General features: G+C 43.7%; 1 long non-coding RNA gene and 1 pseudogene across 1 annotated transcript; one reads left to right on the top strand and one right to left on the bottom strand.

Annotated features, from left to right (window-relative positions):
• Window positions 1-28993: 28993 nt before the first annotated feature.
• Window positions 28994-140351, top strand: LOC117506981 (annotated as a pseudogene).
• Window positions 122926-129253, bottom strand: LOC117506982. The gene is made up of 3 exons (XR_004559595.1): window positions 129241-129253; window positions 123574-123578; window positions 122926-123065 (listed from the first exon to the last, which is right to left on the bottom strand). It is a non-coding gene; the product is annotated as an uncharacterized LOC117506982 (long non-coding RNA).
• Window positions 140352-144179: the final 3828 nt, after the last annotated feature.

Here is a 144179-nt window from a genome sequence, read left to right as displayed (position 1 = left end):
TCATGAACGCAGCCTGTTAAAAACTGCTAGAGGCTCAACTTTGTGCACGCTTATAAGTGTTGTCATCAATATAACTGTGAAAAATCTAAGAAATACATCTGTGTGATCAGGCAGCCTGAAAAACAGTGGAGAGTTCTGCATGCACGTTCACAGCTGGAGCTATAATGAAGTTAAAACAGCGTGCTGCTCCAGTACAGAGAACAGACTCTGCACACATTGAGACTCGCTCAAAGTAAAACAAAATGAACAAATCCTACTAGCTCCACTGAGGAGAACAAAATACAAAAGGAAAAAACCCGAACAGGGCACTCACTTGTAGAATGAGTTCCAAGATTAAATATGTAAAGTCCACACCATCAAAGAAGTTGTCACGCATGGATCACCAGCTGGAGAATAATGTCCAGGTCCACACCATCAAAGAGGTCCCGACTGGCACTGTCACGTACAGATGGTGTGCAATCGCGAGCCATAGAACAATGTCCAGGTCCATGCTATCCTCCTGTGGACAGATGTCCTCCACAGTTCTGCTGTGTTTAAGCTCATCTCTGTGTATGGGGGCTGACCACCACCGTCAGCATGTAACGTTATCCCATTGTGGTCCTAATGTAGAAGAAGAAAAAGGATAATCCCAGCTAGTGCGGACAGGTGTGCCCAGCCCACTGACCATGAGCCACAGCTGCTGAACTCTCTCAGCCACTTCTAAAAGGGGCTCTCTCTGATAATCTCCGCTATTTTGGCATGCTCCCATGGCAGCTCCGCCATCAGCTCATCACAAAGTTCTCTCACAATTCTGCCAGGTTAGCTAGAAAGTCTATTATCGCCTGAAAATAATGTATTTTGACTTTTTCAATGTAAGAAATACATCTGCATGTTTAGGCAGCTTGTAAAAATAGCATCCTGGAGATGTTCCACATGCGCGTTCACATCAGCAGTAAAATAGCATCCTGCCACACAGACAGCAGACTCAGCACATGTTAGGATCCAAAATCTGACAGACTCTAAAAAATTAAGAATTTCGGGGTGAAGAGTGTCACCTCCTCTCTGTACATCCTCTGTAAATCTGAGCCATCACTTTCAAATGAAAGCTCAGAAGCTTTGTAATTGGACATAGCAGTGTTTGTTTCATTCTGTCTGTCAGCCATCAGAATGTTTCTGCGTTTGCTGAAACATACATCATACGCTGAGAAATGGTAAGAAATGCAGAGTAAGATGTTTTCTGGAAATGCACCTGCTGACTCGCAGAGCAAGAGGGGTAATTAGCAATAAAGGAAGTTAAAGTATTAGCCAGAGAGAAGAAATGGTTTGAGAGAGGGATCAAGGAGGCATTCTTTGTGAAACGTTTGAAACCTAGCCTTAACCGGGGAGGGGGTCTGAGACACGCTTTATCCCCTGTTTACAATGGGGTACTCAGGTCAAAGCAGTTTCAGTCTTTTGTTCATGGTAATGAGTCATTCACGTCATCAGCAGAGTCGTCAAGGGAGCCATCAGGAGAGGGACAGCTGCCCTGTCATTAGGAGGGTGTTAACTAGAGCACAGTAGGTGCTAATTAGATCTATTGTTTAGTCACCAGCCTATAGCAGTCTGCCTCTCGGTAGGAGGGGTCTGGTTAGGTTTAAAACTCCAGCTTTTGTGACTTCTTGATTATTCTTCTCTACAAGAGTCAAGACAGAAGTCAGACCACCAGAGCAAGAATTTTAGCTGAGGAAGCTTCTGCGATTTGAAGCGAAACGTCCTCGCGTCAAGCAACCCAGTCCAGTCGAAGATTCAAGCTTCTCTACAATTAGCAATAAAATACATCAGCGACCACTGATTATTACCGCATGTGTTCAGATAGACTTAAAATCATGAATACTTTGATGTTGTGTTGCAAACCGAGACATTAAATAATGTGCAATATGTCCTTTCAAAAAACTTTAATCATATTAAAAAGTATACCTCAAATAATTTTTTGATCATAAAGATTCAAAAAAAAAATACGATTTGGAAGATGGTTTCCAACTATGACTGAATGTTTTGGAGTCATGGGGTTAAAAAAAACAAAGTCAGTCAGGAATCAAAAGTTAAAGTTGCTCCAATTTTGATAAAAAGTGATGGAGATTATTAGTTGATGTAACAGAATTATGAAATTGAATAGTTTTGACCATGATGAATGCTTGATCTCCCCAGTAAAGGTCAAACAAGGTTGACATCCTGTTGTGAAAGTGTAGGAACACGGACCCACAACAGGGGGCGACAATGAACGGACAATGGAGGAATCAAATATACTGTTTTTACTGTTGTGAAAAAAAGGGCACAACAAATACAACTGATAACAATAGAGAGCTTAAGTCTAATTCAAAGGTGTCGTGTGGGCAGGCTCGACGATAGGAGACGTCTGTCCAAGTCGAACCGGAACCAACCCGATCTCCGCCACCACCGGACCCCGGGGATACTGGAGCCGCCAAGTCCCGAATTCCCAGGTGGCCACTGCCTCCGCTCGCCGGATCCGGTACTGCTGTCAGGAAACAGAAACAGTCAGGTGTGGGCGCGGCTGCACCCAGCAACACGGAGGGTGGAGAGTCCACCTCCACCTCTCGTCAGGAAAATACTGGTGAGTGCAGGAGTGTGAGTACTTATCCAAGAAGTCCACTACAATCTCCCGTTGTACCACTCACTATCTGCTTATCCAACACACAAGCAACAAGGTATTACCGTCAAGAATACAATCGGCTGAGTACGTTACCGCTTAGGTATGGCGATATCTCGGCAAATGAGGTGGAGATGCCGTCCTGCTGATATACCTCCGTCTTGATTGGGATCAGCTGTCTCTAGTGATGGATGACAGCTGTCGTCCTGGCTGCTCCTGTGAGGCGGCAGCGCCCTCTGGTGCCTGGAGCCCGCACTCCAGGCAGGGCGCCCTCTAGTGGTGGTGGGCCAGCAGTACCTCCTCTTCAGCGGCCCACACAACACATCCACTGGAATCCACTGTATGACCTATGGCACATGTTATAATGTGACGGTGCATCCAGAAAGTATTCACAGCGCTTCACTTTTTTCCACATTTTGTTATGTTACACCCTTATTCCAAAATGGATGAAATTCATTTTTTCCTCAAAATCCTACACACAATACCCCATAATGACAATGTGAATTTTTTTTTGAGATTTTTGCAAATTTATATATAAAACAAAAACAAAAACTGTGAAGCTCAAAACTGAGCTGTTTCCACTGATCATCCTTGAGATATTTCTACAGATTAATTGGAGTCCACCTGGGGTATATTCAGTTGATTGGATGATTTTTTAAAAATCAAAACCATAAGTCAAAATTGCTTTATTTTCCAAGACCTCTGCCTCACAGTGACACTGCTATATTCTGTTAAGGAATAATGGCGTATGTTTTGTGTCTGTGTGTAGAGTTGAGCTTAGATGCTCCTCTTAGCTGCTTCACTGCTGCAAGCTATGTAGTAAACAGGAGCTTCCAGTAGTGGGCAGGGTGCACAAAGACAGAAGTGCTGACTCATTGTTTGGGTCTGTGGTCGCCTTTAATGCTACCAGAAGTGATAGTAGTGTTAAAACTGAAAATCAGCTTGTTAGTTGTTGCAAGTGTACCGGAGACAATACTGGATGTTATCGGTTATCTGATTAGCTGTTATCGAAGCCAACTTTTTGGTTAGCTGTGCCCACCACTGCCTAAAAGTAAAAAATATAGTCTAAATTCAACAGAGACAGAGACAGAGAAAGAGAGAGAGAGAGAGAGAGAGAGAGAGAGAGAGAGAGAGAGACGATGTTAAGCTTCCATGTATCAATAACTCATTTGTAATAAAATGGTATAAGTGACATTGTCACACATGTCACAGTGATTTCAATTCAGTTTTATTAATTTCTATTGCGCCATCTCACAACAGAGTCACCTCAAGACGCTTCATATAACACACAATTCATAGCAGCACAAAATGAATTAAAATTGAAAAGGACACAGTAAAAAGGTTAAAACAGTAGAATAAAAAGAAATTACAACCTCAATTCCAATGAAGTTAGGACGTTGTGTAAAATGTAAATAAAATAGAATACAATGATTTGCAAATCCTCTTCAACCTATATTCAATTGAATACACCACAAAGACAAGATATTTAATATTCAAACTGATAACTGAGGACACTACGAGGTCTGTTAGAAAAGTATCCAACCTTATTATTTTTTTCAAAAACCAGATGGATTTGAATCACGTGTGATTGCGTCAGCCAAGCTTGAACCTTCGTGCGCATGCGTGAGTTTTTTCACGCCTGTTGGTTGCGTCATTCGCCTGTGAGCAGGCTTTGAGTGAGGAGTGGTCCAGCCCTCTCGTGTTTTTTTTCATTGTTTAGGAATGGCTCAGAGACGGCCGCTTTGCTTGATCAAAATTTTTTCAGAAACTGTGAGGGACATCCAAGTGGACGCCATTCGAGAAATTCAGATGGTTTTGGTGAAAATGTTATGGGCTTCAAAGAGATTACGGAGTGTTACTGTCGCTTTAAGGACAGCCCCCAGTGGCTGATGGCGCGCCGCACTCCGAAGCTGCCATCGACAGGCTGAACGACCATTTCATTTCTAAACAGATGGCTGTATGGATCCGTGACCATCGTGTGCAATTTCTCTGGTTATCACATGAGCTGGACATCAACGATTTTCCGTCAGATTTCACTTTTAACAAGAGATTTTGTCATGGAAAGCCGAGCGGAGGCTTCGCGCGTCACGATGGATTCGCTACTGGAGCGAGACAAAACCACCTCCATTTTGGTCTCACAGGACGGCTTTGAGATGGCGTTCAGACAGCTGAAAACCAATTAAAACCAGCCGGGTTAGAGTGGTGAGCCAAAGCTTACAATCTGGTCCACAAGTATTTGGACAGTAAAACAATTTTTGTAATTTTGTGTATGTGCGCCACTGCAAGGGAGCAGATCCGAAACAATCAAAGTCCCTCCATTTTCAGAGCCCATAAGTAATCGGACAAGCTAATTATAAGCATTTTTACATCCAGTTTTTTTTATACAAGTCAAGGGATGGATGCATGAACATTTAGGGAATAACCCTGTTGTGTCTGATGACTTGTGGACGTTCATGCTGGTTATACTGACGCGTCGTCGGTAAAACAGATATTTGCGACCGTAATCCAGCATGAATGTCCACAAATCATCAGACACAACAACAGGATTATTCCCACTCTAATCCAATTTCATTGTTTGCACGGTTTATTTTTCTGTAGGTAATTCGGATGGCGAGGCTTATCATCGAGGCAGAGTTGCTCCAACAGCGGTCACGGTGCGGAGCAATCCATCAAATGTGAAATGGTAATTCTGTATCAGAATCCACATCAATATCACCCATTTTGGTATTGTCGTGGCTGCACGACTTTCTCTCACTCTATGCTGACACCGCCATTATTGACATCTGCGTATCAGCGCGCACTGTCAGGGTGCGGAGTAATACATCCAAATGTAAAAGGGGTGAATATTTTGCCACCTTACTCTACGGTCTGAAATCTCACACGACTAACCAGTCAGATTTGTGGAAAAAAATGTAATTGGATTAGAATTCCAAATCACTGAATATGTCTTGGACTAACATCAGTCATTAAGAAACACAGACAGTATGGTGCTGTGTGGTAAATCTGTCAGAAGTTGACTGGAAGAGTTTAAAATGTGTTCAGTGTTGCCAGTGACTTTGCTGAGCTGAATTTGTTAGTGATACGTGACAGTGAGTGACTTTGGTGGAATTAAAGGCAAGAGGAAATGTTTCTTGGCAGCTCCGGCTCGCTTCGGTGTCACATGATCGGTATTGATTGTTAGATCCAGGGGCTGTTAAGGGATCTCTTGCATCTTAATGCCTCTTTCACTTGGAGATTAATGTGGCTTCGAACAAACAGACCTCTCTGTCCCTCTGCTTTTCTCTTCATTATTAATGATACTGAAGTGGCAGTTTGCCAAACTGAAGCAAATCATGTGCACTAAAATAGATCACACACTGGCAGCAGCAATAGGTTTTTTTAAGTGTAATTGTCATAGTTAAAGTGTTATTGATAGATGATTTAATCCATTCTTTTTCATATGAATTTTACCTAATTGTTTGTGCCAGATTTGCAGGAAAAATACGAAACAGTCCTGAGCGTATGTGATTTTACATTCTTGTGTAAAATTGTCTTCCATCGTTTGAGCACTTTAATCAGATGTGTCTATGTACTATATCGAAATAAACATGACAGAAGGTCATTTCAGGTAATCCATTGTGTTTTGATGGAAATATGCAACTCGGCATAAGATCCCATGAATGTGGTCATTACAATTATTGCAACACCCAACTCAAAGTAAAGCTCAGTTTAAATGAGCAACTGTCACTTAAATCAGCAGAGACTAATCTAAAATCCAAAGGACAAATTACAATAGAGGCTTTACTGTGCAAAATATTGTTTCTTTAGCATGAATTATTTAAAACAATCAACTAATACTAGATATACAAAAAATAGTTTATGTTACCAGTATATTTATTGTAAATCAGCTTTATGTACAAAGAGAACAAGAAGCAACTGAAATCAGAACGAACCAAAAACTCAGATATTATAGCTGCATGAGGTAAAATATTCCTTTGCAGCACAAGGGAATCCCATATTTGTGGTTTCTGTGAAGATTCGAGAATAACATGCACCGGTGTTTAAATATAAAACACATGACTTGATATGGACGTAAATTCTTGAACCATCCATCCAGTGTCCACCAGCTGGCAGCGCAGCACCAACCATTGCAGATAGAGCAAACACTTTGGGCAGCATCCCCAGCCACACATTCTATCTATTCTTTACCTTCCTGTTCTTTTGGCTCATGCTGTGATGTCTTTATTCTTGAGGACTTTGGAAGAATATTCAAATCACGTGTGTTTTAAAGGTTTTCAAACATTCTGAAGCAGTGTTTTGACTTAAATGTAATATTGACAAAAAGTTTTTAGGACCATCCACAGCCACGTTCTCTATTTATTCTTTAATTTCATTTTAACTTTCTCATTCTGTTTTGTATATTGGTTTGAATTTTCCCACATACTGGGCATGATGTTTCTGCCAGAGGCTACAGCTTAGCGTTGCTTGCCAAGTGACGTTAATGTGAGGGGTGGAGCAGACACACCTATAGGGTACAACATGAGAAACAAAGTTATCTTTAGGGTTTATCTGGTGCACGAAAGTTCACCACAAACTAACCAGTATTTCCTCATTATGTGTTCCTTTTAATTTAGTGAATTACATGATTGCATTTATTACCTCCGCCAAGGAGGTTATGTTTCCGGTCGAGTTTGTTTGTTTGTCTGTCTGTCTGCAGGATAACTCAAAAAGCTTTGAACGGATTTTGATGAAATTTTGTGGAGTGGTTGGAAATGACAAGAGGAACAAGTGATTTAATTTTAGTGGTGATCTGGATCATGATCCGGATCCAGGAATTTTTTAAATGATTCATCACTATTGCGGGATAGGGGGAATTTTGACATTCTAGTTTCTAACTCCACAAAAACAAGGCAGAAAAGGCTTGAAAAAAATTAGGGTGTAACATAGTCAAATGTTCTATCAAACAACAAAGTTTGGTGATGATCGGATCCAGATTCCGGATCTGGTGATCCAGAATATGCAAAAATAGAAAATGTGTCAGTGTGAGGTGACAAATGAAGCTAGAGATGCACAACTAACACCAAATTGTAGCTGAATCTGTACTGATTCAGTAAGGTGTCATCAGATTTGATGTAGCTTCAAATGTTATGGAGCTAGATCCAGAAGAAAACCGCCATTACCGAAAAATCGTTTTTATACAATAACTTTTGAACTAATAAAGACATAAAAGTGATTTCAAGTTCTAGTGGTATGTTTTCATGGTCAAGGATGTCAAATATAAAGGAAAGAAAAGTGTATGTATGATAGTTTTGGTTGTAACACTGAATTGTTGAATAGATCACTGTGCCAAGGAGGGAATCTCTTTAGGGTCAGTGACCCTATGGCCTTGTGTAGCACATGCAACACTTAAAAATAGTTCTATTTCAGAATTGACTGTTATTTATTTAGAGAAGTGTTTAATAAATGTTAAAAAAAATTCATATATTTGCAGTTTAGTTGAATAGTAAATTGAATTTTGTCTCTTATTTGTTTTTGTCTATAAGCACATGCAATATCAATGCTCAGATGACAGTAGCTTCTGGGAAAGGTGCAAGTTGCAATAAACTGTGATGCCAAGTGCTAAGGATACATGCTATCCAGTCACAGCAGATGAAACTTTTTTACTAGCAATCATCATTGTTAGACTTTTTTAGGTTCAATGATTCCACGGCGTGTAGATGTTATGGCGTCAGTGACCCCATGGCCTTGGCGGAGGTTTGCACTCTCCGAGTGCTTCTAGTTGTTTTTGAGTTAATGTCTACACAAGTGGGTTAGGATGGACTGCGTCACCCATTCATCTACAGTTTTCCTGTCCAAACCCTACACTGTTAGGAGCACAGGGAATATTTTGCTGTAGAAACCAATCACATGCACTTTAGAAAATAGTCCCGCTTTAAAGAAGAATTTAAAAAAAATAAAGAATTACTTTTTGAACACATGGAAGTATGATAGGTAGGCAGAAATAAGCCAAAGGTTTCTTTTTAATTGTTATTAATCAACCTTATTTTCCCCTTTTTTACCCCCCCCCCCCAAAAAAAAGGGGGGGGGATTGGTTCCCATTGTGCACTTGTGTGAAAGTTCTCACAGAAGAACAACAACAACCTTCCAGCTGTGTTTTCTTCCTCATCATGATATAAAGGGAAACTAAAATTAGGCTGCTGTGACACAAGGGCTGTTTTCCTGCATCCTATTGGTTCAGAAAGTTTGCACTTTACAGGTTTGTCTCACAAAAGAAAATTTTCAATTTGTGTAACAAATTCTGTTTCATTTTTGTATAGGAAGAGGAATGAGCATTTTCTTATTTTTTGTCATATAATTACTATATCTATTGGACATATTGTGAAAACAAAACTCACACAATTGATATATAATCAAGTATTTTGTAAAAGCCTTCTGTTAATTTATAGCTCAGTGAAATAGTTGCCATCTGTTGTGAAAGTGTTGTGACACGGACCCACAACAGGGGGCGCAAATGAACGGCCAATAGATGAGCCAAAAAGTAACAATTTAATGTTGTGAAATGTGCACAACGAATATACAGACAATTTCAGAATATAATTACAGTCAATCCACAAAGGTGACGTGTGGGCAGGCTCGAGGATAGAAGACGTCCGTCCTGAGAAGAGCTGGAACCACACGATTTCCGCCACCACAGAACCTGGTGAATACTGGAGCCGCCAAGTCCCGAATTCCCAGGTGATCACCGTCCCCGACTGTCGGATCTGGTACTGCTGGCGAGAACAAAGACAGTCAAGTGTGGGTGTGTGTACACCCAGTAACAACAGCAGTGGGAATGCCACCTCCACCTCTCACTCAATAACTTGCAGAGTACTGAAGATTCCTCAGGGAAAAAGAGTGCCTTCTAGCGCTCTCTCAGCTTCCACTGACAGCGGTACCGGTACTCCTGCAAACACTCACAATATACAAACAATATTGTAAAACGGCTGAGGATATTACCTCCAATGAAGTATGATATCTCGGCAACGAGGTGGAGATGACGTCTGGTCTTTATGGAGTGAGATGATGTTGAGTAGATGGGTGACAGCTGTAAGAGGTAATGAGTGACAGCTGTCACCCCCGGCTGTGTCCATGGCGGCAGCGCCCTCTCGTGCCTGAAGCCCGCACTTCAGGCAGGGCGCCCACTGGTGGTGGACCAGCAGTACCTCCTCTTCTGGCGGCCCACACACAACACCATCATTAATTAAGACAAAATATTAAAGACAGAGATTGCTATATATATTTGAAAGTTATGAATGGTTTAGTAATAAAGTAGAAGTACAAAAAAGGGAGATGAAGAATTACTTAAAAAGAAGAAATAACACACTTTAAATGTTATAAAGTGTGATGATTTCACAAACTCAGCAACTGAAGCCCAGCTTGAAAATGCTTTGGAATGACTGTATACTTTATTTTTTATAACGGTTTGCTCCCTGTGCTCTCATTTTACTGAAAAACTTGATAACAGTAAGAGGAAGGAATCAAACTGGACTTCCTTCTTTAACACGTTTTATTGTTTACCTCAGAGCAGGAGTGAAGACAGGACACACTCATTCCTCATAAATGGTTCAGAAACGATACGTATGCAAAATACTGAAATCCTGCATTGAGGACTAAGTGGATAACACTATGTTAGTGATGTTTAGGTAACAATTATGTTGTCAAGAATGATTTGGAAGCTTAATATGCCATATATTGTGTCTGATGTCATACGAGACACTAGGGGTGGTGGCCAAGTGGTTAGTGTGCTTCGTTTCAGTGCAGAAGGTTCCTGGTTCAAACCCCACCCCTGCCATGTTTTATCCATGTAATGTGGAGTTGCATCAGGAAGGGCAACCGGCATAAACCCTGTGCTAATTCAACGTGCAGGTCCACTGTTGGGTCTACTGTGGTGACCCAGAGTGAAAACAACAGAGCAGCTGAAGGGACTTACTCTAAGAATCTAACCTTAAAAAAACATTACTGTTAGTGATGAAGTCAGCAGTATGACCTCACACTCAACAAGTCAACCATCAACTGCATCAACTGATTATTTACTGAACACAGCCTGAATTTCTAACTGAAGCTTTAGCCTCTAAACATCCTGATCAAAAATCAGCATGTTATTTACCATCAGCATGTTAAGGTCCTTTCTCACGTTCAACAAGGTACAGCCTTGAAGCTCACAGTTCAAAACTTTGGAATCCTTAGAAGGTCAAGGAGGGTGTCTGTGTTTCATCATTGAACAGTGGTCTTGTTATAACCCTGGTAAGATTTTTTTTTTTCCTGTTGAAACCTTTGATAAACACTACCAGTCTAAAGTTTGGACACACTTTACCACATTCAATTGAATAGGAAAGTGCTCCTCACTTTGGACTGGTCTTTTGCAGTTTACTGTTTATTCCCAGTACTGTGAATAATGACTTTGAATTTTACCCACTGGTGCTGTTCTCTGCATTGGGGTCTCTAGTCGTGGTATTTCCTTCACAGGGAAACCTATGGTGTCTACAGTTAGGCTATGGTTGTTTTTGCAAGTGATACAAGTCCATCACATTATGTCAGTATATCACATTCCAGAGCACACTTGTGGGCAACCACAATCTTCAAACACCACTTTTTCACAGTTAAAGATCATGATCTTACAGGGTGCATGTCCGTAAAAGTGACAACAATGATTTATTTGCCTTTGATGGGTTTGGAGCCCACATATGTGGTGAAGAATTGACGTGTTCTTTTTTGTTATAATCTCTTTCCTACAAATCTTTATGCTCTTCTGGTTCATTGGGTATGAATAAACTTGTATTTTTATGGACAGACATCTCTTTTCCTAAACAATACACTTCCACCAGCTGACCACAGTTCAAGCATAAGAATAGATTTGCTTGCTGCACTGTCCTTGAGTTACAATCATCGCTTGAAGGGGTTAAATGTGACCATGATGTCCATAAGCTGCTGAGGATGTGAAGCTGGGTTGTGCAGGAAACAAGGAGAGCAGTTTCCTGTTATGTAGAGCCTCTTGCTCGCCAATCAAACAGCTGAAGCACAGCTGGTTTATCAATGTGGAAGAGCTGGTTTTTGGATTGTAAATATCCTGAATGAGACAAGGTCAGTCATACTGAGCAATACAGAGTCCTACAAATAGTATCACTTAGTCCAAACTGTGATCTAATAATGTTCTTAAAAAAAAAAATCTCTGTGTGTTGCATCCAAGTTTGTGTTTATAATACAGAGTGTGAACATTGACAGGGTGGCCCATATGTGGATTCAGTGCTGGTGCAGTTGTTTACATCAACATATAATTAGTAATATATCTCACTGTTCGGAAGTGGATGGAATCATTTTTATGCATACATGAGCCAGTATCGTTATCTAATTAGATGGTTGTCCATGCAGTTTTTTTTATGATTATAAAGTTGTCATGTTACCACTGATACCCCACAGATGAGATGATCATGCAACTGGTTCTGTCTATCCATTCAACCATCAGAATGCAGAATCTCTCAAAAAATGACATCTGGACAATAAACTGTACAGTGTTGGTGTTTGGGAAATTGTTGATATAATGGCTCATCTTATATTGTGTTCAAGTGTGTTTGCAAATCTGTAGCTAGAAATAAAATTTGAGTAATTTAAGACCTTCATTTATTCCAGCTAATGAACTTGGAAAACAGATGTTTGCAGCTGTTAGATAATATCTGTGCTAATTCTTTATTTTATGTTAGCTATCAACTATTTGTGTTATTTGTTTGGAAGTTCTGAGAAGTATAAGTTAAGTTTTACTTTATCATGTGTCCAAGTCTCAGACATAGGGAGATCTCCCCCTGTTGGTGAGAGTCAGTAACATTAGAAATGTGAGAATAAACCACACCCATGTTAACACCCACAAGGTATAAAAGGTGTTGTATGACTCATTTAAGGAGCCTTTCACAAGATGGACACTGTCTGTGAGGGTCCCAGGCCTGGTTTCTAACGTGACCTTGAATAAACTCAAAGTGAGGAATACAGTGGTTTGGTTTTTGGTAAGGGGCAGAATTTTACATAAAAGAACCAGGTAGAAATAACACAGCCAAGCCAATTTTTGTTGCTACATAGCTAGAGAGCTAAAGGTGATGAAGTCACTAAAACCTCTCATTTTTACCTGAGGCCATCAAATATGGCCATGAGGTATTGTGAAGGCTATTGTGAACTCAAAGCTAACTTCCGCTCTTGTCAAAAGCTCATGTACACATACATACACGCAAGCCCTCCTGCAGACGCTGTTGAAACAAAAATATAGTTTATGCTTGATTGATTGATAGAAGGGCATTATTGAACATGTACAAATTGTATGTGAGACAACAGGATCTTAATTAATTAAACAACTGCAAATTATAAAGAAGACAATGCTCATATGGCTGAGTGTACATTAGCATTGTGTTATTTTTTTGTTTATACAAACCATTTCATGGAGAAACTCTGCTAAATAAGTTGTAAAAATGTAAGAGTTGTTAGCATTCACTGTGTATTCAGCCATGTTGATTGGGACATCATCATGTATTCTGGCTTGAATGAAAAAAGCTACCACAGTACGCTGTTGTGATGACCTTGACCTCTACCTAACTATGTTTGTATGTACACTATGTTAGCAAGTTGTGTTAAGAATGTAGAAGAATTTTTAGGTCCTTATTTGAACTATGATGAACTATCAAGTGTCCTGATCCGAACTGTATGTCCTCTGGTTGAACTAGCAGGTGTTCAACCCCAAAAAAAGGGCTTTATTAGTCATTCAGTCTGTCAGGGGCTTTCCAAGGCCTTTTAGGTGCTTTCCCGCAGGCCACGTGCAGGGGCCTCAGGCCAGCTGCACCTGTGGCTGAGGCCACGTGCGGGGGGGGCCTCAGGCCAGCTGCACCTGTGGCTGAAGGTCTTTTAAAAAAATCAGTTGTAAATCCTTCATGTTTTAATGGGAGCGTTTGTCACATTGAAATAATGGCCTAACACCTGCTTAGGGTTCACTAGAGGACGCTTCCAATAGAAAACCATGTCTTGGGAATGAAATAAATAAAAAAGTCGAAGGAGGAGCGATGCCCGCGGGTCTCCAATAAATAGATGAGCGCGGTTGTCACTTATTCAGTCTCTCTAGAGGACTCAGTTTGTCTAAGCTCTGTGTCGAAGGCTTAAATAAACTTAAAAACTCTGTGCATTTTATCTTGCTTAAGGCTGAATTATTCTAAAGTGTTGTGTCCTTTTCTAGCATATCACTTGCAATTAGTTTGTGTTATCTAAAAGAAGACATCCCGAGAAGACTAAAGACGAGCCACGTCAGAACTTGGCGAGCCAGCTTCAGGAGGGTCCAGGGGCATTCCGGCAGCCTGGGACGGTCCGGCTCATCCCTCCAGACCGTAAATAACAGTGATCACGACTAAAAGGTAAGCAGAAACCTTTTATAACTTCTGCACGATCTGGAGGAGTGAGTCGGGATTTCCGCCCAAGTTGACAGGTGATATTTTTTAATTGCCTCTTACCCAAAAGAACCTGGACTAAGAAAATTGATAAGAGACTAAAAAAAGATAAGATTGAAAATTATCAGGCCTTGTAGATAAAATGCTCAGAAGGTGTGTGTGTTCCCGGGAAAAAGAATGTCTGTGTGAGTGAAAGGTCAGGAATGTTCATGAACTCTGGTGCGGAAAAGAGTGCGTGGAGAACTAACCTGGATGCTTGGGGAATAATTGGTGTTGAAATTCTTTACTAACGTGCCGGCTGATAGCATGCGCTGTAGGGGTTAATTTAGGGGAGTATACTGACAAATAGATACAAGGTAATACAAGGTTATTTAAAGAGTTTAACAGAGACTGAAGTGAAATAAGTGAGAAAAAGAGTTTAACAGAGAATACGTGCAGAGGAAGCACAAGATAAGCGCCTGAGGGGGCGCAGTAGAAATACCGTACGTGATAAAAAGAGAAAAGTGCAAAGTAGCACAGCTGACAGTAAGTAAAAGAGCTCAATAAAGGACGTCATTTTTTAAGAAAAGAGAAAAACTATAAAAAAATAATAAAATAAATAGAGAGTTAGTGCAGAATACATGAGAATTAATGAAGCAGAAAATAGTGCAGTAAGGCACCAAATACACGCTTGTGGGGCGTGGGAGAAGAATAAGTAATTAAGTACACAGTAATATGAGTTTTTTATAAGAAAAGAAAAAGAGAGTATTTTCAGTGCAAAGGCACATTAAGCTCACGAGGAGCTCAGTAAGTGAAAAAAAAAAAAAGTAGAAGAAAGTGCAGAAAGGCACAGGATACGCACGCGAGGCGCGGTAAGGCGTAGAAATAAATGAAATATTGTATGCTCAGAAAGGAGCTGGTGAAAAATAATATATTAAGCACAGGATACGCACGCGAGGCGCGGTAAGGCGTAGAAGTAAATGAAATATTGTACGCTCAAAGAGGGCTTGTAAAAAAATAATATATGAAGTTGCTGGCAGCGCCGGAGAAGCTGTCTAACGTGAAGAAGCGATACATGCTTAAACAGAACACATTGGTGTTAAGTGAATAAAAAGGTTGTTTAAAGCCGCGGAGTGAAAAGTGGCAGAAGTCTAGATAGAGATATATAGAAAGTTGTTTTTAATAATTTTTGTGTATAAAGCTTTTGAAGATTGGTGTGTGGGAGAGCGGGGAGTTGCAGGCAAAGCTGTGAGGGCTTGCAGGCTGGCTGACATACAAGATTAATGTGAAAGAGTACGAGGAGGAGGCGTTTAGACCCAACAGAAGGACTTGGGAGGTGCATGACAGGCAGAGAGGAAAGTGTGAAACAGAGACAGTGAAGAAAAAGACAGGAGAAAAGACTGCTATGTAAATACAGAGAAGGTAGATATTATTTCAAAGAAAGAAAACTAATAAACAAACATAGCAGAAAAAGACAAGAAGCAGAAAGTTAAAAAATTAGAAGGAAAATAGAAAGTCGGGAGCAAAGACATTAGGAAGTGTTAGGGTTGTAAGAGGATTAAATAAATAAAATTGGTTATAAATCAAAAGAGATAAAGCTGACAGACTGATCAATGCTTGGGACAGTCATTGATGGGAGACTTAAGTGATGATGAAATACTACTCCCAGAACATTACTTGACTGACGGAGACATCGAAACCCAGGGAATCAGGACACATTTTTGGCTGGAAAGGACCTATTTTGACAGGGTAGGAGCAGAACATTGGCAGGACGAACAAGAGATCAATCAGAAATTATGGCAGATTACTAAGGTAATCAATCTGAAGCAAAAGAAAGAACAATTCCCTCTAATTAATTGGGAGCTGCCGATAAGACGTCTGTGGCATCAGGGTTTAACCCCGTGGCTGGAGCTGCTTTGTGCTGATCCTAATAAAGAAATTAGCATACCATTAAATCATTTAGTAACACTACCAACCGATCCAGGTGAAGAACTGTTTCCTAGGTTGACTCTGACTGTGGTCCCAAGGAAGGTTTGGTGGAAAACAGGTAAATTTTCGTATTTAGTTAAAGAAAAAGAAGACGGGCATAACAGTTGGAAATTTAATCCTTTTAAGGGTTTAAAATACAAAACAGGTGTTACAGCCAGCAAGTTATTGGTCTGGATCAGGACAGCCCCTGAGGGACTACCAGAACACCATAGAAACACCTCACATAGCGTTTGTCAGGGTTACATGGGTAACTCTCAAGGTCAAGGTCGGGAAAGTACCCCGCTAGACTTAGTACTAAGAAAATATCCAGGAAAATGCACTAAGGCCAACCAATGTATGAGAAAGTGGCACAAAAGGTCACATGGGGGCAGGCAATGGCCTTTGGAGGGATCATTTGATCCGGTGATGTGTGAAGCAGTTGCGGTAGAAATACAGAAAAAAGAAATTAAAGATCAGCAGAAGAACGTAAATAACAACAAAAAATGCACTGAAGAAAAAGAAGTTTTGGCCTTGTTCAAGCAGGAAGCACAGAGGCTACAGCAGAAAAGAGAAAAAATGACAGAGGAAAGATCCAAAGACACTAAAGCCAGTGCACCGAGCTGGGAAGCAGAGCCACCCCCATATAAACGTCATGATATGGGAAAGACAGCTGGACAATTTGTATTAGGAACTCGTGAAGAGGACCAAGGCATGGATGTGGAGGGCAAATTCACACTGACACTAAAAGCTCGAGAGCCACAAGGAGACAGGTCCTCAGTCTGTCAAATGGATCATACAAGGTCTCCAAGTCCGAAAGTAAGTGGTCGCTCACCACGACCAGCAGGGGGGGCCACAAATAACAGTGACACGGAGGCAGACGAGGATAAAGAGAGAGACCTGAAGGCTCCGCCTGTACATCGAGGTCCACTGAAAACCGTCCCCTCCCACCATAAGTCAGCCGACTGGACCTTCACAGGCTATAGAGGCTCCGAAGAGTGGCACAAGAGCTTCTGTGACACACTGGATCTGGCCAGAAGAGATAATGAAGAACTAGCTGAGCAGCTTCGGCTAGCAAAGGAAAGAATACAAAGACATAGGGACGCCGAGGAAAGAAGAATATTACAACAATCGACGCCCAATCAAGGGAATCACATTATAGAGCCACCCACCCGAAAAATTTCTGGTGAGATCGTCATTGAGAGTGCAAAAGAGGCCCGACTCAGGCAAAGACAACAATGTGTAGCCAAAGACATAGCGGCTTTAGAACAGAATATAACCAACTGGATGGACTGCCTGGAACCAGTCAGTCGCACTCGATCTGGAAGACAGTATGGAGCCCCCACAGAAGAAGAGGAGGACGAAGACCTCATATGCCCATTGGTGGTCAGAAATGGTCATCATGTGTATACCCCATGGAGCTGGACAGACATGGTGGGGCTGGCCAACAGGCTGCCAGACATCACCCAAGGAGCTGGGAGATGGATAACTGCCTTAGAAGAAGGCACTGCAGGGGTAACCTTGTCTTTAGGTGACATAAAAGCCTTGCTAATGCATGTCATGGGAAAACATGACACTGAAGAATTAGCAGGAAAGGTTGGACTAACACAAATGATGGGCACTAATCAACATGATGAAGTCCCCTTTAATCGCTATAGAAACTCCATGTGGGAAGGACTGAGAAGAAAGTACCCTGAGGTCTTGGATCCCTCTAAATTGGATGATGAGGAGTGGACACCTGAAGAGTGCCCAAAGAAGTTCCTGCACCGATTCCAGAAGAGATGGGCGGAGGAAACAGGAAATGCATGGAACCATTCTCCAGCAACTGAAATCCTGTTTAAAATAACTGTAAAAAAGGCTCTACCAGATGAGGTTCAGAAAGCCCTAGATGGAGTCGTGGGACTATCAAAAATGAATTGGGCTTTATACTCTGAGCATATTTGTCACCATCTTGAAATCTACAAGAAAGAAAAACAAAAAGAAGAAGATGCAGCAAAATCCCTGACGAAAAAATTGGTGCAGATGCAGTTGGGAGAGCTAACCAAAGTCAAGAAAGAAAAAACAAAGACCCAGGCACCAACGATGACCCCTGTTCCTTCTGAGCCGGCAAGCATGGGCCTTACAGCAAACACTGCTGCCACCATACAGGCATCTGTGGTAACAGCCACACAGAGCCCCCAAGGAGCAGCAGGAAGCACTCCTACAGGAGAAGTCTCAGCACCAGTGGAGCATCACTATCACTACCATAGCACTGGCACACCTGGAAATGGACCCACCTACAGTCATGGGTGGAGAGGAGAGTCACGGAACTTTCAAGGTCAAAGAGGAGGGTGGCGAAGAGGATCTCGCCAACCTTCATTTGGAAGCAGATTCCAAAACTCAGCTCCCAGGAACAGTCAAGTGGGACCGCCTATGGGATCAACACCCCCAATAGGGGATCAACCCTCTAATGAGTGTTGGAGCTGTGGACAACCTGGACATCGAATGAGAAATTGTCCGGCCCGACCTTGGGTTGGACCCTCTGCCTATTGGCAATAGGGGGGCCTAGAGAAGACAGAGGGGGAAACGGTGGCATTGGCTATTTCGATGATACCTAAGGAAGAGCCAACTGTCACCGTTAATATACAAAACAGAGATTTCCCTTTCATGGTGGATACAGGGGCAACATACTCTTGCATAGGGAAAATGGGCGCTCATCTCCCTCTCTCTGGGTCTGTAATTAAGACCATCGGCTTCTCTGGGAAAACTCAAATAATACCTTTTACACGCCCACTTCCTGTAACGATTGCAGGAAAAACAATTGAAGCACCCCTGTTATACTCACAAAATACACCTGTGAATTTGCTGGGAAGAGACATTTTATGTAAGCTACAAACCCAGATAGTGTGTACCCATCAAGGACTGCAAATACACTTTCCTGACGAAGCACTCGCCAACATTATGGTGCTTATGGACATGGAAAACAAGGTCCGACCTGTGCAACCCATGGTATACTGGCTGAAGTTACAACCAGAAAATTCAAATCTTCAACTGGAATGGGAAAAATGGAAGCCCTGGGCAGAACAACACTATGCAGCAGTATATACACCTAGTTTACCTTTACATGTCACTCTGATGTTCGATGCCAAACAAGAACAGGCTGACTATGCATGCTGCTGGGATGCATTGATGAATCAACGGCTGTTTCACATAACCACCACAGAAATTTATTTAGGCCCCCAAGGGGCCGCAGCTTCTGTCAAGCTAACTTCAGCTGAACAACAATGGTATCAAGTGCCGAATGCCACGCCTCATGTGACCCTTTTAGTCTCAGAAAAGTACGAATCCCATGACCTAGGTCCAGAGGGACAGATGGTGTTATCGGCCCAACAAGAGAAATTGTTAGAGCAAATACCACCAGTGGTGTGGTCCAAAAGCAAAACGGATGTAGGACTAGTAAAAACAGCCTTACCAGTAAAAATAAAAGTAAAATCGGGAGCAAAACTGCCTCACCAAAGGCAGTATCCATTAAAACCTCAGGCTATTGAAGGCATAAAACCAGTAATTAAGGGACTAATGGCAGCTGGAGTTTTAATAAAAACTGCAAGCCCATGCAATACTCCTATCTATCCTATCCCTAAAAACAATACCAAAGAGTATCGGCTGGTACATGATCTGCGTCCTATCAATGCAATAATAGAAATGGATGCGCCTATAGTACCTGATCCGCATACTATACTATCCAGCATCCCTGCTGGAGCAAAATGGTACACAGTAATCGATCTGTGTTCAGCCTATTTCAGTGTGCCTGTGCACCCAGACTCACATCATTTGTTTGCATTCACATTTCTGGGACAACAGCTAACGTATACACGGCTACCTCAGGGACTGAACCTGTCCCCAGCCATCTTTAACAAAGTCCTGGCTGAAGATTTACAACACCTTGATATACCCAGTACATTGGTGCAATATATGGATGATCTCCTTATTGCATCAGAGACTCAAGAACAGTGTGAAAAAGATTCATTAATTGTATTGCATGCATTGGCAGATGGAGGTCATAAAGTAAGTAAGGACAAATTGCAGTTCTGCAAACAACAAGTAGAATACTTGGGAAGACAGTTGTGTGGGACCACGCGATGTATAGCCCCAAGCCAAGTGGAGGCTATAATCAAGGCTCCCAAACCCCAAACAGTGGGACAGATGCTTTCATTCCTTGGGATGGCAGGGTACAGTCGGCCGTGGATTTGTGATTATGCTATAAAAACTGCACCTTTGTGTGCCATGATTAGAGCAGTGGGGCAAACAAGCAATGCAGCTCTCCTCGTCTGGACAGATGAGGCAACGGGAGCTTTTGAGGCCCTGAAAACAGACATGCAATCTGCTCCCGCGTTAGGTAACCCAGATTATGGGAAACCTTTCCATTTGTATGTTACTGAAAAAGCTGGTTATGCTTGTGCTGTACTAATGCAGGAAACAAATGAAGGAAAACAACCATTGGCCTATTATAGTACAAAGCTTGACAACATTGAAACAGGATTGCCACCATGCTATCAGGGTCTAGCAGCAGCTGCCTTTGCATTTCAAAAAGCATCATCCATAATCATGGGACATGCAGTAACGTTGTACACATCGCATCAGTTACATGCCCTGCTAACCAGTCAACGTTTTGTCTTAACACAAGCTAGACGCACTGGATATGAAGTTGTGTTGTCCGCCCCAGAAATAACAATACAACGTTGTCACACGGTGAATCCTGCCACCAAATTGACCACACCGTTAGATGGTACTCCACATAACTGTGTGGCAGAGACAGAGAAATTTTTGAGAGCAAGAGAACATTTGTATAATCACGCCATAGATGCAGATCTAACCCTGTTCGTGGATGGCTCATGCTTTCGGGATGCCGCGGGATTGCATGCGGGTATGGGGATAGTTAAACTAAACACGGATGGCGAGACCTTTGAATTACTGGAGTCCCAAGGAATTGATCAGCCTTGTTCAGCCCAACTGGCAGAAATCAAAGCCTTAACTATGGCTTGCCAGATAGCTAAAGATCAACGTGTTAATATCTACACAGACTCAGCCTACGCTTATGGCGTATGTCATGTACATGCAAGCATTTGGAAACAAAGGGGATTCCTGAGAGCAGATGGCACCCCTGTCACTCATGGAGAAGCGATTTCCCAGCTGTTACAAGCTCTCCAATTACCATCTGAGGTAGCCATCATTAAATGTGCAGGTCATCAAAAGAATAATAACATCATAGCTCAAGGTAACAACTTAGCAGATGACACAGCTCGCAAAGGAGCACAAGGAGAAAATATGTTTCCCCTGCTAACCATCCAAGATTGTGCCCCACTGGTTTCACTTGACGCACTGATAGTGGCTCAAAGTAGGGCCAGTGGAGAAGAAAAACGAATGTGGGTTAAACGAGGCGCTATTGAGACACGCAGTCAGGGGCCAGCGGACAAGCTGTGGCGCAGTAGTCATGGACATTTTGTGTTACCCACCAATTTATTACGACATGCAATCATTTGGGCCCACGGACCCGATCATTGTTCGCGAGTCCAAATTATGAACAAACTAAAAGCTGTCTGGTGGTCACCATATATATGGCAGCTACAGTGGACCGTTTGTTGAATGAGTGTGAGGTATGTGCACAGTACAATGTCCGGAAATCATTCACAGCCCCGTTAGCCCACATTCCGGTCCCTGATGGGCCATTCAGACATCTTATGATGGATTTCATAGACATGGGAGCTGAAAACCGAGTTAAACGAATGAGATATGTTTTGGTAGTGATATGCAGATTCAGCCGATGGATTGAGGCAGTAGCCTCTGCAAATCAAGACCATAAAACGGTAGCCAAATTCTTGTGCCGAGATGTCTTTCCAAGATTTGGCATTCCAGATACTATCTCATCTGACAACGGTAGGGCTTTTGTAGCCAAGGTTACACAAGAAACATTCAAACAATTGGGTATCAAACAGAAGTTTGGGTGTGTTTATCACCCTCAATCAAATGGGGCGGTGGAACGGGCTAATGGCATTTTAAAGAACAAACTAGCAAAAATCATAGCAGACAGCAATGGCAAACTAACCTGGCTGGATGCGTTGCCGCTTGCTTTATTGTCAATGCGCTCACAAACTAACCGACTAACCCATTTGACACCATTTGAAGCTCTTACAGGTCGGCCGATGCCTATTCCATACCTGAGAGGACCCTACGAAGGACCATCGCTGGAGCAGCTACAAGACGAATGGCATAATTATCTGAGACAGTTAACCCAAATACACAAAACTATCTTTTTGCAGGTCAAAGGTGCTACAGAAGACAGAGAAGCAGAGATTCCACTCGAAAATCAGAGCATCCAGCCTGGTGATCTGGTTTACGTCAAAGTGTTCAAAAAGAAGTGGGACAGGCCCCGCCGAGAAGGTCCTTTTAAAGTTATTCTTGCCTCACGTACAGCAGTCAAAGTAGACGGTAAGGACACTTGGTTTCATTTAAACCACTGCTGTAGGGTTGGTGGCCCAGCGCCCCTGCGGCCTCAGCCAGCTCGTCTTGGCAGAGCCACCGGGCCAAGGGGGGAAGCAAGAGAAGCCAGAGACCCTACAGCAGCACCGAGGGACGGCCACGCCTCCCTGCAGCCAGAAGCAGCACCGAGGGAAGGCCACGCCTCCCTGCAGCCAGGCGAACACCGGCCAAGGCGCTCACAGAGACTGATTGAACAAAGACGACGCACAGCTTCAGAGAGTAGTGGATCCCTGCCAGATAGAGCAGCGAGAGACTCAGATGCAGACTCAGAAACAACTGGAGACGCAGGCCAACAGATAGACAGAAATACAGACCGACAGATAGACAGGCCACAGGAGACATCAGACTCGGACAGCAACTTAGTAGATTTACCGACAGAAGAACCACAGGAAGTACAACCCAGACAAAGCACAGATACACCACACATCCCTAGTGACAGCTCATCTAGTGACGGCTCACTCAGTAGCACATCTAGTAGTACATCTCAACAGTCACCAGAACAATGATTAAGGAATTATTTAAGGGATTGACAATACTACTGGTGGTTAGTATGGGAGAACATAGACGTCCAAAACATACAACGGACTGTGCCGTGGCCATGGCCGCAATAGCAGCTAAACAAGGCATTCTAAACACAGGAAAAACATATAATTTGGTATACATTAAATCAAAAGCCTACAAGAACATAGGAATACAGGGAAAGCTGGGGGATTACATATTAGGCGAAGCCATTAGCATCAAATGTGAAGAGGAGGGAACACTCAACATAGAGGTAATTTGTGATAAAGGAGGATGCAGGGAAACCAAGCAAGACGTAACTGTTACAGTACATGAAGCTACAAAATGGGTAAAAATCAAACCAAGGAAAAAGAGGACAATTAGAAGCCTAGAAACAAGCAGTCACTTAGGGAGATGGGATCCCAGTACAGACCTAGCCCGTACACAAGGGTTGAAGACCAATCTATTTTACCAATGGTTGAAATTTTCGGCTAGGCAGATCAGTGAAAAGCCTTGCATAGCCTGTCACCGGAAAGGTGTGATACCTCAGGCTAAACCCCTACCTGATATCAACAACTGTTATAGGAGCCCCCAACATAACTCAGACCAAGCAGAATGCTATACACAATGTGTTATGAAAATGGCAGTAGGTGATGAAAAATATGCTGCCGACAGTAAACTTTGTCCAGTGCCTCTAAGTACAGAAGGAACCGTTCCACCTATGATTAAAATAGAGAAAGGGATGATACACCCATTCTGTATAGCTAAAGGCTTAGTAGCACAATACATAAGCGATTGGCAGGTAGGGACGACCCAGCCAAAACACCACATACAGTGTATGCAAAAGCAGCAAGAATACAAACCGGCCAAAACAGCATGGAACATTACCGTCTGTCACACCCTGCCAGCAGCAGGCATACAGTGTGAACAAATAGTACCGGCCACAGGGGGGTCTGTAATTGGATTGAATCTCACCCATGCTTCATGGGTATCTACTCCAAATTTAGCTAAGGGAACGGTACCCTTAGCTGACATCTTTTGGATATGCGGACAAAAAAGGAAACTCCTGTCATCGCTGTCCCCGAATTGGAAAGGCCTTTGTGCTCCTGTGATGCTCACAGGAGCAATAACAGTAATTGAAATGCCAAATTCAATACAACCCATGCCACAGAAACTTCGTAAAAAAAGAGGAATAATGACACTTAAAACAGACTACAACATCACAGTAAGAAACGGGATACCAGAAGGGATACCCCGACAATTAGAAGCCATAGACAGTAGCAGAGTTAAAGCAGATGAAGACGCGGATAAATGGGGATGGGCATTGGCTCTGTTCGGGGTTACTCCAAAAATCCGTTCTAGGTTCCAGGAGGTGCAGTGGATTAATTACTTGTGGTATAATCAGCAAAGATACCTGAACTGGACATTGGCAGCAGTAGGAGCCTTAACCGAACAACTGCACGCCACCTCGCTAATGACAATGCAAAATAGATTAGCTATCGAGATGATGATGGCTGATGAACAAGGAGTTTGTATTATGATCAAAGCCACCGAATGTTGCACAGCTATTCCCATGTGTACAGGGGAAGACGGAAATTTGACAGAGCTCTTAATCACACTTGAAGAGATGCAACAGGAACTGTTAAGTAACTCCATAGGAGGGAGAAATGAAACTGACGATTCTGGATACATTGTAGGGAATGGAATGAATATTGGCCCACTATTTTCACTGTTTGGGACTCTAAGGAGAGGGTGGATATCATGGAAAGACTGGTTATACCAGATAGGTGTAGTCTTGGCACTAACAGGGGTGGCGGTCTTGCTGGTAATATGTTGTGGTATTCCCTTGATAAAATTTCTGGTCAATAAATTGATTTCATCCACAGTAGGACAGCTCCCACTGTTAGCCATCCGAGCCCTAGACGAAAGCACAAACGAAACAGACAGAGAACCAGAATATATGGAAATGGATGAAATACCAATTATCCTCCCCGACAGCCCCCAGCTCCCTAATATTGTGGCGTATACCCCAGATAGGGAGGACTGGGATGGACCGTGCTTGGTGATATTGTAGACGAGGAAGAAGACATGCACGCACATTTACATTCACACACATGCACCCACAAAAATGAGGGATAGGATAGACAATATCTGAAAGAATGACATGGAGCTGTAATAATGAACGTATATGTATATTACTAGGACACAGGAGTATGGCTGAGAGACCAGACTCCCCTGATCAGGGACCTATGCCTGATCTGCCTCTATCAAGTCTGATTGGACTCTCAGAACTGTTTGGAGAAGAGGATATACAGGAGGGATGGTCGAGACATGATTGGTCGCCACAGCCGCCTTCCATCCAGCAGCTAAACCAGTTGGCAACAGAAGGATCTTCATCGTTCCAGCACCTGGCGATGACGGCTTCACAGAATCTGCCTGCAGCAAGAGTCGGCCCGAGGACTCCACCATCACCTGAAGGACCCTTTGGACTCAGGAACACACCCCTTCCGCAGATGCCATGGAGACAGTCACATGTGCCAGTGGCAACGATACCCTCCAGGGGAGGCAGCCAAGGTCGGTCATATGCAGCAACTGCCCGAGTGCATCCTAGACCCAATTCACTGCTAGGACCTGTCCCCAGCTTTCCACCCCCAAGGCAGGAGAGATATTCTGATCAGCCCAGTGCCTCTGGAGGAGCATCAGCAGGGGTAGACCTTAGCCGAACTCACCCACCAGGACAGAGGGGAGCTTTGTACAGGCTGCTAAATGCCCAGAGTGTCCCAACCACTTGCCTGTGCGACATCAACAATACTCCCCCCACACACGAAATGCCTTCCCCCTTGTACTTCCTGTCCCCTGGACTGCACAACCTTAATCTGGTCATGGTCACCCCACAGGACATGGCAATCTTGGTTCGAGAGCTCCGTCTTCCACAGGAGTCTGTTCCAAAAACCTTGGAGCAGCTCCTGCCCCTCACAAATCACATTCCCCATGAGCTATTTGAGGAAATCATGCCACAACTAAGTCAGACAGCTGCATACCTGTTAAGGATACACCGCGACAATGCCAACATCTCTTGTGCTCAGGAGGGCCTCCATACTCAACTGTGTGGTCTTCAGTCTAGTATGGACATGCTAGCCAGCATGATGGAGCATATGGAAAGGGAACAGCTAGGGCTGGCCACCACCACCCTGAATGTGGGCAAGAATTCTCTGGGGGCCCTGTACAACCTGGCCAAGCAGCACAAGGAGCTGGAAAGATCCATCAGAGAGCTGCACGACTGTCTGAAAGCCAGAATTCCTGATCCTTCCCCCACTACCCCTGAAAGGCCAACCTCCCCGTATTCCCCAACTTCTCCCAAAACTTCAGACGCTGAGTAAATGCTGAGGAGCGCGGACTGACGTAATGGCACTGAACACGGACTATGATCTTGGTTCTTGAGTTTGAATTGCGGACTGGTTTCAGAAATCTGAGTGTAAATAAAAACAAAGAAGGATATATGTTAGTAACGAAGGTCGGGTAAATGTCTGTCCTTACCATCATCTGCGTAACACAGATAAAGCTAAATGCGTACACATAGATATCACATTGCAAAGTTATAAAAAGGGGACCCTTACACGGCGTGTTTGTAGATTTAGTAGTAAAGATGCACCATAGGGACCCCTTTTTCTTAAATTATAGCATGCCTCAAGAGACATGCATCGCCTAAATTTGGCGTCTGGCCAAAAAGGGCATTAGAAAACAAGCTGAAAAAGAAGAAAAACAAAGTGGAAAATGTTGAGAAATGGCCTATAATGAAAACCATTATATGATTGACTAAGGCAAATGACTTAAGGACGGACATGAAGGGAAACCATTTATTGTGTTTTATCATTTAACTAGACATAGCTGCGCTAACCTTAGAATAGTTTCTTGATTGGTTGACTAAATAGTGGTAACGTAGGGGTTATTTGATGCATTTAAGTAATAAATGTGTGACTCTTTAACAAAATAATATGTAGAACCAAGTATAATGGGTTGGAGCCTCTGGTTGAGTGAGACAATAGATGCCAGAAGATGATTGGTTGCACTGATGTCAATGTAAAGCCTTTACTTTGCCATGATTAAGAGGTTGCTGTAACTTGTTTTATGTGGCCATTTTAAGTGCCTTGAATTACACCAAAACTCAATGTTTGAATGTCACCTTGCGTTGATATAATCCAGCTAATTGATCACCTTGTGCCTTAGTATGTAGGTTCACCTGCACTTCAATATATTTACCGTGTGAAGTATCACTGATATTCATATCCGCACCAGAGTTATCAGTAATTCGAGTGATGTGTTTTTCTTTTTTATTGCAATGCACAAATGAGGATGTCTTGTCGGTAAACAACCCAAGAGTATAATTGATGTAATGGGACTCTTTCGAGTCCCAGAGGAGGGACTGTAGAAGAATTTTTAGGTCCTTATTTGAACTATGATGAACTATCAAGTGTCCTGATCCGAACTGTATGTCCTCTGGTTGAACTAGCAGGTGTTCAACCCAAAAAAAGGGCTTTATTAGTCATTCAGTCTGTCAGGGGCTTTCCAAGGCCTTTTAGGTGCTTTCCCGCAGGCCACGTGCAGGGGCCTCAGGCCAGCTGCACCTGTGGCTGAGGCCACGTGCGGGGGGGGGGCCTCAGGCCAGCTGCACCTGTGGCTGAAGGTCTTTTAAAAAAATCAGTTGTAAATCCTTCACGTTTTAATGGGAGCGTTTGTCACATTGAAATAATGGCCTAACACCTGCTTAGGGTTCACTAGAGGACGCTTCCAATAGAAAACCATGTCTTGGGAATGAAATAAATAAAAAAGTCGAAGGAGGAGCGATGCCCGCGGGTCTCCAATAAATAGATGAGCGCGGTTGTCACTTATTCAGTCTCTCTAGAGGACTCAGTTTGTCTAAGCTCTGTGTCGAAGGCTTAAATAAACTTAAAAACTCTGTGCATTTTATCTTGCTTAAGGCTGAATTATTCTAAAGTGTTGTGTCCTTTTCTAGCATATCACTTGCAATTAGTTTGTGTTATCTAAAAGAAGACATCCCGAGAAGACTAAAGACGAGCCACGTCAAGAACTCCTACTCTGATTTTGATCAAACTTTGGAGGTACACTGGACCTATTGGTGGGAAGAAATGACTTGATTTTGATTAGGATCAGTCAAAAACCAAGTTCATAGGTCAAGGTCAAACAACCAGCCCCAATCCAAGAAAACAGATCATTTTATACAAACAAGTTCAGATATTTTATTATTGATTAACCTGACTGTTTAAAATCCAATGTAACATTTTCTCAATACGGCTTGAAATGTGGGTGTGGTGTCACTGTGCTCTATGGGCACTTTTGATCTTTTTTGTGTGTGAGCGGGTGATCAGGGAATGCAGCATTCGCTGTTTGTGACATATGTAACAGAGGTCCTTGTAGACTCCTGCTTTCTCAGTGAGACACACACTGTGGCCAATCTTTGCTCCATGAGAGATGTTGATTCAATATGTAGGAGTGATACAAAAAGATGTGCCATCTTTAATGGAGAGAGGGCGTGGCACACAGCATCATCTTTCTATTTAAAGAAACAGACCTTAAAATTAGATGAATGTTTGTTTATTTTAGGAAGGTTATTTTAAGTAGGATAGGAGCTTTCACATATTTTAAGATGTGGACATTTATCAACCTTCTTGATGGCGGTAATAACAGCACATACTATTTATTATTTTTAATAATAATAAATAGGTTCTTTTATCTGGTGGTGTGAATCCAGATGTTTTTGGATGTGAAGTCCAGCACGTTAAGGCGCATACACCGCTGCATTCGGTTTCCTGTGGCGCGGTGCGCGCTGTAGGACGCACACACACACACACACACACACACACACACACACACACACACACACACACACACACACACACACACACACACACACACACACACACACACACACACACACACACACACACATTCTTCTGTCACAGCTCTGCGTTCCTTCGCTGTAACTGCTCACAGAGTTCATAGTTTGCTTTGGGATTCTTTTTCCCCTTCGACTATCATAACGCCGCCGCTTTTGGAGAACAAGCCGCTCAGATGTCGGAGATGATTTTTGGCCAAACATGAACGCAGGTGAGTTTACGCATTTCTTACGTTTGGATCAATCAAACTAAACAAGTTGGTGGGAGAAAGAACGATTTGGAAGAAAGTGTGTGGCTGTCATGTTAAATTTGTACGGGTTTTCCTTTGGATGGAGGCATGGTTGTTGAGGATAAATTTAATTCATTTGGATGTTTAAGTATTCACTTTATGACGGGTGTGTCACGTGGCTCAGTACTAATGTGATGTAGTGATTAACAACGAACATCACAGGCATGCATTAATGAGCAGATCATGTATGTTTAAAACTGCTTGCACCATGTCTGCTTTTATCAATGAAGTGTTTTTGTGGTCAGAGCAAAGAAAGCACCTTAATAATAATAGTAATAATAATACACAAAAATGGCTCTTTGGATTAATTCAGTTCAATTATGTGCAGGATTCCCATCTGTCATTTCATCTGTCTGTTCATTTCTTTGGTGTCTAAAGGTGTTTGACCCTGACACCATCTAATAAATATATGTAGCCCCAACTCAAATAAAACACATCCATGCAAAATAATGTAATTTAATTGAGTTGGGACTTCATGTATTTATTAGATGGGATCCAATCCAATGAGTCAGTTTTTGAGTGTATCACACAAACAAATGACTCATTATATAAACTGAATTCAATTATGGGCAGGATTTCCATATAATAAATATATGTAGTCCCAACTAAATTGCTTTATTTGCTTTATTTGAGTTGGGACTACATATATTTATTATATGGAAATCCTGACCATAATTTAATTGAGTTCATCCAATGCATCAGTTTTTATAGTACAGTACTTTATTTATAAAGCACTCAACATTTCAACAAATGCTGAACACGTTTCAAACAAAAACCATACATGGCGTATGTAATGATCATTTAAACTAAATTAAAAGTAGACATTATAAACAGTAGAGTACAAACAGGTTTTAAAATTGATCTTAAATATATCTCTTGAAGTAGACCCCCCAATATCTACAAGCAGGCTGTACCATAAGAAAACAGCACAGTAAGAATAAACTCTATAGCCTGCTGACCTCTTTTTAACCTTTGGAACACAAAGCTTGCATCCTGAGATCACAGTGGGCAGGTTGGCACATATGGCCTGATAAGATCCATTAGATATGAAGGTACACAACCATTGCCAATTTTATAGGTCAGTCACAAAGTCTTAAAATCTCTTTTTTTGCCCTTCACAATAAGTCATTGAAGAGAGGCCTGCGCAGGTGTGATGTCCTCAAGTTTCATGGCTCTAGTTACAACTCTAACAACTGTAATTTGAATCATATGAACAGGCCTCGTGGTATTTTGTGGCAAACAAGAAAATTAAACATTTGAAAGTTAGTCCCATAGCTTTCCATAATCTGAGCAAGAGGTTCTGCAAAAAAGGAAAATAAAAGTTGGCCTGTAACAGAACCTTGAGGTACCACATACTACACTGTGAAACACTCTGATGTAGTATTATTTTAAGAAACACAATGAGATCAACCAGACAAATAAAATCACCATGCAAGTAGTTCACCAGAAATGTGAAAGTTGATCTGAGGTCTCTCCAACAAATCACAGTGATTAGCTGTGTCAAAGCTGCACTCATACCCAACAACAACACTGATGCACAGTCAGCATCCAGTCAACAAGTCATTTTAGTTTGTGCAGTCTCTGCTGATGTCAACATCCAAAACTTGTAACAGCACTTTATGTTAAAGAGAGGCAGCAAGTGGGCATAGCTAAACGCAGCTGCAATGTTTAAGAGTGTAAGCCGTACAACATAGCTGGTCTCACTACTGTCTTTTAAACTTTCCCCTTCACTGTTGCAGATATTCTGTGGTCACAAATTACTTCTGTCACCTTTCTCCACCCTGCCTGTACTCTCTTCTTCTCCTCTCTATCACACTCTCCATTACTTTGGACAGTTGACCCCAAGTATTTAACCTCATCTTCTGTCACCATTTCTATTCCTTATAACCACACTATTCCACTGGGCTACCTCTCATTCACACACATGTACTCAGTCTTGCTCATACTGACTTTCATTCCCCTTCTCTCCAGAGCATTAGGGTTGGGTATCAAGAACCGGTTCTTTTCAGGTATCCTTAAGAAATGATTCGATCCACCGACATCAATAGACTTTTTGCTTAATGATTCCCTTATTGGTCCTTCAGAACGGCCATTGTTTTTGGGGGTGTTTGTCGCGAAAATGATCATGTCTCTACATTGATTACAGAACCCCTGCATGGTCTGTAATCAACCGTTTCTGCAGCATGGCTCTTCTTTGAAGCTTGAAGCAATGAAGCATTGAGCTGACCCAATGCTTCGTGGTTCTTTGTTTTGTTTCACTTTATCTTAATTTTTCCCCACTAAAACACCAAAGAGCATATGTCTGTGAGTAATATTAACCTTTTTTATGTTAAACCGACCTGTTATGGTTTTCTGAAACAGTTGATGTATTTTATAACTTAAAAATGGGACCAATGCTACCACGTTAGCATGTCTATGGCATTTTCAATGTTAAAGTTAGCATTAAGCTGTTCGCATCTCAGCATGTTTGTGTGCATTTGTTTTCTGTATAATTAATGGCTCAGCATTTGTTGTCATAAAAGAGTCAAATGTATTACAAATTGTAATATTTTTAAAATTTGTTTATATATTAATAATAATCGCAACAACAACAATAATAGTAATCAATCAATCAATTTTTTTTATATAGCGCCAAATCACAACAAACAGTTGCCCCAAGGCGCTTTATATTGTAAGGCAAGGCCATACAATAATGATGTAAAACCCCAACGGTCAAAACGACCCCCTGTGAGCAAGCACTTGGCTACAGTGGGAAGGAAAAACTCCCTTTTAACAGGAAGAAACCTCCAGCAGAACCAGGCTCAGGGAGGGGCAGTCTTCTGCTGGGACTGGTTGGGGCTGAGGGAGAGAACCAGGAAAAAGACATGCTGTGGAGGGGAGCAGAGATCGATCACTAATGATTAAATGCAGAGTGGTGCATACAGAGCAAAAAGAGAAAGAAACAGTGCATCATGGGAACCCCCCAGCAGTCTACGTCTATAGCAGCATAACTAAAGGATGGTTCAGGGTCACCTGATCCAGCCCTAACTATAAGCTTTAGCAAAAAGGAAAGTTTTAAGCCTAATCTTAAAAGTAGAGAGGGTGTCTGTCTCCCTGATCTGAATTGGGAGCTGGTTCCACAGGAGAGGAGCCTGAAAGCTGAAGGCTCTGCCTCCCATTCTACTCTTACAAACCCTAGGAACTACAAGTAAGCCTGCAGTCTGAGAGCGAAGCGCTCTATTGGGGTGATATGGTACTACGAGGTCCCTAAGATAAGATGGGACCTGATTATTCAAAACCTTATAAGTAAGAAGAAGAATTTTAAATTCTATTCTAGAATTAACAGGAAGCCAATGAAGAGAGGCCAATATGGGTGAGATATGCTCTCTCCTTCTAGTCCCCGTCAGTACTCTAGCTGCAGCATTTTGAATTAACTGAAGGCTTTTTAGGGAACTTTTAGGACAACCTGATAATAATGAATTACAATAGTCCAGCCTAGAGGAAATAAATGCATGAATTAGTTTTTCAGCATCACTCTGAGACAAGACCTTTCTGATTTTAGAGATATTGCGTAAATGCAAAAAAGCAGTCCTACATATTTGTTTAATATGCGCTTTGAATGACATATCCTGATCAAAAATGACTCCAAGATTTCTCACAGTATTACTAGAGGTCAGGGTAATGCCATCCAGAGTAAGGATCTGGTTAGACACCATGTTTCTAAGATTTGTGGGGCCAAGTACAATAACTTCAGTTTTATCTGAGTTTAAAAGCAGGAAATTAGAGGTCATCCATGTCTTTATGTCTGTAAGACAATCCTGCAGTTTAGCTAATTGGTGTGTGTCCTCTGGCTTCATGGATAGATAAAGCTGGGTATCATCTGCGTAACAATGAAAATTTAAGCAATACCGTCTAATAATACTGCCTAAGGGAAGCATATATAAAGTGAATAAAATTGGTCCTAGCACAGAACCTTGGGGAACTCCATAATTAACTTTAGTCTGTGAAGAAGATTCCCCATTTACATGAACAAATTGTAATCTAGTAGACAAATATGATTCAAACCACCGCAGCGCAGTGCCTTTAATACCTATGGCATGCTCTAATCTCTGTAATAAAATTTTATGGTCAACAGTATCAAAAGCAGCACTGAGGTCTAACAGAACAAGCACAGAGATGAGTCCACTGTCCGAGGCCATAAGAAGATCATTTGTAACCTTCACTAATGCTGTTTCTGTACTATGATGAATTCTAAAACCTGACTGAAACTCTTCAAATAGACCATTCCTCTGCAGATGATCAGTTAGCTGTTTTACAACTACCCTTTCAAGAATTTTTGAGAGAAAAGGAAGGTTGGAGATTGGCCTATAATTAGCTAAGATAGCTGGGTCAAGTGATGGCTTTTTAAGTAATGGTTTAATTACTGCCACCTTAAAAGCCTGTGGTACATAGCCAACTAACAAGGATAGATTGATCATATTTAAGATCGAAGCATTAAATAATGGTAGGGCTTCCTTGAGCAGCCTGGTAGGAATGGGGTCTAATAAACATGTTGATGGTTTGGATGAAGTAACTAATGAAAATAACTCAGACAGAACAATCGGAGAGAAAGAGTCTAACCAAATACCGGCATCACTGAAAGCAGCCAAAGATAACGATACGTCTTTGGGATGGTTATGAGTAATTTTTTCTCTAATAGTTAAAATTTTGTTAGCAAAGAAAGTCATGAAGTCATTACTAGTTAAAGTTAATGGAATACTCAGCTCAGTAGAGCTCTGACCCCTTGTCAGCCTGGCTACAGTGCTGAAAAGAAACCTGGGGTTGTTCTTATTTTCTTCAATTAGTGATGAGTAGAAAGATGTCCTAGCTTTACGGAGGGCTTTTTTATAGAGCAACAGACTCTTTTTCCAGGCTAAGTGAAGATCTTCTAAATTAGTGAGACGCCATTTCCTCTCCAACTTACGGGTTATCTGCTTTAAGCTACGAGTTTGAGAGTTATACCACGGAGTCAGACACTTCTGATTTAAAGCTCTCTTTTTCAGAGGAGCTACAGCATCCAAAGTTGTCTTCAATGAGGATGTAAAACTATTGACGAGATACTCTATCTCCCTTACAGAGTTTAGGTAGCTACTCTGCACTGTGTTGTTATATGGCATTAGAGAACATAAAGAAGGAATCATATCCTTAAACCTAGTTACAGCGCTTTCTGAAAGACTTCTAGTGTAATGAAACTTATTCCCTACTGCTGGGTAGTCCATCAGAGTAAATGTAAATGTTATTAAGAAATGATCAGACAGAAGGGAGTTTTCAGGGAATACTGTTAAGTCTTCTATTTCCATACCATAAGTCAGAACAAGATCTAAGATATGATTAAAGTGGTGGGTGGACTCATTTACTTTTTGAGCAAAGCCAATAGAGTCTAATAATAGATTAAATGCAGTGTTGAGGCTGTCATTCTCAGCATCTGTGTGGATGTTAAAATCGCCCACTATAATTATCTTATCTGAGCTAAGCACTAAGTCAGACAAAAGGTCTGAAAATTCACAGAGAAACTCACAGTAACGACCAGGTGGACGATAGATAATAACAAATAAAACTGGTTTTTGGGACTTCCAATTTGGATGGACAAGACTAAGAGACAAGCTTTCAAATGAATTAAAGCTCTGTCTGGGTTTTTGATTAATTAATAAGCTGGAATGGAAGATTGCTGCTAATCCACCGCCCCGGCCCGTGCTACGAGCATTCTGACAGTTAGTGTGACTCGGGGGTGTTGACTCATTTAAACTAACATATTCATCCTGCTGTAACCAGGTTTCTGTTAGGCAGAATAAATCAATATGTTGATCAATTATTATATCATTTACCAACAGGGACTTAGAAGAGAGAGACCTAATGTTTAATAGACCACATTTAACTGTTTTAGTCTGTGGTGCAGTTGAAGGTGCTATATTATTTTTTCTTTTTGAATTTTTATGCTTAAATAGATTTTTGCTGGTTATTGGTAGTCTGGGAGCAGGCACCGTCTCTACGGGGATGGGGTAATGAGGGGATGGCAGGGGGAGAGAAGCTGCAGAGAGGTGTGTAAGACTACAACTCTGCTTCCTGGTCCCAACCCTGGATAGTCACGGTTTGGAGGATTTAAGAAAATTGGCCAGATTTCTAGAAATGAGAGCTGCTCCATCCAAAGTGGGATGGATGCCGTCTCTCCTAACAAGACCAGGTTTTCCCCAGAAGCTTTGCCAATTATCTATGAAGCCCACCTCATTTTTTGGACACCACTCAGACAGCCAGCAATTCAAGGAGAACATGCGGCTAAACATGTCACTCCCGGTCTGATTGGGGAGGGGCCCAGAGAAAACTACAGAGTCCGACATTGTTTTTGCAAAGTTACACACCGATTTAATGTTAATTTTAGTGACCTCCGATTGGCGTAACCGGGTGTCATTACTGCCGACGTGAATTACAATCTTACCAAATTTACGCTTAGCCTTAGCCAGCAGTTTCAAATTTCCTTCAATGTCGCCTGCTCTGGCCCCCGGAAGACAATTGACTATGGTTGCTGGTGTCGCTAACTTCACATTTCGCAAAACAGAGTCGCCAATAACCAGAGTTTGATCCTCGGCGGGTGTGTCGTCGAGTGGGGAAAAACGGTTAGAAATGTGAACGGGTTGGCGGTGTACACGGGACTTCTGTTTAGGGCTACGCTTCCTCCTCACAGTCACCCAGTCAGCCTGCTTTCCCGGCTGCTCGGGATCTGCCAGGGGGGAACTAACGGCGGCTAAGCTACCTTGGTCCGCACCGACTACAGGGGCCTGGCTAGCTGTAGAATTTTCCACGGTGCGAAGCCGAGTCTCCAATTCGCCCAGCCTGGCCTCCAAAGCTACGAATAAGCTACACTTATTACAAGTACCATTACTGCTAAAGGAGGCCGAGGAATAACTAAACATTTCACACCCAGAGCAGAAAAGTGCGGGAGAGACAGGAGAAGCCGCCATGCTAAATCGGCTAAGAGCTAGTAGCTACGCTAAGCTAGCGGATTCCTAAAAACACGCAAAGTGAATAATGTGTAAATAATTTAGAGGTGATTCAGCAGAAGGAGTGCTTTAGTTAAGGCACGTAAAGATTACACTGGGAAACAAATCGTAATCTAGATAACTAGATCAATCTAACTGCGCAGATTAAACAGCTAACAGATACAGAAAAACACCGCTGTGCTCCGGAACAGGAAGTGATACAATACCGCAGTGAGAGCCAACCACCAGATAATAATAACTAATAATGCTACAATACAGTTTTAGAGAAAGAGACAAAAAAGAACCTGATAAAACAAAACACAACAGAAAAGATAAAACCAACTAACAATGAACGTAATGTAGTGCTCTCAACACTGACGGCATAATTCACTTTCTTATGAGTATTCTGTTAGGTGCCATGTGATTCATATAATAGGAGCGGTCCCTTTAAGAGTTCGGGTGACGTGCTCTTTTTTTGCCTGCCTTTCTGTTGGCGCACGGCGCCATGTTTGTAGTTCATATATTCTTATGGCGACATGTTGGTAGTCTGTTAATAAACTCGACTCGAGTCTTAATGAGAGAAGTTTCGGCTCGTCTTTTCATCAAAAGACAACTTCTACACTGGTGACCCCGACGTTTGTCTGCTGGACGTATCCAGATCGTCATGACTGCCAACGCTGTGTCTCTCAAGCTCCCAGAATTCTGGGAATCTTCTGCTTCAGCCTGGTTTGCTCAGACTGAAGCACAGTTTGCCTTGCGTCAGATCTCCACTGACGAAACTAAATACTACTATGTAGTATCTGCCCTCAGAAGTTCTACGGCATCAAGAGTGGTGAGCCTTCTTAAAAGTCCTCCTCTGACGGACAAGTATGAAACTCTGAAGGAATACTTACTTCGAACATTCAAACTGTCTGACGCTGAGAGGGCCAATAGGCTTTTCGGTCTTCAAGGGCTCGGTGACAGCAAGCCTTCAGAGCTAATGGACAGAATGCTCGACCTGCTTGGCGACAACAAGCCAGATTTTCTTTTCCTCCACCTTTTCCTACGCCAACTGCCTGCTCATGTGAGAGCTGCTTTGGCCAACACCGCCAGCACTGATTGCAGAGCACTGGCTGCTGAGGCTGACAAGTGTTTCCTGGCGAGTCAGCAACCCTGCGCAGCCGCCCTTCTCCCTGCTGGTGTTGTATCAGAGGTACCGGATGATCATATGCTCATCGCAGCAGCAGCCCCGCGTCGGCAGCGGTCTTCAGGTGTGTGCTTCTACCACGCCAGGTTTGGCCCCAAGGCCAAACGATGCCATTCTCCATGCAGCTTCAGTGGAGTGGGAAATGCCACGGCCGGCGCTCACTAGTGGCCGTGAGCGTCGGCCATGCTGGCAGGCTGCTCTTCATCCATGACTCCGTCTCTGGCCAACGTTTCCTCTGCGACACAGGGGCACAGCGGAGTCTACTGCCTGCTTCACAGGTGGACGTGGTAGCTGACACCCACGGCCCCCCCATGGAAGCCGCCAATGGTAGCCCCATCCGTACGTACGGCACAAGGCATGTTGAACTGTGTTTTGGGGGCCAACGCTTTAGCTGGGACTTTGTGACTGCCAAAGTAGCCGTTCCCCTCTTAGGGTCAGACTTTTTGTGTGCATATGGACTGTTGGTGGACGTTAAAAATCAGCACTTGATCGACGCCGTAACTTTCTGTTCGTATGCATGCTTCCTCAACGACTCCGATGCACTGCACTTCTCCAGCCTGCTCTCTGTCACGGACAGTTTCCAGCGTCTGCTCGCCGAGTTCCCAGCACTCACACAGCCCACTTTCTCCTCTTCCACGGCCAAGCACAGTGTCGAGCATCACATTGACACCACTGGCCCACCTGTATATGCCCGCGCTCGATGTCTCGAGCCGAACAAGCTTGCCGTGGCCAAGACAGAGTTCGAGTCCATGGAGCGCCTGGGGATTGTTCGTCGCTCCAACAGTCCTTGGGCCTCCCCCCTGCACCTTGTCCCCAAGCCGGGGGGGTCTGGCGCCCTTGCGGGGACTACTGACGGCTCAACGACGCGACAATGCCTGACCGCTATCCAGTACTGCACATCCAGGATTTTTCAGCGCACCTGGCTGGTAAGGTCATTTTTTCAAAAGTGGACCTGATCAGAGGATACCATCAAGTGCCCGTACACCCTCTCGACATCCCAAAAACAGCTGTGATCACGCCGTTTGGTTTGTTTGAGTTCCTGCGCACCCCGTTTGGCCTCAAGAATGCTGCTCAAACTTTCCAGCGGCTCATGGACTTTGTGTTACGGGATCTGCCTTTCGTGTTTGTGTACCTTGACGACATCCTGGTGGCCATTTCATCACCTTCAGAGCACCTTTCGCACCTACGCACTCTGTTCGAGCGACTTACCGAGCACGGGCTCATCATCAATTCAGCCAAGTGCCAGTTCAGCCTGTCCACCATAGACTTTCTGGGGCACAGAGTCACAAAGGATGGGGTCGTTCCTCTTCCGTCAAAAGTGGAGGCCATCACCACTTTCCCACGCCCACTCACTGTCAAAGCCTTACAGGAGTTCCTAGGCATGGTTAACTTCTACCACCGTTTTCTCCCCAGGGCCGCCCAAATCATGCGGCCCTTGTACGAGGCTCTGAAAGGCGGCAAGCCTAAGCACACTGTGGGCTGGAGCCCGGAAAGAGACAAGGCTTTTGCGGACGCTAAGACAGCCCTGGCTAAAGCCGCTATGTTGGCCCATCCCTCCTCCTCCGCTCCAATCGCACTTACCACGGACGCCTCAGACTATGCAGTCGGTGCGGTTTACGAGCAGTGGGTGAATAATGCCTGGCAGCCTCTCGCCTTTTTCAGCAGGCAGTTGCGTCCCAGTGAACGGAAGTATAGCACCTTCGATCGGGAGCTACTTGGGGTGTACCTCGCCATCCGACACTTTCGTTCACTGCTGGAGGGACGCCAGTTCACCATTTTTGTGGACCACACGCCTCTGACTTTCGCCATGTCCAAAGTCACTCAGCCATGGTCGGGCAGGCAACAGCGACAGCTGACTTACATTTCGGAGTTCACGACGGACATTGCACACCTTTCTGGAAAGCACAACCATGTCGCAGATTGCCTCTCCCGCGCTGTTGCGGGGGGCGGTCCACCTTGGCCTGGATTACGACAGCATGGCAGCAGAGCAGGCCACAGACCCAGACATGCAGGTTTGCCGTTCATCCGTTACTGGGCTGCAGCTGCAGGATGTGGCATTTGGCGATGCTGGCACCACTCTGCTTTGCGACGTCTCCATGGGCTCTCCTAGGCCGGTTGTGCCTGCGAAGTGGAGGCGACCTGTTTTTGACGCCATCCATGGCCTCTCACACCCTGGAACCAAGGCCTCACAACGGCTGGTGGCAGCCAAGTTTGTGTGGCATGGTCTCAAAAAGGACGTGAGAGACTGGGCGAACACCTGTGTAGCGTGCCAACGTGCCAAAGTACACCGCCACACCAAAGCGCCACTGGAACAGTTTCGAGTGCCGGAACGACGTTTCGACCACGTCAACATTGACCTCGTTGGTCCGCTTCCGCCCTCCCAGGGTTACACTCATCTACTCACTATGGTCGACAGGACTACACGGTGGGCAGAGGCTGTTCCACTGTCATCTATAACATCGGCTGATGTGGCACGGGCATTTATTGGCACCTGGGTGTGCCGTTTTGGCACCCCATCAGACATTTCCTCGGACCGGGGCGTTCAATTTACCTCTGACCTTTGGAACGCTGTCGCAGGTAGCTTGGGAGTTAAACTCCACCGCACCATGGCCTACCACCCCCAGAGTAATGGCCTCTGCGAAAGTTTTCATAGATCGATGAAAGCCTCCCTGCGTGCTAGCCTGAAGGACAGTTCCTGGTCTGACAAACTCCCATGGGTCATGCTGGGCATCAGGACAGCACCGAAGGAAGACCGCCTTCTCCCATGCGGCGGAGCTGCACTGGACGTTTGATTCGCCCCCCACGCCGTTGATACATTTATTTTCTCTCCTTTTCTTTTTATGTTCAGGTGTCCTGTTAAAGTGAATTCTGAGGGGGCATGTGTAGTGCTCTCAACACTGACGGCATAATTCACTTTCTTATGAGTATTCTGTTAGGTGCCATGTGATTCATATAATAGGAGCGGCCCCTTTAAGAGTTCGGGTGACGTGCTCTTTTTTTGCCTGCCTTTCTGTTGGCGCGCGGCGCCATGTTTGTAGTCCATATATTCTTACGGCGACATGTTGGTAGTCTGTTAATAAACTCGACTCAAAGAGTCTTAATGAGAGAACTTTCGGCTCGTCTTTTCATCAAAAGACAACTTCTACAGTAAATAAATAAATACATATAGAAATAAATAAGTGTTTCCTGTGAACACCTAGTGACTCTCACACCTCCACTTCATCCCTGTTTTATTTAGGTTTAATGACAATTTGTTTTGGTCAAACCATATTTTCAATTTGTTAATTTCTTCAGTGATTTCCTCCAGAACTATCTGCCAAGCTAGAAAACTGCTGCGTCCGAGTAAGACCAGAATGCTAGTAGAATGAATTTGAATAAGGAAAGTTGTTTTTTTCCTCACCAAAATAGATGCTGCACTCACTGCAGTTTATTGTCTGGAATAGCTCCAGATTGCATTTCAGAACTTCCAGAATTCAAACATTTTCGTGTGGGTGGTGGTGTGCGGTAATTTTGGGTTACAGCTTTTTTGTTTTTCACCACATTCATCCCTGAATATGTCAATCGTGATTCACGTTTGTGCAGATTAAAGTCACTAACTGGGACTCTTGTTGCGAGAAAGAAACAAGAATCATCCTCCGTTCTGTTCACATAGCTCCAAATGCTGTGGCTCTCTGCTGAGTCATGTTAGAATAATAGAGTCCAGGCGGAATTAAATTCAAAGCGAAACACCGTTAAAATCAAACAACACCTCTTTCCAAACGTTGTAATACAAACAAACTGCAATTGATCAAAACATTTTTTTCCTCCCAAAATGAGACGTCCTGCACTGACGTGCAGCAGCTGGCTGAGCTCAACTCAGAGGTATTGAGAGACATTCATGCCAAAATGTCTGAAAGGAAATGCTTTTGACAAAAACAACAGATTTTGTTTATTTTTATTTATGTCCAGAGATCAAGGATACAGTGACCAATTTCATATTTATTTACTTTAAGACTCAATAAAATGTTGTTGACATAGAAAACCTGTAAAGCCTACTTTTAGTACACAGAAAATTCACAAGTGGTATCAATAAGGGAATCGATAAGGAATCGGATCGATAAGCAGAATCAATAATGGCATCGATATTGATAAAATTTTATCAATATGCATCCCTACAGAGCATATCTCCACCTTTCCAGGCTAGACTCAACGTGTTCTCTACTCTCACTGCAGATCACAATGTCATCTGCAAACTCAGAGCTGATCCTTGGTGTAATCCCTTTTCCACCGTGAATGAGTCCGTCATTCCTACTGTGCATCTCATCGCTGTCACACTGTCTTTGTACATGCCCTGCACTACCCTCACATACTTCTCTGCCACTCCAGACTTCCTCATGCAATGCCACAACTCTTCTCTTGGCCCCCTGTTATAATATTTCTCTAAATCCACAAACACACAATGTAACTCTTTCTGGCCTTCTCTATACTTCTCCATCAGTATTCTCAGAGCAAACATTGCATCTGTAGTGCTCTTTCTCGGCATGAAACCATATTGCTCCTCACAGATCTTCACCTGTTTTCTAATTCTAGCTTCTACTACTCTTTCCCATAACTTCATGCTGTGGTTGATCAACTTTATGCCTCTGTAGTTACTGCAGCTCTCTACATCATCCTTGTTCTTAAAAAAAGTAACCAGCACACTTTGTCTCCACTCCTCAGGTATCCTCTCACTTTCCAAGATTTTATTAAACATTCTGGTTGGAAACTCCACTACCATCTCTCCAAAACCTTTCCATGCATCCACTGGAATGTCATCTGGACCAACTGCCTTTCCAGTCATCATCCTTTTCATACCTGCCCTCACTTCATCCTTACTTATCCCTTGGTTCCCTGATTTACTCTCTCAGCACATTACCATCTACATGTTTTACCACCCTAACCTGCTGCAGAGCCTTTCCAGCTCTGTCTCAAGTCTTGTGTGACCAATCTGTACAAGTCCTTTTCTCATTCCTTACTATTCAACTTGTTGTACAGCTCGGTAAATGCCTTTTCCTTAGATTTTGCCACTTCTCTTTTCACCTTACACCACATCTCCTTGTACTGTTGTCTACTTTCTTCATCTCTCTGACTGTTCCAATTCTTTTTTGCCAACATCTTTCTCCTTATGGGCATCTTCGGTCCATCACCAAGTCTCCCTTATTTTCCTTATGCTGTCTAGATGTCACACCCAGTACCTTCCTAGCTCTCCCTCACCACATCTGCAGTACTTTTCCAGTAGTCCAAAACTGCTTCTCCTGTTTACTGAATTTCACACAACAGTCTTCCTCCTTCAGCTTCCACCATCTGTTCCTTTGTTGAGCTTTCACTCTTTTCTTCTTCACTTGTAAAGTCAACCTACAAACCACCATCCAATGCTGTCTAGCTACACACTCTCCTGCCACCACCTTACAGTCTCTGATTTCTATTAGCTTGCACCTCCTACAAAGAATGTAGTTCACCTGTGTGCACCTTCCTCCACTCTTATATGTTACCCGTTTCTTAAAGTAGGTATTCACCACAGCCATTTCCATCCTTTATGCAAAGTCAATTACCATCTGCCCTTCCACATTCCTGTCGTTGTTACAATACCTATCCATTACTTCCTCATCACCTCTGTTCACTTCACCAACATGCCTATTGAAGTCCGCCCCTATCACAAGTCTTTCATGCTTGGGCACACTCTCCAGCACCTCATCTAACTCACTCCAGAAATGTTTTTTCTCCTTGATCTCACAACCTACCTGTGGGGCATATGCACTGATGATATTCATCATTACCCCTTCAGGTTCCAACTTCACACTCATCACCCTGTTGGACACTCGCTTAACCTCCAACACACTTTTAACATACTCTTCCTTTAAAATGATCCCAACACCATTTTGCTTCCTGTCCTCACCATGATACAACAACTTGTACCCACTGCCTGTGGTCCTGCTTTTACTTCTCTTCCATTTGGTCTCTTGCACATATGTGTACAGGAATGAACAGTTGTTATGAAAATTTCAGCTAAGCTGCACCACTAAAATACATTCCGAACCTGCAAGTTTGGTGGATCAGTCCTGTATGTCATAATGTTTGTGAAAGAGTCACTAAGCCCCAATATTCTCAAGTGGTCCTAACACCATTTAGGAACAATGTCCTCTGTGATGAATCAGCAAAGTATGCCTTGAGTATTATTTGTTTCTTAAATGACGTTATATTAAGTTGAATACTGTGAGCTTAAACAACTGAAAATACAAGTTAATGTAATCAGTATTTTTTAATTCACCTGCAATCACAAAATATACACTAACTTCAAATACTTAAGTTGTAATAGCTTGTTATTTTTGAGAACATAAATTGAAAATAATTGACATAATCAGTTATTACTATTATTATTATTTTTTAGTTCTGCCAACACATTCAGGTTCACAGTAGCACGTCTGTGTGGGTTTTGTTCATGCAGTTGTCTTTATTTATTTATTTATTTATTTATTAACAAATGTTGATTTAAATGTGATTTACACATCTGATGTCTGTATGTCCATAAGCAGTTTCAGGACACACTGGAATAACACAGATGACCAGTACGCTATTTTAAAGCATGTAATCTTACAGTTTCCTTTTCCTGTTGTTCTTTTAGACTACATCCGGCCTTTTCTTTCTCCAAAGACAAATTTTCTTTGTCACGCCAACCTGAAGGTGTTTTCTCCTCTCATGTCTGCAACCAGGGGTCCCAGACCATCTGTGGCCCCAAAACCTGAAGTCACGCCACGGCTTAATGGGAGGCTCCTCCTGGTCACAGGCAGCCATGGAAGATGTACTAATGGTGGTTTACTACCTTCAGACAATGAGCTTGAGGAGGAGAATGAGGCAGAGAACAGTCCAAACAAAGAGGCTGCCGGCAGGATGCCAGCAATGAAATATTTCGGCTACTCATCACAGAAAGATTTACTGAACAGCTCACAGGAACGTGAAGGAGAGGAAGAAGATGTGAGTCAGAAGATGGAGGAGGACTGGCGATTAAGTGACAGCGCCTTAACGGAGGAGGTGGACTCTCCAGAAACCCTTTGGGTCAGTGATGCTGGGCTCACTGCTGACTCAGAGGATGCTGAAGAGATGATTGAAATGGACATGACCGAGGACATGGTCATGGATGGTTGTGATGCTGGCGAGGCGCTGGCTGACATGGAAGGGCTTTCAGTGGGTGACATTTCTGTCACTAGTGTTGACGAGGAGTCAGCGTGCTATTCTGGTGAAAAAGTGCCAGAGGTGGAGAATCAAACAGGGGATGAGAGGCAGACAAAGCATCAAATCAAGGAGGATGAAACAGCTGACAGCTCTGTGGATGATGTGACAGAGTCTCTCACAGAGGAGGAGGCCTCTGATACCCAACAAGTTCTTATAATAGATGGAGACAACAACGACGCAGCTTCAGATTGTGGCATCTCTTGTAGCATCCTGAAACTGAGGTGCAGCCATAAAATGAAGACAAAAGAAGAGTTCTGTGCCATCACTGTTAAAAAAGAGAGTTTTATTGAGAGTCTCCAGACACACCAAAAGAAGATCTTTGACACAGCTGAGAGATGCATCGCTTTAGAAAGTGATCAAAGCCACGAGCCATATTATGTCTCCTCAGAAGACGTTTTTAAGAAAGAGTCAAACGTGAGGCTTGTCAATGTTCATGGACGACCAGACAGTGACAACTCTCCACGCGGGGAGTCGATGGACAGCAGACGAAGTGATTACGTGTTTTCTGAGGACTATGTGGACATCAGTGGCAAGTATGCACATGATGACTGTGATGACAACAAGCGAGCAGTGCCTCAGGACAGACTGTCCGCCATAAGTGAAGAAAACAAATCCCAGACAGCAGAAGAGTTATTAAATTGTTCTAACTGTGAATTGAGGTTCAGGTTCGCCTCTATGCTGTCGGATGCCGACATCTCGCTGACCTCTTCTGCCTCTGAAAGCCAGATGCTTTCCTTGTCCAACTCAGATGTCTTCACAAATGAAGACCTACAAGGCTGGAGAGGACTTTTTCTGGATGACACCACCGACACAGAACAAGATCTGAGTGATGAACCTGTCTATGAGGATGCCAGGCACAGGGCGGACAGCGATAACACCTTTTCTCTTAACAGGAGGACCACAGGGATGCATTCCTGCTCACAGTCACAGCGCATTAATAATAACCTGTCTGACACCCGAGTAGAGTTTTTTCCAAGGGCCGGCATCAATGGTTTCCAAGCCAAGCCAACAATGAGCAGCAGCCCCATGTTGAATAAAATCCGGTATGAGAATTATTCCAAACCCAACATTTTGTCTCTTTACCCACGTTCCCTTTCCATGGAGAGCCAGGACATGCCTTTGTGGGTCTACAAGGAGAAGGAAACATCGCTTTGCTCATTGGGAAGTTTCTCCCGGTGCTCACCGTTATCATCCAGTGGTTTCTCCACGCCTACATCCTTGGTGGATATCCCACCTCCATTTGAGCTGGCGTGCATCACCAAGAGGCCCATCACCAAGAGTTCCCCCTCACTTCTCATCCAGGGAGATTCATCAGAGAAAAACAGGAAAAAGAAATCCTCCATTAAGCACTTCCTGATGAAGTTTAGGCGGAAATCAGACCGCAAACCTGCAGATGATGTCACCTCAGCCTCCTCAAAGTCCTCAGCAGAGTCCAGACACCAAACATCCAGCAGACTGCTGGATTTAGACAGACACAGCCTGAGTAGTTCTCCGCAGCTAAACCTTCGTTTTGCTAGTAAACCCCAGAGTTCGCCAGAGCCAGCCTCCTCCTTCTCACTCTACAAGGACAATAAAAGAACAGGCAACTCTGTGGCCTTTCTCAATCGCAGCGTTGTCCGAGTGGAGTCCTTTGAGGACCGCTCTCGTGTGCCTTTCACACCTCTTCCCCTCACCAAACCTCGATCTATCTCCTTTCCCAACACTGATACCTCAGATTATGAGAATGTTCCACCTCTCAGCTCAGACTATGAGAACATTCAGGTACCACGCCTGAGGCCTGTTCGACAGGAGCCATTCACAGGCCGTTCTGAACGTCCTTGGAAAGCACACACCTCTGCAAATGACACGGACGGTTATGTGGACATGAGCAGTCTCCCCGGGTTTGACAACAAATCCCAGTCAATTAAACAGGAAACAGAAAGGTATGGAAAGGATTTGTTTTCCCTCCATGGGAATGTTAGTGGTCCCAGAAGTAATATTAGCAATCTATGTCACACTTTACTGCACTCCTCTGCCAATGCTCGACAATAAAGGTTTGTCTGTCTTTATCCAAGGTGAAAAGCTGGTGGGGGTGCTATTCCACCAAAGCATTAAAAACATGTAAATTAGTGGAACACAGCATCAAAAAAGAAGAAAATCCTAAAAATCCAACCACTTTTCCTTAACCCAAAAATATGCCCCTGCACCAAATCTGACTAATGTATTTTTCAAACAGTCAGACAAACAAGCACATTGGACTGAAACATCCCCCTCCTGATGGAAGTGACAGTTTTATATGGGCTGATATATTTCCAAAATATATTTGAGATATGTTAAAATGCTTTGTTGTTGTTGTTGTTGAGTTCTCATATATTGGTGGAAAGTTATGTTTCTAAGCATTTTTTTGCTGACAATGTAATTACTGAATATATTTGTCCCCCACCCACATATTTTGATCCACTCAATTCAGATAATTTCCTTGATCTGTACCAAATTACACATATATACATGCACATATATGAACAACAAAAAAAATGCAATAAGTCAGAGTTCTTCACTTTTTTCACAATTTGTTATGTTACAGCCTTATTCCAAAATGGATGAAATAAATTTTTTCCCTCAAAATTCTACCCACAAAACCCCATAATGACAGCATGAAATTTTTTTTTTGAGAATTATTGAAAATTTATTAAAAAAAAACAACAAAAAAAAAAACGAAGAAATCATGTGTACATACATACATATTCACAGCCTTTGCCATGAAACTCAAAATTGAGCTCAGGTGCATCCTGTTTCCACTGATCATCCTTGAGATTTTTCTACAGCTTAATTGGAGTCCACCTCGGGTAAATTCAGTTCATTGGACATGATTTGGAAAGGCACACATCTGTCTACATATAAGGTCCCACAGTTGACAGTGTATGTCAGAGCACAAACCAAGCATGAAGTCAAAGGAATTGCCTGTAGACCTCCAAGACAGGATTGTCTTGAGGCCCAAATCTGGGGAAGAGTACAGAAACATTACTGCTGCTTTGAAGGTCCCAGTGAGCACAGTGGCCTCCATCATCCGTAAATGGAAGAAGTTTGGATGCACCAGGACTCTTCCTAGAACGATCGGGGGAAAAGGGCCTTAGTCAGGGAGGTGACCAAGAACCCAATGGTCACTCTGGCAGAGCTCCAGCATTCCTCTGTGGAGAGAGGAGAACCTTCCAGAAGGACAACCATCTCTGCAGCAATCCACCAATCAGGCCTGTATAGTTGAGTGACGAGATGGACACTCCTTAGTAAAAGGCACACGGCAGTCCACCTGGAGTTTGCCAAAAGGCACCTGAAGTACTCTCAGACCATGACAAACAAAATTCTCTGGTCTGATGAGACAAAGATTGAACTCTTTGGTGTGAATGCCAGGCAACATGTTTGAAGGAAACCAGGCACCATCCCTACAGTGAAGCATGGTGGTGGCAGCATCATGCTGTGTGGTTGCTTTTCAGCAGCAGGAACTGGAAGACTAGTCAGGATTGAGGGAAAGATGAATGCAGCAATGTACAGAGACATCCTGAATGAAAACCTGCTCCAGAGCGCTCTTGACCTTAGACTGGGGCGACGGTTCATCTTGCAGCAGGACAATGACCCTAAACACACAGCCAAGATATCAAAGGAGTGGCTTCAGGACAACTCTGTGAATGTCCTTGAGTGGCCTAGGCAGAGCCCAGACCGGAATCTGATCGAACATCTCTGGAGAGGTCTGAAAATGGCTGTGCACCGACGCTCCCCATCCAACCTGATGGAGCTTGAGAGAGGCTGCAAAGAGGAATGGGCAAAACTGCCAAAAGATAGGTGCACCAAGCTTGTGGCATCATATTCAAGAAGACTGGGGCTGTAATTGCTGCCAAAGGTGCATCAACAAAGTATTAAAGGCTGTGAATCCTTCAGCCCACTCTCACGCTTTTTTCGTGCCTCAGTCACGAAATGAGTCACATTTTCGTAACGCGTCATTTAAATTTTACTATTTCTAATCCTGCTCCTTCTCCTAACTCTAACCATAATGTAAGTCTCTCCCTTCCCCTAACAATAACCACCCCCCCAGACCACCCCATGTCACCCCACATTTCAAGCCCCCGTCACAGAAATGGGCCATTTTTTGTGATGGTATCATGAACCATAGATTAATTTACTTTTCATAATGCCATCACAACCTGCCATGAGATTGGGTTGGAAGATGTAATTTTTTTTTTTAGTTTTTAAAAAAAAATTTCAGAAACGTTTTTCATATTGACATTATGGGGTGTTGTGGTTAGAATTTTGAGGGGAAAATCTGTCATCCTCCATGTTGGTGCACGTTGGGCACTGCAGCGGGAAGCTGGTAAATGGTAAATGGACTGCATTTATATAGCGCTTTTCCATCTGCATCAGTCGCTCAAAGCGCTTTACAAATAATGCCTCACATTCACCCCGATGTCAGAGTGCTGCCATACAAGGTACTCACTACACACCGGGAGCAATAGGGGATTAAAGACCTTGCCCTTAGTGATTTTCCAGTCAGGCTTGGATTTGAACCGATGATCTTCTGGTCTCAAGTCCACTATGTTTTACTTTGCCATTTTGTTTATTGATTTATTGCTTTGATGATAAGTACACATAAAACTGTAAAAATATAAAGAAACACAAATTTTGTGAAAATGGATAGAGATTGTTTCTTTGAGACATTATACACCTGCTTAAGGTGCTCAAAACCAACATCCTTGACCCAAAATAGACATAATCATACCAAAAAGAAAATGTAAGCTCACCCCAGTTTGTCCGTGATCGAAGTTATACGCATGCACACATGCACACAGCTTTTTGTCTTTTCTACATTCTGCTGCAAGCAGGCACTTCTATTTTTACACACCCACAAACAGAAGATTGTGGAAGACATCAAATGCACTACACCTTTCACTCATGGTAACAGCAACATGACACTTAACTAAACTGATTAACCAACTGAAGTACAAAAACACAAATCAACAACACTAACAACACTGTTAAAATAACATGAACCACAATAACAACATTTAAAACCCCCAAACCTTGAACTCCTATGGTGCATAGCAGCACAGAGTCTATTGTTGATTTTCACAGATCTGGCAACTTGCTTCTGATGGATTGTTTGTTGCTGTGATGCCACTCTGAACTTCACACGGTTGTATACACTTTTTATTTCTGTTTAGCACTCTTCTGGTTATTAATTGTATCTACTCTGAATGTTATTTAACAACAGTCCTGTTGTGAATTGCTAGCAGTTAGCATTCACTAGCGGTTAGCATTCACTAGCGGTTAGCTTTCACTAGCTAGGTCAACCCCTCCCCTCTCTGTTGTTACTTTTTATAGCTGTTTCTTTTCTACCCGTTTAATACTTCTGTTCGTTTTTCAGTTGGACTGCTGTGAATTTTAAGTAATTAGTTTACTCCTGTGTAAAATCTTAGGAGGGGCTAGCATTTTTGCTAGCGGTTAGCTTGCATTAGCTATTTCGGACTCCCGTCATCATTTTTTCATTGAATTTTTTTACACTCCTGTTAGTTAACTGTTTAGTGTATTTTATAGCTGCTGCTTTTTTTACCTGTTTAATACTTCTGTTAGTTTTTCAGTGTAACTGCTGTGAATTTTAATAAATTTATTTGCGTCTGTGTGAGCCTTAGGAGTGGTTAGCTTATCCATTATTGGTTAGCTCGTGTTTGCTTGGCGACATTCATGAATTTCTTAGTGCACAAAGTACACTACTAATTCTACTTTACACCCACTGTAAATCCTGCATGATGTTGTTAGATAGGGTGGCTCTCTTAGAGAGCCGTGTCCGTAAGATAGAGCAGCTTCTTAGCGCAGTGGAGTTAGATGTTACGGGCACTCCAGATGAGGTTAGTGTTGGGCCGGCTAGCGAGCCCATTAGCATCAGCTTAGAAACGCTGGCTGTGGAGGATGGCTTTCGGACTGTGGCTAGGCGGAGGAAGCCCTATAGGGCTTGGTGCCCAGTTGTGGCACCTCAATCACACTCGCCAGTGCGAACTGTGAATCGGTTCTCCCCCTTGGATTTGCCAGATGTGAATTCTCTGAGCCCATAAGTGACTTCCACTCCTGTCTCCAGGCCGAAACACCGGACTTTAGTGATAGGGAATTCAATCACCCGCAAAGTCAGGTTACAGACACTGGTGGACGTTAAATGTATTCCTGGGGCCAGAGCTCCCGACATTGCATCTCATCTTAGGGTGCTGACGCTGCAGAAGGGAAGACAGACGAAGGAACATGACATGAGATATAGTCACATAGTTATTCACGTTGGCACCAATGATATCAGGATGAAGCACTCAGAGGTCACAAAAATGGACATAGAGAGGACTTGTGACCTTGCCAGAAAGATGTGTCGGCATCGATTAATAGTCTCTGGCCCCTCCCCTCCCGGGGTACTGATGAGGCATTTAGCAGGCTGACATCATTAAATAGGTGGCTGGCGCAGTTTTGTAGACAGCAAGGCTTTAGCTTTATTCATAACTGGCCTTCATTCTGGGGCCGCCGTGGCTTGCTGATGCTGGACGGCCTCCATCCTACCGGGGAAGGCGCTGCCATCTTGTCTGCGAACATAGATAGAACTCTACAGGGAGGGTAACATTAGGAATCTACAGCAGGCCACGGAGCAGGTGATTAGAGACCCTGCAAAGCTTATGACAAATGTGGGTGTGGAATCCATTAGCTTAGCGGGGAATTTAGTGCAGAAAATCCACTATAGTGATAGTGCAGTTTATTTGCCAGGGAGGGAATTTCCACCATTTGAGACTGTGGCCTGCATCTGTAGTCGTGTCCATAAAAATCATAGAGGGATATGCTTTCCAAACTTAATACCCATTACAATATTGGATAATGTTGAAATTGAGGACGGCCCAGTGGTTGTTCCAGCAATAGCAAAGATTTCGTGTCTGCTACCTACAACACGCGTGGAATGTCTTAAACCTAAACCTACTTCTAAGCATCTTATATATGCTACTCTGGAACCACCCCTAAACCCAAACAGTTCAACTATCAACCCCACTGAGGTCCTTAGACTGGGTCTCATTAACATAAGATCACTGTCCTCAAAATCATTGTTGATCAATGATCTAATTATTGATCATCACTTAGATATGATTGGGCTATGTGAAACCTGGCTTAAACCTACAGCTGTCCTCCCCTTAAATGAGGCCTGCCCACCAGCATATACATTTAGTCACGTCCCTCATGATGCGAAGCAAGGCGGGGGTGTTGCTCTTATTTATAAATCTAGGTTTAACTTAGTAGCTGCTGGGGGTTACAAATATCACTCGTTTGAACATCTGATTCTCCGCTCTGCTCAGGATATTACACATTGCCAAGGTCAGAATAATAAAAATCAGTCGTATTCTTGGTCACTGTATATAGGCCTCCTGGCCCATATTCTGAATTCTTAGATGAATTTGGTGCGTTCATCTCTAACTTGTCAACTAGTGCAGATAACATTCTGATCCTTGGTGACTTTAACATTCATATAAATAAGCCTTCTGATCCCCTCTGCAAATCATTTATGGAAATTGTGGATGCATTAGGATTTCGGCAATGCATTCGGGATTCGACGCATATTAGTGGAAATACCCTGGATCTGGTTCTCGCACGTGGTATTGCTGTCACGAATATTGACATCATGCCTCTTACATCAGTGGTGTCTGATCACTTACTTATTAAGTTTACAGTTTCACTGCCGTGTTTAGTGGAACAACAACCTCATATATCATTACGGCGATGCATCAACTCCTCAACTAAGACTGAACTCGAAGCTAGACTGCCTGATGTCTTAGCTTCACATTTGACAAATACCTAGTCAGTAGACAGACTTGTGGATAGTTTAAACTCAATGCTCAAAATTACACTCAACATGATTGCACCACCTGTGTTAAAACCGCGCTCCCCCAAATCACACTCACCTTGGTTCAATGATTATCTGCGTGACCTCAAGCATAAAGCAAGAGGTCTAGAACGGAAATGGCGTCGTTCAAAATTAGAAGTATTTCACCTTGCGTGGCGTGATGCTATCTTAGACTATAAGCATGCATTATTGGGTACAAAGCAGACTTACTACTCTGATTTGATCAACAAAAACAAGCATAACTCAAAGTTCTTGTTTGACATGGTGGGAACACTTTTGCATGGACAACCATCTGTAGTTCGCTCTCCTTTTACAGCACAAGATTTTCTGGATTACTTTGGGAAGAAAATAGAAGACATCAGGTTAAACATAAGGTTAAACAGGTTAAGCATGCCTTAATCCAGCCACTACACCCTGCTATTGATGTGGGCACAGATTTATAGAATTTGACAGTATCTCACTAGGCATGCTGACAAAACTCATAATGTCAACAAAAAGCACAACCTGCTTATTTGATCCTATACCAACAAAACTGTTTAAGGACCTGTGGCCCACTCTTGGGCCGACTGTGCTGGAAATTATTAATCTTTCTTTAACTTCTGGATCTGTTCCTAAATGTTTAAAATCTGCAGTGATTAAACCATTACTTAAGAAACCTAATCTTGACCCTAGTGTATTGACAAACTATTGGCCGATATCAAATATATCATTTTTCTCTAAAATTCTGGAAAAAGTGGTTTCACGGCAGCTCGTAGACTATCTTACTGAGAATAATCTCTTTGAGCCACTGCAGTCTGCTTTTACAAAATATCATTCCACAGAGACGGCTCTCACTAAAGTGGTGAATGATCTTCTGCTTACAATGGATTCAGACACCACTACGGTTCTGTTGCTGTTAGATCTCAGTGCTGCATTTGATACAGTGGATCATCATATTATACTTGATAGGCTGGAAAATCATTTTGGGATTACTGGGAGTGCCCTTGCATGGCTGACGTCATACTTGACCAGTCGTTCTCACTGTGTTTTGTACAGTACCACTACCTCTAACCTTAGTGACATGAAATTTGGGGTTCCACAGGGGTCTGTCTTAGGCCCTCTGCTTTTCTCCCTTTATATAGCACCCCTTGGGCACATATTGCAGCATTTTGGGATTACCTTTCACTGCTATGCAGATGATACTCAGTTATACATGCCAATAACTGCTGGTAATCTCGTTCACATAAAATCCTTAGAAGATTGCCTTGCAGCAGTGAGAAGATGGATGTCTAGAATCTTCCTACTTTTAAACTCTGATAAGACTGAAATGATGGTTCTTGGTCCAGTGAGACATCGGCATCAATTTGACCAGTTAATGCTCAGCCTCGGCTCGTGTGTCATACATCACACTGACAAAGTGAGGAGCCTTGGAGTAATTTTTGATCCTGCGTTGTCCTTTGGCCTCCACATTAGAAATATTACTAGGACTGCTTTCTTCCACCTGCAAAATATAGCGAAGATTCGTCCCATCCTGTCTATGGCTGATGCTGAGACCCTGATCCATGCATTTATCTCTTCTAGATTGGACTACTGCAATGTTCTATTTTCTGGTTTACCGCAGTCTAGCATTAGGGGTCTCCAATTGGTTCAAAATGCTGCAGCCAGACTTCTGACACGAAGCAGAAAGTTCGACCACATTACACCCATTTTGGCATCCCTTCACTGGCTTCCTGTCCCAGTGAGATCAGATTTTAAGGTTCTGCTACTAACCTATAAAATTATTCATGGACTGGCACCTCCCTATCTAGCTGACCTAATTAAACCTTACGTACTGGCCCGGGCTTTACATTCTCAGGGTGCAGGACTACTTTGTGTCCCTAAGATGAATAAGAAGTCTGCGGGTCACAGAGCTTTCTCTTATCGTGCCCCTGTTCTGTGGAATGATCTCCCTGCATCAATAAAACAGTCAGATTCTGTGGAGACTTTCAAGTCCAGACTTAAGACGCACTTATTTTCCCTTTCATATGGCTAGCATACTGGTACAGTTTTGTTTCACGCTTTTTACTCTTAATTCATTATTAGTAATTGGAGCGGGTCGTGGCCTCAACTTTACCTAAATTCTGGGTCTTTTAGTGAAGTTTAGGGCTAGTGGCTGGCGATCACCTTAGTATTTCTCTGTTTTTCTTGTTATTTAATGCTGGCAAATTATACAGTATTTTTTTTTTTGTCTTTTTGATGCCTGATTCTGTTTTTTCTCTCTGTTTAAGGTGCAGCTCCATCCAGAGATGGGAGTTGTATTCGTGTTGGCGATCCTCTTGTCCTGTGCACCAATAGCATTTCTTGTATATTCATCTGTGAATTGTTCTGTAATTTGTTTGTAGCATGGCCCAAGCAGAGGGTCACCCCTTTGAGTCTGGTCTGCTTGAGGTTTCTTCCTCAGAGGGAGTTTTTCCTTACCACTGTTGCTCTGGGGGTTGGTAAGGTTAGACCTTACCTGTGTGAAGCGCTTTGAGGCAACTCTGTTGTGATTTGGCACTATATAAATGAAAATAAATTGAAAATTGAAATTATTGTTCACTGTTGTTAGTTAATATCACTAATTTCTCCAAAAATATTAGTCCTACTATCTTTCCGTTTTCACAGTGTTCGTCATTGACCCAAAATACATAAGCATACTAAATGGCAAATGTCAGCTCTTCCCGGTTTGTCTGTGATCAAAGCCATACACACGTAGGCACACAGAGGCCACTTGGCTATTATAATATATATTAATTCTACACAGACATGATATTTTCAAAACTCTTCATGTTAACATGAATAATTTAGAAAAATATCATGTCTGTTGAGCCCTGAGTAGGCTACGTATATCAGATGGCTAAAACAGATAAATTAAGCCGAGCAATACATTATTGCACTGCACTGTCAGTCAGTCATTCACGATATCATCGATTGACACAGAGGGGACTATATTAGCAGAAAATTTGGGGAATCGTGAAGTTGTAGCCCCATTTCTTCATTTATACCACCCATTATAATTGGTACATTCTCTCTCATCCACCTGAAGCAAAAGAGAATTAATTATTTGAATCACCTATTATAATTTATTTATGAAGCTTTATCATTGGGCATCCCAGTGACAGAAACAGTGATTTGGTGAATTGAGGGAGGTGAAAGCCGACTGTAGAATCTGTGGTTTATACTTAGATACCCTCTGGCATCACAACCAAAGTGTGATCCAGCAAGCAGTAATGGCCCATGCATTTCTGATCTGTGCAATGCAGAGACCTGAATTGCTCACATATGTTTTTCATATGCTGCTAATTTACAACTCAGTGGGGTTCAATCTACTGGTGCCCTGAGTGAAACAGAAAACTGGTCACGTAGATGATTGCTGCGTCACTACTGGAAGGATGGGCTGTTATTTGCATACTTTACACACTCTGCTGAGCTGCAACCATTAACATATTCATTTAGACTACCCTCCAGAAGAGTATTTTGTAACATAAAATGCGAACATGCATTCCTAAATTGGATACAGATATCACCGCAGGCCTTTTAGGGCCAGATTATAGGCTGCTGCAGTACTGCAGAGTTTTAACTATTCATATGTTTCTAAGAGAGAATATGTTGTAGTGTGATACTTCAACTTGGGAGAACATGATGATGGTCATAAAGATGGGCCAGCTGGCAGAATGACATTTATTTGATTTATTCATATGAATTAACATTCACATGTAGAAAATGTTGATGTGGTGTGCTAAAAAAACTGAAGTGCTGCATTCAAATGTTCTAACAGTCAGGAAAGTTTCAGACTGAATCGTGTGAATACATCCAAGCTGCTACAATTTATACAGAACATATTTTGTAGTTTTAAATTAACAGCATTTTGAGTGGGACCAAATATATTTGGGCACAGTGTTAAATCAGAAAAAAATGCAAATTCAATGGATACCATGATTGCAGCATCTTAGAATCTGAGTGAGGAATTAGACTGTCTGGGGTTGTGGTGGTCCTGGATCAAGACTAAAGGCACCTTGACACTTGCATAAATTTGATCCCCACACAGCAAGTAAACTTACTGTAGACTGTTCTAAACTGTGTGCGGCTGTGTGCCAGTGTGCCAAGAAAATTTTGAAATGTTCAAAATTTCTGCATGCATAAATTTCGTGCCACTTCCGTGAACTAGTCATGAACATTGCGCAAACTATTTGCAAACACTGTGTCACTGCCACTATGTAACAAATTTTTATTTTGTTCCTGGGTACACAGTATTTTTTCCTAACCTGTTATGCCTTAAATAAATAGAAAATAGCTGTTATTCCACAGAAACTTTGCTTCTGTGATCAGGACAATGATATTTTGAAATTTGTCTGTTTTCAAGAATATTCTCGATTCGCCTTCACTACTACTTAGTGGTCTTCTATAATATTCTATAACTGCTAGAACTGTCCAGAATTTTCTAGAAGTTTCCAGAATTATCTAGAAATTTCAAGAAACTTTTAGAACTTTCTAGAACGTTAAAAAAAATAAAATCAAAGTTTGTGCTGAATGTAGTAATTTTTCCATAAACTTTAGACATAAGCAGTTGAAATATAACACTTAGAAGCCAGGAACAAAAATTGTGTTACATAGTGTAATTAATTCGTGTCATTGTGCACAGAGCATCTGAACCTGAAATTAGATTATGAAGAGATGTTACATCTATAATAAACATAACTTTACATATACATTATCTAACTCATAAGAAGGAATGAAAATGCAACTGTGTCACCAATCCATTACAACATATATATTATAAACCTTTGAGACAAGATTCCAAATGCGTTGTCCACCACATTATGAGCATGAGACAAACTGCAGCTGTAGATAATTTCTCTGTGATTCTGTGAGTGATGAGAGAATGGTTTCATCAGCCAAGTCCTGAGAGCGAATGCATCATCAGATACGAAATGATATGGCACAGGTTTGCTATTTTATATAGTATGGCTTCAAGCGGGACAGAGTGGGACCAAATAATGCCACTCTGCTTTACGCATGCGCAAAGTGGTTGTGGTAATGTATGTATTTGTGTGAACAACCCACATTGTGCGTACCATGTCATACACTGTACGACATGATACACCAACAATACTTGAACAGGGCGTAAATCAGTTGTGCTATAATGTGCCATTGCGCACCATATTCAGCCACACATTGCGTGAAAAGTGCATAACGTGTAAACATGACATGAACAGTGCACAGACTTGGCTTCACACTTTCAAGCATACCATCTAAATGACTTGCATTGGCACGATGCATTGTGTGGCAGTGCAGGGATCAAATTTGTGCAAGTGTCAAGGTAGCTTAAGACCCAGACTTTCACTGACTTCCTGGACTCTGCCATCAGAAGTGTATCTATGCAATGAAAGTGTTGAACTTTATGAGACATTCAGTTATATCGGCAGTGGCATTCATGTCTCTGGGTCCTCAGCCTTTGACATCAAGGGACACCTGGAAGGATCTCATAGAGTCATGAGGTCACTGGACAGAGGTGTTCAGTAATCCTGATGTCTTTGTTTTTATTTATCATGCAAAGGCATCGAGATAAGTGAACACTGAACATTACTGGGCAATGGTCCAAGTCTTTATGGTCCTGGTGCTCCCTGTCTTACTGTATGGATGGAAGACTTGGACAGCAAGCAGTGATCCAAGGGGTTGGCTGGATGTCTTTATTCGGATGTCTCTCCAGAGGATCTTAGGGTACCATTGGAATGACTTTGTGTCAAATGAACAGTCACTTAGGGAGACTCAGATGAGAAATATCACTTGCATTGTGAGGAAGCATCAGCTAAAACAATTGGCCATGTGGCGTGTTTCTCTGTGCAAGATCTTGCATGTAGGTGCCTCAGTGTTGAGGACCCCAATGGCTGGAGAAGGCCAAGGAGACGCACACATTTCATCTGTTTGTGGCAGACAAGTAGCTACTTTCGATAGGTAGGGATGCCTACCTGGGTGATTGCCATCTCAAGGCAGTTCTGTAGTGTGGTGGACATGACATGGCACTAATGCCTGCTCCCAGATCTGATCTATTAGAGGCTTAAATCAAAACTAATAGAGCTGATACAACTTGAATAGAATTCATTTAACACTGTGCAGCTAGTGAATTTGGTCCCATTCAAACTATAGTTGAATTAACACTGCCTCTGTACCTTAGGTCTTTAATCCCCAAATTGCTCCCAATGTGCAGTTGAGTGTCTTGCAATCCAGCAGCCTGACATCAGTGTATGAGTGTTTGTGTGAACAGGTGACTATGAGGCCTCACTGTAAAGTGCTTTGAGCATGGAAGTGCAGTATAAATGCAGGCCATTTACATGTTACCATGTGCAGATTGTATTGACTCGGCCCTGTATTTGACCCGATAGTGCCTACACAGAAACCTACAACATGTGCTCACTCTCTGCTGGTCCACTGGCTGGTTCAGTGGGTGATGTTGAGAGAGAGACAGCAGATGAGACCCAAGGACAGACCTCAGAGGAGGAAGAAAGATGGATCGACATCAACTACGACAGACTGGTTAGTTATTAAAACTCTTCATTACTGTTCTAAATATAGACATATGACATGGTGTAATTAGAATACTGTTGCTGGGAAAGTAATCATAATAACAAATCAGTATTTGTGCTTTTTACTCTTTTCTCTTGTTTTTATCAAAGAGGGCCAATATTAATACAATAACATGCTTTTGAAGGGCGGTATGCATTTTCAGAGGCCCGACGTTCATGCCCAGTCACCCACGAGGGTGAATATCTGTCATTTTGGGTGACTGGGCATGAACGGAGGGCCTCAGAAAATGCATACCGCACAACAACAGCATGTTTTTTGCATTATTATCACTTTTTACTGAGATACACAACACGTAACGCGTACATAAAAAGTTGGCTCACTTTAACTTTTGTCGTGTTGGCTGGCGCGCGCTGCTCTCCAAATTCGGCAGTGCGTCCTCATCAAGCTGGCTGCTTTAGCTGCTGTTCATTGTCGTACTATCCATGAGAAAATCATCCGGAATATCCATATTGGGACCAAAACACACTTCTCGCCTTTTCATCTTTTCCTCTCTGGACAGTTTTTTTCCCCCCTCTGCAGACAGTTCTTGGGCTGTGCGTGTGCTATGACGTCATTTGTTTATGCACAGCGGGCGGGTATAGCCAGGTAGCGTCGACGTAAATCTACGATACCGGCCTAGCAACGCCTTGGTAAAGTGATAATAATAATACAATAACATGCTTTTGGAGGGCAGTATGCATTTTCAGAGGCTCGACGTCCATGCCCGGTTGCCCAAAATGACAAATATTCACCCGATATCTGTCATTTTGGGTGACTGGGCATGGATGGAGGGACTCTGAAAATGTATACCGCACAACAACTGCATGTTATTTGCATTATTATCACTTACTGAGATACACAAGACGTGGAATCACATTACCAATATTTAATGTAATTTCAAAATGCACAACACCCAGCAAACACATACATAAAAAGTTGGCTCACTTTAACTTTTGTTGTTTTGGCTGGTACCGTGCTGCTCTCCAAATTCGCCAGTGTGTCCTCATCAAGCTGGCTGCATTGGCTGCTGGTCATTGTCGTACTATCCATGAGAAAATCATCCGGAATATCCATATTGGGACCAACACACACTTCTCGCCTGACAGAATTGACAATAATGGAGTTATTCTATCAGTATTCACACCAAACCATAAGTCAGCATGACTTTATTTTCTAATTTACAGGAGTTGTAAATTAGCACTTGTTGCTATACTCTGTATGCATCACATCAGCTACAAGCTTTGATTTGTGGCTATGTCTGATTGTATTGTCCCTGTCAAATAAACTAATAAATAAATAAATAAAAGACCTCCGCCTGACCAGAGCGTTGTGATAGTTAGAGAGCTGGCTTTGTGGCTGTGCTCAGCTTGCTTCTGTGCTGAAAGCCATGTAGTAAACAAGAGCTTCCAGCAGGGGGCAGGCTGTTCAAACATAGAAGTGCGGGCTCATTGTTTGGGTCTCTTGTCACTTTTGATGGCTCCAAAAGCGATTGTGGTGTTAAAACTCAAATTCAGCTTGTTAGTAGTTGCAAGTGTACCAGAGACAATACTAGAATTTATCAGTTGAGTGGTGTCCAAAAAATGAGGTGGGCTTCATAGATAATTGGCAAAGCTTCTGGGGAAAACCTGGTCTTGTTAGGAGAGACGGCATCCATCCCACTTTGGATGGAGCAGCTTTCATTTCTAGAAATTCAATTCAAAAAGAAAAAATAATATAGCACCTTCAACTGCACCACAGACTAAAACAGTTAAATGTGGTCTATTAAACATTAGGTCTCTCTCTTCTAAGTCCCTGTTAGTAAATGATATAATAATTGATCAACATATTGATTTATTCTGCCTTACAGAAACCTGGTTACAGCAGGATGAATATGTTAGTTTAAATGAGTGAACACCCCCGAGTCACACTAACTGCCAGAACACTCGTAGCACGGGCCGAGGCGGAGGATTAGCAGCAATCTTCCATTCCAGCTTATTAATTAATCAAAAACTCAGACAGAGCTTTAATTCATTTGAAAGCTTGACTCTTAGTCTTGTACATCCAAATTGGAAGTCCCAAAAACCAGTTTTATTTGTTATTATCTATCGTCCACCTGGTCGTTACTGTGAGTTTCTCTGTGAATTTTCGGACCTTTTGTCTGACTTAGTGCTTAGCTCAGATAAGACAATTATAGTGGGCGATTTTAACATCCACACAGATGCTGAGAATGACAGCCTCAACACTGCATTTAATCTATTGTTAGACTCGATTGGCTTTGCTCAAAATGTAAATGAGTCCACCCACCACTTTAATCATACCTTAGATCTTGCTCTGACTTATGGTATGGAAATTGAAGACTTAACAGTATTCCCTGAAAACCCCCTTCTGTCTGATCATTTCTTAATAACATTTACATTTACTCTGATGGACTACCCAGCAGTGGGGAATAAGTTTCATTACAGTAGAAGTCTTTCAGAAAGCGCTGTAACTAGGTTTAAGGATATGATTCCTTCTTTATGTTCTCTAATGCCATATACCAACACAGGGCAGAGTAGCTACCTAAACTCTGTGAGTGAGATAGAGTATCTCGTCAATAGTTTTATATCCTCATTGAGGACAACTTTGGATGCTGTAGCTTCTCTGAAAAAGAGCGCCTTAAATCAGAAGTGCCTGACTCCGTGGTATAACTCACAAACTTGCAGCTTAAAGCAGATAACCCGTAAGTTGGAGAGCAAATGGCGTCTCACTAATTTAGAAGATCTTCACTTAGCCTGGAAAAAGAGTCTGTTGCTTTCAGTGATGCCGGTATTTGGTTAGACTCTTTCTCTCCGATTGTTCTGTCTGAGTTATTTTCATTAGTTACTTCCTCCAAACCATCAACATGTCTATTAGACCCCATTCCTACCAGGCTGCTCAAGGAAGCCCTACCATTAATTAATGCTTTGATCTTAAATATGATCAATCTGTCTTTATTAGTTGGCTATGTACCACAGGCTTTTAAGGTGGCAGTAATTAAACCATTACTTAAAAAGCCATCACTTGACCCAGCTATCTTAGCTAATTATAGGCCAATCTCCAACCTTCCTTTTCTCTCAAAAATTCTTGAAAGGGTAGTTGTAAAACAGCTAACTGATCATCTGCAGAGGAATTGTCTATTTGAAGAGTTTCAGTCAGGGTTTAGAATTCATCATAGTACAGAAACAGCATTAGTGAAGGTTACAAATGATCTTCTTATGGCCTCAGAAAGTGGACTCATCTCTGTGCTTGTTCTGTTAGACCTCAGTGCTGCTTTTGATACTGTTGACCATAAAATTTTATTACAGAGATTAGAGCATGCCATAGGTATTAAAGGCACTGCGCTGCAGTGGTTTGAATCATATTTATCTAATAGATTACAATTTGTTCATGTAAATGGGGAATCTTCTTCACAGACTAAGGTTAATTATGGAGTTCCACAAGGTTCGGTGCTAGGACCAATTTTATTCACTTTATACATGCTTCCCTTAGGCAGTATTATTAGACAGCATTGCTTAAATTTTCATTGTTACGCAGATGATACCCAGCTTTATCTATCCATGAAGCCAGAGGACACACACCAATTAGCTAAACTGCAGGATTGTCTTACAGACATAAAGACATGGATGACCTCTAATTTCCTGCTTTTAAACTCAGATAAAACTGAAGTTATTGTACTTGGCCCCACAAATCTTAGAAACATGGTGTCTAACCAGATCCTTACTCTGGATGGCATTACCCTGACCTCTAGTAATACTGTGAGAAAGCTTGGAGTCATTTTTGATCAGGATATGTCATTCAGTGCACATATTAAACAAATATGTAGGACTGCTTTTTTGCATTTGCGCAATATCTCTAAAATTAGAAAGGTCTTGTCTCAGAGTGATGCTGAAAAACTAATTCATGCATTTATTTCCTCTAGGCTGGACTATTGTATTCATTATTATCAGGTTGTCCTAAAAGTTCCCTGAAAAACCTTCAGTTAATTCAAAATGCTGCAGCTAGAGTACTGACAGGAACTAGAAGGAGAGAGCATATCTCACCCATATTGGCCTCTCTTCATTGGCTTCCTGTTAATTCTAGAATAGAATTTAAAATTCTTCTTCTTACTCATAAGGTTTTGAATAATCAGGTCCCATCTTATCTTAGGGACCTCATAGTACCATATCACCCCAATACAGCGCTTCGCTCTCAGACTGCAGGCTTACTTGTAGTTCCTAGGGTTTGTAAGAGTAGAATGGGAGGCAGAGCCTTCAGCTTTCAGGCTCCTCTCCTCTGGATCCAGCTCCCATTTCGGATCAGGGAGACAGACACCCTCTCTACTTTTAAGATTAGGCTTAAAACTTTCCTTTTTGCTAAAGCTTATAGTTAGGGCTGGATCAGGTGACCCTGAACCATCCCTTAGTTATGCTGCTATAGACGTAGACTGCTGGGGGGTTCCCATAATGCACTGAGTGTTTCTTTCTCTTTTTGCTCTGTATGCACCACTCTGCATTTAATCATTAGTGATTGATCTCTGCTGTCTTCCACAGCATGTCTTTTTCCCGATTCTCTCCCCTCAGCCCCAACCAGTCCCAGCAGAAGACTGCCCCTCCCTGAGCCTGGTTCTGCTGGAGGTTTCTTCCTGTTAAAAGGGAGTTTTTCCTTCCCACTGTCGCCAAGTGCTTGTCACAGGGGGCGTTTTGACCGTTGGGGTTTTTCCGTAATTATTGTATGGCTTTGCCTTACAATATAAAGCGCCTTGGGGCAACCGTTTGTTGTGATTTGGCGCTATATAAATAAAATTGATTTGATTTGATCGGTTATCTGTAACTTCCGATACGTTTTTGGGTGGTTTATCTTTATCAAAGGTAACTTTTCAGGTTTCTGATTATCTGTTATCGAAGTTAATTTTTTGGTTATCTGTGCCCACCACTGATTAATGCCCAGTCCTGCTACATATCCCAGGAACCATTGTTTAAAACTCTAATTGGGCACGAATGAGTTTGTAAAAGTGATTCTGTCTACAATGAGGGACTCTGTATCGCCTATCAGGTGGTAGGAGTTCATACTCGGGGTAGAGGATGTGGGAAGGATCTGACAAAGCTTGCTGTGCTTGTCTGAGAACATACATGGACTGCAGGGAAGAGTTTTCTAAGGAATTTTATGGCCATTTTTTTATGTGTCAGGCTTCACAGAGCGAGGAGGTAGACATGGAAAACAAGCGGGGCAGATGCTCTCTAGGAACAGGGTTAGTGACCCCTGGTTTAATCATAAGCATGGGTGCATCGTTAAACAGTTCTGCAGAATTGCCATTCTAAATGTCACCTATATATCAGCATTGGGCCAAAGATTTGGCCTTAGCCTGTGAGATTGACTTTTAACTTTTAAACAGTTTATCCTTGGCTGAACCTCAATTATTCCACCGGGTTTGGCCCAAATTTTGTTTACACACAGATGCATGGACAGACACACAGGACTGAAAACAATACCTTCACATTTAGAACTTATTGCTGCACGTAAGGATAGTAAAACAATTTGTGACACTTTTCAAATTGTGCTCATGAGCCAAAGTATTAATGCAGGTTAATGGAGGTTAATGAGCTACTACAATACTGTCATCATTACTTAGAATTTGATTGCTGCTTGGAGAGAGGAGCCAAATATATTTGCTGAAGCAGAGCCAAAATGCTTTTCCTCGTGCTCCGGGGTCATTAGAAGTAAATACTATGATTCTTTATAGCCTGACGGAAGATCCAGAGCCTTCTACATCGCTAAAGAACTGGCGGACACCGAGAGATTGTAAGTGAAATGTGAATTCTTTTTGCACATCAAATAACTTTGCTTATCAGTCAAAAACAAAGCTTCTGTTCATCAATGTTTAATCTATTTTCTATCTGCAGACATGTGAAATCCCTCAAGCTTCTGCAGGAAGTGAGTGACAAATTTGCATTTTTGTTTCATAGTAAATAAAAAAGAAGTAATTGTCATGTTCTCTGTCACCAAATCAACAGGTTTTTGTTTTTTACAGGAACTAGGTAATAGTACCCTTGGGGATGAAGGCAGCCAGGATTACAGAAATCTAGCATCTGATTTCAGTGATCTTGACCTTCTCGCAAATGACTGACCTCTGGCTGACCTTGCCTTGGCATTTCTAGAATCCAAAATTGTGCCACATATGGTCCAAATTAAGTTGATAATCAAATTCTATTACCTTTGTCAAACTGAATGAATGAAGGGCAGTTTTTGGGCCAGCCTTCACTGGTATACCAAGTTTGGCAGAAATCAGCAAAAGGACCTCAGAAGAGTTGAACAGCAAACAGACAGGCAGACGGGAACTTGGCCCCAGTGATTGACCTTTAGCGAATTTAACCTTGTGGGGTAATTCCAGAACCCACCACTGTATGTGTGTCAACTTTGGTGTAAATCAGAGTGAAAACCTTAATTTTTGACCTTTGACCCCAATGACCTTGACCTCGTGATTGAGCTCACCTAGGTAATTCCACAATCCATCTATATCCCACATTTGGTGGGCATTTGAAGTAAAGAATTAAAACTTTGACTTTTGATCCACACGTCAAGTTTGGTGGGATTTGGGCAAAGGAGTAGAGGAACAAATAGAGAGATCAACCAAAATTTTGGCCCTTTGACCCTAATAAGCTTGACCTTTACCAAAACAACCCCTTTAAGGGCAATTCCAGGGTTATCCTTCATCTGGATATTTGTAGAGTAGTGGAACAGTTGTAGTGTGGCACTCTGCTCCACAGTCGCACATTCACAGCTGGCAGCTGCAAATGTACAACCACAGTTTGAACATTTAGTTGCTGAGCTGCTTTATTGGAACTGTTGGGGGTTTGGTGCCATCCTTAAGTGCACCTCCACAGTTGTATCCATGGAGCAAACACTATTGCATGTAGCAAACTTAATTTATCCTGCTGGTGTGGGAACAAAACCAACGATTCTGATCACAGCATCTGAAGAGATGAAGAGAGTTGCTAATATAAAAGCTTGTGTTCTCCCTGTTGTAGAGTTTTCAGTTGGGTTTAAAGAATATGGCTATGCAAACTTTGGGAAAACTCCAAAAAAATGCTTTCCTCCACATTCCCATTTTTTGTGTCAGGATTTCCGTGAAGCAGTGCGCGCGGCAGTCGGGGATGAAGGAGAACCTGTGCTGACTGAAGAAAGGCTTCGGGAGATCCTCAATGAGCTGCCCGATGTTTACACGCTACACCGCAGGATCCTCACTGAGCTGGAGAATCGAATCCGACACTGGTGGGACGCGTTCAGCTCTGATGCTATAAATGCAGTGGTGGGCACAGCTAACCGAAAACTTAGGTTTGATAATCATTAATCTGCTAACTGAAAAGTTACCATTTATGACGCTAAACCAATAAACCGCTAAAAAATTTAGCTGAAGTTACCACTAACCGCTAACTTTTAATGTTGACTCGGTCGAGGCCACATTGGATTACAATGTCGGCTACTGATATGCCAGCAGTGGTTGCTGGGTAAATTCAAGATCACAAACACAAAACGAACACACGAAAATAAAAAACTAAAACCTCAAACTCTGTCATCATCTTTATCAAAGGCAGTAAATCGCAGTATTAGAAGTCACAGTTTATCTCTGTATTATTCTCAAGGTTGGTGGTACTTCACTTCAGCCAATCCGAAGATAGGAATTCATACTTCCGTGACTGGCCTCTCTGTGACAACACGCTCGGGCTGTATGTTGCTCTATTGAAATCAGCCAGTTTTTTATTGTCTCTAACTTGCTTCTAACGGCCAGCTGACAGCTATCATTGCCTGAAACGATGAGATTTATACCATGAGAACATACGAGGTCTGTCAATAAAGTATAGGTCCTTTTTATTTTTTTCAAAAACTATATGGATTTCATTCATATGTTTTTATGTCAGACATGCTTGAACCCTCGTGCGCATGCGTGAGTTTTTCCACGCCTGTCGGTGACGTCATTCGCCTGTGAGCACTCCTTGTGGGAGGAGTCGTCCAGCCCCTCATCGGAATTCCTTTGTCTGAGAAGTTGCTGAGAGACTGGCGCTTTGTTTGATCAAAATTTTTTCTAAACCTGTGAGACACATCGAAGTGGACACGGTTCGAAAAATTAAGCTGGTTTTCGGTGAAAATTTTAACGGCTGATGAGAGATTTTGAGGTGATACTGTCGCTTTAAGGACTTCCCACGGTGCGAGACGTCGTGCAGCGCTCCCAGGCGCCGTCGTCAGCCTGTTTCAAGCTGAAAACCTCCACATTTCAGGCTGTATTGATCCAGGACGTCGTGAGAGAACAGAGAAGTTTCAGAAGAAGTCGGTTTCAGCATTTTATCCGGATATTCCACTGTTAAAGGAGATTTTTTAAATGAAAAACTCACGCATGCGCACGAAGGTTCAAGCTTGGCTGACGTAAAAACATATGAATCAAATCCATATGGTTTTTGAAAAAAATAATAAGGTTGGATACTTTTCTAATAGACCTCGTATATGATTTTAGGGTTTACAAACATTTTTGATCGTTAAACTTTACTCACTTTACCAGCAAAAAAAAAAATGTTAGCGGACTTGAAAGTTAATGGAACTAAGTTTAGCGGAAGCTAATTGGTCCGCTGATGATTTTCAAAGTGAGCTGAAAAGCTAATCTGCTAACAAAAAAGTTAGCTTCACTAATTAGCAATTAACGGAACTATGCCCACCACAGTATAAATGTAAATACAGGCACACTTCTTTCAAAAGATGTGACCGACCATCCAACATCATTCTAGAGGTCTACATTTTGATACATTGCATAAATCTTGTACTAGCAGGATTAGTGTGCTTCTCCTTTTAGGGAAGAGAGTCAGAGGATTGCAGACATCTTCCTGTCGAGGAGGGCAGAATTCTTGGTTTTTACTACTTACATTGGCCATTATGACCGCAGTATGAATCTACTGGATGACAACTGTCAAACCTCACCTGGATTTGCTCTCACTGTTCACCAGTTTGAGGTCAGTCCAACAGTTTTAACTCTTAAAACAACACAAAAAGCCACACAAGAACTAATTTGTGTCTAAGTTTGTTTAACTTGTCAAAAGCTATTTAAAATAGAAACAGGGGTCAGTCAGGGCAATAGCTTCTCACTTTATTGGTGTTATATTGTGCTTATGTGTTGATTCTAAAAGTGTATTGCAATGATTGCATATACTTTCTGGGTATGGCATTATACAGTCCATGTTTTCCTCAAGGAACAATAAAGTAAATGGTAAATGGACTGCATTTATATAGTGGTTTTCCATCTGTATCAGACGCTCAAAGCGCTTTACATGTCAGTGCCTGATATTCACCCCGATGTGAGAGTGCTGCCATACAAGGCGCTCACTACACACCGGGAGCAACAAGGGTATTAAGGACCTTGCCTAAGGGCCCTTAGTGATTTTCTAGTCAGGCTGGGATTTGAACCGAGGATCCTCTGGTCTCAAGCCCAACGCTTAAACACTAGACCATCACCTCCCCTAATTGTACATGATGTATGTGATGATAATAATAATAATAATAATAATAATAATAATAATAATAATAATATCATTTCTGAAACATTCTGCATTCTGAGATGGCAGGACATGTGAGGACACTGTGAGGGAATGATTAGCAATCAGCATGTTTGGAAAGGTAAGATAAAGAGAGACATAAGCCATCAGATGCAAGTTCTTTGAGGACTCATCATGAGGAGAACAAGTAAGTGAATGATAGTCCTAATTTTATTGAAAGAAACAACAGCGCTGTGTCTTTTGCTATTAAAAGAATCTGTCATGACACCCAAAGGAAAAGTGTTGAACACATATTAGAAAGAAATACATTTGGCATCAGCCACTCAGAACAGCTATTAAACTGTAAACATCTCTATAAAACAAAGGAATCTTAAAATTAATGTGGTTTTAATTTCCCAAAAGCTTTTTAAGCTCAACAGTTGGTACAGAATACTATAATTGGCTTAAATGAAATTAGCAGGCATGAAGCATGGTTGATATTATCATACCTGAAAAAGACATACATCATTACCTATCTGGTAATAAGTTTGTAATACGGCATAATATGATACCAATATACTGTTTTTTGTTTTGTTTGTTTGTTTCGTACAATGTTATTGAACCAAATCTTGGCTGTGGATCCCAGAAGGTTTTGGAATATTAATTATTATCCCACCCAGTATGAAAACAGTGGGATATAGGGATCAGCATGCCAATCTGACCATCCATCTGTCCATCCGTCCATCTGTCTGTCTATCCATTTTTGCTTGTTCGTGTGATATCTCTTTCATTCATATTTAGCATAAAGGTGTACTTGGGTGATCCCTGACACCAGTCGATTTCAGTGACCTTGGTGTCAATTTCAAGGTCACAGCGAGATAATCAAGATATTGTCAATGTCACCCTTGTTAGCACAATATCTCAAGAACCAGGTGACCAATTACATTCATATTTAGCATAAGGGGTTTGGGCAGCATGATGGCTTTAGTGGTTAGCACTGTTGCCTCACAGCAAGAAAGTCATGGGATCAATTCCCATCTGCGTGGAGGATAAATGTTCTCCCCGTGTTTGTGTGGATTCTCTCCGGGTGCTCCGACTCCTCTCACATCCAAAAACATACAGATTAGGTGGACTGGAAACTTTAAATCACCTGCAGGTGTGCATGTGGGTGTGAATGTGTTTGTCTATATGTGGTTCTGCGACAGACTGGTGTCCTGTCCAGGATGTACTCTGCCTCATGTCCTACGACTGCTGGGATAGGCTCCAGCCCCCGCTGTGACCCTAAATTGGGGTGAGCAGGTATAGAAAATGGATGGATGGAATATGCAGACATGCAGGCAGTTGGCTTTGCCTCCCTCCTTGGAATTATTACGCCCTTTTGCAGTAATCTTGTTGGATTGTAGGACAAAACCCCTGTGGCACTGTGTGTATGTACTTAATTTATGGACAAAGGTACTTTCAATAATGCCGCCCACTTTATAGACCACTGAGGAGGAGCTGAGGAGAAGCTGTGGTTAGAAGTCTTAGCAACTGGGCTTTTTTTATTTTTTATTTTTATAAGCACCAGTGTTTAAAAGTCCTTAGATCCTCCTAAACACTTTAAAAAGAAAACTTTTTTGTGTTTACACTTTAGTAGCTGTGTTGACTTGAGATTTGAAATGAGAAATCGCTGACCATACAGTCTTTCTACACCTACACCTTAGTCAAAGTCACCTCAAACACAGTGAGGGTTTGGAATCCTAAACACGTTGTCCTAACTGGTGCTGTTGGCCAGTTACAGGTGCAGATTATTAAAAGGTAAAAATGTGATGAACACTCACATGTTATTATCTGACTTTAGAACCTTGATAGAAAAATCCAAATAAGTCAGATTTGTAACTGTAGGGAGACATGAATAGCTCCAATTTTGCCAGATCTGACATTATGTTTTGTATGTTGATACCATAGAATGTATATATAGGAGAAGCCCTGTCATCCATAGGCTTTCCAGATAGACCTGGAACAGCCGATATGAAGTCATATCTGGGTGTTGCCACGTTAGCAGTGCCAGCAGCACTGTCTCTTAATATATCACGACAAAGCCATAAATGGATAAAGGATTGGACTGTGGGTGGCTTTGGGTTTTGTTGTGTGTCGAAAGATTCCTGAACAGGCCCCTATCTTCAAGCCTGAACCAACTAAGCTAACAGGCCAACCTCGGTTTGGGTTTTATTGAAACATATTTTGGGGACTGCACGGTGGTGGATTGCTTTAGTGTGGGCATTAAAAGTAATGAGCCAACTATTTTCTCAGTAATGGTGCATTAAATGACTTAACAGATGAATTACAGTCAGCTGCTAAGAGTATTAACACTGTTAGCATACAACATTAAAGAAGAAGAGATTTTCACTCAGCTTGAATATTGCAGCAGGGATGTCTTTGATAATCCATTAGGACAAGCCATATTATTCCAGGCATTTATAATAAAATGCTCCAAATGAAACAGACAGCTCCACACAGCTAGCAGATGCATTGACTGACCTCTGAGCTAAAGACGCTATGAGAGTCAGATGTTCTTGGCTCAGTAGCTGTTACTCAAAGCATCCATGCCCCTAATTATGCATAACTTTATGGCTTGAAATATTTTAAACTAAGAAGTGAAAGCAATTTACCCCCTGTACAGTTGTTATAGAGGAGGAAGCTATCTATAGATAGCAAAACTGTTTTTTTTTGTACCAGGCTGTAAACATGTTTATTTCTGCTCTAAAGCTGGATATTTTAACATGGACTTGATTGGGAACCTGCTCACTTTTGTAGCCAGCCTCAAGCGGCCAGTTAAGGAACTGCAACTTTTTTTCTTGTGGGTGGGCTTCGTCTGAGACCATCAAAGCTTATCACTTGGTTGATATCCTTTGTGTCTGTTTTCTTTAACATCACCTAAGAAGCACAGTGTGGTTAACCTTGGAATTATAGAGGAGGAGGAGGAGGAGGAGGAGGAGAAGAAGAAGAGAAGAAGAAGAGGAGGAGGAGAAAAAGAAGAAGATGAAGAAGAAGAAGAGTGGTGTCCAAACTGTTCCAGAAAGAACCGAGAGGGTGCAGGTTTTCTTTGCAGCCACTGACTCCAGCAGGTGATTTCACTGATGAAAACATGACTTTGAGCAGATGGGATGAGTTCATCAGTGAAATCACCTGCTGGAGTCACTGGCTGCAAAGAAAACGTGCACCCTCTCAGCCCTTTCTGAAATAGTTTGGACACCACTGCTTTAGATCACGGGCCATGTAATCAGTATCCCTTTGGATTTTTGAGATTTTTGAAATGTGCGAAAATGTTGGTAAATGAAAGCATATGGTACCCCAAAAACCTGCTTTTTTCGCAAACGTTGATTTTGAGCGTTATAGAGAACCGCTGGCCCAGAATGCTATAAAAACAAAAACTCTAAATAACAACACAGAAAGCATACAATTTGTTGTGTGGGCCGCTGAAGAGGAGGTACTGCTGGCCCACCACCACCAGAGGGCGCCCTGCCTGGAGTGCGGGCTCCAGGCACAAGAGGGCGCTGCCGCCTCACAGGAGCAGCCGGGGTGACAGCTGTCACTTATCACCTACGACAGCTGTCACCAATCATCTGATCTTCAGTGGTATATCAGCAAGACGACATCTCCACCTCTTTGCCGAGATATCGCTCTACCGAGGAGGTAACGTTCTCAGCTGACTGTGAATATCTGTTGCTTGTGTGTGTTGGACAGCAGATATTCTGTTTCCTTTTTCCGACGAGAGGTGGAGGTGGTTTTCCACCATACGTATTGCTGGGTGCAGACGCACCCACATCTAACTGTTTTTGTTCCTCGCCAGCAGTACCAGATCCGACAAGCGGAGGCAGTGGCCACCTGGGAGTTCGGGACTTGGCGGCTCCAGTATTCCCGGGGTTCGGTGGCGGAGGAAATCGTGTGGTTCCGGTTCTGCTTTGGACAGACGTCTTTTATCTTCGAGCCTGCCCACACGACACATTTTTGTGAATTGACTCCATTGACTATTATTGTAATCTGCTGTGTTTGTTGTGCTTATTCACAACAGTAAAGTGTTGTTATTTGACTTCCTCCATTGTCCGTTCATTTGCGCCCCCTGTTGTGGGTCCGTGTTCCTACACTTTCACAACAGGATATCTCGGCCAACGTCATGGACCCCGAGGGGCGTCAACCGGCTGTTGAACGGCCAATGGAAGAGCAGGGCGCACAGGCATCTGCAGGAGGCATGATCGGTGAGTTGCAGCGAATCCTCACCGCCTTTACGGCTCGGTTGGATCTAATGACCGAGCAGAATGTCCTCCTTAACCGCAGGGTGGAGGCTCTCGCCGCGCAGGTGGAAGCGCGCCCTCAGGGCGCTGCTGCGGCTCCCCCTCCTGTCGATCCTGTGCGCAACAGTGACGTTCCACAGGTCGTTCAACGACCCCTCCCACCTTCCCCTGAAGCATACATAAGCCCTCCGGAGCCGTACGGGGTTGTGTGGAGACGTGCACGGACTTTCTTATGCAATGTTCGCTCGTCTTCGCACAACGTCCCGTCATGTACGCGACTGATGCTAGTAAGATAGCTTATGTGATTAATCTGCTTCGCGGTAAGGCACGTGCTTGGGCTACAGCGCTCTGGGAGCAAAATTCACGGCTCCTTCTGATGTATGATGGGTTTGTGAAGGGATTCAGAACAGTGTTCGATCACCCAAATAGAGGAGAAATCGCTTCAGCCGTGCTGCTGTCAATGAGACAGGGGCGCCGGAGCGCAGCTGCTTATGCAGTCGACTTCCGCATCGCGGCTGCGAGGTCCGGCTGGAATAGCACTGCCCTCTGTGCCGCCTTCGTAAACGGACTGTCATTGGTCCTGAAGGAGCACCTGGTGGCTAAGGACGAACCGCGGGATTTGGACGGGCTTATTGATCTCGTTATACGATTAGACAATCGGTTAGAGGAACGCCGTCGGGAGCGAGGCGAAGGACGTGACCGGATACGCGCCGCCCCTCTCCCTTCCGGGTTCGAAAAGGGGCCGCCCTCCCCACGCTCCACAGCCGCAGCGCTTTGTGGGGCAACAGCTCCCCCGTTGACGTTGTTAGGGAAACGCACAGGGCCAAAATGGGGAGGCTGATCCGTGGAGAGTGTTTTCTCTGCAGCTCAACAGAGCACACACAGAGAGACTGCCCCAAACGGCCAAAACGTCAACACTCGCCCTTAGAGACTGGGCTAAGGGGGGGTCAAGACATTCAAGTGAGACACACACAAATTGCCACACGACTCCCAGTCACAATCCTGAGTGGGGATTTAACCCTTCAAGCCCGAGCACTGGTGGACACGGGGTCAGAAGGGAATCTGCTAGACAGCAGATGGGCAAAGGAGGTAGGGCTCCCTCTGGTGGCGCTTCCTTCGCCGTTGCAGGTGCGGGCACTAGATGGCACCCTCCTCCCTTTACTCACACACAAGACACAACCAGTAACTCTGGTGGTGTCTGGAAACCACCGGGAGGAGATTGAGTTTTTTGTAACTCCTTCTACCTCCCGCGTGATTTTGGGCATCCCATGGATGTTAAAGCACAATCCCCGGATCGATTGGCCGTCTGGGGTGGTGGTTCAGTGGAGCGAAACCTGCCATCGGGGGTGTTTAGGATCCTCGGTTCCTCCCGGTTCCCAGGCTAAGGAGGAGGTCAAGTCCCTCCCAATCTGACGGCAGTGCCGGTTGAGTACCACGATCTTGCTGACGTCTTCAGCAAGGATCTGGCACTCACCCTTCCCCCGCACCGTCCGTACGATTGTGCCATTGATTTGGTTCCAGGCGCTGAGTTCCCGTCCAGCAGGCTGTACAACCTCTCACGACCTGAGCGCGAATCAATGGAGACCTACATCTGGGACTCATTAGCTTCCGGGCTGATCCGGAACTCCACCTCCCCGATGGGGGCAGGTTTCTTTTTTGTGGGCAAGAAAGATGGCGGACTTCGTCCATGTATTGATTACAGGGGGCTGAATGAGATTACGGTTCGCAACCGATACCCGTTGCCATTATTAGATTCCGTGTTCACCCCCCTGCATGGAGCCAAGATCTTTACTAAGCTGGATCTTAGAAATGCGTATCACCTGGTTCGGATCCGGAAGGGAGACGAATGGAAGACGGCATTCAACACCCCATTAGGTCACTTTGAGTACCTGGTCATGCCGTTCGGCCTTACCAACGCCCCCGCGACGTTCCAAGCCTTGGTTAACGACGTCTTGCGGGACTTCCTGCACCGATTCGTCTTCGTATATCTGGACGATATTCTCATCTTTTCTCCGGATCCTGAGACCCATGTCCAGCATGTACGTCAGGTCCTGCAGTGGTTGTTAGAGAACCGGCTGTTTGTTAAGGGCGAGAAGTGTGAGTTTCACCACACTTCTTTGTCCTTCCTGGGGTTTATCATCTCCCCCAACTCCATCGCTCCTGATCCGGCCAAGGTTGCGGCGGTGAGAGACTGGCCCCAACCCACCAGCCGTAGGAAGCTGCAACAGTTCCTCGGCTTTGCGAATTTCTACAGGAGGTTCATTAAGGGCTACAGTCAGGTAGTTAGCCCCCTGACAGCCCTGACCTCTCCAAAAGTCCCCTTCACCTGGTCGGATCGGTGCGATGCCGCGTTCAAGGAGTTGAAACGGCGCTTCTCGTCTGCACCCGTTCTGGTGCAGCCCGATCCTAGTCGCCAGTTTGTGGTTGAAGTGGACGCCTCGGACTCAGGGATAGGAGCCGTGCTATCCCAGAGCGGAGAGACCAATAAGGTCCTTCACCCGTGTGCCTATTTCTCCCGCAGGTTGACCCCGGCCGAACGGAACTATGACGTCGGCAATCAAGAACTGCTTGCGGTGAAAGAGGCTCTTGAAGAGTGGAGACATCTGTTGGAGGGAACGTCCGTGCCGTTCACGATTTTCACTGATCACCGGAACCTGGAGTATATCAGGACCGCCAAGCGGCTGAACCCCAGGCAAGCCCGCTGGTCACTGTTCTTCGGCCGTTTTGACTTCCGGATCACCTATCACCCCGGGACCAAAAACCAGAGATCGGATGCCTTGTCCCAGGTGCATGAAGACGAAGTCAAAACGGAGTCGTCGGATCCACCGGAACCAATCATCCCGGAGTCCGCTATCGTGGCCACCCTCACCTGGGACGTAGAGAAAACCGTCCGGGAGGCCCTGGCACGGAGTCCGGACCCCGGAACCGGGCCGAAGAACAAACTTCACGTCCCACCAGAGGCCAGAGCTGCAGTCCTGGACTTCTGTCACGGCTCCAAGTTCTCCTGTCATTTGGGGGTGCGAAGAACCGTGGCAGTTGTCTGGCAGCGCTTCTGGTGGGCGTCCCTGGAGGCCGACGTCCGGGATTATATCCAGGCCTGCACCACCTGCGCCAGGGGCAAGGCTGACCACCGCAGGGCATCGGGACTGCTCCAGCCGCTGCCTGTGCCTCATCGCCCCTGGTCCCACATCGGCCTGGATTTTGTCACGGGCCTCCCACTGTCCCAGGGCAACACTACCATCCTCACGATAGTGGACCGATTCTCCAAGGCGGCCCACTTCGTGGCCCTCCTGAAGCTCCCGACTGCCCAGGAGACAGCGGACCTCCTGGTCCACCACGTCGTCCGGCTGCATGGGATTCCAACAGACATCGTCTCCGATCGCGGTCCCCAGTTCTCCTCGCAAGTCTGGAGGAGCTTCTGCCGGGAACTGGGGGCCACGGTGAGTCTCTCATCCGGGTATCATCCTCAGACCAACGGGCAAGCAGAACGGGCCAATCAGGAAGTAGAACAGGCTTTACGCTGCATGACGGCCGCGCACCCGGCGGCCTGGAGTACCCATTTGGCCTGGATCGAGTATGCCCATAACAGTCAGGTGTCTTCAGCCACCGGCCTCTCCCCTTTTGAGGTGTGTCTGGGGTACCAGCCCCCGCTGTTTCCGGTGGTTGAGGGAGAGGTCGGTGTGCCCTCGGTCCAGGCCCACCTGCGGAAGTACTGTCGGGTGTGGCGCGCCGCCCGTTCTGCTTTGCTAAAGGCCCGGACGAGGGCAAGAGTCCATGCAGACCGTCGGCGGACCCCGGCCCCTGCGTATCGGCCAGGGCAGGAGGTATGGTTGTCGACGAAGGACATCCCCCTCAAAGTGGACTCCCCCAAACTACAGGATCGTTACATCGGTCCCTTCAAGATCCTTAAGGTCATCAATCCGGCCGCAGTGAGGCTTCAGCTTCCGGCCTCACTGCGGATCCATCCTGTTTTCCATGTGTCCCGGATAAAGCCACGTCACACCTCGCCCCTCTGTGTTCCGGGTCCGGCACCGCCTCCTGCCCGGATCATCGATGGCGAGCCGGCTTGGACTGTGCGCCGGCTCTTGGATGTCCGTAGGATGGGCCACGGCTTCCAGTATCTGGTGGACTGGGAGGGGTACGGACCCGAAGAACGCTCCTGGGTGAAGAGGAGCTTCATCCTGGACCCGGCCCTTCTGGCCGATTTCTACCGCCGCCACCCGGACAAGCCTGGTCGGGCGCCAGGAGGCGCCCGTTGAGGGGGGGGTCCTGTTGTGTGGGCCGCTGAAGAGGAGGTACTGCTGGCCCACCACCACCAGAGGGTGCCCTGCCTGGAGTGCGGGCTCCAGGCACAAGAGGGCGCTGCCGCCTCACAGGAGCAGCCGGGGTGACAGCTGTCACTTATCACCTACGACAGCTGTCACCAATCATCTGATCTTCAGTGGTATATCAGCAAGACGACATCTCCACCTCTTTGCCGAGATATCGCTCTACCGAGGAGGTAACGTTCTCAGCTGACTGTGAATATCTGTTGCTTGTGTGTGTTGGACAGCAGATATTCTGTTTCCTTTTTCCGACGAGAGGTGGAGGTGGTTTTCCACCATACGTATTGCTGGGTGCAGACGCACCCACATCTAACTGTTTTTGTTCCTCGCCAGCAGTACCAGATCCGACAAGCGGAGGCAGTGGCCACCTGGGAGTTCGGGACTTGGCGGCTCCAGTATTCCCGGGGTTCGGTGGCGGAGGAAATCGTGTGGTTCCGGTTCTGCTTTGGACAGACGTCTTTTATCTTCGAGCCTGCCCACACGACACATTTTTGTGAATTGACTCCATTGACTATTATTGTAATCTGCTGTGTTTGTTGTGCTTATTCACAACAGTAAAGTGTTGTTATTTGACTTCCTCCATTGTCCATTCATTTGCGCCCCCTGTTGTGGGTCCGTGTTCCTACACTTTCACAACACAATTGGCTTTAAAAAACATCCATTAGTATTTATGGATTTTATTATTAAATAAGCAAAAACATGGTGATCAGTTCCTCCATTTCACCATTGCTGCCGTCCTCATCAGAATCTTCCTCACTGTCATCATTATCTAAAGTATTGCATCCAGTGATGTAATGACAATCACGCCTGGCACATCTGCACAGATCTGTACATGGAGCATTGTTTTGCAGACAAGTACTAATGTCTGCATCTCTGCATTTTTTTTTTTTTTTTTTTTTTACAATCACCAATGCAATACACAAGTTCCATTACACAATCATGCAATTGCATAAAGTCACACTTACCATGAAATCAATTATTCATGAGATACAGTATTCCAGTTTTGCTTTTATATATATATATATATATATATATATATATATATATATATATATATATATATATATATATATATATATATATATATAGTAGTGTTCAGAATAATAGTAGTGCTATGTGACTAAAAAGATTAATCCAGGTTTTGAGTATATTTCTTATTGTTAGATGGGAAACAAGGTACCAGTAGATTCAGTAGATTCTCACAAATCTAACAAGACCAAGCATTCATGATATGCACACTCTTAAGGCTATGAAATTGGGCTATTAGTAAAAAAAGTAGAAAAGGGGGTGTTCACAATAATAGTAGTGTGGCATTCAGTCAGTGAGTTTGTCAATTTTGTGGAACAAACAGGTGTGAATCAGGTGTCCCCTATTTAAGGATGAAGCCAGCATCTGTTGAACATGCTTTTCTCTTTGAAAGCCTGAGGAAAATGGGACGTTCAGGACATTGTTCAGAAGAACAGCGTAGTTTGATTAAAAAGTTAATTGGAGAGGGGAAAACTTATACGCAGGTGCAAAAAATTATCGGCTGTTCATCTGTTTGTTCAACACGGTGGCAACACTTTTGCATGGACAGCCACCTGTAGTTCGCTCTGCTTTTACAGCACATTTCCTGGATTACTTTGGGAAGAAAATAGAAGACATCAGGTTAAACATATCCCGGCATGCCTTAATCCAGCCACTACACCCTGCTGTTGATGTGGGCGCCACTACTGAGGTATTACCTAGATTTACAGAATTTGACAGTATCTCACTAGGCATGCTGACAAAACTCGTAATGTCAACAAAAAGCACAACCTGTTTATTTGATCCTATACCAACAAAACTGTTTAAGGACCTGTGGCCCACTCTTGGGCCGACTGTGCTGGAAATGATTAATCTTTCTTTAACTTCTGGATCTGTTCCTAAATGTTTCAAATCTACAGTGATTAAACCATTACTTAAGAAACCTAATCTTGACCCTAGTGTATTGACAAACTATCGGCCGATATCAAATCTATCATTTTTCTCTAAAATTCTGGAAAAAGTGGTGTCACGGCAGCTCGTAGACTATCTTACTGAGAATAATCTCTTTGAGCCACTGCAGTCTGCTTTTACAAAATATCATTCCACAGAGACGGCTCTCACTAAAGTGGTGAATGATCTTCTGTTTACAATGGATTCGGACACCACTACGGTTCTGTTGCTGTTAGATCTCAGTGCTGCATTTGATACAGTGGATCATCATATTCTACTTGATAGGCTGGAAAATCATTTTGGGATTACTGGGAGTGCCCTTGCATGGCTGACGTCATACTTGACCAGTCGTTCTCACTGTGTTTTGTACATGAAATTTAGGGTTCCACAGGGGTCTGTCTTAGGCCCCCTGCTTTTCTCCCTTTATATAGTACCCCTTGGGCACATATTGCGGTGTTTTGGGATTACCTTTCACTGCTATGTGTTGGGAAAGTGTAGGTACACGGACCCACAACAGGGGGCGCAAATGAACGGACAATGGAGGAAGTCAAATAACAACACTTTACTGTTGTGAATGGGCACAACAAATACAACAGATCACAACAATAGACAAAAAGCCAAATCACAAAAGGTGTCGTGTGGGCAGGCTCGAAGATAGGAGACGTCTGTCCAAAGCAGAGCTGGAACCACACGATTTCCTCTGCCACCAGACCCTGGGAATACTGGAGCCGCCAAGTCCCGAACTCCCAGGTGGCCACTGCCTCCGCGTGTCGGACCTGGTACTGCTGGCGAGGAACAAAAAACAATTAAATGTGGGCGCGTTTGCACCCAGCAATCCGCACGGCAGGAAAACTACCTCCACCTCTCGTTGGAAAAGGAGTCTGCTATACAACGCACAAAAAGTCACAAAAAGTTACTGTCACACAGTCAGCTGAGAATGTTACCTTCCAGGTAGAACGATATCTCGGCAAAGAGGTGGAGACGTCGTCCTGCTGATGTACCCCTGCTGATCGGATGATTGGTAACAGCTGTTGCAGGTGATGCGTGACAGCTGTCACCCTGGCTGCTCCTGTGAGGCGGCTGCGCCCTCTGGTGCCTGGAGCCCGCACTCCAGACAGGGCGCCCTCTGGTGGTGGGCCAGCAGTACCTCCTCTTCTGGCGGCCCACACAACAGGACCCCCCCTCAACGGGCGCCTCCTGGCGCCCGACCAGGCTTGTCCGGGTGGCGGCGGTAGAAATCGGCCAGGAGGGCCGGGTCCAGGATGAAGCTCCTCTTCACCCAGGAGCGTTCTTCGGGACCGTACCCCTCCCAGTCCACCAAATACTGGAAGCCCCGGCCCATCCTACGGACATCCAAGAGCCGGCGTACAGTCCAAGCCGGCTCGCCATCGATGATCCGGGCAGGAGGCGGCGCCGGACCCGGAGTACAGAGGGGTGAGGTGTGATGCGGTTTGACACGGGACACATGAAACACAGGATGGATCCGCAGTGAGGCCGGAAGCTGAAGCCTCACTGCGGCGGGACTGATGACCTTAAGGATCTTGAAAGGGCCGATGTAACGGTCCTGTAGCTTGGGGGAGTCCACTTTGAGGGGAATGTCCTTTGTGGATAACCACACCTCCTGCCCTGGCCGATACGCAGGGGCCGGGGTCCGCCGACGGTCTGCATGGGCTTTAGCCCTCGTCCGGGCCTTTAGCAAAGCAGAACGGGCGGCACGCCACACCCGACGGCACTTCCGCAGGTGGGCCTGGACCGAGGGCACACCGACCTCTCCCTCAACCACCGGAAACAACGGGGGCTGATACCCCAGACACACCTCAAAAGGGGAGAGGCCGGTGGCTGAAGACACCTGGCTGTTATGGGCATACTCGATCCAGGCCAAATGGGTACTCCTGGCCGCCGGGTGCGCGGCAGTCACGCAGCGCAAGGCCTGTTCCACCTCCTGGTTTACCCGTTCTGCTTGCCCGTTGGTCTGAGGGTGGTACCCGGACGAGAGACTCACCTTGGCCCCCAGTTCCCGGCAGAAGCTCCTCCAGACTTGCGAGGAGAACTGGGGACCGCGATCGGAGACGATGTCTGTTGGAATCCCATGCAGCCGGACGACGTGGTGGACCAGGAGGTCCGCTGTCTCCTGGGCTGTCGGGAGCTTCGGGAGGGCCACGAAGTGGGCCGCCTTGGAGAATCGGTCCACTATCGTGAGGATGGTGGTGTTACCCTGGGACGGCGGGAGGCCCGTGACAAAATCCAGGCCGATGTGGGACCAGGGGCGATGAGGCACAGGCAACGGCTGGAGTAGTCCTGATGCCCTGCGATGGTCAGCCTTGCCCCTGGCGCAGGTGGTGCAGGCCTGGATATAATCCCGGACGTCGGCCTCTAGGGACACCCACCAGAAGCGCTGCCGGACAACTGCCACGGTTCTTCGCACCCCTGGATGACAGGAGAGCTTGGAGCCGTGACATAAGTCCAGGACTGCAGCCCTAGCTTCTGGTGTGACGTATAGTTTGTTCTTCGGCCCAGTTCCGGGGTCCGGGCTCCGTGCCAGGGCCTCCCGGACGGTTCTCTCTACGTCCCAGGTGAGGGTGGCCACGATAGTGGACTCCGGGATGATGGGTTCCGGTGGATCCGACAACTCCGCTTTGACTTCTTCTTCATGTACCCGGGACAAGGCATCCGATCTCTGGTTTTTGGTCCCGGGACGGTAGGTGATCCGGAAGTCAAAACGGCCGAAGAACAGTGACCAGCGGGCTTGCCTGGGGTTCAGCCGCTTGGCGGTCCTGATATACTCCAGGTTCCGGTGGTCAGTGAAAACCGCGAATGGCACGGACGTCCCTCCAACAGATGTCTCCACTCTTCAAGAGCCTCTTTCACCGCAAGGAGTTCTCGATTGCCGACGTCATAGTTCCGTTCGGCCGGGGTCAACCTGCGGGAAAAATAGGCACACGGGTGAAGGACCTTATCGGTCTTCCCGCTCTGGGAAAGCACAGCTCCTATCCCTGAGTCCGAGGCGTCCACTTCAACCACTAACTGGCGACTAGGATTGGGCTGCACCAGAACGGGTGCAGACGAGAAGCGCCGTTTCAACTCCTTGAACGCGGCATCGCAACGATCCGACCAGGTGAAGGGGACTTTTGGTGAGGTCAGGGCTGTCAGGGGGCTAGCTACCTGACTGTAGCCCTTAATGAACCTCCTGTAGAAATTTGCAAAGCCGAGGAACTGTTGCAGCTTCCTACGGCTAGTGGGTTGGGGCCAGTCTCTCACCGCCGCAACCTTGGCCGGATCAGGAGTGACGGAGTTGGGGGAGATGATAAACCCCAGGAAGGACAAAGATGTGCGGTGAAACTCACACTTCTCGCCCTTCACAAACAGCCGGTTCTCCAACAACCGCTGCAGGACCTGACGTACATGCCGGACATGAGTCTCAGGATCCGGAGAAAAGATGAGTATATCGTCTAGATATACGAAGACGAATCAGTGCAGGAAATCCCGCAAGACATCATTAACTAATGCTTGGAACGTCGCGGGGGCGTTTGTGAGGCCGAACGGCATGACCAGGTACTCAAAGTGACCTAAGGGGGTGTTAAATGCCGTCTTCCACTCGTCTCCCTTCCGGATCCGAACCAGGTGATACGCATTTCTAAGATCTAGCTTCATGAATATTTGGGCTCCATGCAGGGGCGTGAACACTGAATCCAACAAGGGCAACGGGTATCGATTACGAACCGTGATTTCGTTCAGTCCCCTATAATCAATGCATGGACGAAGTCCGCCGTCTTTTTTACCCACAAAAAAGAAACCTGCACCCATCGGGGAGGTGGAATTCCGGATCAACCCGGCGGCTAAAGAGTCCCGGATGTAGGTCTCCATTGATTCGCGCTCAGGTCGCGAGAGGTTGTACAGCCTGCTGGATGGGAACTCAACGCCTGGAACCAAATCAATGGCACAATCGTACGGACGGTGGGGGGGAAGGGTGAGCGCCAGATCCTTACTGAACACATCCACAAGGTCATGGTACTCCACCGGCACCGTCCCCAGATTGGGCGGGACTCTGACCTCCTCCTTAGCCAGGGAACCGGGAGGAACCGAGGAACCTAAACATACCCGATGGCAGGTCTCGCTCCACTGAACCACTACCCCGGACGGCCAATCGATCCGGGGATTGTGTTTTAACATCCAGGGGAACCCTAGAATCACGCGGGAGGTGGCAGGAGTCACAAAAAACTTGATCTCCTCCCAGTGATTTCCTGACACCACCAAAGTTACTGGTGGTGTCTTATGTGTGATTAGAGGGAGTAGGGAGCCATCTAGTGCCCGCACCTGCACAGGCGAGGTAAGCGCCACCAGAGGGAGCCCTACCTCCCTGGCCCATCTGCTGTCTAACAGATTCCCTTCAGAGCCCGTGTCCACCAGTGCTGGGGCCTTCAGGGTTAAATCCTCATAAAGGATTGTCACTGGGAGTCGTGTGGCAGTATGGGTATGTCCCACGTGAATGTTTTGGACCACTCCTAACCCAGTGTCTAGGGGCGGGCGTTTGGTGTTTAACCGCTCGGGGCAGTCCCTCACTTGATGCTCTATTGAGCACAAACAAAGCACGCTCCGCGGGCCAGTCTCCTCTGTCTATCTGGTGCCCTAAATGTGGCCCTGCTCGTGTCCATAGCTTCGTCAGCAGGGGGAGCTGTCACCACATGGAGTGTAGAGGCCGTGGAGCGTGGGGAGGGCGGAACTCGGTCGGAACCGGAAGGGAGAGGGACGGCGCGTGCCCGGCCACGCCCTTCGTCTCGTTCCCGACGGCGTTCTTCTAACCGATTGTCTAATCGTATAACGAGATCAATAAGCCCGTCTAAATCCCGCGGTTCGTCCTTGGCCACCAGGTGCTCCTTCAGAACCAACGACAGTCCGTTTACGAAGGCGGCGCGGAGGGCAGTGTTATTCCAGCCGGACCTCGCAGCCGCGATGCGGAAGTCGACTGCATAAGCAGCTGCGCTCCGGCGCCCCTGTCTCATTGACAGCAGCACGGTGCTGAAGCGGTCTCTCCTCTATTTGGGTGATCGAACACTGTTCTGAACTCCCTCACAAACCCATCATATGTCAGAAGGAGCCGTGAATTTTGCTCCCAGAGCGCTGTAGCCCAAGCGCGTGCCTTGCCGCGAAGCAAATTAATCACATAAGCTATCTTACTAGCATCAGTCGCGTACATGACGGGACGTTGTGCGAAGACGAGCGAACACTGCATAAGAAAGTCCGCGCATGTCTCCACACAACCCCCGTACGGCTCTGGAGGGCTTATGTATGCTTCAGGGGAAGGTGGGAGGGGTCGTTGAACGACCTGTGAAACGTCACTGTTGCGCACAGGATCGACAGGAGGGGGAGCCTAAGCAGCGCCCTGAGGGCGCGCTTCCACCTGCGCGGCGAGAGCCTCCACCCTGCGGTTAAGGAGGACATTCTGCTCGGTCATCAGATCCAGCCGAGCCGTAAAAGCGGTGAGGATTCACTGCAACTCACCGATCATTCCTCCTGCAGACGCCTGTGCGCCCTGCTCTTCCATTGGCCGTTCAACAGCCGGTTGACGCTTCTCGGGGTCCATGACGTTGGCCGAGATATCCTGTTGGGAAAGTGTAGGTACACGGACCCACAACAGGGGGCGCAAATGAACGGACAATGGAGGAAGTCAAATAACAACACTTTACTGTTGTGAATGGGCACAACAAATACAACAGATCACAACAATAGACAAAAAGCCAAATCACAAAAGGTGTCGTGTGGGCAGACTCGAAGATAGGAGACGTCTGTCCAAAGCAGAGCCGGAACCACACGATTTCCTCTGCCACCAGACCCCGGGAATACTGGAGCCGCCAAGTCCCGAACTCCCAGGTGGCCACTGCCTCCGCATGTCGGACCTGGTACTGCTGGCGAGGAACAAAAAACAATTAAATGTGGGCGCGTTTGCACCCAGCAATCCGCACGGCAGGAAAACTACCTCCACCTCTCGTTGGAAAAGGAGTCTGCTATACAACGCACAAAAAGTCACAAAAAGTTACTGTCACACAGTCAGCTGAGAATGTTACCTTCCAGGTAGAACGATATCTCGGCAAAGAGGTGGAGACGTCGTCCTGCTGATGTACCCCTGCTGATCGGATGATTGGTAACAGCTGTTGCAGGTGATGCGTGACAGCTGTCACCCTGGCTGCTCCTGTGAGGCGGCTGCGCCCTCTGGTGCCTGGAGCCCGCACTCCAGAAAGGGCGCCCTCTGGTGGTGGGCCAGCAGTACCTCCTCTTCTGGCGGCCCACACAACACTATGCAGATGATACTCAGTTATACATGCCGATAACTGCTTGTTTTAGTTTTGTACAAGGTCCCTAAGATTATTCTGTTATTTGCCTGTTTTTTTTGTATTCTAAAAATATTAAAATTAATTAAAATACTATTAACATTATTAATAATATAATTTAATATATTATTTATTGTATTCTTATGTTCTATTCTCTTAAGTATTTAAAAAAAACTTATAACGTCTTATCAATGTGTTTTACACTTGATTTGTGTAAAGCACTTGGTTTGATGAAATATGCTATTTATAATCAATGAAATCACATTTTATATCATAAATATAATATACAGTTGTGTACACACACACACAGGTATGTTTTTTAAAGGGTTTTAATAAATTGTAGGTTAATTTTACCTCAAGCGCTGCCTCTTTTATCACATCTGCATGGATGTCCAGCTGTTCTCTGGCAAGGAAAGGCAGTGCTTTTAAACCTGGGGTCGAGTGTAGAGGCCTTGTGGAGAAGCTTTTGGGTCTTCACACTGCTGTATCTCTTGGCCAGATCTTCATGGATCGCCCGTTTACTTTCCCAGACAAGTGTGGAGTTATCAGAGTCATCTCCTGTGTCGTGAAGAAGCTGGGGAAGCAATGGAGCGATGACTGACAGTGTAGGTGATGAATCCTCTGACATGATGTTGGTGGCGTCTCTCATTGGCCTGAGTTTCATAGTTATTTCTTCAGGATGCTTTATTTCTGCGTCACTTAGTGTGGAGGTGTCGGCTGTGTTATTTTTTCGCACCCCAGGATTGGCGAGCGCAGCACATATGGCAGGCTGCTGCTCCAGAAACCTGTCGACCATCTCGTATGCGCTATTCCATCTGGTCGCGACGTCGATTTGCAGCTTGTGATCTTCCAAACCAAGAGCCTTCTGACTCACTTTCAGGGCCTCACACGCCATGGTGCTCCGATGGAAATAACCAGTGATTTGCCTAATCCTCCCTAGCACCTGTGACACAGTATTGAGCTTCAGAGCTCGCTGAGCTGCGAGGTTGAGTGTGTGTGTGGAAAACAAGATACATGTGTTAGGTTCTCCTCAAGCTGCATAGCAGCAAGCATGTTAGATGCGTTGTCTGTAACAATCACCAGGTCCACGAGCATTAGCTTCCATTCCTTTGCGACTGAGTTAAAAGTTGCATGAATGTTTTGAGCAGTGTGGCTTTCATGCATCACCCTAGTTTGCAGGACGTGAGACTGGAGCTGCCATTCTTCTGTGATGTAGTGCGCCGTAAATGTAGCGTATGATTCGGTTGCCCTAGAGGTCCAGTGATCACACGTAAGTGCTACTCTGGTGGCGGTTTTGGCCACGGCTTCCCCGACCTTTAGCTTTGTCTCTCTGTAAAGTTCAGGTACAGCAGTGTCCGTGAAGTATGTGCGTGAAGGTATGACATACCGTGGCTCAATAGTCTTAATCATGAATTTGAAGCTGTCTCTCTCCACTGCGCTGTATGGTCGCAGGTCTTTTGCGATGAAACAAGCGATGGATTTTGTTATCTTCTTTGCCCGTTCACAATTGTGTGGCAGTTTTTCAAAGTGGTGAAGCGTGCGCTGATCAGCTGGTCGTGTTGGCGCTGTCTTCACTGGATTATCCAATTCTATCAGCAACTCTGGGTGATGTCTTTCTAGGTGAGAACGGGGATTTGAAGTATTCCCGAAATACATTACCATTGTAATCTCTGCAAATCGCATGAGTCATGTCGAGCCCTTTCTTACCCGGGCCGGGTTGACGGTAAAATCCAAAGTGTTTCCAAATGGTTGCTTTCAAAGACCACGGAGACGGTTGGATTTCTTTTTCTTCATCCTCCATACTTTAGCGGTGCAACAACAAACACCGTAACACGATGACAATACACAGCCCTCTGTAGCCTACTAGGCTAGCATGCCTGTACATAGCCCACGCTGCTTCTTTGTTTTGCCAAGCACTACGGGGGCTGAGAAGGCACACCTGCACCCGCAAAAAAAACATAGATTTTTTGAAAATGAAAATCGATTCTGAATCGTTCATTGTTAGAAACACGATTCGAGAACGAATCGATTTTTTCCTGCACCCCTAGTGCTGAGGGAGGACATGCAGATGGTTGGTGTGACAGAAGAAGTTACAGAAGACAGGGTGAGATGGAAACGATTGATCTGCTGTGGCGACCCCTAACAGGAACAACTGAAAGAAAAAGAAAAAACAATGAATTAAAAATCGAAATTACTCATTAATGTACCCAGATATTGCGTGTGAAAAGTAACTGAACATTTCCTGTAATATTCGCTGCCAAATGTGCAAAAATCATGCCCACCTTTTTTATAGGTCAAATAAAGTCAAAATATATTAGGACTGCTGGGTCTACTGTCTACTGGAAGCAGTGGGCAGCCACAGTCCCGCGCCTTGGGACCAACTCCAGATGTGGAGATGCAGACTCTATGAGAGGAAACAGCAGTGCCCGGAAGAAAACAATGCAGACATGGGTGGAATTTGCAAACTCCACACAGCATGGACCAGGCAGGAAGTGACCCCCAGGACCTTCTTGCTGTGACCACTACGCCACCACACAGCCATACACTCTAAAAAAGGAAGTGCTGTCTCAACAAGAAAAAGTGATGTAACAATTTGCATAGATTTTTTAAAAGTTATTTCAACTCAGTTATTTCAACTTAACTGGAGAAGTCTTGTGGCATTAACTCAGCTGAAAGTTGAAATAACTGAGTTGAAATAATTTTTCATTTTTTAGAGTGTAGTATTAATCAATCAATCAATCAATTTTATTTATATAGCGCCAAATCACTACAAACAGTTGCCCCAAGGCGCTTTATATTGTAAGGCAAGGCCATACAATAATTACGTAAAAACCCCAACGGTCAAAACGACCCCCTGTGAGCAAGCACTTAGCGACAGTGGAAGGAAAAAACTCCCTTTTAACAGGAAGAAACCTCCAGCAGAACCAGGCTCAGGGAGGGGCAGTCTTCTGCTGGGACTGGTTGGGGCTGAGGGAGAGAACCAGGAAAAAGACATGCTGTGGAGGGGAGCAGAGATCAATCACTAATGATTAAATGCAGAGTGGTGCATACAGAGCAAAAAGAGAAAGAAACACTCAGTGCATCATGGGAACCCCCCAGCAGTCTAAGTCTATAGCAGCATAACTAAGGGATGGTTCAGGGTCACCTGATCCAGCCCTAACTATAAGCTTTAGCAAAAGCTTATAGTTAGCTATTAGTATTGGTGGATAAGAATGTGGATCTGTGAGTGTTGATACAGTATATAGAGACACATAACAGGTGTGTTTGTGCAGGTGCACACACTTTTTTCTGTAATACACTGTGCTGACCAGCACTCTGTGTTATTGGCCCTCACACTTAAAATGCCTCTGCTTGCACACGCTGTGTTGTATAATTTCCTTGCAAGTTCAGCCTTCATTATTTTTTATTTATTTATATATTTTACACATTTCCCCTCATGGTACTCTTGTTCTCTGACTCATTTGGCCACATCGTGTCTTACTTCACACCGAAACTAAATGTGGTACTGCTGAGACAATGATATACATAAAATGTTTGTTTTTGTCTCTACAGCAGAGTACAACAGGGGGGAAAGTGTCTCTTAAACATCAGCTCCTGCAGGTCATCATACGAGTGGCTCAGTACCGCATGCTCCTCACAGGTAAGTCCACCGTAAAGGACAAGATATGGTTAAGCTGCTGCAGACTGTCCTTTTTTGATTGCTCAGATTGTGCATTATTATTAGGGATGGAACAGTACTACTTTTTTATGTCTGATATGATATTCATATGAGAACCTTCAGTATCTGCCGATACTGATCCAATACCATTTTCCCTTTTTTACAACAGCTAATCTGTTAATAAATGCATTTGACTGAATGGAATTTATTGACCTAGTCCTTAGGGTTGGTTGATCGAGAACTGGTTCCACTGAAGAATTGGTTCCACTGGAGAAGTTCCAAATCTTTTAATCCAAAGGAATCGTACTGTTGTGAAAGTGTCGTGACACGGACCCACAACAGGGGGCGTTAATGAACGGACAATGGATAAGCCAAAAAGTAACAATTTAATGTTGTGAATCGCACAACGAAGTACAGACAATACCAATATGGTGGAATGTCAATTATACACAAGGTGACATGTGGGCAGGCTCGAAGACAGAAGACGTCTGGCGAGAGAAGAGCCGGATCCCACACAGCTTCCACCACCAACGGATCTGAAGAACACCGGAGCCGCCAAGCCCTGCACCCCAGGTGGCCACTGTCTTCAGCAGTCAGACCGGTACTGCTGGCAGAGAACAGAAACAGTACTGATGAGTGTGAGTTCGCACACTCAGTAATCCCACAGTCAGTGTTCAGTTAGGAGGGAGAACCTCCACCTCCGATAACACACTCAAACAGCTCCTGAGACAACCACTATATGGGTGGGGTGGGAGGCGAAGCCGTCACAGTCCACACCAAACGCCAACTCAGCAGACAGGGAATCCGTCCCAGGAAAACGGCTGCAAAAGAGATCAGACTAATGCTCGAGTCAGGTTCAGCAGAGAAATTACCTGAATGGTAGCTGATTTCTCGGCGGGGAGGTGGAGTTGCAGTCCGGCCTTTATGGTGGTGGTGATGAGTAGTGGATGAGTGACAGCTGGTACGGATGATGGGTGACAGCTGTCACTCCCGGTCCCTCCGACGCCCTCTCGTGCTTGAAGCCCGCACTTCAAGCAGGGCGCCATCTTGTGATGGTGGGCCAGCAGTACCTCCTCTTCAGCGGCCCACACAACAGGACCCCCCCCTCAACAGGCGCCTCCTGGCGCCCGACCAGGCTTGTCCGGGTGACGGGTTGTAGAAGTCGACCAGGAGGGCCGGGTCCAGGATGAAGCTCCTCTTCACCCAGGAGCGTTCTTCAGGTCCATACCCCTCCCAGTCCACCAGATACTGGAACCCCCGGCCCTTTCGACGGACGTCCAGGAGCCGGCGTACTGTCCATGCGGGCTCCCCGTCGATGATCCGGGCAGGAGGCGGCGCTGGTCCGGGGCACACAGTGGTGAGGTATGGCAGGGCTTGAGTCTCAACACATGAAAAACGGGGTGTATCCGCAGTGAAGCTGGCAGCTTCAGCTTCACTGCGGCCGGACTGAGGACTTTGAGTATGGGAAATGGTCCAGTGTACCTGTCCTTTAGCTTCTGGGATTCCACCTGCAGGGGGATGTCCTTTGTGGATAGCCAGACCTCCTGCCCGGGCTGGTATGCAGGGGCCGGGGAACGCCGGCGGTCTGCATGGGCCTTAGCCCTTGTCCGGGCTCTGAGGAGGGCAGAGCGGACGGTACGCCACACCCGACGGCACTTCCTCAGATGGGCCTGGACCAAGGGCACCCCGACCTCTCCGTCCACTAGTGGAAACAATGGGGCTGGTACCCCAAACACACCTCAAACGGGGAGAGGCCGGTGGCAGATGTAACTTGGCTATTATTAGCATACTCGATCCAGGCCAGATGGTCACTCCAGGCCGTCGGGTGCGCGGAGGTCACGCAGCGGAGGGCCTGCTCCAGTTCCTGGTTTGTCTGCTCTGCCTGCCCGTTTGTCTGGGGGTGGTACCCAGACGAGAGACTGATGGTGGCCCCCAGTTCCCTGCAGAAACTCCTCCAGACCTGGGAGGAGAACTGAGGACCACGATCCGAGACAATGTCCGATGGAATCCCATGCAGACGCACGACATGGTGGACCAGGAGGTCTGCAGTCTCCTGGGCCGTCGGGAGCTTCGGGAGGGCCACGAAGTGGGCCGCCTTGGAGAACCGGTCCACTATCGTGAAGATGGAAGTCATGCCCTGGGATGGCGGGAGGCCCGTGACAAAGTCCAGGCCAATGTGAGACCAGGGGCGATGAGGCACGGGCAGAGGCTGGAGGAGGCCTTGGGCCTTGTGGTGGTCGGCTTTCCCCCTGGCACAGGTGGTGCAGGCCTGGACATACTCCCGGACGTCGGCTTCAATAAACACCCACCAGAAGCGCTGCCGGACCACTGCCACGGTCCTTCGCACCCCTGGATGACAGGAGAGCTTGGAACCGTGACAGAAGCCAAGGACCGCAGCCCTGGCCTCTGGTGGGACGTACAATTTGTCCTTCGGACCTGTCCCCGGGTCTGGGCTCCGTGTCAGGGCCTCCCGGACGGTCTTCTTCACGTCCCAGGTAAGGGTGGCCACGACAATGGACTCGGGGATGATGGTTTCAGGGGGGTCTGACTGCTCGGTCTTGACCTCCTCTTCATGCACCCAGGACAGGGCGTCAGATCGTTGGTTTTTTGTCCCGGGGCGGTAGGTGATCCGGAAGTCGCCCGAAGAACAGCGACCAGCGGCTTGCCTGGGGTTTCAGACGCCTGGCGGTCCGAATGTACTCCAGGTTCCGATGGTCCGTGTGAAAACCGTAAATGGTACCGATGCTCCATCCAACAGGTGTCTCCACTCCTCAAGAGCCTCCTTCACCGCAAGAAGTTCCCTATTGCCGACATCATAGTTCCGTTCAGCTGGGGTCAACCTGCGGGAAAAGTAGGCACATGGATGGAGAACCTTGTCAGACTCCCCGCTCTGGGATAGCACGGCTCCTATCCCTGAGTCAGAGGCGTCCACTTCAACTATGAACTGGCGATTGGGATCGGGCTGCACCAGAACCAGTGCAGTCGAGAACCGGCGTTTCAACTCCCTAAACGCGGCTTCACACCGATCCGACCAGGTGAAGGGGACTTTTGGAGAGGTCAGGGCTGTCTGGGGGCTAACTACCTGACTGTAGCCCCTGATGAACCTCGGTAGAAATTTGTAAAACCGAGGAACTATTGTAATTTCCTACGGTTTGTTGGTTGGGGCCAATCTCTCACCGCCGCAACCTTGGCCGGATCAGGGGCGACGGAGTTGGAGGAGATGATGAACCCCAGGAAGGACAAAGAAGTGCGGTGGAACTCGCACTTCTCGCCCTTCACAAACAGCCGGTTCTCCAACAACCGCTGTAGGACCCTGAGGTACATGCTTGACATGGGTCTCAGGATCCGGAGAAAAGATGAGTATATGTCTAGATATACGAAGACAAACCGATACAGGAAGTCCCGCACGACATCATTAACCAACGCTTGGAACGTCGCGGGCACATTGTGAGGCCGAATGGCATGACCAGGTACTCAAAGTGACCTAACAGGGTGTTAATGCCGTCTTCCACTCGTCTCCCTCCCGGATCCGAACCAGGTGATAAGCATTCCTAAGATCCAATTTCGTGAAAATTTGGGCTCCATGCAGGGGCCGTGAACACTGAATCCAACAGAGGTAACGGGTATCGGTTGCGAACCGTGATCTCGTTCAGCCCTCTGTAATCAATGCATGGACGGAGTCCGCCGTCTTCTTGCCACAAAAAAGAAACCAGCACCCATCGGGGAGGTGGAGCTTCCAGATCAACCCGGCAGCTAACGAGTCCCGGATGTAGGTCTCCATTGATTCCCGTTCCGGACGTGAGAGGTTGTACAGACTGCTGGACGGGTACTCAGCGCCCGGTATCAAATCAATGGCACAATTGTACGGACGGTGCGGGGGCAGCATGAGTGCCAGATCCTTGCTGAAGACGTCAGCAAGGTCATGGTACTCGGCTGGCACCGCCGCCAGATTGGGGGGGACTAAAACCTCTTCCTTAGCTGTCACACGGGTGGAACCGAGGATCCTAACACTCCCAGTGGCAGGTTTCGCTCCACTGAACCACAACCCCAGACAGCCAATCAATCCGGGGATTGTGTTTTAACACCATGGAAAACCCAAAATCACTCGGGAGGTAGAAGGTGTTACATAAAACACAATCTCCTCCCTGTGATTCCCAGACACCACCAGTGTCACTGGCTGTATCTGGTGTGTAATTAGTGGAAGAAGGGTGCCATCTAGTGCCCACACCGACAATGGTGACGGTAAGGCCACTAGAGGGAGCCCAATCTCCTTTGCCCATCTGCTATCCAGCAGATTCCCCTCTGACCCGTGTCCACCAGTGCTGGGGCGTGAAGGGTTAGATCCCCACTCAGGATCGTGACTGGGATACGTGCAGATTGTCGGGGTCTCCCCGCGTGGGTGTTGTGACCCACCCTTAGCCCAGTCCTCTAAGGACAAGTGCTGCTGTTTTGACCGTTTCGGGCATTCTTTCTGTGTGTGCTCAGTTGAGCTGCAGAGAAAACACTCTCCACGGATCAGCCTCCTTTGTCTCTGATCTGATCGCTTTTTGGCCCTGCTCGTTTCCATAGCAACGTCAGCAGGGGGAGCTGTCGTCACGTGGAGAGCCCTGGCTGTGGAGCGTGGGGAAGTCGGCTCCCTTTCGGACCGGGGAGGAAGAGGGACGGCTTGTGCCTTGCCACACCCCTCGTCTCGCTCCCGTTCTGTTAATCGGTTGTCTAACCGTATAACCAGGTCGATAAGCCCGTCTAAATCCCGCGGCTTGTCCTTCGCCACCAGGTGCTCCTTAAGGACCAGAGACAGTCCGTTTACAAAGGCGACGCGGAGCGCAACAGTATTCCAGCCGGCTCGCGCTGCCACGATGTGGAAGTCGACTGCATACTTCGCTGCACTTTGACACCCCTGTCGTATCGACAGCAGCACGCTTGAAGCGGTCTTGCCCCTATGACGGTGGTCGAAACACCTGTCGGAACTCCCTCACAACTCAGTGTAAATCATTAGGAGCCGTGAATTCTGCTCCCAGAGCGCCGTAGCCCAGGCACGTGCCTCTCCTCGAAGCAAATTTATAAGTAAGCCACCCGGCTAATGTCTGATGCGTACATGACGGGACGCTGTGAAAACACAAGCGAGCACTGCATAAGAAGTCCGCGCACGTCTCCACACAGCCTCCGTACGGCTCCAGAGGGCTTATGTATGCTTCAGGGGAAGGTGGGGGGGTTCGTTGAACGACCAGTGGAATGTCTGTCTCTGGCATAGGGTCAGCAGGAGGAGGTGCTGCAGCAGCGCCCTGAGCATGCGCTTCCACCTGGGCGGTGAGAGCCTCCATCCTTCGATTGAGAATAATGCTCTGCTCGGTTACTAAGTCCAACCGAGCAGTAAAAGCGGTTAAGATGTGCTGCAGCTCACCTAACACGCCTCCTGCTGGCGCCCTGTGCACCTCGCTCTTCCATTGGCTGTTCAAGCGATGGTTGACACCCCTGGGGATCCATGATGCTGGCCGAGAAATCCTGTTGTGAAAGTGTCGTGACATGGACCCACAACAGGGGCATTAATAAACAGACAATGGATAAGCCAAAAAGTAAAATTTATGTTGTGAATCGCACAACGAAGTACAGACAATACCAATATGGTGGAATGTCAATTATACACAAGGTGACGTGTGGGCAGGCTCGAAGATAGAAGACGTCTGGCGAGAGGAAGAGCCGGATCCCACACAGCTTCCACCGCCAACGGATCTGAAGAACACCGGAGCCGCCAAGCCCTGCGCCCCAGGTGGCCACTGTCTTCAGCAGTCAGACCAGGTACTGCTGGCAGGAGAACAGAAACAGTACTGATGAGTGTGAGTTCGCACACTCAGTAATCCCACAGTCAGTGTTCAGTTAGGAGGGAGAACCTCCACCTCCAATAACACACTCAAACAGCTCCTGAGACAACCACTTATCTGGGTGGGGGGGGAGGCGAAGCCGTCGCAGTCCACACCAAACGCCAACTCAGCAGACAGGGAATCCGTCCCAGGAAAACGGCAGCAAAAGAGATCAGACTAATGCTCGAATCAGGTTCAGCAGAGAAATTACCTGAATGGTAGCTGATTTCTCGGCGGGGAGGTGGAGTTGCAGTCTGGCCTTTATGGTGGTGGTGATGAGTAGTGGATGAGTGACAGCTGGTACGGATGATGGGGTGACAGCTGTCACTCCGGTCGCACTGACGCCCTCTCGTGCTTGAAGCCCGCACTTCAAGCAGGGCGCCATCTTGTGGTGGTGGGCCAGCAGTACCTCCTCTTCAGCGGCCCACACAACACGTACACCTCAGTTCATTATCAGCTCCTCATATAAATGCCAGCATGTTTTGTTTTTAGAGTTCCATTCCACAGAAACCTGTATCATAAGATTTCAGATGTAATATCATGGCATTAACCTCTTTGTGTAGCAAAAAGGAAAACAATGCATTGATGCTAAAACCTGCAAATGCCTATAGTTTTCCACATTGAAAATTGATCAGGAATCTATAAAAAAAATTGGATTGATAAGCAGAATCAACAGTGGCATTGCATGATATTGATAAAAATCACATCAGTTCCCATCCTTTCAAGCCATCTAAAAAACATCAACTCAAACTGTGAAACAAATATTCTCCTCCCCTAAAGGAAAACACACATAACCCATGACATGAGTCAAATGTGCAGCAGAAGACTGGAATCAGACTGGATTTTGTTTTATTTTTTAATTTCCAGTATCCAATTCAGTACACATGGCAAATATTGGACTGAATATATTATTATTATTATTATTATGAGCAAGGCCGAAGGCACAAACCGGAAATGGCACAAAATTCAGCCCCAGTGGAGAAAAAAGCCAGAAACTGACAATATTGTCATAAAAAGCCATTAAATCTCTGATTTAAGGCTTTACAAATGTTTTTAACTGTTAAGCTTTATACACTATGCCTGCAAAAATATGTTTGTGGTCCTAAACGTTATCAGAACTAAATTTAGTGGAAGTTAATTGGTTCCGCTGATGGTTTTCAAAGTTAGCTGAAAAGCTATCAGCTAACAAAAAGTTAGCTTTGCTAATTAGCAGTTAGCAGATTAGCGGAACTGTGCCCACCACTGATTAATAATAATAATATTGTTGTGTTTTTGCAGATTACCTGAACAACCTTTCCCCTGATTGGAAGGAATATGAAGGACACCCAAGGTACAGTAAATGTTTTGGAAGAACAAACAAACTGTGTAGATCAAGAGCCTGTCCAGTTCACAGGGAATGTATTGTACTCATTGGCATGAATACAAATCCACAAGGGAGGCATTTTAGATTTTCTTTGTTTGTGGGAATAAGCCATCAGGTCGGTAACTTCAGCTCTGTTCTGTGTTCTGTATAATTGATGGGTTAGACTGGTTGCTGGTTGTCTCTGATCAAGGATCATCCATATTCCAGTTCTAATATTGAGTATTTCTCACAAGCTCCCTCACTGTTTCTGTATCTAGCGGCTGTGGCCATAGTATCTGACATTGCCGATCAACGGTGAACGACAGCCTAAAACACGGGGTGAGTGTCACAGTCAAGCATCTACATCATTTCTAATATTTGAATCCAACAAGTGTTGCTTAGTAGAGAACGCATGATGATAACTGTAACGGTCTTTTGTCTTATTTTTGTCTTCCACTGTGTGTCTCAGGAGAACTTGCTGCGCCTGGTTAATATTGAGTACAGTGTTCATGGTCAGTGGGATCTGCTGCAGCCTGGCAGGGTACAGATCATATAACTGTATGGTTTCAGACATTTCTAACTTGCCGTGTCCCGTTCCATTCCTGTGCTACTCTTTTAAATGATCATTCAGCTGGGAGTCCTCAGACAACATTTCAGACTCAGAACTAATTCAGAGTTCTGTCTAAATTGGTTCTGTAAATGTATTTTTCTCTTCAGGTTTTTGTGAAGGAAGGCACCCTGATGAAAGTCAGCAGGACGAGTCGACAGCCTCGCCATCTGTTTTTGGTAAATGTTACGTTTTGCCTGTCAAATATTATTTCACAGACAAATGCAGCCACTTGGTTTTACTGACAGTCTGATCTCTGACTTCTCCATTTAATTACGTTCTTGCTACGGTTGACTGAATAAGCGAATAAGCCACTGTGAATTTTTGACTCAGGCATTGTCTGTCTGGCCTCTTTCTAGTCCAGACTTTAAGAGCAGAGTTTCCTGGCAGGATGTTTCTGAATCATGGCTTCCTGATCTAGGATTTTTTAACCAACAGAACAGAGAAGGTCAAGACCAGCTCTTTGTGGACTTAAGATTGTGTATAAAGTGTGAACTTTTACAACTCTGATTCTGTCAGATAAATTTCATTTTCAATGTGTCATTAACATGGACTGATGGTATTTCTCAAGTCACAATGAAATGAAAAGTTGTTGTCTCTTGTAGGCTTACTTGTAGTTCCTAGGGTTGTAAGAGTAGAATGGGAGGCAGAGCCTTCAGCTTTCAGGCTCCTCTCCTGTGGAACCAGCTCCCAATTCAGATCAGGGAGGACAGACACCCTCTCTACTTTTTAAGATTAGGCTTAAAACTTTCCTTTTTGCTAAAGCTTATAGTTACGGCTGGATCAGGTGACCCTGAACCATCCTTAGTATGCTGCTATAGACGTAGACTGCTGGGGGGTTCCCATGATGCACTGTTTCTTTCTCTTTTTGCTCTGTATGCACCACTCTGCATTTAATCATTAGTGATCGATCTCTGCTCCCCTCCACAGCATGTCTTTTTCCTGGTTCTCTCCCTCAGCCCCAACCAGTCCTAGCAGAAGACTGCCCCTCCCTGAGCCTGGTTCTGCTGGAGGTTTCTCCTGTTAAAAGGGAGTTTTTCCTTCCCACTGTAGCCAAGTGCTTGCTCACAGGGGTTGTTTTGACCGTGGGGTTTTACATAATTATTGTATGGCCTTGCCTTACAATATAAAGCGCCTTGGGGCAACTGTTTGTTGTGATTTGGCGCTATATAAAAATTGATTGATTGATTGATTGATTGTCCATATGGTTGAATTCTAACTTTGTCTATTTTGTCAGTTATATTAAAAAAATATATTTAGTCTGGTTAAATATACATTTAATATACCAGGCCTGTGGAAAATCAGCCTCAGAGGGTGCCAAGCCAGTGCATTATGAGTGTTGCATCAACAAGGCATCTGTGTGTGGGAACTGTCAACTTTGCAAAACTCAAAAATGCAGATCACAAATCAAATTTCCAGATTTAATCTGTCTCAGTTCCAGCAGCACCTGACAGTATGAAGCTTGGGACAGACTAGTGGAAATTAGGCTTAGAGAAGAGGTGAAGATCTGTGAGCCGCAGTTGGGTTCAGCATTACAGATGTTGATTTTGGCTTTGAGAGTGTAATGGAGAACTATAGAGAAGAGAAGAAGGAATTGCACTGTGTGGATTTAGGGAAAGCCTATGCAGGATACCAAGAGAAGAGTTGTGGTATGTACAAGGAAGTCTGGAGTGGTAGAGAAGTATGTGAGAATGGTGCAGGATATGTACAGTTTGGACAGTTAGGACAGTGGTGAGATGTGCAGTAGGACTGACAGATTCATTCAAGGTGGGGAGGGATTACATTACGGATTGGCTCTGAGTCCTTTCTTGTTTGCAGCGGTGATGGAAAAGTTGGACAGATAAAATCAGACAGGAGCCTCCATGGACTATGTTGTTTTCAGATGACATTGTCATCTGTAATGAGAGTAGGGAGCAGGTTGAGACTAGCCTGGAAAGGTGGAGTTACACTCTGGAGAGAAGGGGAATGAAATTAAGTAGGAGTACAATCAAGTCCATAAAACCTTGTAGTGCAGCAAATAACTGAAACAATACTTCACATGGTGATACAAGCACCAAATCAGCACAAATCGTCCCTTGACATGCTCTTTTGAAAAAAAAAAACCGGACGGGCCATGAATTTTCAATAGGCGGCCAGTAGGGGTCAATTGAAGAATTAAACAGGGGTTAAAATATAAAAATGCTCCAATCATATTGAAAACTATACCAACATTATTTGTCTGATCATAAGATTCAAAAGGTTTAGTTTGGACTATCTGTGACTGAATGTTATGGAATTATGGGGTAAAAACCTTAAGAATTTTGACAAAGGTCAATTTCAGTTTGTATAGGGTCAAAAGTTAAAGTTGCTCCAATTTTAGTAACAAATGGTGCAAATGTTGATTGAGCTACTGGATTCATAAATGAATAGTTTTGACTGTGTTGAATGCTTGGTCTCTAAAGTAAAGGTCAAATAATGTTGACATCCATTGAATTCTATGACGTGATATATGTTACCCTGTAACTGAAACCCTATTACTCAACAATAAATTTGAATCACCTTTGGAACAGAATTGGAGCAACTCTAAGTTTTGGCCATGTACAAACTGAAACTGAACTTTGTCACCTTCTTGTTTTTAACCCTATAATTCCATAGAATTCAGTCATAGATAGTCCAAACTATACATTTTTGGAATCTATACAATCAGACAAATAATGTGGTATAATTTTCAATATGACTGGAGCATTTTAATACTTTTGACCCTACTGTAATTCTTCAATTGACCCCTATGTGGCTGCCTATTGAAAAGTCAAGTGGCCCGTCATTTTTTTTCAAAAGATTAATATCTAAGGTGTATTTTTGCCAAATTGGTGCTTTGTATCACCATTTGAAGGATTCCTCTGTAAATATTCTGTTATCTGCTGCCTATGGTTCCACCAACTGAATAAAGCCATGAATAATGAGCCACATTGTCAGGTTTTGGGTTTGTGCTCTGTTTTATGTACATTTTGTCTTATTTTTGGAGGGGTTGTCGGCTCTTTGCCTGTTGCTTTTTGCTTGGGTTCTCTCTGTCTTTCTTTTGGTGGTCGGCATTTCCCCTTTGTCTGACCACACCCCTGTTCTAGTCGCCTCACCTCACACCTGTCCCTTGATTTGCTGCTCGTCACTTGGGTGGATTTAAGACTCTCTCTTGCTCTGGTCCTTCGCCAGATCGATGTGCCTAGAGCCTTCTTTCCAGCCTTTTCTTGTACCATTGCTTTGCTTCGTGTTGCCTCATGTTTTTGACCACCTGCTCGTTTTCCTCGACCACGGTCTCTCGCCTGATGATTTTTGTACTTCTGCTCCTGTCTGACTGCCTTACCGTGTACCGACCCCTGCTACTCAACCCAGTAAAAGAGTAAGCCTACAGTTCGGTGAGTTTGTGTTCTGCATTTGTGTCCAGCCAGTTGTCAACACCGAGCCTGATAGATCGATCTGGCCAAACAATGGACGCAGCAGACACGAACGCATACCAGTTGGCGGTTCGCCACCACAGTAAGCAGTGATTTACCAAGCTATTACAATATAACATTACAAATAATACCTTTTAGGCTGTTCCAAATATGTTCCACCTCAGCGCATGAGGGGAGAGCGATTGAGAGACAGGAAAAAAGCTCCAAATGTAATCTGTGATTCTAGAAGCGATTAGAGGTGTTTTTCAACATCCAAATTCTGACAGGAAAATGATTAATCTGTCCTACAAAATAATTATTTTATATACAGCGTCCGGCGCACAAAGAAGGTGGGATTGTAGTGCACAAGAGGGCTGAGCCTGTCTAAAATAGCCTGTCAGGCTCCTCATAGCTCCCAGGTGCTCGGATAATGGCTTTTAACAGTCTCGTCCTCACTACAAACCATGCCTCTAAACTCCTTGTTTGTCCTCGTAGTACCCCGTACACAAACTGCCCCATGCTGTTGTTGCAAAATTTGAACTGTTGAAATTAGCGTCATGCTCAGAGATGGGCTCGTTAACTGAATATTTTTGCCTCTAAGAGCCACTATTCTCTCACGATAGTGAATATACTAATCTCATACCCAAAAAAAAACACGTACGTGGCTCATTATTCACCCTTCATTATTCGGTGGGACTAGATATCAACTGTTCAAAGTATGGAGAGTGTGGTAGAGAGGTGAAGAAGAGAGTGTAGGCCAGGGTAGAGTGGGTTTGAAGAGCGTGGGAGGAGTTAATTGTGATAGAAGGGTACTCTTGTATTTGATGATAGGGAGAAGAGCTGAAGGTGCTGGATTTTCCATGGTCATGATGTGGACAGAAGTTTAGGAATGAGCATATCAGAGATATAGCACAGATGATATGGTTTTGAGATTGACAGAGCTGAGACTGAGTGTTCGAGTATGTGACAGAGGAGGGACATGGGGTATATCAGGAGAAGGATGCTGAGGATAGAGCTGCCAGGCAAATGAGGAAAAGATGGAGGCTAAATAGTAGATTTATTGATGAGGTGAGAAAGGAACATACAGGTACTTGGTTGTAACAGAAGATGCAAAGGACCAGGTGAGCTGAAGAAGGATGCTCTGCTGTGGTGACACCAAACAGGAGCACCTGAAAGAAGAAGAAGGAGACAAAGGAGAAGATTATATAAACTGTAAACATCTGCATCTCATACACATATGCATATATTCTCCACCATGCATGCATGTTGTCACACACACACACACACACACACACACACACACACACACAACACACACACCACCACACACACACAACACACACACACACACACTATTCCACCCAGTGCATAGTAGCTACACACAGTACAATACAAGTAGCAAACAGAATTACATCATTTGTTGGGCCCAGGGGCCGTGGCTGGCTTAAATAAGATGTGGACAGTTGCCGGTGCTCGTGCACTGGTGTATTTACCTGCAGAAAGTGTTTGTGCCATACAACTAATGTATTGTGGTATTTACTGGGTATAACACTCACGGGCACGTTACATAGGCAGGTTCACAATGCACAAACGAAATAAAACATTAATGAAATAAAACATTACTGAAAAAATGTCAAATATTGAAGGTGCAATAAATTATTTTGTGCCACTAGACGTCACATTAGCTCCAATTTTTCAGGACTAAAAGCGGTGCTCGCTGGCACCTTCCGATTGTAATTAAAGTGCACCCTAGCCAGCGGTCGTTTTGACCGTTGGGGTTTTTACGTAATTATTGTATGGCTGCCTTACAATATAACGCGCTCTTGGGGCAACTGTTGTTGTGATTTGGTGCTATATAAATAAAATTGATGATGATTGATGAAGCTTGCTACCTGACTGAGTACCACGCGAACTGCAGAAAATAAGGGCTTCAGTGAGCAGGTCGGATCTAATCGTGTAGTGTGTGTGAGATCACGCATGTGCACTTTCAACCTAAAGCCCCTTTCACACTGGCATAGAGCTGCGTGATTGCAGTGTTGTGTTTCATTTAAATATGCCGAAATGTGCGCATACTCGCCTTTTTCCGTGTCATCGATCTGCTTGCAGCTGCGTGTGTTCGCTTTTTTAATGTGTTGCACCACAGTCACGCAACCAGTCACTCCTGCCGGCTGTGCCAGAACACATCACTGCGCTTGGAAAACAGTGGACTGTATCATGAGGGTTTTACAGTTATGTAGCCATAGCTACTATGTTCTGCCTCTGTGGAAGTTGCTCTCTGTCTCTACTACACCGGTGTGTGCGACTCAGAAACAGAGTCTCTTAACATTTATTATTATTATTACTATTATTATTTTATATTTTTTTTGTCTTGGTGGATCATTTTCATTGTGTAAGATGTGCTGTGTCTTGCTGTGGTAAAGGCTGCGTTGCATGAAGGGCTGTGACTCTAAACTTTTTAAAGCTCTGGTTGCTCTGATCAGGTCCGCTGATTTGATCAGACCCTGATCGATCAAGGCTTCTGATGAGCGCACCGACATGCAGCGACAAGGCTTTTATTTTAAAGAGTCACAGCGTGTATTCAGGTTTGATCAGACCTGATCAATCTGGGCGTTTGATGATCGCACCGACATGCAGCGATGAGGCTTTTATTTTAAAGTCACAGCACTTAGTGTTTGATCAGACACAGAGAGAGAGAGAGAGAGAGCGAGAGAGAGAGAACGAGGGACAGAAAGAGAGAGAGAGAGAGAGAGAGAGACCTGCTGTTCTGTTGTGTTTCTGGATTTCTGAGTTGAGGTTCGATTCCCTGTTCTGAGCACACACAGGCAGTGTGGGCTGTGTGATCATGTTCTCATGTTCTCAGCTGATTCCTCTGGATTCACGCACTCAGTTTTTGGTTGTGTACAGGAGCGCCGTGTTGCACAGACTTGCATGCAGTAACACCTGCTTAAAACTGTGTCCAGTGCTCTACGCAGAAGAAAATCAAACATGTTTAATTTCTTCCATCCTACACGCGTAGCCCTCAACATACTGCTGCGTAGGAAGCAAAACAACGACGTAGAGCTGCTAAAAGTGGGCGGAGAGCTGCTCACTCAGAGTAGACGATACGCCACAATAAGCAGCTCTACGAAAACGCCCAGTGTGAAGGGCCTAAGGGCCCCAGGTACCTCCCCCTTGGTATGCCCAGTCGCCATAGCAAGTTTTGGTGTTGATTGCTAATTACTGTGGCTGTGCGAACCCACCACGCACGAACACACACACGTGTGCTGATGGTCAGCTTATAATTAGATATATTCTTCCTCCAAAAAAAAAACACACACACACATTCACCACCGATCTTCCACCCTGATACAAACCTGCACAACAACACAACGGTTGTGTCATTGATAGTTTCTATCTGAAGGAGCTGCTGTAGGCTTTGTGCCCAAGATTGTCAAAATCGGGCCCACATGTTTGACTGAGAATATTTGGATATGTGTATCTTAGAATGACTTATGGCTTGCATGACACCTCATACTTCTCCATCACCTTTTTGGTGTAATAGCTCACAGCAGGTCAGCAGTGTGCTGGATGTCATTTCACAAAATTTTTTATTTGTATTTACATTTTTCAGTGGCAAGTCGTCGCAAAGATGATGTTAGAGCAAAGGGAACCTAACTGAGTTAGAGAGACGGGAGTGGGAGTGAATGAATACATTGCAATTTTAAACTAATAGTTTTACGGGTCACTCTTCATCTGTGAAGACAACATAATGAGACTTATGGCTGCAGAAAAGCTGCTTTTTTATTTTTATTTTTAATGATAACTATTGTACTAAAGATGCAGTTTATAAACTAGCTCATAAATGGCCCCTGAGTGTGCTATCAAGAGAGATACAAAAAATTATAATGCCTTACAAATATGACACATCGTCAGTGCACACTCCTCCTGTGGTGTTTTTTTAAATTTGTGGTCTAGGCTTGATGCTAGAAGAGGTCGTAAATGTCTCTTTTGGAGGAATGTCGGTAACCTCTGCTGCGTAACTTTTATCCTCCCCAGTTGATTCACCCAGAGGGCAATCACACATAGAACTTATTAGTACTGAAGACATAATCATAAAACTGGTCTACATGAGCTGGTACTTTTACGGAAAATGTGGGAAACAACAAGGACAGAGTATGGAAAATAATACCAAATAATGGTGCTTATGATTATTGTACTTTATTGATTTACTTATTTTGTGCCATTTTTAGATGCTATATTTATCCAAAATAATAATACATGTAAAGTGCTTTGTTAAATTTTTGCTACCGCCTCAGAAATGAATGGAGGTTTTCTCGTAGCTGAGAGTGCTACCTAGTGGAGATGTTCTCCATATGCATGAATGATACAGTTTGAACGTTTTCTGTTTCATTGAATCAGAATGGCAGCACGGTGGCACTGTTGCCTCACAGCAAGAAGCTGATGGGTCAGTTCTCACCTGCGGCCTTTCTGTGGGAGTTTTGCATGTTCTCCGGCTTCCTCCAAAGGAAGGAAGAAGCCACAGGAGGAAGCAGGGTAGGTTGATTGGAACTACAAATTGTCCGTAGGTGTGCGTGCGGGTGTGAATGCGTTGTCTGTATGTAGCCCTACAACAGACTGGCGTCCTGTCCAGGTTGTACCCCGCCCTCACGCCCTATGACTGCTGGGATAGTCTGCAGCCCCCCAGTGACCCTTAATTGGTATAAACGTGTATAGAAAATGTCTGGATGTATGAATTAGAATGATCATTTTAACTTGCCATCTGATCTGGATGTACTGTAATCTCCCTTTATTATTTTATCATTTGTGAGATTTTTCTCTGTTTGCAGATGAATGATGTGCTGCTTTACACGTTACCCTCGACAGGATGGCAAATACAGATCAAGAACACTTTCTCACTCACTGGATTAAAGGTCAGACATGATGTTTTTAGAGTTTTTCCTTCTATTTTCTTCATGGTAAATGGACTGCATTATATAGCACTTTTCCTTGTGAATCAGAAGCTCAAATGCACATTACGATTCCTCACATCACCCATTCACATAGATACACTCACATCAATGTCAGGGTGCTGCCATGCAAGATGCCACTACACACCAGGAGCAATTTGGGGCCTTAGTGATTTTCTAGTCAGGCTGGGGTTTGAACCGAGGATCTCCTGGTCTCAAGCCCAATGCTTAACCATTCATTTCATTTTGATATTGAAGATAAGTAGGATTAATATAATGGTTTCATGAATTGTTGTGAAACTAGTTTCAGTGTTATTTTTTATTCCTCTCTTTTAATTCGTGTTTGATCACCCAGGTCAGTAAACCAATATAGAAAATGTCCAGCACACTCTGAAGGTTGAAGGCACAGGCACATCCATCACTCTGTCTGCAAGGTGGGTCACACTGTTTGCTGTCCTGTTTGGACTGATGGATGAGAGATAATATACAACAGTGACAAACGTGTTACCCTAAATAACAGCACAGTTTGAAAAACAAACAAACAAAAACCACAACAACCCCAGGGCCCGTATTCAGAAGATTCTAAGAGTCCCCTCAGAGAGATAAGAACGTCTAGCTCAGTGTTTGAAGCCCCTTTCACACCGGGGCTGCTCCCAGTGCTTCCTTGGTGTCATGACGACGCAAGGAATATCTGACTCAGGTGGCGCACAGCAGGGGGCAGAGTGCACAGTTTGGCTGCAGACAGACTGTGCACTCTGACTTCTCTTCTACTTTATATTTGTTCTTGTGCATCTCGCAGTCAAAGGAGGGAAAGATAAACTATAGCAGAAACTCAGAGCGCAGCACTGCAGTTCAGCACAACAACAAGTAGAAGAGAAGTCAGAGTGCACAGTCTGTCTGCAGCCAAACTGTGCACTCTGACTTCTCTGTGCAGAGAACCTGCAGGCTGCGTGCTCACCTCCTCTCTGCACCCTGCTGCACGCACCGACGCAGATATTCCTGCATGTCATGACACCACAGGAAACAACTGGGAGCAGCCCCGGTGTGAAAGGGGCTTTAGCTCAAGAGTGGACTCAGGATCATTTCTTAGAGCATCTCTGAGAAAGGAAATGACAGGTTTTTTTGTTTGTTTTTTTTGTCTAAAGCCCCTTTCACACTGGGGCCAACGTAGAATTGCGTATTGTGGCCTGCCGTCTATACTGAGTTATGCAGTTCTACGCTGAGTTTAAGCAGCTCTACGCCGAGTTTTTGCTCCCTACGCAGCAGTATGCTGAGGGCTACGCGAGGTGGATGCAAAACATTTTTTCGGCATACAGTACAGGATGCAGAAAGTATGCAGTTTTTGAGCAGGTCAACACAGCACTCCACAACTGTTTGTAAATCTACACCTAGTCTCAGCAATTCTACTTTTCTGGCAGTGAAGCTTCAAAACCACAGAAGAAGAACAAGCGGGCCAAGCTTCCACATTCACAGGAAATATCCACATCTCCTCATGGACAGATCTCCAGGGGGGAAGACATTTCCATGTCCACCATTCACTGTTCACTTCTCACAGTGGATCACACGCACAACAGCCAGATGCAGCTTCACTTTGCTTTTTTCACCTCCTCCAGTTCTCTCACGATTGCAGCAAGTAAAGTCCTTTAACTCCTGCTCACAGACAAGTCACCAGCAGGACATGTCCACGTCCAGGTTAACGCCTCACAGATGGATGGCCAGCGAGGACACATCTCCATGTCTACTTCTCATGCATGGAATGCGCACGCGTTGCCGACAGCCGCTCCAGGCACTTCACCTTCTAAGTTGTAGTACACACGCGCACACAAAAGGACTGTCTCGTGCATAATTGACTGACTCAAACGTAGAAGGAAATGCAATAACACTGGGTTTCCTGCTTTACCTCAGGGACATGTGTCACAGCTCTGTGGATCAAACCTGTTCTCACACAAATGTTTGCTGCTGCTGATTGCTTAAACCTTTTCACACCGTCATGCTCAAAGTCACATGCTTCTGTGAATTGCTACAACAGGGGGTTTTCAAGTGCCACTCGGAAAGCTGTGATTTCCACTGCTTTGTTTCTCTGCTCTCTCTCTCTCTTTCTTCCTCTCTCTCTCTTTCTTGCAACATGAGTGCCGTTCATGTAACATTTTGAGAACGGAGTGCATTTCCACACTGTCAAAAACAAAAAACTAGCAGGAGGTGAACAGAAAAAGTGGTGAGGGCTACATACAGTGAGGAAAATAAGTATTGAAACACCCTGCGATTTTGCAAGTTCTCCCACTTAGAAATCATGGAGGGGTCTGAAATTTTCATCTTAAGTGCACGTCCACTGTGAGAGACATAATCCCCCCCCCCCCCCCCCAAAAAAAAATCCGGAAATCACAGTGTATGATTTTTTTAAATAATTTATTTGTATGCTACTGCTGCAGATAGTATTTCACACCTTTGAAAATCAATGTTAATATGTGGTACAGTAGCCTTTGTTTGCAATTACAGAGGTCAAACCTTTTTCACCAGGTTTGAACACACTGCAGCAGGGATTGGCCCATTCCTCCACACAGATCTTCTCTAGATCAGCCAGGTTACTGGGCTGTCGCTGAGTCGCTGGAGTTTGAGCTCCCTCCAAGATTATCTATTGGCTTTAGGTCTGGAGACTGGCTAGGCCACTCCAGAACCTTGATATGCTTCTTACGGAGCCACTCCTTGGTTATCCTGGCTGTGTGATCGGTCATTGTCATGTTGGAAGACCCATCCACGACCCATCTTCAATGCTCTAACTGAGGGAAGGAGGTGTTCCCCAAAATCTCGCAATACATGACCCCGGTCATCCTCTCCTTAATACAGTGCAGTCGTCCTGACCCATGTGCAGAAAAACACCCCCAAAGCATGATGCTTCCACCCCCATGCTTCATAGTAGGGACAGTGTTTTTGGGATGGTACTCCAAACACGGCAAGTTGAATTAAGACCAAAAAGTTCTATTTTGGTCTCATCTGACCACATAACTTTCTCCCATGACTCCTCTGGATCATCCAAATGGTCATGGGCAAACTTAAGACGGCCTGGACGTGTGTTGATTTAAGCAGGGGAACCTTCTGTGCCATGCATGATTTTAACCCATGACGTCTTAGTGTATTACCCACAGTAACCTTGGAAACAGTGGTGCCAGCTCTCTTCAGGTCATTGACCAGCTCCTCCCATGCAGTTCTGGGCTGATTCCTCACCTTTCTTAGGATCACTGATACGCCACGAGGTGGGATCTTGCATGGAACCCCAGTCCAAGGGAGATTGACAGTCATGTTTAGCTTCTTCCATTTTCTAATAATTGCTTGAACAGTTTATCTTTTTTCACCAAGCTGCTTGCCAGTTGCCCTGTAGCCCTTTCCAGCCTTGTGGAGGTCTGCAATTTTGTCTCTGGTGTCTTTGGACAGCTCTTTGGTCTTAGCCATGTTAGTAGTTGGAGTCTTACTGATTGTGTGGGGTGGGCAGCTAACGACCTCAATAGGTGCTTCTAATTTGGAATAATAAGTGGAGTGGAGGTGGACTTTTTAGAGGCGGACTAACAGGTCTGTGAGGGCCAGAATTTCTGCTGATTGGCAGGTGTTGAAATACTTATTTGCAGCAGTAACATGCAAATAAATTATTAAAAAATCATACATTGTGATTTCCGGATTTTTTTTTTTTAGATTATGTCTCTCACAGTGGACATGAACCTAAGATGAAAATTTCAGACCACTCCATGATTTCTAAGTGGGAGAACTTGCAAAATCGCAGGGTGTTCAAATACTTATTTTCCTCACCGTATATGCGGTAGGGAATATTTATAATATAGTGAGGGTAGAAATGTAATGGTTACTTATAGTTTTGGGAATCGAACCTGTTATCCTCACTCAAGTACTCTTGACCTTTTTTGAGCCAACTTGAGAAATTAACACATAAATGTCCTGACTGTCCTTGAGGTGGCATGAGTTGTCATCATGACAGACAATGTCTGAAACCAAAAACAAATATAATTCTGTAGTCACTTGCATTTAATTTACATTTAAGCTTTGTTTTAAGGTTATACTATTCAATTGTATCACTTTCATAACAGTATTTGTCACTTTGTAATGACACCTTTGTACCCTTTAAAGTACACAAAACAATCAAACTGAAACATTCAAATGACAACAGTTATTGCAGAGCAAAATCAAATAAATAGTTTCCTAAATGTCCAAAAGCTTGCAAAGTCTCACTTGTCTCTTTAAATGTTCTGTAATCCAGTGCAGAATCCTTTTGTTTCTACCCAAACCTTTGTCCAGTCATGAGTAAGGTTCTGATGTTCAACGGGAAGCGCGTGCACCTTGTGCATCTCCGTTGATGGATCCAGGGATTTGTCCGTTGGGTTGCTTGCCTTGCTCGTCAACGTAGGTCCGAGTCCAAGCCCAGGGAATGGGGTGGTTCTTGGGTGTAGTAAGAAAAAACAAAACAAAACAATAAAACCCAACTCTGAGTATAAAAATAAAATAAATCTGAGGTAAAACTTAAATCAAGCCACTTCACAAGCTACAGTTGCTAGGTAACCACAGGAAAATGTCTGTTAACGGTAAACTAGTTTGCTTACAGTTGCATAAAAATAAAGTTTCTCTTCACATCAGGTCGCCTGATGAGTGCACCAACATGCACCAACGGCGCTTTTATTTTAAAGAGTCACAGCGCTTATTCAGGTTTGATCAGACCTGAGAGCAGGGCTGTCAAATGAAAATTGTGAAATCTGAGAAAAATTTGCAGGGGGTCTGAGGGGCACAGGCCCTCAGGAGCCGGGGTCTAGGGCCCTGTGGGGCCCAAGAATTACATTTTTATCTAATGATACATTTTCAGCATCTCCTGGAAGAACAAATCTGACCTGTCAATGATAATGTTGAAATAACAGAATAGTATAATATGGAAGTAGGACCTGTAATGATTTTCCTTTTAATTGTAAACCAAATTATGCATTAACTCAGAACAGATAAACTACATGAAATTCATGAAGACTGAAAAGACTGTTACAGCATTTCAAAAACCACAGCTAAAGCTTGTAGAATATTTGGAAAATCATGGTAAAATATCAATAACATACCTTATAGTAAAAAGTCACATATATTCTTTTGTAAATTCATGTAAATCCATTCAAAGCCAATGTCTTTTTTCCAATGACAGAAAGTCTAGATTAATCAAAGAAAAAAGGTCACACAATCTTGTCTATGTAAAATCCTGTTTGAACAGCACAATGTTTATTTTCCAGACAGAGAAAAATTCTTACCGTGTTTCTTTATGTCACAGTTCCCATTTCCTGTTTCATTTATCTTTCAGGCATGTTGATGAAGCCAGCGACAATTCCACAATATCAGACTTTTCAAACCGTCTTTTTCGCCATCTTTACTCTGTCTGATGTCGCTCCGTGACACAGACATGCTGCAAAATTCTTCTTTTAAAAACTTCAGAGCTCTAAAAGTTTGCGATGTTCACATGCTGCGTTTAGCTTAAGCGTCACGCAGGAGCCACACAGTGTCAGAGCAACAACTAACCAGTCCTGCTTTACGACAGCTGTCATAACAAGCACGCTTTGAGTGGCATTTATTCTCCGCAAAGTTCCGCGGATCAGAAGAAACTGATTTGTATCTGTAACACACAGGTCAGTGTCCGCGGACTTATAAAACTTCCACAATGTCGTAAAAAAAGAGAACGCTTTGTGATCGACATTTTAAAAACTCAGTGATGATCACGATTAAAGAGTACAACACTAACACACACACCCCAATGATGAAATCCGTGGAATCCCGCAGATCCATGGAGTTTTCTCAGCCCTGGAGAGAGGGAGAGAGAGAGAGAGAGAGAGAGAGAGAGAGCGACCGACCTGCTGTTTCTGGATTTCTGGATGTATGAGTAGAGGTTAGATCAGCTCTTCTGAGCACACAGAGGTGCAGTGGGCTGCATGATCATGCCCTCCAGCTGATTCACTCTGGATGCACGCACTCAGTTTTTGGATGTGCACAGGAGCGCGGTGTTGCACAGACCTGCTTAAAACTGTGTATTTTCTGTGTCCAGTGCTCTGTGCCGAAAAAATTTTAACATGTTTATTTTCTTACATCCTACGCATGTAGCCCATAACATACTGCTGCGTAGGGAGCAAAACTCAGTGTAGAGCTGTTCAACTTGGCGTAGACGGTACGCCACAAGACACAGCTCTACGGCTGCTCTCTTGTTTGCACTCTGGGTCGCCACAGCAATTCCAAGGTGGATCTGCATGTTGAATTGGCACAGGTTTTACGCCCGGATGCCCTTCCTGACGCAACTCCACATTACTTGGAGAAATGTGGCAGGGGTGGGATTTGAACTCAGAACCTTCTGAACTGAAACCAATCTACGTTTGTGCCAGTGTGAAAGGGGCTTTAGCTACTTAACACAAAACTTTCCTTAAAGGAAACTCACCAAATTGCCTCCAGAAGGCTTCTTAAAATCCACTCCTCCTCCGTACAGGCTAGGTTTTAGTTTTTCACCAAACGTTAGTAGTTTTCTGAGTGTTTTTGATAACAAACTGCTGCTCTGTGCACTGGGCCTCGGCAGGTGGGGGAGGGGCACGCTCTGGGTTAACGTTTCTCTCTTTACTATTTCTTTTTTAAATAAAATAATAACTTATAAATTATTGTGCAGTCAATATTTATTTATGTATCATGTAGTTTTTAACTGTTTTAGTGCACATTTTAAACAATGTATTTATTCATATTTATTTGAACTATATTTGTAATGGGGGTTACACTCACTCCTCACAAAGAGGCAAACACACACGGGTAGGTAATGTAAATATAATGATTTGTATTTTAGTAAAAATGGTGCAGAGAGCTTGTGTGTATTTTTGCAGTTCCTTCCTTGAGAGAGAGGACTGGTTTCACACTCTGAGTCGCACCGTGGCTGAACACGTCAGAGGACCTGCAGCTCACAGCAACTGCTCAGCAGAGGTGAAACAAAAAAAGATTCTATCATGATATATTATCATCTGTTACAGCATTACTTATCATTAATAATGATGTTGCACTGCACAGACAGCGGTCTTACTAATTAAATTAAATGATTGCTGACCACGTGTGTGTGTTGTCCAGGTCAGAGATTGTCTGCGTCTGTCTCTTGGAGAAAAAGCTCCCACTTTTGTCCCAGTGTCCCACGTGATGATGTGCATGAACTGCACCTCAGATTTCAGCCTCACTCTTCGCAGACACCACTGCCACAGCTGTGGGAGAGTGAGTTGCAAAATTTACATTTCACTTCATACAAACACTGACTCTGACTGACCAGAGTGTGGAGTCGTGTGCTGAATATTTTTGTGGTTTTCTAGATTGTTTGTCGGAGCTGCTGCAGGAACAGATATCCTCTGAAATACATGAAGGACCGTATGGCCAAAGTGTGTGACCACTGTTACAATGAGCTAAAGAAGAGAGGTGGGGAAACATCATTTTTACACAATTTTGGCAGTCCAATGATAATCTGACACCTGTCATCAGTGTTTGTATTGTAATGCATCTAGTGACCAGGAGGGGCAGTGTGGTTACCCTCATATCCCACTAATTCTGACAGCTGGCAGCTCCAGTATCAAGTCAAGATGAATTTGATCTTTATTTAACCAGGAAAAATCACATTTAGATGGAAAAAAAAAAAAATCAGGGTTAAAACAAAAACACCACTTTGCTTGTGGACGGCTGATCCTTTTGGGGATGCTCCTTTTATACCCAATCATGGCACTCACCTGTTTCCAATTAACCTGTTGACCTCTGGAATGTTCCAAACAGGTGTTTGAACATTCATCAACTTTCCCAATCTTTTGTTGCCCCTGTCCCAGCTTTTTTGAAACATGTTGCAATAAACAATAACGTTTATCAGTTTGAACATTAAATATCTTGTGTTTGTTGTGTATTCAGTTGAATATAGGTGGAAGAGGATTTGCAAATCATTGTATTCTGTTTTTATTTATATTTTACACAATGTCCCAACTTCATTGGAATTGGGGTTGCATGTACAGTAGTGTTCAGAATAATAGTAGTGCTATGTGACTAAAAAGATTAATCCAGGTTTTGAGTATATTTCTTATTGTTACATGGGAAACAAGGTACCAGTAGATTCAGTAGAGTCTCACAAATCCAACAAGACCAAGCATTCATGATATGTACACTCTTAAGGCTATGAAATTGGTCTATTAGTAAAAAAAGTAGAAAAGGGGGTGTTCACAATAATAGTAGTGTGGCATTCAGTAAGAGAGTTCGTCACTTTTGTGGAACAAACAGGTGTGAATCAGGTGTCCCTGTCAGGTCCGTTGCCCTAACTGGACCTGGCACTTAAACTGTGCCTGAGATCGTATCCTGCAAAACACAGTTTCTCAAAGCACAGTCACATAAAAAGAGACAACATTAGACAGAGATCTCTTTTGTGAGCTTTGCGCAAAGGGGAGAAGCTTCGGAGAGCGCGTACAAACCTAAGACCAACCTTGCTTTCCCTGCTCCTCTCCTTCCCCCCCGGCGCTTGCTCTTTTATTAGGAAAGAAAAAAATCATAAACAATACAACGTAGCATCAGGGTACATTGTGTGTGGGGAAGGGAGGGGTGAACGGTTGCTTGTGAGTTGCGGTTTCCTGTGAAACTTGCTCGTTTCTTTTACCGAAAGAAGCGAGTAAGCAGTTAAGTTTAGATGTCAACAGAGTCCTGAAACAACCTTTAGTTCATCACTGTGGCTGAGCAATCATTTAGCTTAAATGCAGCATATATGAATGGGTACATAATTATTATGATTGAATGAGTAAATGAAGTATAAAAGAATATAATTCAGACAATAATAAATGTAGAATCCTTTAACAAGTCAGTTAAGACACATATTCTTTCAGTCTTGTGGCTGATTTCACTCCCACATCACACAGATAACAGATAGTTGATACAGTTCATTTCACAAGAAGCAGAAACTTAACTCAGACTACTTTTGATTACGTTGAATATCATGTAAGCAGGCAATGATTAATTAAATAAATGGTAACAACTCATAAAATCTCCATCAGTCCCCTATTTAAGGATGAAGCCAGCACCTGTTGAACATGCTTTTCTCTTTGAAAGCTTGAGGAAAATGGGACGTTCAAGACATTGTTTAGAAGAACAGCGTAGTTTGAATAAAAGTTGATTGGAGAGGGGAAAACTTATACGCAGGTGCAAAAAATTATAGGCTGTTCATCTACAGTGATCTCCAATGCTTTAAAATGGACAAAAAAAACCAGAGATGCGTGGAAGAAAACGGAAAACAACCATCAAAATGGATAGAAGAATAACCAGAATGGCAAAGGCTCACCCACTGATCAGCTCCAGGATGATCAAAGACAGTCTGGAGTTACCTGTAAGTGCTGTGACAGTTAGAAGACGCCTGTGTGAAGCTAATTTATGTGCAAGAATCCCCCGCAAAGTCCCTCTGTTAAATAAAAGACATGTGCAGAAGAGGTTACAATTTGCCAAAGAACACATCAACTGGCCTAAAGAGAAATGGAGGAATATTTTGTGGACTGATGAGAGTAAAATTGTTCTTTTTGGGTCCAAGGGCCATAGACAGTTTGTGAGATGACCCCCAAACTCTGAATTCAAGCCACAGTTCACAGTGAAGACAGTGAAGAATGGTGGTGCAAGCATCATGATATGGGCATGTTTCTCCTACTATGGTGTTGGGCCTATATATCGCATACCAGATATCATGGATCAGTTTGGATATGTCAAAATAATTGAAGAGGTCATGTTGCCTTATGCTGAAGAGGACATGCCCTTGAAATGGGTGTTTCAACAAGACAATGACCCCAAGCACACTAGTAAACAAGCAAAATCTTGGTTCCAAACCAACAAAATTAATGTTTTGGAGTGGCCTGCCAAATCCCCGGACCTAAATCCAATTGAGAACTTGTGGGGTGACATCAAAAAAGCTGTTTCTGAAGCAAAACCAAGAAATGTGAATGAATTGTGGAATGTTGTTAAAGAATCTTGGAGTGGAATAACAGCTGAAAGGTGCCACAAGTTGGTTGACTCCATGCCTCGCAGATGTGAAGAAATCATGGAAAACTGTGGTTATATAACTCTAGACTAGTTTAGCGATTCACAGGATTGCTAAAAAAGCAGTTTGAACATAATAGTTTTGAGTTTGTAGCGTAAACAGCAGATGCTACTATTACTATGAACACCCCTTTTTCTACTTTTTTTTACTAATAGCCCAATTTCATAGCCTTAAGAATGTGCATATCATGAATGCTTGGTCTTGTTGGATTTGTGAGAATCTACTGAATGTACTGGTACCTTGTTTCCCATGTAACAACAAGAAATATACTCAAAACCTGGATTAATCTTTTTAGTCACATAGCACTACTATTATTCTGAACACTACTGTACCTGTTTCTAAGAAAAAAAAACATAAATAAAAAAATCCACACTTCATCACTTTTTTCTGACATCACAAGTAGTAAAACAAAAAACAACAAACAAACAAAAAACAACCCAATTTATCATCTTCACCTGCATGGTGAAATTGCCTGAATTATTTATTTATTTTTTATAATCATTCTGTGTTCTGAACTCTGCCAATATTGTCACTGTTGTCACACTAAAGGTTTTCCTCCAAGGTTTTGTCTCCCTCATTATGGTCTAATTAAGGCTCAAAACAATAAGGCTGTGTCCCCCACAGTTTCTTCAAAATCACCTTCAGACTGGACATAAAAAAACTCCACACTAGAAAAAAATTGTCCAAAAACAACTTGACCCAACTTGGGCTTGAATCAGCAGGTCCCGTTCTCATGATGATGAAGGAACAATATGGCTGCGGTTGAGGGCTGAAATAGAGCGCAGGCTTCAGACAGCTGTTGTTTATCCTTCACCTGCACACTTATCATTGACTTTTATTGTTCAGGACTTTTTAAAATATCAACATTTCATCATTTTTAGTGATTATTTGTGCACATTTTTTGGTGTCACCTACACTTTAATTGAAACAATCAGATTTAGAAAATGCTTCAGTTAATGTTGATCCACAGTTTTGAGGCTCCTTTGCTATTGCCTGTGGATTCCCTCTAACAAAGGTCAAAGTTCACTTGTATGTTAGTAAGCGTGGGAACCAAATTAGCTATGTTTTAGTTCAATAAATAAGTACAGCTTGTAGTTGTTCAACCTCTGATTCTTCTTTCGGCTGATCCCGTTAGGAGTTGCCACAGCAGATTGATTGTTTACATCTCACCCTGTCGTCTGTATCTTCCTCTGCCACACCAACAATCTGCATCAAACAGAATAGAGTATCAACAGACAACACTTTGGTGCATTTTAGACAGTAGCCACTAGCGGCGCTGTGGAAATGCTGCCTCCATCTTGGACTGCTGATGATAACATCAGCTTTCACGACAGTGTAATTCAAAATACCTTTTTTTTTGTCTTGACGGATCATAATAAAGGATTATTAACTGAGTGAGAGGTCTGTAAGGGGAAAAATCAGAATGAGATGTAAGTACGGACCGAGCGTTAGCGAGATCTGATATTCCCGTAGAGATCGCGCAAACAAGGTTAATAATTTGTTTATTATATGGCTGTTATACATATAAACACCTACACTGACAGTATCACCCGAATATGCTGCTGACGGTGTGAGCTTGTTTGTTTTTTCACCTCCATGAAGAGCTTGCTAACAGATGGTCCGGCCATTAGCTTATAAGCTTTCAATCTGTGTGTTTTTTCTGATGCTGTTTAGATATTTATGGAGTACGTTCATGTCCGACTTGGTTTATCTAATCGTGTTTTTAGCTTCCTGGTTTGTAATGAAAATACACGTTTTGGATCGTTGTCATTGTAACCGGTCCAGATATGGGAAAATATCTGATCGGTAATCAGCCAATCAGAGCATGCATAGCGTTGCAGCCATATAATAATTGGGGTTTATTTTCCTCACGTGCAGAATACTGAAGACACAATGGATAGCTGTGGTGAACGCTGGAACCGTTAAAATAATTACAGAAAAGATTTTCAGCCTTAAAATAACTGACTTCTTTAAAAATGCTGCGGTTATTCACACATTAAGGAATTAAAGCACTTCCAGACGTCTTATGTAGGTAAGTTTTCATCAAGCTGTGATTTTTAACTCTGAGAGAAACAGTGCCAGCAGGTCAGATTAAAAAAAAACTTAATTTACTCTGTGTGCCGTGTCTCCTTCAAATGATGTGTACTTCGCTTTTGTCCATTTAAAAAAAATTTAAATACAGGATCTAATAGCCGTTCTTCCTGTTCACTGGCTGTATATTTGTTTAAAATGGAAATAGAGAACCTAATAGCATCAGGTTTGGACAGAAACATGAACCACAGTTCAGAAAATGTGCACTCTAATGACCAACGAAGCAATGCAAATGCAAAGTAAAGCAGAACATTCCAATGTCAGCTTTGATTTCTGAGAAAGAGTCACAGTGCTGTCAGTGCATCAGATCATCATTTTATGGATGTGTACAGTTTGTATGAACAGTTTTGTTTGTCTGTGGCTTATATTCAATTATCTGTAATATGCTTTATAATTCAAATCAAATCAAATCAATTTTATTTATATAGTGCCAAATCACAACAAACAGTTGCCCCAAGGCGCTTTATATTGCAAGGCAAAGCCATACAATAATTACGGAAAACCCCAACGGTCAAAACGACCCCCTGTGAACAAGCACTTGGCGACAGTGGGAAGGAAAAACTCCCTTTTAACAGGAAGAAACCTCCAGCAGAACCAGGCTCAGGGAGGGGCAGTCTTCTGCTGGGACTGGTTGGGGCTGAGGGAGAGAACCAGGAAAAAGACATGCTGTGGAAGAGAGCAGTGATCAATCACTAATGATTAAATGCAGAGTGGTGCATACAGAGCAAAAAGAGAAAGAAACACTCAGTGCATTATGGGAACCCCCCAGCAGTCTCCTGCTCTCTCCTTCTAGTCCCCGTTAGTACTCTAGCTGCAGCATTTTGAATTAACTGAAGGCTTTTCAGGGAACTTTTAGGACAACCTGATAATAATGAATTACAATAGTCCAGCCTAGAGGAAATAAATGCATGAATTAGTTTTTCAGCATCACTCTGAGACAAGACCTTTCTAATTTTAGAGATATTGCGCAAATGCAAAAAAGCAGTCCTACATATTTGTTTAATATGCGCATTGAATGACATATCCTGATCAAAAATGACTCCAAGATTTCTCACAGTATTACTAGAGGTCAGGGTAATGCCATCCAGAGTAAGGATCTGGTTAGACACCATGTTTCTAAGATTTGTGGGGCCAAGTACAATAACTTCAGTTTTATCTGAGTTTAAAAGCAGGAAATTAGAGGTCATCCATGTCTTTATGTCTGTAAGACAATCCTGCAGTTTAGCTAATTGGTGTGTGTCCTCTGGCTTCATGGATAGATAAAGCTGGGTATCATCTGCGTAACAATGAAAATTTAAGCAATGCTGTCTAATAATACTGCCTAAGGGAAGCATGTATAAAGTGAATAAAATTGGTCCTAGCACAGAACCTTGTGGAACTCCATAATTAACCTTAGTCTGTGAAGAAGATTCCCCATTTACATGAACAAATTGTAATCTATTAGATAAATATGATTCAAACCACCGCAGCGCATTGCCTTTAATACCTATGGCATGCTCTAATCTCTGTAATAAAATTTTATGGTCAACAGTATCAAAAGCAGCACTGAGGTCTAACAGAACAAGCACAGAGATGAGTCCACTGTCTGAGGCCATAAGAAGATCATTTGTAACCTTCACTAATGCTGTTTCTGTACTATGATGAATTCTAAACCCTGACTGAAACTCTTCAAATAGACCATTCCTCTGCAGATGATCAGTTAGCTGTTTTACAACTACCCTTTCAAGAATTTTTAAGAGAAAAGGAAGGTTGGAGATTGGCCTATAATTAGCTAAGATAGCTGGGTCAAGTGATGGCTTTTTAAGTAATGGTTTAATTACTGCCACCTTAAAAGCCTGTGTTACATAGCCAACTAATAAAGATAGATTGATCATATTTAAGATCAAAGCATTAATTAATGGTAGGGCTTCCTTGAGCAGCCTGGTAGGAATGGGGTCTAATAGACATGTTGATGGTTTGGAGGAAGTAACTAATGAAAATAACTCAGACAGAACAATCAGAGAGAAAGAGTCTAACCAAATACCAGCATCACTGAAAGCAGCCAAAGAGAACGATATGTCTTTGGGATGGTTATGAGTAATTTTTTCTCTAATAGTTAAAATTTTATTAGCAAAGAAAGTCATGAAGTCATTACTAGTTAAAGTTAAAGGAATACTCGGCTCAATAGAGCTCTGACTCTTTGTCAGCCTGGCTACAGTGCTGAAAAGAAACCTGGGGTTCTTATTTTCTTCAATTAGTGATGAGTAGTAAGATGTCCTAGCTTTACGGAGAGCTTTTTTATAGCGCAACAGACTCTTTTTCCAGGCTAAGTGAAGAACTTCTAAATTAGTGAGAAGCCATTTCCTCTCCAACGTACGGGTTATCTGCTTTAAGCTGCGAGTTTGTGAGTTATACCACGGAGTCAGGCACTTCTGATTTAAGGTACAGCATCCAAAGTTGTCCTCAATGAGGATATAAAACTATTGACGAGATAATCTATCTCACTCACAGAGTTTAGGTAGCTACTCTGCCCTGTGTTGGTATATGGCATTGGAGAACATAAAGAAGGAATCATATTCTTAAACCTAGTTACAGTGCTTTCTGAAAGACTTCTACTGTAATGAAACTTATTCCCCACTGCTGGGTAGTCCATCAGAGTAAATGTAAATGTTATTAAGAAATGATCAGACAGAAAGGGGTTTTCAGGGAATACTGTTAAGTTTTCAATTTCCATACCATAAGTCAGAACAAGATCTAAGGTATGATTAAAGTGGTGGGTGGACTCATTTACATTTTGAGCAAAGCCAATCGAGTCTAACAATAGATTAAATGCAGTGCTGAGGCTGTCATTCTCAGCATCTGTGTGGATGTTAAAATCGCCCACTATAATTATCTTATCTGAGCTAAGCACTAAGTCAGACAAAAGGTCTGAAAATTCACAGAGAAACTCACAGTAACGACCAGGTGGACGATAGATAACAACAAATAAAACTGGTTTTTGGGACTTCCAATTTGGATGGACAAGACTAAAAGTTAAGCTTTCAAATCAATTAAAGCTCTCTCTGGGTTTTTGATTAATTAATAAGCTGGAGTTTAATATTGCTTCTAATCCTCCGCCTCGAGCGTTCTGGCAGTTAGTGTGACTCGGGGGTGTTGACTCATTTAAACTAACATATTCATCCTGCTGTAACCAGGTTTCTGTAAGGCAGAATAAATCAATATGTTGATCAATTATTATATCATTTACTAACAGGGACTTAGAAGAGAGAGATCTAATGTTTAATAGACCACATTTAACTGTTTTAGTCTGTGGTGCAGTTGAAGATGCTATATTATTTTTTCTTTTTGAATTTTTATGCTTAAATAGATTTTTGTTGGTTATTGGTGGTCTGGGAGCAGGCACCGTCTCTACGGGGATGGGGTAATGAGGGGATGGCAGGGGGAGAGAAGCTGCAGAGAGGTGTGTAAGACTACAACTCTGCTTCCTGGTCCCAACCCTGGATAGTCACGGTTTGGAGGATTTAAGAAAATTGGGCAGATTTCTAGAAATGAGAGCTGCTCCATCCAAAGTGGGATGGATGCCGTCTCTCCTAACAAAACCAGGTTTTCCCCAGAAGCTTTGCCAATTATCTATGAAGCCCACCTCATTTTTTGGACACCACTCAGACAGCCAGCAATTCAAGGAGAACATGCGGCTAAACATGTCACTCCCGGTCCGATTGGGGAGGGGCCCAGAGAAAACTACAGAGTCCGACATTGTTTTTGCAAAGTTACACACCGATTCAATATTAATTTTAGTGACCTCCGATTGGCGTAACCAGGTGTCATTACTGCCGATGTGAATTACAATCTTACCAAATTTACGCTTAGCCTTAGCCAGCAGTTTCAAATTTCTTTCAATGTCGCCTGCTCTGGCCCCCGGAAGACAATTGACTATGGTTGCTGGTGTCGCTAACTTCACATTTTTCAAAACAGAGTCGCCAATAACCAGAGTTTGTTCCTCGGCGGGTGTGTCGCCGAGTGGGGAAAAACGGTTAGAAATGTGAACGGGTTGGCGGTGTACACGGGGCTTCTGTTTAGAACTACGCTTCCTCCTCACAGTCACCCAGTCAGCCTGCTTTCCTGGCTGCTCGGGATCTGCCAGGGGGTAACTAACGGCGGCTAAGCTACCTTGGTCCGCACCGACTACAGGGGCCTGGCTAGCTGTAGGATTTTCCAAGGTGCGGAGCCAAGTCTCCAATTTGCTCAGCCTGACCTCCAAAGCTACGAATAAGCTACACTTATTACAAGTACCATTACTGCTAAAGGAGGCCGAGGAATAACTAAACATTTCACACCCAGAGCAGAAAAGTGCGGGAGAGACAGGAGAAGCTGTCATGCTAAACCGGCTGAGAGCTAGTAGCTGCGCTAAGCTAGCAGATTCCTAAAAACACACAAAGTGAATAATGTGTAAATAATTTAGAGGTGATTCGGCAGAGGGAGTGCTTTAGTTAAGGCACGTGAAGATTACACTGTGAAACAAATCGTTATCTAGTTAACTAGATCAATCTAACTGCGCAGATTAAACAGCTAACAGATACAGCAAAACACTGCTGTGATCCGGAACAGGAAGTGATACAATACCGCAGTGAGAGCCCACCACCAGTAGAGGCAGAGGCATTGTGCTGTCAAACTCAACCTGGTTTCACGGGAAGTCATGATTCAGCAGCACGAAATATACATTAATCTATTGGTTCATGATATTGTGACGAAAAGCGCCTAATTTTCGTCACGGCAGCACAAATTCATTCTAATTCATTCTGTGATGGCTGCACAAAAGTGAAGCAGGGGGTGGGGTCGGGTGGTTATGGTTAGGGTTGGAGGAAGGAGTTGGGTTAGGTTATGGTTAAGGTTAGGGTTGGGGGTAGGAGTAGGGTTAGTAATAGTGAGTTAAAAAAAAACCCTGTCATGAAAATTTTAGTTAAATTTTTCGTGACAGGAGAACAAAAAAACAACAACAAAAGCGTGAGACTGGGCTGGTCAAACTATATCATTCAGATACATCAGATTTGACACCATAAGTGAAAGTGACTGTACGGTTAAAGTGTTGCCTCATCACATGTTATTAATGTGTTAAGGCTATTTGTGTAACTTATTTTACTTATTCTATACTTTGTTATATATTTGACCTATTACTATACTTATTATTATTATTATACCTCTGCAACAGCTGCAGTGATTTGGTTTCTTTCATCAGCCACATCATATGGTCTGACTAGACTGTAGGTCTGACGGGTTTAAATCAGTCCATGGCGGCAGCAGAATGAAGCCATGGGGGAATCTGTTGCTATGGGGCATTGTATTGAGTGTCACCTGTTGGTACTATATTTTCTTTGCCTGCATCTCTTTCCTCACCACATCCAGAAACCTCTTATTTGGCTTCCTCTGCACATGTCCAAACCATCTCAATGTTGCCACTCTGACTTTGTCTCCAAACAGTCCCCCTGTCCCTCTAATATGTTCCTTCCTAATCCTGTTCATCCTCATGACTCTCAAAGAAAATCGCAACATCTCCAGCTCTGCTTCCTGTCTTTTTTGTTAGTACCACCGTCTCTTAAGCCGTACAACATAGCTGGTCTCACTACTGTCTTGTGAACTTTCCCCATCACTCTTGCAGATATTTTTCTGTCACAATCACTCCTGCCACCTTCTCCACCCACTTCACCCAGCCTGCACTCTCTTCTTCACCTTCCTATCACCCTGTCCATTACTTTGGATTGTTGACCCCAAGTATTTAAACTCATCTACTTCCACCTCTCTGTTCCTTGTAACACACTATTCCACTGGGCTCCCTCTTATTCACACACATGTACTCAGTCTTGTTCCTACTGACTTTCACCCCCTTCTCTCCAGAGCACATCTCCACCTCTCCAGGCTAGGCTCAATCTGTTCCCTACTCTCACTACAGATCACAATGTCATCTGCAAACATCATAGTCCATGGAGACTCCTGTCTGATCTCGTTCTTCAACCTGTCATCACCATTGTGAACAAGAAAGGACTCAGAGCTGATCCTTGATGTATTCCCACCTCCACCTTGAATGAATATGTCATTCCTGCGACACATCTCACCACGTCACACTGTCCTTGTACATATCCTGCACCACCCTCAAATACATCTGTCACTCCAGACTTTATCATGCAATACTACAACTCTTCCAAGTCCACAAACACACAGTGTAACTCCTTCTGTCCATCTCTATTCTTCTCCATCAACACTCTCAGAGCAAACATTGCATCATAGTTCTCTTTCTCGGCATGAAACCATATTGTTGTTTACAGATCTTCACCTCGTTTATATGCCTAGCTACTCTTTCCCATAACGTCATACTGTGGCTGATCATCTTTATGCCTCTGCAGTTACTATAGTTCTGCACATCACTCTTGTTCTTAAAAATCAGATCCAGCACACTTCTTCTCCACTGCTCCGGCATCCTCTCACTTTCCAAAATTTGACTTAACAGTCTGAATACAAACTACACAGCCATCTTTTAAAATTTCCATGCCTCCATTGGGCTGTCATCTGGACCAGCTGCCTTTCCACTCTTCATCCTCTTCATAGCTGCCCTTACGTCATCCTTACTAATCACTTGTACTTCCTGATTTACTCTCTCCACTGTTGTGGGATAGAACCTCTGAGGCTCGAGGAGTGGGCCCCAGGCAGCTGGACATGAAAGGTTTAATTGCAAAACAAAGGTGTTTAATGACCCCAAGTGAAGAGTGAAGTGTTACAAAAATCTCCAAAAGCAAAATCCAAAATGTAGTACAAGCAGATGATGTGACAAAATCAATAACCAAAAAACAACTGTCAAAAAGTTACAGTGAGGTGGGACTTACAGCAAGGTGAACACAGACGGACAACAGGAGTGACTGGGCGCAACAACTGAATCAGAGATAAACAACTGACAACTAAACAGACAAAGTTGTGGCTTAAAAGCAAACTAAACTAATGAACACAGGTGTAACAATTCAAGGGAGGAACAAACACAGTATATGAGAACTGAATCAACACAACTCAACAGTGGAGGGAAACCAAAATCAACATGAAATCATCCGGGATCAAATGTGGAACTAAAACCGTGACAGCTCGACTTACAAACATAACAGAAAAACAACACAAAGGAGAAACAACAGGTAGGCAACAGAAATGCAATAAACCCGAGATGGGAGTAAATAACAGGGGACAGGGGAATGGAGGACAGGACAAGGACTGAGGGCAGGTGACGAGGACAAGGTCACATCAAGGATAATGCGCACACTCATCCCTGAACACACACAGATGACAATGACAGGGAAACATGCAGGACGACAGGGGTGCACAGCATTTCACATACATACACACGCACCCAGGGCACGGGAGGAAGAGACATGCTCCACGCACGACAGACACACTGGACTAAACCACACACATTCACACATATGCCCACAGACCATAGGAGGAGGAGCACATTGGAGGACAGACCCACACACACTCACACACACACTCATGACCACAGACCCAGATGACAGTACTACACTCACACAAGACAGAGAGACACTAGAAAGATCACTGCCCACATGCAGGGATGCAGACATGACAGAGGACAGGAACCGCATAAAAAGAACACAAAAAACTCAACTGAACTGAACCCCAACACCCCACATCATCCAGCCTTTTCTCTCTCTCTCATATTTTTCATTCATCAGCTCCTCAAAAATTTCCCTCCACCTTCTCAATACACTCTCCTCAATTGTCAGCGCACGACCATCTGCATCCTTTAGCACCCTAACCTGCTGCACATCCTTTCCAGCTCTTTCCATTTGTCTGGCCAATCCTAATTCTTTTTCGCCAACCTCTTTCTTCTTACGTTTTCCTGAATATCTTCATTCCACCCCCAAGTCTCCTTGTCTTCCTTCCACTGTCCAGGTGTCACACCCAGCACCTTAATAGCTGTTTCCCTCACCACATCTGCAGTACATTTCCAGTTGTCCAAAATTGCTTCACTTCCATTCAGTGCCTGTCTCACCTCCTCTCTGAATTTCACACAAGATTATTTCTTCAGTTTCCAACATCTGATTGTTTGTGTGGCTCTCACTCTCTTCCTCTTCTTCACATCTAAAGTCATCCTACAAAGCACCATCCCATGTTGACTAGCTACTCTCTCCCCTCCCACCACATTACAGTCTCCAGTTACCTTTAGCTTGCATCTCCTACAAAGAATGTTGTCCACCTGTGTGCACCTTCCTCCACTCTTATAAGTCACCATGTGCTTCTGCTTTTTCTTAACGTAAGTATTCACAACAGCCATTGCAAAATCTGCTATCATCTGCCCTTCCATATTCCTGTCCTTGATACAATATCTACCTATTACTTCCTCATCACCACTGTTCCCTTCACCAACATGGCCATTATACTCCAATCCAATCACCACATACTTGGTCACACTCTCCACCACCTCATCTAACTCACTCCAGAAATCTTTCTCCTTCATCTCACAACCTACCTGTGGGGCATATGCACTGATGTCATTCATCATCACCCTTTTAATTTCCAACTTCACACTCATCACCCTGTCAGACACTCGCTTAACCTGCAACACACTCTTAATATAGTCTTTCTTTAAAATGACACTGACCCCATTTTTCTTCCGATCCACACCATGATACAACAACTTGTACCCACCTCCAATGCCTATGGCCTTTCTTTCCATTCACTTGGTCTCTTGTACACACAGTAAAGCCCCGTCACACATAGCAAGAATGTGCAGGAACCAGGTTGACACAGCAAAAATGGTCATAATCTGGATGCAGTCGGGAGGAAAAGAGGCGTGGTCAGCGTGGTCAGCCTGGTCAGCGCTAAAGTGACCTCTCATCAGGAAGAGGGTGCACTGGCAGGAGCGTGTGTGTGTCTCACATGACAAGAGTGTGTGCGTGTACGTTCGTAGAACAAGTGAGCCAAACAATGTGCGAGTGTGTGGCCAGATGAAATGTCCACTCAGCTGCGTGCGTGTGTTCATAATGGCTGAACGAGCCACTACTTGCGCGCGTGTGCCTGCATGCGTAGAACAGGTGATCAAACCAGCGTGCGAGTGTGTGGCCAAAATGCTCGCTCAGCTGCATTGTATGTGTGTTCATAATGGCTGCACCAGCCACTCCGCATGCACACATGGGGCGTGCGCGTGCGAGCACAGGAGCTGTCCATCCAGAGAACGCACAAAAAGGCTGACAACTGTCAGTGATCACCTGCTTGTTGACAGTCCGGTAAAAAATCCCTTTAGGTGTTTGATCAGTATATACTTGCATTACTAGATTTTATTCATCCGGCTGAACTCCATAACTGCTGCTGAACTGTGCCGGTGTTCTGTCAAGGTGTGCGTCGAATTGTGCGTCTCGTCTCATAAATCGACAGTTCCCCATCTCAACAATATTGTGCTGTAAATACAGTGTGCACATGCAAATTTTAACTGTTTAAAATTGAAAAGTTTGTCTTTGTAAAGACAAAGTTTATGTGTGTTTCCTTCAGTGAGGGAGCTCAATTCCATGTGTGAATGTTCCGTCGACTTGAGCAGTCGAGTTGATCATCCCGACAATGTTGTACTGTAAATACAGCATGCACATGCAAATTTTAACTTTTTAAAATTGAAGAGACACTTTTTGCTGTTGTATTTTCATTCCTTGGTCACTTGGTTGGGGAGTTCAATGCGGTTATGTCAACCTGACGGGGGGAGGTGTGAAAATCTGGGTAGAGAGAACTGCACATGCGTGCGCATGCGCAGTTGCGCAGAGGGCTGGCCTCTTGATAGGAATGACATCTCGTCAAAACACCAGCCATGCGCCAACTTCCCACATGTGCACAACATTCTTCAGATGCAGCCAGCAAACTTTTCTTCTGTCTTTTTTACACTGCTTTTTTTTTTTTTTTGGGTGACCATTTCACTCGATACGCATCTTAACACAACTGTAGTTGGATTATCATGCGGGACAGCACTTCACATGGGATTTATTCATGCACAGGTGGGAGTTTGCATTTGTCAGCTGATCGATGTGGAACGTGGGGTACTGGAGGTGAATTGCATGTGTATTTATGTTGTGATGGGCTGGGGAAACATTTCCACATCATACCTGCTACAGACTTAGGAGGTGAACATGTAAAAATGCGTGCATTACAGCAGCGACATCCCATTTAACTGTGTTGTGGGCGTTGCACCGAGCCTCTGACGCGCGCACAGTGCCACATACATTGTATTACATATCAACATTCCTTTGCCCTCCCTGGCCGGGGTTCAGTTGAAGTGAACAATGTGGCACAACATGCTGGCAGGCTTTGCTGTGACCGATCGATCACAGAGCTCAATCAAATGCGATCAGATAGTTTCAAATGCTGTTTTGATGCTGTCAGAATATGTAGACTGCACACAGATGATGCAAAAACTGCATATAGACCGCCGCGAGATGTGCGTCGCATCTCGATGGCATCGAGAGTGTTTTGAACATGTGCAACACACTCGATACAACCAAGCGAATGGGACCAAATATATAGATGCTCACAGACTGCCGTCTACTGGTCTTCAGACTGCACCTCAATATTTCCGATTGTGGCCGGATGCGTCATTCTGACGCAATTTGGCCTTAATCGGTGTATGTGTGACGGAAGTATGTCTTCCTTTCTCCTCTCAACATTCAAAGTTCTGACTCTCATTTCCACTCTTGTAGTTTTCCTCTGCTCCCTCTGTCTCTGGACACATTCTCCTTCTTCGCCCAGCAGTAGCCCAATTTATGCCAGCACCCTGTTGAGCAACAGCAGCGGTGACGGCCATTGTTAACCCAGGCCTTGACCAATCCGGTATGAAAATTGGATTTGTAATCTGCATTGCTGTCTTGGCTTTTTCTTATACCAGATGTCCTTCCTGATGCAACCCTACTCATTTATTGCATTTTTTGCTGCCACTGCAGAAATGTATCTGTATGTGGTGAAAATATTGAACTTGTAGAGACATTCACTTATCTTGGAAGTGACATTCATGCAGGGGCGGTCCTGGAGGCGGGCCGACCGGGCAGCTGCCCGGGGCGGCATCACGCGGGGGGGGGCATGACCGTGCAGGGGGGAAAAAAAACAAACCCTGTCCAAAAAAAAAACAAAAAAAACGTGGTGGGGGGGGGGGGGGGGGTTTGTCCTGTTCGTGGTTACAACGCGCTCAACTTTTGTTCAGAATCAGCTTCTTATTACTGGTAACGACGCGGCTTTCCCCTCACTCATTCCCGCAGCTTCACAGTGTTTTAAACGGTCCACAGAGTTCAATAGCGACACAAAGCATGCAGCGAAACGAGACTAGTCATTGGATAAATGCTGGGCTTTGTCCCGCCCATCGGACGCTCAGCGTGTCTGGGGGTCTATGGGGGCAGTGGGCTGGCCTCGTCCTGGCCCGGACACTCAGCTTCTGCATGATGATTGGGATGATCTGTCTGAGGCTGAATCCCTTTTTGATTGACAACGAAATGAGCGAATCAGCGATCTTTTGGTGTAAACATCCGTGGGAGCATTTTCATTCTGTTCTGAGTTGAACCGGAGACTTTCCTAATCCTTTTAGCGGCATTTTCTTTGTTAAAAACGATTAGCGACAAATTGAGTTTCTATTTCTGGTGTTTTTTTTTTTTATAGCTGTTTGTGTTTGGAGACTGACTTCTATCACTCTTTCTGACTTCTATCGCAGTTTCTGTCCCTACCGAGCAGCGGGTGCTGCTGAGCTCCTCCACCGTCACAAAGCACTCAAAGGCGGACACACTTCACACTAGCCTCGCGCCAGTCCCTGCTAGCGAGCTAGCTAGGTAGCAAGCTGCACATAATGGCAGACAATTTGAATGTTGTGGACTGGATTTGGCGAAGCCATTTGATAGTCTTTCCTTACAAAGAAGCCATGGCTGCTGTCATGGCTTCAGCTCTCAATGGTTTGCAGGCCAAAAGTTAAAGCAATAGCCCCCAGTGCAATGTTTGTGCATTGCTATGCACAGAGACGAATCTGGTTCTGTCTCAGGGGGCTAAATGTTTATCTGAGTGCAGAATATTTTTTGCATCACTCTCTGGGTTTGCCACATTTTCCTCAAAATCCCCAAAGAGGATGTCTTTCTTGAGTCTGCAGGCTGCTCAAGGTTGCCCAGAAATGCTCCTACTCGATGGAATTTCACATCACGGATAGTGAGCACTTTGGCAAACAATTATGATGCCTCCTGCTAACTTTTGAGATGATCATTGCAGATAAGTCCATGGATGATGACACATTAGACTGTGTCAATTTCTTGTGTTTGTTATTGCAGTAGTCATTAAAACCGGAAATTTGTTCTTGAAAATAGCTGTTGTGAGTTCATTTGTAGGATTGTGGGTGTTCTGGATGAAGTTAGTGTTTTCATGGGTGGTGGGGCTGAGGTGGTGGCCATGTTAGTGTGCGCGGGGGGGGGGGGGGGGGGGGGGGGGGGCGGGGGGGCACGCAGGGGGTTTCGCCCGGGGAGTAAATCACTCTAGGACTGCCACTGCATTCATGTGTCTGGGTTCGCGGTGGGTTCTCTATCGATGCTGATATCTTTGCAAGAGATTGAAGGTCTTTAAGGTCCTGTTGATATCTGTCTTCCTGTATGATTGTGTAGCTTAGATGCTAACCAGTGCCCTAAGGTCACAACTGGATACCTTTGGTACCTTGGATGCTGCTGGAATGACTTTGTGTCAAACATGCAGTTACTCAGGGAGATTACTGGGGAGCATCAGCTTACATCATTTTGGCCATGTGACACATTTCTCTATGCGTGATCCAACCAGTCTAGTCCGCTGGCTTTTTTGGGGGAGGGGGGGCTCCTGTCATGAAATGACTCACATTTTCGTGGCACGGTTTTTTTTTATTTTTTTTATTTTACTGTTGCTAACCCTATCCCTAACCCTAACCATGACCCCCCCCCCCCCCCAGCCCCACGTTACCCCACATTTCCTGTTACTACCACAGAATTCATTTGTGATATGTCACATAAATGTGGTGCATTTTGTGACGGTAACACAAACTATAAAATAATTAATGTTTCCTGATATTATCCTAAAATGCCATGAGACTGGGTTGATCCAGCACACAGGCGCCTGTGTGTTGAGGGACCTCATGGCTGGAGGAGGCCAAGGAGATGGCAGAAGATAGATGTTATCTCAGAGATGTGGGGATGGACCGGTTATCTGCCTGGGTGGTTGCCATCCAGGACGCAAGACAGTTCCATGGTGCTTGGGTACTGTGAGCACGGCACCAGAGCATGGTCCCAGACTTCACTTGTGTTCTTGCTAAATACCAGCTGAAAAACTGTTTTTTCCAACCTACAGGGGTGATGTGTCAGGAAGAATAGCCCTTGGCCAAACCGCTCCAGCCGTCCACGTCTCTTCTATGTTCCAAAATATTCACCCTCCCAACATATGGAGACATCGGAAAGGCGCCGCTTCCCTTGACTGAGGTAACACACATGCAGCACGTGGCAGAGGAGGCACATGAATGAACAGCTGCTAAGAAGCTGCAGTAGTGTCAGATTGATTTAAAGAACAAACCTGCCTGTGTTGTGTAGGTAACTGTGTCAGAAGAAGGTTCCATCAGTGGCAGTTTACAGCGCAGTAAGAGGAGCAGGAGGACCTGGAAGAGACTGTGGTTTCTCCTCAAAGACAAGGTGCTTTACACCTACCATGCACAAGAGGTGAGGGGAAACACTACATCAGTGGCAGAGCTTTACAGAAACCACTGAAATGCCTGGCGAAAACTTTTACTGCATTTTGTTGTTTGTTGCTGAATGCTGTTGTGTACAGGAGACGGTAGCATCAGAGAGTTTGCCTCTGTTGGGCTTCACAGTGAAGCTGCCTTATCAGCAGGAGGGAGAAGATGAAAACACCATCTTCCAGTTGTACCACAAAAACACTTTGTATTACACTTTTAAAGCTGAGGACAACTACACCGCTCAGAGGTAAACTGCAAGCAAACTTAAGATGCTTATTGAAAACATGTTTACATCCTTTGAAGTGTCAAAAGTGTAACGTCTGTCCGTCTGTAGAGAGCGGGACTGTGACATCAGCGATGAAAGGAATTTGGTTCACACAGGCTATACGTTAGCACTAGTACTACTGGAAGTAACATCACTATTGGGTTACAAAGTAAAATTTTTGAAATTGAGAACTCTTCAAATGGTGAACTGTTGTGTTTGAAATGCCTTCACATGATCACAATGGAAAACCATTAGGAACAGAGTTTGCGAACAGCACCAGCAAGTCAGATCACCGAGCTTACAAAGAGGAGTAGAAACATAGAAATGACATACAAATAAGTATTTAAAAAAAGTTGTATTGTTTTGTTTAAAGTGGCTACAACAACGGATGTTGTGTGTGACAGTGGGAGTCACAGAGCGAGTGGTGACCTACATTTGTGCACACGATGGTATTCTGGTACCTAAGAATCTCAGCGTTGCCAACTTTGGAACTTTGGCTGGAGTGAGACAATTTTTGGTAACCCTAACCCTAATTACAAAAAAAAAAAAAAAACAGTCCTTGTTTACAAATATTTCAGCAGCTAATCTACAGGCATGTGAGAGGCAAATAAAGAAAAAAAATGCTTTTAAATGGATGGGGGTCAAGAGGGCCCTAGTTGGGGGGTGTGGGGGCAAAGCTCCCCGGAAGTTGAAGGATTTTATCCATGCTAATGCTCCCCAGAACCATTTCTGCAGTGAATTTGCAAGGAGAGATAGGGAGGAAGGAAGCAGCTGTTTATCCAACTCTTTACAAGCTGGACAAAATCACCTTCATATGTCAGCAGCTTCTGGAGAGAAGAGGAACAGACACAAGCCTAACACCACTGAAATTATCTTGTTTTTAAATAAAAACCTTAGACGCCCTCAAATCCCCTTCATTTTGTTCAGCTAAAGTCATAAGATGCACACAGGGCTGGATCCAGAGTGAAAATCTGACAGATGCATTTCTGCCCAATGATAAAATAAAAATCGTACGCGTCTTGTTATTCAATAATCTTCATTCTTTATTCGTGTGCAACATACGCTGTCACAACCTTTTAATATACATCATCGACCATAGGGAACACTTCTTATTTGTATAAATATGATGTCCTAAATAAACACTACTATAACAAATATTGACATGATGGATCCTTGATCTCTGGAGATAAATAGGAATAAACAAAATCTGTAGTTTTGTCAAAAGCATTTCCTTTCAGACATTATTGGCATGAATGTCTTTCCATATATCTGAGCTGAGCTCTTGCAGCTGTGCTGCATGTCAGGATGTAATTTATAAAGAAATACAGCACGTCTCATTTTGGGAGGAAAAAACATTTTAGTTGATTGTAGTTTATTGTCTGTATTACAATGTTTGTAAGAGGTGTCATTTTATTTAAAGCAGCAATTCATTTTGTAGTTATTAATACCGACCGGACTCGGCAGAGAGCCGCGCATCGTTTGGAGCTGTGACAACGGAACGGAGGACGATTCTCGTTTCTTGACTACAACAAAACAAGAGTCCCAGTTAGTGACTTTAATCCACACAAAAGTGACTCACAGTATTTTAATGGCTTTGAGAGTGGTTAAGAAGTGGACTTGCCATTTCTGAAGAGCAGCGAATCAAAGAACCAACGAGCTAGTGGATCAAAGCATTGCTTCAATGGTTCACGCTTCAAAGTGGAGTCGTGCTGCAGAAACGGTTGATTACAGACCCGCTACAGACCAAACCCTGAATATCTGTAAGACTTTATTTGTATGTCCGTATGACTCTGAAACTCTGAAAAATCCGTATAATTTCCAGACAATCCGTATAGGTTGACATGTATGTATGTATGTAACCAGTAGTGGGCACAGATAACCAAAAAATTAACTTCGATAACAGATAATAAGATAACTGAAAAGTTATCTTTGATAAAGATAAACCACCCAAAAATGTATCGGAAGTTACAGATAATCGATAAATTCCGGTGTTGTTTATGGAACATTTGCAGTTGCTAAAGAGCTGAAATTGATTTTTAACACAACCACTTTTGAAAGCATCAAAAGCGGTAATTGACCTGAAGAATAAGCAATGAATGTTAGACCATGCTGCCCCCTACAGGAAACAGCACAGTCAAAGAGAGCACCCACATAATCAACTCTTTACTAATCACAATCATTTCTCTTTCAACATTCTGCCCCTGTTGGAAGCTCTTGTTTACAACAGCACTCCCTCCACAGAGGCATTCCGGTCAGGCGGAGGTCTTGAAAAATAAGTCATACTAACTTATGTTTTTTTGAAAATACTGATAGAATAACTCCATTAATGTCAATTCTGTCATTTGTACAAAGTTAAAATATAACATATATCTTTTAATGTTGAATAAGGCACTAATTCTGAGGTTTTGTAACAAACACAGACCACAAAGCATTCTGGGTAAAAGTGCTAAACAGTGATTGGTTCAGTAATCCATTATGTAAACCAACACGTTAATGTGACGTGTGTCATGTGTTGGTTTAAAGATAAATGTGCTTTTGTAAAATATTCCATTTTTATTTGTAAAAACAGGCATTTTACAGAGCCCTGGAAGTGTCATCGCAATGCATGTTTTAAAACTTTTATGATGTTGTAAAACGTGGCACTCAATATTAGTAAGTAAGTAAGTAAATTTATTTATATAGTGCCTTTCACAGACATAAGGCCATGTACACACGTTGTCGGGTATTTGTAAAACCGAATATCTTACCCTTTCAGTTTGGGGAAAAAAACTTAATCCACACTACGTCGTTTAAAAAAAAATCCATCCACATCGAACCGTATAAATGTGTTGTAATTAGTCTGCCAAACCTTTGGGTGGCGGTACTGATTAAAATTCTATCCAATCAGGAGCCTTATTCTCTTGTCATCACTTCCACAAAAACTAAAAACATGGCGCCAACCTCGTTCGTGTGGACCGATAAGGAGTCGGAATTACTTCTAACCGTAGTTTTAGAATACAAAGTTAACAAATATATGCACACAAAAAGCGCCTGGACAATGGACAATACCAACACTTTGAGAGCAGCCATGTACCCAGACGTTTAATATTGCCATGAACACTCCTGGCCAGTAGATGGCAGTAGCGGCCTTGAAAAAAATGTCAAACAAAATTCCAGATAATCCGTGTCTGCTACATTTAAAATGCGTGAATTTAACAAACACAAATACACTAATGTCTATAACCTAGAGAATATATTCACGAGAGTTTTAGGCACTAGAGTTTAATGGTGTTATCTGTGGACCCTGAACAGAGTGTCTGAAATGCATTTGTCCTGTCGTGAACGTCTGAGATTACCTTATGCTACCCATAATGCATTGCTGCCTGGCACAGCATGTGCTCAGAAAACCTTAAAAATTAGCACATTACTTTAAAACGAAAACATATATCTGATATTTTCACTTTATAAACTTCAGCCATGACAATAATTTTAAATAACTTGTCTAAAATGAGTGGTTAAAATTTGAACCATAAGTTAAACATGTATGCCTCTGGATGACTTGGTGACATTGCAATTATATTAGTGTGGTGTTAAAGGAAATGACTTTTTTTTTGGTCAGAGGATAGCACAACATGCCTATTCGGAAACTTTCAGCAGGTAGGTCTCAACAGCTTTAACAGTTTTAAAAATGTTTTTCACTGTTCAGCTTAGTTTAGTACGTTATCAGTCTAAAAGTTATCAGACGGTAATTCATCGGAAGATAATTAGTCTGAAGATGGTTTTTAAATTTATGTAAAAAGATAATCCGATAATGAAAACATTATCTTCAATAATTATCTGTTATTGGATTATCGGAAGTGTGCCCACCACTATATGTAACGTCAACTGGACTGACGCTATGTTTGTTTGATCCGGTTTGAATTTTCCTGTGTACACCTGTGTGGTGCATTGTGGGATCAAATCAAAAGCTGTTTTCACCGCGGGGACACGTTCAGCACTATTCAGGATTATTCAAGATTTTTTTTTTTAACCGATGACGAACGATGCGTAGAAAAATCTGACCGATGCAACTGCATCGGTCCAAACCGGTCTGGATCCAGGCCTGGCACATAGAACCTTTATTATTTAACATACATAACAGTGCCTGTTTCATTGTTCCATGCAAGTGCTATGTTAAAGATTGGCCAGCAGATGTCGCCATATTTAATCATATCAAATTGTTATGGAGGTTTACTACTGTGTCTGGTTCAGTAGAGGTGTGATTGCGGACTGTTCATCGGTCAGAATGCATCAGAATGCAAGGATGAAGCTGGATGAATCTTGACTGTATTTATTGTAGTTTGTTACAGGATATATGCGTATGTATGTGTGTGGTTCTGTAAACAAAGAAATAAACAGAATATTAGCAATATAATATAAATTACAATCTGTACATAAATGATATAATAACATCACAAAACATTCTAATGGTAATGCAAGAATATAATAATAAAACTCTAAACCAATAATAATAAAGTTCAGGCACTTTACGGCCACTTGAAAAGGGGGTAGGCCTCAAAGCCTCCACTACTAATGGGCTATTAGCTAATAATAAAACAAACAACACTCATATACATCCCAAAACACTCATAAAAGTACATAATTACTACTTCTATACATAAATCAACTTACACGTCAGAAACCCCCAAAACTATGTCTAAATAATATTAAAAGGCACACGGAGAAAACGGAGAATAGCTTAGCATTAGCGCTAAAGCTAACATAGGTAAAAACACAGATTACACACCCCAGAATGACCTACATTCACATAGCACACTGAACCCAACAATGACACCCACAAAGACACCCACCTATCTCAAGGACGCACACAATAACACACAACTTATTGCTGAGGGGACATGCAACCACCTCTGATGCACAGGTAACACTGAATAACTCCGTGCACTGTTTTCTCTCAGACTAAGTACTGCATCCTAATATACATAACTACAATGCAGTCCTGCCTTCATAACACAAATGTTTCGAAACACAACCATTTCAGCACAATTGCTTCATATTGATTCACTGGTTCAAAATGCATTGGTTTCTCCGTCACTAATAATTAGCAATACAATACGCAAGTGACCACGAATTTTTAGTGCATGTGCATAGATAGACTTACAATACTTGCTAACCAGGATATCTGCAGACCACCATGTGCACAAAGGTAGGTCACCAGTGGCTGGGTGCAGGATGTGGGCAATGTGGGCATCGAGTGATTTTTAATTTGACAACTGGCCGTATGTGTACACAATGTAGAACATCAAGAGAAAATGTCAGGGAACGTTAGCATTGGTAGGTCATCAAAATAAGAAGACTTCTCTGTGGACATACAGATCAACTCAAATTGTCTCTGTTTTGGCCAAATAACACTCCTTTACCTACTTGATGATCTTCTTTCTGTACTGTAACTTGCTGTGGATTTTCTCACCCAACATTGTATTTTTTTTTTCTGTTAACAATTTTGTCATTCTTTCTCGTCACCCGTTGTCACGGTTGTTTGTTTAGATTTATATATTTTTAATACTATCCGGTTAAGTGTGATGTAATGCATAATGTGATTTTCAACTTCCGGGTCCAAACAAAAAAGGCACTCTCTTATTAACATTGAGAACTGCATTGAGAAGCTCTGATCAGGCTGCACTTAAACTGTTGCACACTGACAACAGCATTAACATCGCAACATAAAACTCTTTGTATATTGTGCATAAAACTCTCCTATATTAACTATATTAGACGTTATTGCATTTGTTTTATGTAAAAATGCCAGCAGCTCAGGTCGTTTCTCCGTTATTTTCAATGAGAGTTACTGTGAGCTGCGATCGCTTCCTGTTCATGTCGTTCGGGGGGAAAGTGAAGTTTGCACGTTAACGTCCTGTTTATTGTCCTTTACAACGCTGTTTGTCCTCTTTGTTCCAGACTAATATATATAAGATGTCTGAAATTCGGTTTGCGTTTATTAAATTCCATTCAGATTAAACGTAGGAGACACGGATCATTGGTAATATTTGTTTTAGCACGTTTTCAGGGTCTCATGGATGCAGTCTCTTATTAACATGATGAAAAGCATTAAAAAATGACATTTTAGTAGTACAGTAGAACCTTGATTTATGAGTTTAATTTGTTCCGTGACCAAGCTCGTGAACCAATCTGCTCATATTTCAAATGAATTTCCCCCATTGAAAATAACTCAAATAATTTTAATCCGTTCCAGCCTTGTAAAACATCCCCAAATCACTCTAAATTATGAAAAAAAAACAAAAAACTGTATGATTCTTAAAAGGATCATACAGATGTAACTTTAATTGTAAACTTGCAGGTCTTTAGACCCGGAAACAGATTTATCATGTGATGCGTTAGTCAGAGCTTAACAACTGGATTCAGTGTTCACCATATGGAAATACAATACACACAAACACAGAACAAATTAACTAATAAAATAAAAGTAAGTCCCTTCGGCTGCTCCCTTGTTTTCACTCGGAGTCACCACAGCAGATCCAAAGTGGTTGTGCTTAGTGTTTAACTTTACTCACAAAATATCAGCTCAACTGTGGCGCATACACTGGTGTTGTAGTTGATGTACCTCAAAACTTAGATGTTGGAACTTAAAAGTTTGACTTCAGCATATTTGATGGGAACTGCTGCACAAAATTTGCTGTGTTGCTTTTGTTAAAACAAAAATCATCCAACAGTCGTGCGTGAACAGATAGATAGATAGATAGATAGATAGATAGATAGATAGATAGATAGAAAGAAAGAAAGAAAGAAAGAAAGAAAGAAAGAAAGAAAGAAAGAAAGAAAGAAAGAAAGAAAGAAAGAAAGAAAGAAAGAAAGAAATTAAAAAAAAATGAAGATCCAAAAAAGGCACAAGAGGAACATTCATGTTTCATGAGACCAAATAAGTGGATTATTTTTGCAATGAAGTGCTGGATAACGTTGAATGTTTAAGATACCCTGTTGGGTAAAGGTGGAAGTTGGAGTTTTCCTGAGTTTGGAATTCCCTCCTCTGGTGGAGTTTTCTTCTTCCTAGTTGAAGGGCATAAAGTCCAAATTCCCAGTTTCCATCAAATGCAGCATCAGTTTCACAGTGGTGCATCCCTGTAGGGTTGACACCTTTGGACCACACCAGACTGCACCATCGTGATGTTGAAATGGGTAAAGATTCTTTGTACCCCCGTCACACTAGAGGCCGAATGAGACCGAAAGAAAACTCGACCCACATTTGGGACGTGTCGAGATGCATTTGCGGCATCGGACAGCATTCTGAGTGCAGTCCAAACATTCGGGCACAGTCATGCATGCGCCCTGAATGTTTGTTTTGCACATCTAAACGGAAACTTTGGGGAATAATCATACACAGACTGAAGTTTATGTCCAGCAAATTTCAAGGAATTTGCTGGAAAATTTTTGTTGGGTTCTGTTTTGTGTGTGTATGTTGTGCTCTGTTTCTCTCATTGTAAAATGCCATTTAAATTTAAATCAACTTGCTATTGGTTGTGCTGACAAATGACAACATGCTAGTCTTAAAATTAAAGCTAAAACTAACTGAACATAAACCTAACTGAATCTAAAACAAACTGAGCATAAAGCTATCCAGCTATAACGCTAACAGAGAAGCTAATGAGAGCTATAAACATGCTAACAATACTATAACGGAATATAAAGCTAACTGGGAAAGTAACAGAATCTTTAAAAATGCTAACTGAATTAAAAAAACCTCATTATAAATAAATACAAATAATGCTAACAGAATGTAAAGCTAAGTGAATTGAAAACGGACTAAAAAGAAGCTAACAAATAACTATTTTCCTTCAAATGGAGTGAAAACCTGAACACCACACAGTTTGAATGTTTTCTGCAAAAAAAAAAAAAAAAAAAAAAAAAAGCATGTTTACAAGGGTGTTAGAAATGTATGTCTCTAAAGCAAATATGTTTCTAACTTGGGAATGTGCTTGAAACAAGCCTAGTATAATGTAGCTGTACTTCACACTGACAGGGACAACAATTTTAATTTGAGATGAGGAAGATGCCTAAAATAACCAGAAGACTGACTTTCCTCTTTTAGCAGTTACAGTTTGTTGTTTAACTTTTTTTTTCTTTTGCCCTCAATTAAAACCTTGTCCTCACACAGGTGGGTAAATGCCATGGAGGAAGCCACAGTTTTATAGAACCAGCTTCTCTGGATGTGCTGCTGAAAACTGAGGTCACCCGCCTTTCTTCTATTGTGAACTTCTTTTCTAAAAAAAAAAAAAAAAAAAGAAAATATCCTGGAACCCACACTGGAAATGTAGGAAACAATATATTTCCTCATCATCACTGCAAGTTCGAACTTACTTTGCTGGTCTGCAGTAAAGAAGACATTCTGTAAGAGGGGACACGATCGCTTACTTTTTGTCAACCTTGAGTGTCCGCAGTCTGCTGTTGCAGCAGGTGTGACGCTGAGAGGCGTTGGCCCAGATACCTGCCGGTGCAGAACTGTGATGTGACCTGGATTTCCCCCAGCAGCTGATCAGCAGAGCTCCTTCAACTCCTGCAAGAGCTCGTGGATTATGCTTACAATTCAGAGTGGAAAGATTGCTTTTAACATTCATATTAATTTATGTCAAATATCTTGAAACACTATGAGCAAATCTTTTTAGTATCAAAAAATAACTCCTCCATACATTTTTCATAATGGAATAGTCAAGTAAGGCCCTGATCTTCAGTTAAAGTATTAATTATTAATGTATTCATTTCAGCATATGTTCATGGACTCTATAACTAATAATCTTATATCAGCCATAAGAGCTAGACAATAATGAGTTATTTTACATGGATTAAAGTGTCTTTATCTCTGCCATGTACTGTATGCAATGATTAAACAATTTGTTTTTTTGCACTTATATATGAAAAATTAAAATGAAAAATGAATGTGTATCTTTTCATTCATATTCATCATTTATCCTTGATTCCCAGAAGATTTAGATACAACCGTAGAGTTTACTGAAAGATACAGTGTGCAGGATTTAGTTTCATCTACATTTTAGGTTGCAGATTCCATTATGCAATCGGCTGCTGTGACTGTGGTTCCCTTCACGTTTTCACTTCTTTGGTGATGGGGGTTCATGCTCCCTGGCCTTCTCTTGTGATCGTCACTATGTATGATCCTTCACAAAGATGAGGGTTCTCATATTTGCTACCCTGCACCAGCATCCAGTAGAAGGTGTATAGGAGATCAACCACTGATTCCTCTTCTTTAACCTTCAGTCTTCTGGTGACACTATAAAATGCAAAAGGCGGAGTAGTTGTGTCTCTTTTTGGCTACTGTATCAACATGGCAATGCAATATGGTGGCCTCCATGAGGGGGCCCACTTCCATGCAGATATGAAAGGCTAAGCACATCAATTTAATGTTAGATGTAATTATACACTAATGAACAGAAGGATATGAATGCTATATTCCATTTCTGCTAATAAACACCCAAACACCAACATACTGTAGTTTTAAAGAGCTTTTGGGGGAATATGTGATACAGTGTGTATAGACTGATTCACTGATCTGATGCTGATTTCTTACATTATTACTTTAGAACCATATACAACAGGATAATGATGGAAAAAGTGTCTGTGATTTCTTGTTATCCTTCTCGTGCTCTCTAGATGGCAGGACGACTAAACCCTGAGCTGCAGCAGGCTGCCACTGTGCCCTTACTGCTGTAGTTCAGCACATAAACTAACAGCAAACTAACAGTGTCATGTCAAAGCCCAGGCATTTTACACTCAACTTAGCTTGATGACATGTAATCCATGTGTGGCTTCGTCAAATGGAACATCAAGTTGTTGAGCTTTTCTGATCACAGTTTCAGCTGCTTGGACAGAAACTAGGGGATGAGTGATACGCAGACCAGCATGCTGTACAGCCAATGAAAGGCCAGGCCCCCTCCGCTTCTCTTCTCCCCCTGAGGCTTAGTGACCCAGAATAATATCAAGCAGAAAGTTTGTTTTCTGGGGCTGCTAAAAAGTTGGAGACACCTCGTCCTATATAGGGGACAGATCATTCATCACTCTGGTCTGTTCAGCCCCATTTTTTCCCCTCTCACTCTTTTGTTGCTTTACACTTTGAGTTTTCTTTGTATTTATTGGCCACATTGCTTTCGGTGCACAATTCTAAGCCCTGCACCTGTTATGACTCTTGTTTTGTTTATTGGAAGTGATACAGGGCAAATATGAAAGATGAAAGAAGACATTTCATTGTTAAACAGCATAAAATCTGAGTAGCTGCCACATACCAAAGATAACAGTGCTGCGAAAAATGGGTGATATCTCAAGCTTTAACATACTTAACATTTTTGATGACATCAAAATAAAAATATTTTTATGCTTCTTCACATTAAAATTTCTTTATACTCACAGTGAAAACAAGTCTACAACTGCACAAAATTAGAATATCAAAGTCAACTAAATAATCTTTTACCATCAGATTTTTTTTTTTTTTTTTTTTTATAGAGAAGTACAACAACAGTACAGTAAGTTCCTTCGGCTGCTCCCTTGTTTTTACTCAGGGTCGCCACAGCAAATCCAAGGTGGATCTGCATGTTGAACTGGCACAACTTTTACACCGGATGCCCTTCCTGACGCAACTCCACATTACATGGCGAAATGTGGCAGGACTGGGAATCTTCCACACTGAAACCAAGTGCACTAACCACTTGGCCACCACCCCTTTCTGAGTTGGGTAGTACAGTACTACGTGGCATATCTGTCTGTAGTAGGCAGTTTTCAAAAACAGAGTGATTTTGCAAGAAGAGTAATAATGAGGGGAGCCATCAAGACACCTACATCAACTCTGGAGTTATAGTCTTCTGTGGTTGTAACTGGAGTAAATGGCCATATTGAAACCTTTGTCTTTTGCATCACCGGTTACACAGCTTCATTGTGGAGTGGCGCAGAAAAGCTTTCTTCAAAGAAATAAAATTTCACTGATAGCTTCCCAGAAGGCACAAAGGAGATTTGAGTGTAGTTTTGATGTGTTTGCTTGTATGAAAATTCTCTGTTCCAGATTTGTGATGCAACAGACAAAAGTTACACTGCACACACTTTACCCAATCACAGCCATAAACACACATCCAACAGAGTTGTTAAGGGTGTCTTGATGGCTTCCCTCACTCATCTTCTTGTACAGTCAATCATTTTTTTGAGAACTGCCCATTCAAGACAGATTACCATACATTACCCTGCCATTTCTAGTTTTTAATGGTTTATGTAAATGAAATCCAACACATATTCAGTGACTTATTACATTGTCCATCCCCTGACTTGTCTTAAGAAAACAGACGATAAAAGTGATGACTTCCGCAGTTGTTTTGCCTTTGGTATTTTTGTTTCATCATGTTGATGAGATCTGCTTTCATTTTTAATTTAAAGCACACATTTTTTTTTTTTTTTTTTTTTTATAAATTTATCACAGAGAAGCCTGATTTTTTTTTCTAAAGGTTTGGTGTCATAAACAAATTTAAATATGCTTTTCAGTGGCTTTTCTATAACACTAACTTAACATATTCAAAAATAACCCATTTTATCTGAAATGAAAAGTGCAGTCCATTAGTTGCAGACCCAGCTTCCCTATCATTTTGCTGTACTTCTGCTTATGTTTTTTTTTTTGTTTGTTTGTTTTTATTGTTTTTTTAGGACACTGTAGCACAGTAAAAACTGGGAAATAGGGTAGCAAGTCAGCGATTCTTCGTCTGCTACTTATTTTGAAAGACTGGATTAAAGCCTTATGGTTGATGGTGGAAAGATAACAGTCTAACCTTAATTCTGTACCACCACAGGCAGCAGCAGAGCAGACAGAAGCAAATAATCAATCCCACACAGCCCACTCAGTAAGGTCAGATACTTTCAGCTCTGCTGAATTTACTCAGTGTGTGGAAACCTAGGACATAAAGACCTGAAACAGTTTTCCGTTTATTTATTTACTTATTTATTTTTACAGAATTTGGCCTGTGGTGAGCACTAATCAATAACAATCACACACATATTTGTGGGCATTTTCCAATTTAGTCTGATAAAATTAGTGAATAAAGGAATGGCAGTTTTGTTTTTAAAAATACCCTGCGGATAGCCGGAGGAAGAGACAAAAAGATGTGGAGGCAGCATAGAAGGATGTACTCATGTCCCACTTTGCAAACTCTTTGCAGCCTACACTGCCAAGTCAATGTTACACCTATTCCTCCTCTACTGAAGCTTTAAATAGCCCACGCTCCTCAACAAACTGAGAAAACCAGAAGCACTCGGCATTCTCTGTGCCTCCGAAGCAACATTTATTATCCCCATCTCCTAAACACGAGGTCTGCGTCGTGCTTTCCATTCTGCCTGCTCTGTTATTGGCAACAATCTGTAGAAAGTCAAGCATAAACATTTCAACACTAAAGAACAGTTCAGAGGGGCCCGAAGAATCCAAGACCCAAGACAAATGTGGTCAAGGCGTGTCCATCTGTGTGTCTGCTTCTACAACTCAAAAATGATGTCCCCATTTTACTTTTGAAATAGTGGCTTAAGGTGAGAAAAGTTGGTTTGTGCTCAGAAGGTCATAGGTTCAAGTCCATGATCAGAAAGGAAAATCATCGAGCAGCACCTGCATGTGTTGTATATACACGGTGTGAGTGAGGATACAGGAAGAGACAGAAGCTTTTTGTCTGTAAATATCAAAGCATTGAAGTCTTCTAAGTGTG

The sequence above is a fragment of the Thalassophryne amazonica genome, chromosome 3 (assembly GCF_902500255.1).
Source record: "Thalassophryne amazonica chromosome 3, fThaAma1.1, whole genome shotgun sequence".
NCBI classification, from domain to species: domain Eukaryota; kingdom Metazoa; phylum Chordata; class Actinopteri; order Batrachoidiformes; family Batrachoididae; genus Thalassophryne; species Thalassophryne amazonica.
This window is presented reverse-complemented; position numbering and strand designations above follow the sequence as displayed.